Source organism: Harpia harpyja, chromosome 4 (assembly GCF_026419915.1).
Source record: "Harpia harpyja isolate bHarHar1 chromosome 4, bHarHar1 primary haplotype, whole genome shotgun sequence".
NCBI classification, from domain to species: Eukaryota; Metazoa; Chordata; class Aves; order Accipitriformes; family Accipitridae; genus Harpia; species Harpia harpyja.
In genome coordinates, this window is record NC_068943.1 from 80,452,667 (window position 1) to 80,559,191 (window position 106,525).

Here is a 106,525-nt window from a genome sequence, read left to right on the forward strand (position 1 = left end):
AAGCAAAGTGAGGCAAGGGACACTGGAGGAAAGCCAGCAAATCAGGTCAGGCAGCAGTCAGGAAGAAGCTGGTATCGAGGCAACTACAGGGCATGGATTTGTATCTCTGCAATACCATCAGGCAAGCTTAGATTCACAGCAGAGCCCTTCCAAGGGCCAACAGGTGAGTCAGAATAATAACTGATTTAATAGGTAAGAGCTGAATCCAAGAAGACCTCCTTCTGGGGACGGTTCAGCAGCACATAGTGTTTTCTTGGCCAGTTTCTTCATGCTGTCCATACAGAGAGTTGTGTCATGAGACCTGTCAGGGTCAGTCAGGAGACCTGCAAAACTCCCTAGAACAAATGCCTGGTGTAGCTGGGGATCCGTGGAGGTGATTTGGGGTGGGGGGCAGGGGGAAATGCAACAAAGATGTTAAGCAGAGTTTTGCACAGACATCTAAAATTTCTCCACATAAGCAGGGGTCTATCGAGGTGCAAAGTAGTTGAAATGTGAGAACACATGCCTCTACAAATGATACTGCACCTGGCACCAAAGCAAATGTCTTATAGCTCAACACATGCTGGGCCTAGGATCTAACATCTAATATCAATTCCCAGCTGCCTGTAGTGAGAGAGGAAAGCAGTTGGCAGCAGATAGAGCAAAGGTGACAAAATCTAAAAGTGCCCTGTTGTACACTCAGTTAAAAGCATCCCTGTAGGTAGTATATCTTGGTTCTGCAAGGTCTCCAAAACAGGGCTAGCAGCTGAGCAGTTTTAACATACCATTTGGAAGGGACCTTTCCCATGTAGTCTTGGGACTTATTTCTGCATCCAAAATGTTTTACCAACAGATATTGACAAAATCATCAATATCTGATAGATCCAAGGCATCAACATGTGCAGACCTGATATTCTACTAACCAAGATAAAAAGGAGAAGAATCTCCAAAATGCTCTGGAAAACATTTGTGACACTGGCTTAAAAAACAGCAGAGAAAGATCAGGGGAAAAATATGCACCTTGATAGGCAATGAGGAGTATCAGTAAGTTCAGAAAACTAGTGACATGCCTCTATCCACAGACAAAAGGGATACAAAGATTTCAGAAATTTATATTTATATAAATATAAATAAAATAAATAAATGTAACATTTATATTTTGATGGGTAGTTTCTAACCAGTATGGCTGCCAAAATGTCTTATCTATAGGTTTTCATATTTAAAATGTGCTGTATAACAGGGGATGTTAATAGGAACAGGTAGTTTGGCTAGGAGGTGACAGAGACAATGTCATCCAACACTGTCAACTCAGGTTTCTAATCAAAGCCTTGGGACAATGTGGGTGCTGGAACTGAGAGAGTCATGCTAGGTCCAGAAAAGCCTGCAGAAGGTATCATGCCTTTTACATTTCAAAAATGAGTCCTAGCAGAAGCTTTTCACAAAGCCTTTCAGACAATTGCAGAAGAATGGCATTAGCAAACACATCACAGGTTGCAGAGGCTGTTGTCCCAGGCACAGTTATGGGATTAAAACTAGCATAAGCTGGGAAAAACCTAGCAGAGTTCATTTGCCCTACATTTTTAATATGGATGGCCTGGTCTGGGACATGCCTGTTTCTTTCCCTTGACTGACTCATATTTGCAGCTTAAGCTTTCAGACATCTAAGGTTAGGTTGCAAATCCCTAAATCAGTTTTAGAAAACTAGAACATGAAGCACATACAAACATGCCCAAGGACATGTCTTGAGTCCTGTCTTTGCCATTACAGAAACCAGAGCACAAAAAGAGGTTTTGCAGAAGTAGTACAGGTCAGCAAAGGCTCTCAAGGTGGGCGTAGACGGGCTGATCTCCAGCTACAGGGTTGCTCCCATCACCCCTACGTGTTAGAACAAATGCTGGCACTGAAGAACCTAGAGCATCGAGTGGTATTTCAGCATCCAGGTTGATAATGTGAACAGTGGCAAAGCCATGCTAAGGACACACAGCTCACACTTTGCAGCTGTCACTGTAGGGGATGTTTGATTTGCACAGTAATTTAGATGCAATTGCGAATGAGAGGGAAAAATTGCTTGGTTGGGAATTGCCAGAGCTACCCAGTGATGGTAATACCCTTGACATGAAACAGGAATATGATTTGTGCTATTTATTAATTGCTTCCATTGAGGTGCTTGCTCCCCCAAAGCAATGGGACATTGACCATCCATGATGCTACTTAGAGAAGCAATCTGGCCTAGAAGACACTGATCTGTCAAGAAAAGGTATTTCCAGCATTTCCTATATCTAAGATGTGACTTGCAAACTACCCTGTGCTTTTTGTATCTGGGGCTCCTGCTGGTCTCTTGCCTAGGGAGAGCTGTGCCTTCAGAGAGCTTGCTGGAGGTCTCTGCTGCCTGTGAGAGTGGTGGTAGGGCTGGCTGGGACCCATCACAGCATGTCCACCCCAAACCCAGCACATGTTCCAAAAAAACCAGGAGACCTTCCCAGCCCCAATGGTCCAGTTTTCCTCCATCCAGCAAGGTGGGGGATTTTCAGCATGGCCGCACAAATGAGTAGGCATCCTACTTGCCTCATTTGCCAGAAGCTCTTTCCCATGACATTTTAATCCCACTGCGACCGTAACAAGCAGCACGAGGAGGTTTCATTGCACTCACCCAGCACATGCACAACACCTCCACTCTGTGTACACTCAATAGGACTGAGAAAACAAATACCTCCTATCACGATTAGCCCAGGAACAGATGATCTCAGGAAAACTACCTGCCTGCTAAGGGCTTGGCTGGCCCCTTGTGTGCCCAGGCTCCGTGCTGCCTGACATTGCTGAGGGAGGATGGCATATCGCACCATGTTCTGTCACCCAGTTCTCCACCAATGCTCCTTTTCTTCTAGGACCATTTCCTCTCACAGCAAGATCTGAGGTTTCCATTTAGTCCCTGGCCCTGGACCTAAGAGTCCTGCTGCCTTTTGGTGCCATGAAACAGCTGACAGGCAAAAGTAGCCTGTAAGGATATGCTTAAGGCAACATACTGGGACAGATTCAGCCTGCAAATGAGTCGAAACAGCACACAGACAAAATCTGCCTCTCCTCAGCATCTCTTCCTGATCTGTCTGAGGGCTGATTCCTTGTTGTCTCTGTGCTGTGCTGCTGAGCGTCCAGAAGAGCATGGTAGCCACTGCTGCTTCATAAGACAGCAGAGCCAAGCTGGGTAGGAATTCTTAACGCACCCTGGCACAGTCTGACAAAAAAATCCCCAGAGTCAGCACTCTTCATGCACTAAGGAGGTTAAGTAGATACCACTGCCTCACTGGGTCTGGGGAAGCATTAACTGGGGACAACTGGGGATGCAAAACAAGCCCCAAGAAAGGCTAAGACCGGCATCTCCCCAAGAAGCCACATGATGCTTATCAATGAAGAAGCTAAAGAGGCTGATACATGAGAGCTGTGTGGCTCTCCCCAAACTTTCAGGGACGGTCGATACCCCCCTTCAGTAGTACTGGTTTGGGGGGAGGGGGGACATTCCTGGGGACACCAGGCTGACCCAAGCCCTGAGCCATGTTGGTGCCTATGACAGACAGACATTCCTAGCACAAGGCCAGTGCTAGATCTGCTCCGCCTTGCTTTATCCAATCTCCAAGAAAATGCCACTGACCTTGTGGAGCCTGTCCATAGAGATGCATTGCTTGCTATATCTTTCCTGGGAAGTAGATTTTGCATGGACTGCACTACTCCAGTTGACAAGCTAGGCAGACCGTAGGAGACAACCGGAACTGCCAGAAGAGTAGGTTAGGGCAGAGGGTTGGGAGAGGACCCATGAGCATCTTGAATTATTTCTCATCCCCAGTGCACTGGCATGCTTTACCCGGGAGAACCCAACTACTCTGAATGTTATTTCTCACACACTTTCAGTTCAGTGTGTGCCAAGGAGCTGGATAGCTCTGTGTGGACCTTTAGGGCTGGGCAACACCATGCTCCCTTCTAGCAGGCCAGAATTGAAACTCAGAAGTTATGTGCAAGAGCAGAGGAGTGAGCTGGTGGGGGGGGAAGGAGCGATGGGGCAACAAGATCCCAACCAGAAAGCAAACCACAGTGTGAAGTGGCTCTGTTGTGGCCCACAACTGGCAGCTCTGGGCCATGCTAGGCCTGGGCAGTTGCACACATTGGCTATGGACTGTGCTGAGGACTGTGGACACAGCAGTTAACCACGCTTCCTGTAGGGCTTAGCTTGGCATGTGCATCAGACACAGCCTGTGGCCACGGCCCCTCCTCTGGCCTTGTGTGGTCACTGTTGAGCACCACAATGTGATGAGGTGTCACCATGCTGTGGTGGCCTGGTGCCAGACCAAGGTCTGGGGGAGCTATTTGGGATCACCTGATAAACCCACTCTCAGCCGTTGCTCAGGACTGCTGGAGCCAGCAGCTCCCGTGTGCCCAAGATGAAGGGCAAGAAGAGCTGCTAGTCTGGTGTCATCACTGCAGCACAAGGCCAGCTCCATCATCCCTCCCCGCAAAAACTATGATCTGGTGTTCCTCTACATGTCCACAGGCTTCCCTCAGACAACCGCCCTTGCCTCCCCAGGGAGATTCTGAGGAGCACAGGGCACCTTGGAGTCATATCTTTGAGGCTGAGTGACTTTTGTACCAGTTGCATCAGCCCAGTTGCCAAGTTCCACAAATAGTCACATCCAAACAGCTGACACAGAGGCACCAGCAGCAGAACAGAGCAACCAGGTACACAAGAAACCAGTCTGTTTGCTACTACAGGAAATATGCCATTGACATGTTCTTGATGAGATTTGGCTCACTAGTGTCACATCTCCTTAACACAAACATACTTAAGCTCAGCCCACCTGGGCAACCCTTACTGTTGAATGGGCAGAAATGGACATTTCTAGTTATCTTCTGGAGAGGGTGCAGGTAGAGGAGAACTGAAGGAATAACGTCAATGTGCCAATGGAGGAATGGAGTTATTCAAACCTATTTCCCAGGGATGTTCCCTGAAAGGCAGAAATGTACATTCTTAGAAAACAACTTGTATTTATTGACTGACAAGAACACCAGCAGTGCAGACACTAGTGCAATACTAGACAACACAGCCAGCTACACAAATATGCGTGTTATAATCAAAAGGATTATATAAAAACTAGGACAAGGTACAAGCAGGATTGTAATGCAACTTAAAACCCATAGCACCATTTTCTTTCTAGAGGATATATAAGAAATATAAATAACATGTATACTTCTTGTCACAAAAGTTGTACATCTTGAGGTAGACAAATGTTTTGTTTCCCTTAAAGCACAGCCTTTTTTTTTTTCAAGTGACATATTACATTGTCGCAAATTGGCCTTCCAGTCTTACACCAAGGTGTCTGAGAGTGTAGAATTGGCTATTGCATCAGTGGGGTTTGTTACACTGCTCATTAGCATTTCTTGGCTTACATGGCCCTGTTTATTCATCTAATAAAGTGACCCCAGCATTGCACTGCCCTTCCATCACAGCAACAGTGCTGCATGGATCCCTGGTTAAGCCTCAAGGAATTACTGGTGTCTAATCATTTCATGGGGCAGCCTCTAGATATGTGATTTCTTCCCAAGCAGGTTCAGGTCTTCACTTGGGGATGGTGGAGTCTATCCACACCAGAACTTTACACTCTTCAGTAAAACTTTTCTGATGGATTGTTACTTCCCTCCTGCAATAAGCATGCTGGATCCACTACTACCAAGCCCAGCACCACAACACACCAGGAGAGGCAATAAAAATTGGACTAGGCAGTATACACTGGGACAGGGACTAACCTGTGTCTGCAGAGTAGCCCTCGTGTGGGCAGTGAGGATCCCAGGCAGCTAGGAGTATTAGAGCTATCACTGTTCTCAGGTTACTTGGATCGTAGGTACAGAGGAAAGGATTCATCCTGAATCAAAAAAACTACAGGAAAGCATGTGCAGCTCAGATTTTTACCATCAATAGTCACGTTGAGGTACATTTGCACTTGGGAAAGAATTTTTTTATAGCCAGGGCATAAGCTTTCACCTTTACTGCTGAAAAGATTTCCATGTAAAGACTGAAGTGTGATCCCCTTATATCTCCAGCCTGTCATTCCAGTAACTTCTTCGCGCATACAACCCAAGGGGCAGCACATCCACTGGATTTGTAGTACATCATAAGGTGTGCATCATAATGAAAAAGCTCACACACAGACCAAATGGAGGCCCAGGTCTTCGCATCCCATATCTCCAGGAGGTGGCGGAAGAGCTTTGCTCAAGATGATGCTTGGTCTTGATTCTTGAAGAAAATACAATTCAAGCCTAAGAATACTGAATGCCAAACAGACCCAAGTTTTGCTTCCTGGTCACACAAAGTCTCCCATTGCTGGTAGTTGAAGTAAATCACATTTCTGAATATCAACCCAATTTACCTCAAGTTTGGGTGATAAAACAGCCCTGGACAACTATCTGCCTCAAGAAAACTTTTTCACTCCCTTATCCACAGCATCATTTCTAAAAGGCTTAGTATTGAAGGATACCAAAAGGAGTGATAACAACATTGCCTCGAACTCATAATATGCTCAAGACTTTTCCCCAGACTTCATATGGGGCATTTTAAATTATTTATTTCCCACCAGTTTCCATCATTTGGTTTTCCAGAGGCTGTCTGTTCTGACTGGCAGGGGTTGAAGAGGAAGCTTTTCAGCTGTGACAGGGAGGGGTTGAAATAGGTTTTGAGTTAACTTTGCACAGCAAAGCCAGAGGATATCAGACTTCCTTGTACAGACTTGGCTTAACAGCTAATAACCAAAATTTAATTCAGCCAAGTGCCAAACCTCCATATTCCACTGAGCCCAAACTCACCCCAAGGATACCAGAGAATGAATCATCTCTTCCTCAGATCTCCATATTCTCCATTTTTCAAGCAGCTCTGAGCCATGCAGGGCAAGGAGCTTCAGGTACAAAAGTCCCTTTTGGTACATGAAAAAGCAATACTTAATTTTCCCCTGAAATATCTTTTTGTCCAGTTCTTATTCAGCAGTTCTTGTGTGGTGCCAGGACTTCCAGGCAAAATCTCACCTTTCAATTGACTTTGTTTACATTATTCTTTGACTTCGGTAAAGTTCTTGTGAGATCCCCATGGGACTGTGCTAACCCAACACTCAAGACAAAGGGCAGATCCACCTCATAGTTGCTGGCAGCAAGACTGGACAAAAACATGGTATAGCATAGACACTGCCAGTTTCAACAGATCACAGCTCAAACAAAGAAAGCAATAGAGATTGCTGCTAAAAACCTCCATTGCTAGAGGTAATCCCTGCACATTTCACAGACACCAATGTTTTCAGTGGCAAGGGACTTGCTGACACCACCTCAAAAGCATGAATGTCCATACGACAGAGACCACACACACAAAATACAAGATCTTTTTCAAGTTCTGCAAAGCAGTATCTAATCCCGCTTTAAATGTGTCATCTTTGCCTGAAAGACTGCCAAAGGACCGATTCAGTCCAAAATACCCACACTGAAGGGGCTTGATTGAGTTGCCTAAGTAAGGATGTCTAGTCCCCTTGCCACAAACCTGTCCTTCAGTTCCTACCAACATCAGTGTTTCATCTGCAAAGGACACAAATAACTGAAGTTGCAAGTTCTGCTAGTCTGACCATATTCCTCTCTGCCTAAATAATCCTTTTACCATCCTTCTGGTCTTGTTTTTGAGTCTGTTGTGCAAAACACCTAACATCCTTCTGAAATGCATTCACCTACTCCTTGAAGCATTGCAACATTTGGAGCTAGATAAAGGGTATTATTAAAATAACACTTTTTGCTATGTGGAAGCCAGGCTTGCCTTTCAGATGGGAGAAATAGCCTACAGATTTGAAATGCTCTTCACAGGAAAATGAAAGGTGTTAGTAACATGTATTTCCTTCCATGCTCACTGCAGAGCAGGACCAGTTCATTGGAGAAGACTAAAAGACTTACCTACATGTCTGTTCTTGTGTGGTTTTCTCCTCTCTTTTTTTTACAGGGATAGTACAGAAGGGTAAGTCTCAGCAAGACAAAAAGCTTCACTTTGAAATGAGTGCACTCTGCAGGTACCTGGAGGGTACCCCAAGGGCCCTACAAACACCAGCCAGGTCCAAGGAGGCTCTGTTTAGCCTGTAGCCCAACAGCCACCTCAGCCAAGCTCCAACATCTATACTGTTACTGGAGTCACTGAGAAAGGGAGAAAACAGATTTTCAATCATGTATGAGATGGGTGGTAGATCCTCTCCAACAGGTCCAAGTTGGGTTTGGAGGGCAGGAGTACATCAGAGCTTCATAGACCTGCTCCCTGTCTGCAGCCTGACAGTTCCTACTGCAAGAGTCAAACACAATGCTGCTCAGCAGGGTCACTTGGAGTTCAGTGAACACAAAACCCTTAAGAGAAGACCTAATACTCAAAGTGACATAAACAGCCTGCTCTTTTAAGAAGCAAGAGAGCAGATTCATAACGTCTCACTGGGATCCAGCTGTCAGCAGGTGACACTGACCCAGGTAACATTACTAGGAGGTTACAGAAGTGTTTTTTCTTCTTCAAACAACTTCATGGCAAAGCTGGAGACAGAACTTACTAAGCCATTGAAAACCAGTTCTATCCTGAGTTCTTGCCTGCAGTGACCTTGTGCAAGTCCTGTTGCCTTATCTGCACAGTGCATGAATCCCAACCTGCAGTGATGTGTCTGCTGGAACCCCCTTAGTTCACTTCAGCAACATTAGCCCAAAGAGGAAATAAAAAGAAATGAGACCATCAAGAACACTCTCCACCACATAGGAGCATCCTAGCTGCCCTCAAATTATGACATCTGGGTGTGGAGAATGCATTGTGCATGCCCAGAAATTACTGGCCAGTGAACAACTGAGAAGTGCAGCTTTGATAAAAACAAGAGGACAGAGTGGTGTCTCCTCCACTTGCTTCCCAAAGAATGGGATCCAGCTGGGCCTCCCCACTCCTTCCACTGAGTCCCAGTCCCCCTTTAAATGAGAATGCTCCATGCAATGGGAGGGGATCCCCAAATAACCCTCCTGTGATGTGGTATTCCCTTCCTCTCTGATGGTGGACAAGCCAGGAGGTCAGTGGGGCAGATGGCTTGGGATCAATAGTGTAGAGCAGAGCTAGTTCCTTTGTCATTTCACCTATGATGCCAATTTTAACTTAGTGGGATGCTTTTTCATTGAGTGCTCAACACTGAGACTCGTGGGAAGATTTCAACTCCAAAAAGATTAAAAGCAGCATGTAAATAAGGGTCTGCTCAATATTAAGTTCTGTGGTATTTAGAAGGTAAAAAAATCCTAAGGCCAATTAACCCTATTTGCAGTATTATGTCTGTCATAAGCACTTTAATTCAGTTCAAGTCAACTTGAGCCAGAAAAAGGATAAAAAGGAATAAGCCCATTAAAAGACATGTAGCTAGCCAAAGGAAAGGTCTTAGTGGCCTCTAAACAGCCAGTTAATGGCTAGATCTGCTCTGAGACAGTTCTCTTCCATCCTTTTATGAAGCAGAAATCAAAGATAGTTGTAAAAAACAAAAGGGCAACAAAGGTCAAGATCAAGAGAGTGTGAGTACACACTCATCACTGCAAAGTAATTGTTCAAAGCACATGTAAATGAATGGATGAGCTGCCTGACTTCAGCAGATCCACACTTAAGAGCTGGAGCACACAGGTGAGATCTTACCCCTTGTTAGGAGAACTTGACCACATTGAAAGCTTGCCCAATTCAGCCTACGGATCAGTCCATCTAGACAACCCAAACAAGCATCTTCATCCATTACATTGCCAACGAATTTTGATTTGAGCTTAAGGATTTAAGTATTCTTTTCAGCCCATCTCCACACAGGCATCCAGCTTGCTGGTTTATAGCCATTACCAAGACTGAGTAAATACAGCAGCTTTGTTGTCTCAGACACTCTCCAGAGCTGCTCACAGTACAAACGCTCCAACTGCTGCTGCAGTATTAACCAGGAAAAGCCCTGGCGCAGGCAAATGCACTGCCAAGCACTGTAATAAAGCTCAACACCCAGACAGGTTGTGCTACGCACTTCTATGTGTACCTGGTGGCCAGGTCAGGGAATGCCTCATTGCCATTCCCAAAACTGCTCTCTAAAACACAGCCAAAGAAACAAAACAGGCTGTTTCTGCTGTGTTCAACTTAAAGTTAGCTAGAAAAACATGACTCAAAGTCAGGGGATCACAACTCTGTAATGGACTGTGCTTTCCCCCAGGTCACCTTCTCTCATGCCAGATGCCTGCATTGTCTAGATATATCTAACTTCTCAGTGCAGAGATTGTCACTCATGACTGGCAAATTTTTGAGATGCCCCAGTTCCTGTGTTTCCTAATTCCCTTTTAGAAATTTTACCTGTGATTAGCACAGGGCAGAACTGTGGAATGTGATGCACCTTGGGCACCAGGGCAACGAGTGGTACACATAAGACAAAAAGGCAATTTATAGTTTGATTGAGTCGGGTGGGGGAAAGAGGGGTGCATAACTGGTACCGTCACCCTGGATCCACCATCATAAAATAACCCCCTGTGAGGCAACATGCTGCAGAGGGGTAACTTCACAGACCTCAGCTGAATTCCTGTGATACATATACTGTAACAGAGGCAATTCCAGGTCTCCTGTGTACAGCAAGGTTAAAGCATGGTTAAAATGCACTTGGAGTCTAACATCCAAACTATAGACCTGGGAGATGATGGACACAAGCTCCATTTGTTTATAAACTGGTATTTCTGAGGCACAATTCTTGCATTAAGATGAGACTGCTCAATAGTGTGTCTTTGAGTTCAAAGCAGAAAGGATTCAACCAGTTCCCAGAGAACAGTACTGAAAATCCCCTGCTGCCAGAGTCATTTTGCCTTGGTGCAGGAACACGGCTGTCCCTGCTACATCAGGATCCAGTCTCTGGTTAGTTGCCTCCCCAGTCCCTGAATTTGCTTTTCTCCAGGAACCAGGGCAGAAGCCCCCAGTATTTCAATGTCACCACCCAAACGCAATTACGTAAGTGCAAGTAAGGGATGGAGGAGGGCGATATTCCTGCAGACGAGAGTACAAATTTTAGCTCAAGAGAGATATTTTTGACTGGCTTCAATGTTTCTGCTGTCCCCACATTACCCCCACTCTCTGTCCCTCCTTCCTGATCTGATACCTGACAAAACCTCTGGTTTTCACCCCTCATACAGGAGCTCTCCCCAGATCAGGGGATCTCAACATTGAGATAATAGGAGCACTGGACATTTTTGGTGCTTGCCTTTGCCCTCACCCCACAGCAGAGAATCATGTCTCTCTCTCCCTACTGCTTCCTTGTAATCTCGGACTTGTCTTGACCCTCTAGCACTGTCTTTACTGCTTGCAGCTGTAGACCACCTCTTCCTGCATGCACTGTTGGCACTCAACATAGCAACACCACTGCACCTGGCAGTGGCAAGAGAAGGTAACCAGCCGGCTCTGGGTGTTATAACCTCGTCCACAGCACATGCTGTCACAGTTGCCTTCCCGAGAGCAGGTCCTCCCAGCAGTTCCCAGGGAGTATTTGCTGGGACGACAGAAACTGGGAGAGTCTTCCACATACACCAGGTCAGTAGAGCGTGGTGAAGCAGGGTGCTTGGAGGAATGGCTTTGTCTCTGTGGGCCAGCCAGCTCTGAGTGTCCCACAGCATCATTGGTGGTGCTGAAGACCTTGACGGCATCATCGTAGCGCAGCTTCAGCAGTCGTCCAATCTCATGGAAAGGTGAAAGCTGCTTCCAGCACGTCCGGACAGCACATGAGCCGGAGACACCATGGCACTTGCATGTGGTTTTGAGACCATTTTTCACAGCCTGATGAGGAAAAGAAGTGGTAGTCATTATCTGCCAGACCATGAGCCTAGTTCTGGATGGAGGCAACACCTCGGATTGCAGACAGCCTGGAAGTACTTTAGTTTTAATGGTATTATTCCTTTTTATGGAGGAAACTCTAAAAACCAAAACAAAACAGAGGAATGGCTAGAGAGTTGACTGGTGAGCCAGACAGTAGAAAGCCTGAATGAAGACAAGTGTCTGAATACTGAATAAATTCTTACAAAGCCTACTTGGAATAGCAGGAGTAGTCAACCATAAATCTGAGTATCTCCAGCATGGTGGATTCCCTTTGGTATATTCAAATGAAGACAGTGCTCTAATTGAACAAGTAATTGGACTCAGTAAATGGAAAACAGTGGTAAGTCAGTAGCCTGTAACATACAAGCCAAAATGCTTGATCTAATGATCTCCCTGACCCAAAATTGTAACATGACTAGTTCCATAGCAAATCACCAGCAGACTCATAATTGATCTCAAGAGTGTCAACCCTTAATCTAATTCACATGTCCCACCAGCTCTGAAGCTCTAGCTGTTCTCAAAACACCCGTGGCCATGGCATAACCTGTGAGTAATTCAGCCATTGAGTTTTACAGCCGTTACCATGCTGCCTATTGCTGTCACTCAGCCCCTGATATCACTAGAGGATACAGGATGCTACTCTGCCACTCAACATGCAACTCCTCAGACCAGAGTTGAGGAGACTTTCCAGGGAGCTCTCAGTACCATAAGGTCCACGACACACAGGTAAACAGATCTGGTTTGTGAATAGGGGCAGTGAATACCCCTCTCACAAGCAGCCTTGGCTGAGGATGGGTTAGAAGACTTGCACTAAGTCCTAAATTCATTCTAGGCCTTCTAGTGCAGCTCCTCACCTTGATGCCAACATTGGTGTTGTGGATGTCCACCTTGGCCCGCAGGTCTTTGCCAATCCTCTTCTGACCCAAGAATTTTTTCAGGAACTTGGTGCTATATTTGAGGTTGTCTCCACAAACACCCCATTGCCAGGCCTTGCGGTTCTCCAGGTCTGGGGAGTCATCGCAAGTGCAGCGCTCCATGCGCCCAGCACTACACGCTCTGGCCAAGGAGTGGGTGAGAGCTGCAGAGGACACTGCGTAGAGGAAGGCAGTTTCCTTAAAACCTGCACAAGAGAAGGATTAGGAGAGGGTAGGAGCAGGAAAGGCAAGATAAGCTGTTCATCCACCTCACTGGGTCTCTTGACTATCCGTGAACTAAAACCAAGCACAATACTTAGAAATGCAAAGAGACAAAACTCTTCCATTACCTGCACACTATTCCTAGCAGAAGAACTCAATATCGTGTTTGAAGTAACTGGTGTAGTAACACCCCAGTCTCACCTGGTGACTGTGACTGATTCAATATGGAGACAGGAGATCACTCATGAATCAAGGGATGGGTGGCAACAGCCAAACAGTCCTGGGAAAATATTCAACTGCAAAAAGCGACAGTCATGAAACTCCATTTTTCCTCGTCTTCACCACAGAGTTGATAGGTGTGAATAGAGACTGTAATTGAAGTCACATCGTGGCTTAAAATCAGCAAAGATTTAGTAGAGACTGAAAAAATATTTTTTAAATCTGACCTGTTATTTAAAAATGTTTTTAACTGGGACTGTGTTGGCACAGTAGTAATATTTCACATGGAAAGATCACATGTAGTTTGACTGGGAAAGGTTCCATGTTGAAGGACATCTTGGGCAAGGACAACTCTCCCACACATGAGTGGGTTTTCTGACTTCCCTGTAAATTATCTACTCCCAGTGACTGTGGTGATGCTTTCTGAAGCAATTCTCCTTCCTAAACCAGGCTTCCCAGCTTGACTATGTTTGCCCTGAGGTACGTAACCATGACACACCATGACGTTTTAATCAGGAAAGGAAGTACAGTGCCTGAATAGAAATTCAGTCTGAAGACACAAGATCAGATAGGAATGGGTATGCTGATATGAGCTCCACAGAAGTTCCAGAAAACCCTCATTGACACAAACCTGACCTAAACCCCAAAACATGTTGTTTTGATTACTTACCTCCTCTCCTATTTAATCCAGGGGAAAATCTTAATATTTCCTCCAGAGTTCATTTACAGAAAACAAAACTATTAATGCAAAATTGCTTAACAAGTCCACAATTTAGGAAGTAGTGCAAGGAAGAGAAAGACAGGTGACTGATTAATAGCTCAGAGTGCAAGAATGGATAAGACTGGCCAAAATAGAAGAATTTTGGTTTATGAAAAATAGACCACTTGCATGGAAGAAAACACATTGAAGCAAACAAATATTCCATATTGGAAAATTCCAAATTTCCTTCTACATCAGAGGGAAACAAATCTGTTTCCCCCAAAAATGGAGGAGAGGGAGAGAACAACAGAGACCTTTCTAGTCTTGCAGTTAGCCCTGCTTTGAGCAGAGGTTGGAAGGCACCTCTAGAATTCATCCAGTCCAACCTCAAATCTTTCCATCATTCTGTTCCCTCAAAGAATTCCCATCCAGCTGTAATAATAGATCAGACCACTGACTGCTGAGATCCGAGTGAGGTCACCATAAATCTGACCAGATAACAGGACAAAGAGTTCTTCTGATAGCTATCAGTAAGAAGCATGAAAAATTGACTAATCATGACCATAATGGAAAGGCTGTGTTAGCAACTTCAATACAAACTTCATAGGAGCTCTTTGGAATTCCAGAATTTTAGATGAAAGATCTAGCAACAGTATGGGCATGGGTGACAGAGTCAAGAAAATGTGGAGATGGTCAAGGAGATCAATCAACAGACTGTTTCCTACCTCATCGTTTTAGTTGCTATATCACTGGGACAAGTAACTTGCAACTAAGCTCTCTGGTTGATGATGCTCTATAAAATCTCTCAAGGCACTGGAAGAATAACAAAAAAAGGTCACCAAATCCATCAAATGTTTTGGAAAAGCTGGTATGGGACACAGTCAATACAGATTATGGACAGCAACATGATGCTCCCACATTTTCAAACAGTGGCTAACCCAAAAGAAGGAGCTACGAGAGGGTAAGATACATTTGAGATCCTAAATGTGAAAAATAATTCCAGAAGCTAATCTCCAAATGCTTACCAGATTCCCAATATCCTATCTGACATACTGATACCAGAAAAGAGGAGATCATTTTAGAAACACTTTCCCATACCATATAAAGCTAGTAGTACCAGTCAGCTCCACACACCCTGCTAAATCTGACTTTGTGGAATACCACACTGCTCCTTCTATTTCTGACCAGTGATGGTTTGGTTTCTTCTGTGGCACTCCACGTAAGTGCTGGCCAGATTTCAACCCACTTGAAATCAGAGACCATTGCTTGTGGTCAGGCCACTGCAGACAGCAGTAACTGAAGATAACGAGCGTACTTTCAAATCAACTCCTTCTTCTCCCCGCCTCCCACCTCCTTTTATGGCAAAGGTTCAATGTCACCAGACTGCCAAATGCTTGTCTGAAAAGTCTAAGATGATTCCTTCTACTTTGTCATAAGGGATTGATCACCATTTAATTGTTTAATTCACAAATCACTTGGGTAAAGGAAAAACTGAATGGTCCTTCAGCCCTTGTGGAATAACAATGAGTAATAAAGCAGCTATTGAAGCTGGAATTTCAGTAGGACATAGCACAAATGAGCAGCAATCAGCTCCAACGAGCATGATTTGAGAAGATCTAAATAGAGGTTTCTCCATGTGTCCTGGGTATCTATCCTTCCACTACGTCAATGGAGCTCTTGTCACCACAGCCAGTGGAGCCTGGAGCCAATGCCGAGGCTGTCAGGATCTGTTTTAGGGATGAGTCACTCTCCTGACCCCATTGACTGTGTTGCTAGTGACTAAATGAAATCTTAAACACTCAGTGCAAGGGGGAACATCTAAATGCAGATGTCTTTGCTGGGCAGTTCGGTTGCAAACATCCAGCACAGAGTTGAATTTCAAGATGTTGAAGTAAGGCAGTTCCCTCTCGTAGGACCTTGCACATGTCCAAGTCTTCCCCTGAGCTCTCTGGAATTATTTCTTAGCTCAGCAGCCTATAAATACAGAACGTTTGCTGCAATGGCAAGACACTGTTCTGTGGTGTGGTGTGCTCTAGACCACAAGGAAAACTATAATAGGAGGAGTTTAGCCATGTGGTGATTCTGCCAAAGGAAAGATGCTCAAGGTCAAAGATTTTTCAATGCTACAATAAAGATATTGTGAGCATTTCAGAGCAAGTGGAAGAGATATCTCTCTGGGAAAAACAAAACAAAACAAACAAACACAAACAAACAAAAAAACCCAACCAAACAAACAAAAAAGAGCAGACCAGAAAGGTATAGAATGGTAGAAAGATTTAGGATGGAAGGACTTCTCAAGGTCTTTAGTACAACCTCCTGCTCAAAGCAGGGCTAACTGCAATGCCAGATAAAGTTGCTCCGGGCTTTGTCCAACTGAGTTCTCAAAATCTCCAGTGATGGAAATTCTACATCTCTGAGCCACCGCTCCTGTGCTTGTAGCATTCCTAGATTCCTCATGACATCAATGAAACCAGTGCTTGAAGGTCAAAGAATGTAACCAACATGAAACAAAGAAATGGATTAATGGCTGGAAGGATTGTAGCGTGCTTGTTTCTCAAGAAGGATTTTTCTGACTGGCTGTATCTGAGCTGTCTTTGCTATAAGTATTTATTTTTCCCAAATCACCATGTTGTTTGAGATGAAATACTGCTTACCTGACCTCCAGCAGCAGTTGACTGCCTTTATGGCACACCTTGGAAACCAAAAGATCATCATTGCTTTACAAACTTCTTATAAAGACACCAGCTGCCACTGGGGAACAAGATGGCTTGAAATGTCTCTCCAGAATCATTTCAAATCTAACTATTTCCATGGATTTTTAAAGAAGTGGAGAAGGAATGCAGAAGGATTTTGCATGGATCAGTGCAGAGTAATAACTGTCATAAGTGACTGCAATAGTCTTGGAAGGGTTGTAGGTTATGCAAAAGGAGTTTCCCAGTTGTATCCAGAGGAGTGCCAGTGTAAAACAACAAAAGGTGCTGATTGTGAAAATAAATCTGGCATTTCAAAATCCAGAAAGCCCTTGGCATTTTTGGTTTTATTTACTAAAAGTATGTAAATAGAGGAAAAAAGATGGTGGTGTCTCTAGAAGCAGGAAAAGCATCTGTGATCCAAATCAGTCACAGCAGTTTTTTAATTTGTCACTGCAAATTAAGTGTGGCTTTTCACCTATTACAAAAATGAACCCCCTTACTGGGACATGATCTCTTTTCCCTTCTTGCACTCATAAGACCATTACAGACTGTTAAAAACTGTGTGGTTTTCTTTACAGTTTCTCTAGGAACATGGCGATATCAAATGATTTAATCATTTCTAAAACTCTTCATCACTACTTGGGTGAAAGGAGCATAGTCCATTGTCTGACCAACAATTTCCAAGGCGGCAACAAAACAGCAGTACGAATATGTGAGAAACAGATCAAAAGTGGCAGCTGAAAGTGTTTGTGTTCTTTGTGAAAGAAACGAACCTATTTGCAAGTTAAAGGAAAATGAGAACTAATAATTGCTTCCAGCCAACTGTCCTCTCATATAGGAGATGTATATAGCATACTTTTCTGTATTAAATCATCATTTGATCCTTAAGATTGTGTAATAAAAGTTTTCAAACACTTATCCTCATCTGCCAAAACAGGTTTTAAATTACAGGTGATATTTTATTTTGTCAGTCAGGAGTCCATGGAAATGTTGAGGCACGCCACCACGAGATAATTAGATGTTTTCCAGCTATTTGAAGATGAGGATTATTCAATTGTCATTTTCAAGTTCTTTGAGGTTGATGAAGGTACAGATGTCAGAAAGTCACTCAAAATGATCATGAACACCTTCTTCCACCGTGTGCTAAAAAATTCACAATAGAGCCTTGCAATGAAGTAAATCTGATCTTGTATGTGCTGGTTTATTAAAACATTAACTTAATATTTACTTTAATAAAATTTGATAATCTTAAATGGAAATGTTAAAAAGTTTCAATTCCAATGCTAATTAAAATTAACAATTTGATTTCATCAAAGTTAATATTGGCTTATTCAGGCCTCCTTTTTTAAAACATTAAGTTACTAAACATTATCAAAGGACTGAAACTTAGTAATACTGAAGACTGAAACTTAGTAAATGCTACTAAACGTTATCGATGGGCTGAAACTCAGTAACAGATGGTCACGCATTGTTTGGACCAGGACAGGTTTAGCAAAGTATATATGCATGCTCTGGAAACTTTTATTAAAAAATAGTTTCAGGGTCTGTCTTCATTCTATTTTTCTCAAGTTCTTATAATTTGAAGGATCTATAATGCTCCCTCCTACCTCAAATACAGAACTTACAGGACATTTTCTTCCTCTAAAGCATTTTGTGAAACAGAAGCCAGTGGCTCTTCTGTGCTCTCTGCAGAAACTCCAAATATATGTGAAAGAGTCTTAGGAGATCTTTGTCAACATGCACTGAAATGCCCTAATGCTGATAAATAGCTTTTTCAAACAGTAAATTAGGATTAAATTCTGTATCTGAGAACAACAGAGATTTACATACGAAAATATGCAAAGAGCTAAAAAGTGTTTTCTTAAAATGTCCCTTGACGTAAAGCACTAACCCTTATTTTTCACAATATCATCCCTGATTGCCAGCCAAGGAAGATGGTCGGTCTAGGCAACTCTGGTCTCGGACAAAAATCCACAAGCCAAGGGTGTAAACTTCCTTCTACTTTCCAATCCGTGACAAACCGCACAGGAAAGATGAGGATAAGGCATATTTTGTGGCAAAAGGGCCCAAATTGCACAGCTCCCATTCCTAGGCAAAACAGATGATCTCTGCATTCCCTGGTTACTGCCCCACTTCGCTTAATTTGAGATGCATATTCTAGGGGCTAGAGCACCAAGTGAGATTTTATACTGCAAACAAAAGACTACCTTGTACCTCGCTTCAGCAGGCTGGTCCGTCCCTCCAGGCTGCAGTTCCAGCGCTCGCTGCGAAACTGGTACTGGCACTCCATGATCCCAAGCCGGATGGCATCCCGCAAGGTCTCTGCCAAGCCAGGCTCCCTCCGGCACAGCCTCTTCTGCTTGCGGGACAGCTTCAGCAAGTCACACTGCTTCACGTGGACCTTCCCCTGGGCAGAGTTTGTGGAGGGTCCCAGGGATGGGAAGTGGGTCAGAGCTTCTTTCCCCGTCAGGCTGAAAGGAAACAGAAAAACCGGTGAGTTATGGAAGACGGCAGTCATGGAAGAGGAAAGGTGATCAGAGGGGAGGATACTCAGAAAGCTGCTGGTCAGGGTACTTTACCAGCTCAGAAGGTTAATCAATACAGATTGATTAGATCTAGTATCCCATTTCCACCACACACCAAGGCAAAGTAGCAGACTAACACTGTGCGGAGAAAGAAGAAACTTGTGCTGCCGCCAGCAACCTCGGGTGGGAAGTTCTCTTGACTCCATGAAGAGGACAGGTTTACACCCCTGCAGTTTTGTTTCCTTCACAGTACATTCACTGTCACATAGAGATTTGTGCTACTCAGTGGTACTGCAGGTCACTGTATGTCACAGCTCTGTGCTAACTCATAAAGCATTAACCACGTCCTTCCAGGGTTTTGTGTGCACTGGTACCATGCCACTAGACCTGGCTAGGAAAGACCAATAGGGAGACATTATCAATGACTGCCTTTCTAGAGCAAGCACGACTTTTACCAGAAATCATTTTCTTGCTGAAAAAATAAATGAAAGGTCAACTAAAAATGTATTGCAAATGCAGAAGCAATGCACTTATGTGTGTTTATATGTAATTCAGCTGAAAAATGTCACAAATTTTTGAGAAAAATGGTTTCACTTTTCATGGCAAGACAGTACTTTTCTCACAAAATTAATCTCCCTTAGTATCTTTAAGGTGCTTGAAAACACGGAGAAATTATTTTACTTTGATGCAAGATTTGAGGGCTGCAAACAAACTGGGAACAGTCATGCATTTGCACAACACTGATCAGGAGTGCCTTTCCTGACTACCAAACAGGTAACAATCACAGAGTGCCTCAACCCCCCCACCCCAAAAAATACCAAAACCAGACGGGTAGATGGAAATGTCCTAGAACCTTTACTTTGGGACACATCTCAGCCCCAGCATTAACATTTGCAGACTACACCTCCCCCCCTCAAACCCCATTGTTTTCTTTGCAAGTCCACAGGTAGTTCAACATGGACAAACAGATGAGCCAGCTGGTTCTTGTTCATCTCCCCCAGTAAGGCAAACTGGGTTATGCTGCTCCATGAAGTGAGTGTGGGAGTCAGACAAGCAAAGCTGGCTAGGGAGGGATGCAATCAGGAGCAATCTCTGAAGTATGTCTACAAAGACTATCTGGCTGCTGGCACCCCCACCAGCAGTGCAGCGACTCTCATCATCTTCCCTGCACAGTTCAGTGCTTGAGCAAACCAAATCAGATGGAGATGGACATTAGTTAGTAAGCTGGTACAATGCCAAACAAGCAATTCCCCACAGCAGGGTAGGAAGTGAGATTCTTCACCTCTGCACCATTATCAGGTTCCTTGTAAAAGCGTGGCTCTTTCACAGCTAAGTTATCTGACCAGGTCCGCCTGGTCATGTTTCCAGGTGTATGTTTCGGCACAGTAAATGCCAGTCTGTGCTGGCAGAGAGAGGAGAGGAAAGTCTGTGCCAGTGAACGTGACAAGTGTCCATGTTGCCTACCACACTGAAGTTCACAAGTAAAGAATTTTAACTGATGGACATGACCAAAATGAAAACTTACCTGGCTCCACAAAAGACAGACATTTCTAACACTCAACTGTTCAAGTAAGACCATACTCTTATCAGGGATATAAGCTTCATTATGGAGGATGCAAGTCAAGCACTGCAGCTGCAATTTTAGTCCTCCGCATACTTTATAGACATCTATTTCTGAGCTAGATATCTAGATCTCTCTGTAGTCGATCCAGTCTATCCAGGCATGGGAGTTATAGCACAATTCAGCTGACCTAACCCCACAGCATTTCAGCTTTCGTTCTCACAGTAGCCTACAACCTCCAGATGCACTCATACATACGTAATTAGGAACAAGTGCAATTAACTAACACATGGAAATCATCCATAGACCTGCGAACTAACCAAGAACCAAGGAATCATTTGAATCACACAGCGAATATTAGACTTTAGAAGCCGAGTGGGTGGGAAGAATCTCTTAATCCCGTTGTCACTGCTGAACTGGGGGACAGAAACATGAGATGTTCCAGTGAGAGCCAAGAAATAAACAGGCAATACTGGAAACAGATAATGGGGGCCAGGTTCAGCCCAAGAAACTGGAATTAACACAGCCTGATGAGCTTCAGAGAGCAATTCAGACTGCACAGTTCAAAGCCCTGTCTCACACCAAACACTGCACAAAGAGGGCAGCAACACCTGGTGCACAAGGGTACATGGCAGTCCTGAGCTGGAGGATCTGTGGTGAGGGACACAAGATTGACCCAAGTGAGTGAGACCAAAACATGATGAGCAAGCTTAACCGCTTTGCCTGACATACTGTGGTGCTTCAAACCGGTATACATGTTCATTGGAGTTATATTTCCCTGGGTGCGTAAGCATATGCTCTGCACAAGCTCTGAAGATCAAGAAGATCAAGATATGCCAACTCCAGCATGGGCAGGGAGAGGCTCAGATGTCAACTAAAGTCTGACTTCTTAGGGACATTCAAACTGTACCTAACTCACTGGAACAATGCTGGGCTCAGGAAGAGGTGTTGCTATTACATCATTTGGGGGAACAGCACCACTCACCCAGAAAGTCAGAGACCTGGACTTCGCTTGGTAGTGTGGTTCCAGCGCTCACATCCCAGGAAAGTGCACTTGTCAACAAGTTAAATGTGAGACGTGGTTATTCTCCATTTGCCATGCAGTATCTGTGCTCTCATGCAGCAAAGTTTCCGAAGTTCACAGCACAGAGAGAAGAAATAAGAAAAAGGGAACTGACACTGGAAAGAAGAGTTTAAGAGCCTCATATAACAACACTGAAATTGCTTACTGCTTGAAAGCCACATATGCAATTTTACTAAACTCCTGTATACCAAGCTACTGATTGTCCACATACCAACAGAACTACCACCCATGCCAAGCATTCTAACTCCCAAAAATCCCCTCTCAGAACAAAAGAACTCCCCTCCTGCCAATCTCCATCCTCATTTTAGTGTCCTCCATCCCAGCTAAACCAGCATTCATCCCATGTCAGATATTTTTGAGACAGCAGTAGTAGCTTCACTGACTCTTAAGACTAGTCATCTCCTTCCTGAACGATGTGATCAGCTCTCGATCCTTCCTTTTCACAGGGGCTTCAGAAGCAGCAGGAGCTCTAGTGTAGAGGCTTGGTGGCTCCATTTCCAAAGGATTCCAATAGTACAACCTCAACTGGGAATACAAGAGAGAATTGGAAAGATAACTGCTCACTTTTTGTTCTTGTCATTATACGTGCTCATCGCAATGGGCTAGGATATTGGCTTAAAATCCATTAATCCCTTCTCATGGGGAAAAGATATAGTAGACAGTGCTTTAGTCTAGTGGTAAACAGCTAAGCAAGACCCATAGAATGAAAGCTAAAGTCAGAAATTCAGACCTTAAGCAGACAAAATTTAACTAAGGGCTATTGAGCTCCCCCACGTTTGTCAGGGGCTTTGATCCATTTCCTCACGTAGCAACTGTAAAGACTGTGTGCTCTTCTGTAGCTCACTGGATGTCAAAGTATTCACATCAGAGTGCTGACTCAGGAAGGAAAACATGGTGCAAAAGGTACTGCTTAAAACTGCATGAGGGTAAAAGCGAGAAAAGGTGGCAAATGGATGTTCAACATTTAGAAGAGGTGTGACGGTCTACACCGCACAGGGAAGAACTGTACCGGGCAAGTTGTTAGAAACTCTAAGAATAGAGTAGCATTAGTGGGCAAAGGTTAAATACAGAACAGTGGAGGAGAGTCAACACAGCTTCTGTAGAAAGAAGTCATGCCTCATAAACCTACTTTGAAGGAGTCATTGAACAGAAAGCCTAAGGATAAGCCAGATGCTACAGTCTACTTGGACTTGTAAAGTTCACAGATTTCCAAAATAGCTTGTGTATGAAGACAAATAGATAGACTGGATATCTTCCACAATTTCCACTAGGAGAAAAGGGAATACTGGGAGAACACAGGGTTGTAAAATCATGACTGACCTGCAAGTGAGTAAAGAAAGATTATTCCTACCTCTAATATACAAGAACCAGGGGAATTATATTAACTTATTAATCGATAGACTAAAAATAAATGAAATGGGGTACAGGGGCTGTAGTTAAACTTGCAGCCCTTCTTAATGCAGGACACTAGGGATGCTAAAGTATACATGCATTCATACAAAAACATGGAAGAAAAATTTATAAGGGTCCATTAAACACAAAGATACTTTGACACAGGAAATTCTTGAGGTGCAGACTATCAGAAGCTGGATAGTATTCTGAGAGAACATCACTATCTGCTATCCTATTCCTTTTTATGCTTTTGCCTTCGTGTTTATTATTACCCAGTGTTGAAATCAGCTTGTGAAGCTACATGAACCTTTGGTCTGACCCAGGACAGCTGTTCCTACCATCCTGGACAGGGATTATCTCAAGGGTGTCCTACGACCCACCAGTGGCCAGGGAGATTTGGGAGAAGGTGGTATTGCCATTCTCCAGACCCTGAAGGATGTTGGATGTTAATATTTGTGGAAAACTCAAATAGGATAATGATAGGCAACATAAAAACAACCTTTGAAGAATTTGATTCCATTTTCAGAGCCATCTCAATAGTGCACAGCAAATACAGCCTGGGACCACACACAGAGCAAAGATACCAAGTCTAATTTGTCTTTTACACTATGCAAAGCAAAAGCTTCATGGGAAAAACACTTTCTAAAATTGGATCCAGCAATACTTTACATTCTGACAGAGGTAATACAGCATCCTACACAAACAGCTGGTTGCACAGGCAAACTTACTTAACACTTCTTTTTTTTTATTTTATTTGTGAATTTCTAAAGTTGCAACGCACAAAGTAACTTGGTTTTCCTCTAGAAATGGAGCACGGAAATAACCAGATGGAAATAATGCAATGAGGAGTACACAAAATAAGCAGTAAATTGGTTAATCTAAGACATGTGACTAAAGCTACGTGGAATATACCTTTCTGTGAAAGTCTCCCTCATGCAAACTATCACACTCATTACCTAAGACATGTGAATGTCAGCATGAAAAAATTATACTGCTGTGTGGAGGCTCCTACAGAGATTGGGATTCATTGCATAAGATCTGTGCACAGACACAACTCTCAAAACTAGTGTCTCACGTAACTTCCAGTTTAGGTAAGTAGGCAGAGAAATTAAAGGAGTTGCCCAAGGTCATGCAGTTGACCGGTGGCACAGCTAGGAGCGGAAGCCACTCTCAGAGTCATAACAGACACAGCTGTGAATACCCATATGAGCAGAGGCTTGCAGGCTCTGACTAAAACTGTGTTTTATTAGGGTAAAACTAACATAGGATCAGATCAAGATCACAGTATGAGAACATTCTTACAAGATTAAATATAAAATATGCAGATATTTGCAGTTAGGCAAACTGCACGTTGGTTTTAGATGATTTAGGGTTTATTATCTACAGATCATATGGCAAAAAAACTAAACTCTTTGAATTAATGCACACCTGCTAGCAATCTGAAAGAACAATAAGGATCTCAAACTTTTATTTCTCTCTACTTTTCTGTCTAAGCACTTTGCTAAATTCATCTATTTCCTTTAATCTCCTTCCAGCCACATTCCAGCTGCTTAAGAGACTTTTAATGAGTGCCTGTTCCTGTGCAATGCCCAATGTCCTCTGGATCTGAAAGGTCTTAAAAACCCCTAAAAATATGCCTTTTCTACCTCTCCCAAGTAAGAAGAAAAATCAAAGGGAGCCACAACAGTACTCTATATCTGATTTCACGGGCCTTTCATGTTCCACAGAAATATCTACACCCCACAGATAGCTGCAACAAGCATTCAGGAAAGGCTAAGAGAATATGGGACAATGACAGATCAAATCAAGGCCACTACAGTGCACAACAGGTCCACAGCTCTCCTCTCTCCCTGGCAGCTCAGTAGAATAGAGTTTTAATCCTTTCAGAAGCAACACTATTTAATCCTCAATATTTGTCCCTGGACAAATGGATGTCCAGCAGCAGTGTTGTACTGTCTTGACTAAATGGGATGGTCTCCCATGCTCTGTACCACCCGCTGTCTACAGAGAAGCTGGCAGAAATCCCCAAAGCAGCATCTTGGGATAAACTATCGATCTCAAAGGTTTTTCACTTTTCTCCATCAGAGTTGTCATTTCAGACCCTCTGGCAGGTGTCTTTATGCCTGTTATCCTCCAGGTTTTCTGTCTAGCTTTCTGCTCTTCACAAAGAAAAAGAGCTTGAATTAAAAACTCAGGTGAGGTTTACATGAGGTTATGAGTTGGAATCCTTTGAAACGGACTTTTCTGCTTACTGCAAACCCTTTTTGGGAACAGCAACAGGTGATGTGTCCAGATACAGACTTGGTTTTTAAAAAGAATTCTCTTGAAACTCCACAGAGAACAGCATATAAAATTCTTATGTGGGATGAGAGGTATGTGTAACCTGGTGTGAGGATTTAGCTGGGAACTGTTGCAATTAGTGCCTGTGCACCAGTTGACTTGGGTTGCTCTAACTGCACTGGGTTCTTCATCCTTATCTGCTCTGGGCTCCCATGCTCTGGACATACTTGGTTTAAATCCTTCTACCTCTCAGCTCAGTCACATGAAATATCTCCACGCAGCTCTTGATTTCAGGGGCAGTGCACTCCCTGCTGCTGCCCATCCAATCCAGGCCAGCAGTCCAGTCAATCATTACACGGGAGATCAGATTTTCAGTCTAACTCTGGACTGGTCACATTCCCTGGAGCGTTCCCTACATGAAACACTCAACACCCAGTGGGATGATTTTTTAGAAAATATGATACCCTGAGATGGTGAGAAAAGAGAATCTGGGAACTGAAGATAAGCAAGAAGCATCCGTGAAAAGTCCTTACCTATTCAATGCATCTGTAGTCCCACATCATCTCTGCTGTGGCAATCGCTACAGACTCCATCTACAGACTCCATCTTTCCAAGTCTCAGCTGAAAGTTGCCTTCTCTCTCCATTTCTGCTCTCTTTCTGCTAATATACTCTTTTTAAATATCCCAGTGTTCTGTGTGACTGTCAGTGCAAAAAAAGATGCTGTAACAAACCCTTCTGATATACTGTACTTAGAGGAATCATTATGCAGCCTGTAAGTAATATGAGCATTTAATTTATCAGCTCAACAGAAAGAGAAACATCTTCAGAAATCTTTCCAGCAGCACTCAGAACTGGACAGCAGAGTCCCTATTTGTAGTAGCTGTGGTCCACCAGATTTATCAGGGAAATGCTGCAATAACAAACAGTTACCAAAGAAAACATAGGAATGTAGGTAACTGGGCTAACTGGACAAAAACTAAAGCTTACTCAACATCTCTAGAAAGATACAAGGCAGGTGAAGACAGCATTTTTGAAGGTACTCAAAACATTTACATTAAGATGTCATTCAACATATTATGCTATTTTCAAAATTATGCAAGCCCAAGCTTCAACAGACCTGCAAGTCACATGTTGTTTTTACTCTCTAAGGGCCCCAAAAAATTCTTCCATCATGAAATGAGCAACAGTTGTGCCGCTAACTTTAATGGGAGCAGAATTAGCAGTAAATACAGGGGACACAGGTAGGCTGAATTAAGAGGAGCTGTGAATCAAGACAGCACATCATGTGAAATTCCAGGAATCCTGGCGCCTCTGTACCTACCACAGGTATTTCAGGACAAGTTATAAAGAAACGCTCTAGCAGACCTGGCTGCCCACAGAGTGCAGGCCAAACTGGCCCATGAATGAGACATGTTGCAGCCTGCTCCGTGGAGGTCTCCCCAGGAGAAAACTTTAATCAAGTTTGTTGCTTCTGCCTACCCAACAACGTCCTACCTGAGGTGGGTCTTTTCTGAATTCTGCCCTGACCTAATTCTAGGAAGAGACTCTTAGGCTCTGTGAGGAGCTCTTTGCCCTCCAGCACATCCTAAACTACTTTTCACTTTGTGAAACATAGCCCCTAAGAAAGCAACAGGAGGCTGAGAGCTTTTAGTGAGGTCTAGAGAGACTCCCACCCACCCAAGGAGTTGTACCTGCTGAAAGAAAAAGCATGGCTGAGACAAGGAGGGAATACCTTACAGGAGGCTGCACACGGGGGAGGATTGAAGCAAAGGTGGAAACAAAACAAGCACAAAGGATGTTAAGAGGTGTACACTGTATACAAGCAAGACGGCCGCTCCTGGATTCCTGCATCTAATGAGCCAGGCAAGCCCAACATAACCTGAACAGCTAGATGACATTTCAGGCAGAGCTTACTTTCTCGGCCTTTCTTAAAAGTAGGCTTTAATTCACACCACTGTGGACCCAGCACTGGCAGTTCAAGGTCTGTTCAAGCATAGCCAGTGCACTGACACTAGATAGCCAAACAACCCCAGATACTGGGAATGTGGTCTTCTGAGATCTGCCCACAGTTGCCACTATTTCTCCATTGTAAGGCTGTGTTTTCTCTGGCAAAACTTCATTCTGTATATTTATAGGTGATCTTCATCTTTACCGGGCCCTTGGACCATTCTTCCTGGACCACCTTGTACCCTTTTTGCCTTACCTTTGTCCTGATAGAATGAAACTTGGCATTTTCTTCACCACTGTCAACCAGCAAAACTTCACCTTTGTCAAATCCACTGTACACAACAGAAAGGGCTCAGGTCCTCTCTGCAGATAGCCACCCAAAAGCCTCCTTCTCTTTTTATTACATCTTTGCAGGTTTTCTCAGTTAAATGTTTGGAAAGCAAAGATCTGGCTCATGTGCCTAAGTATCTCCTATTTGGCAAAACAGAGACAGACCGCTGAACCAGGGTCCAAGGTCCCCTCCAATTCAGTAGTAATTTGGATGTGAGATTGCTTTTCTCCCAGACTGAGCCATATCAGGCATTCACATCAGGACTTGAAAATATTCAAGTTCCTCTCTAGTCTATCGACTCCAATTTGTATTTGAAAGCACCCATGTACTGCATTATTAATCACCACCAAACACTTACTGAGTTCTTAGACTGTAGTTTACTTCTTCTACTCCTTCTTGTGATTTTTAAATGAAGAGGTGAGAATATGCAGGACACACCTGTGTCAAACCCCTCAAGGAAAAAGTGAAACTACAGCCTCAGATCCTAAGCTATGCATTGTCAAGAGGCAGCACACCCAGATTTCATATGCCCAGAAAGCGGCTTATACCAAACAGATCATTGTCACAAAATGAAGAATCATTCAAGTTGCTTTAACAGAGTCCAGCTTGTGCAATAGTCAGTAGCTGCTTTGTGTTATTTATCTGAAAGGGGAGCACAAATACATTCACTTCCCCTGATTACGGTCATGTGCACGTACCCCTGTAACTGGAAAGCCAAACACCCACTGCAACCCAACTCCTTTATAAAGCATGTACATACACACGCTATGAATGACCAAGCAAGGTAGAGTCCTCCCCTGTCAGCAGCTGCTTAGATATGAATTAGGCTAAATGATACAATTAATAAACTTAAAATCCAGCTGTTTTAAGGAAGCTTTGCAGCAGAAATGAAATACTAATCATTGTCGCAAGTAAGCGGTGCCAAGCCAGCAGACACTTGCAAGCAAATGTAGGAAGAAGTGTCTGGCATGTGATGGGAGGATCAGCAGAGAAAGACCAAGACCATCCATGAGTATAAGTCAGCACAGATCTGTCCTGAGTGTTACGATCACTCACAGCAGTGTCTGTATTAAGGTTTGTGTCTGTTCTACACTCACATATATGCACTAACAGCTCTGGTTACTGTAATAGAGTCTGAAAAACCTGCCTGAGAAGCAGCTTGCTCAGAAAACAAAAGAAACCCAAAGTGCTTCTTCACAGAAAATTCTGCATTGACCCAACCTGTTAAAAACCTATCTTTGCCTTTAACCCAAGCAAACTGATATGTGTGGGGAGGACACGCACCCGGGGACAATTGTGCCCAATATCCCGCACAGTATCCCAGGCTGAAGCATCAGCTCTGTCTCTCTGTGCCCAAGCCCACCTTCTGTCCCTGGGCTGTCTGCAGCCCTGCAGCACCCAGATATCACCCACACCTTTCTGCTGAGCCCTGGCTCCCTCTGCCAGCCCCCCCCCCCCCTTCTTCCCTCCAGAGAAGCAGCCTGAAGAGAGGTATCAAAGCCAGCAACTAACCGGGGCTAATTCACATCCTGAACAGAAACGGAGCATAGTTCAAGGAATAGAAGAAAAGTAGAAGAAAGCCAGTTTTCCTCCCTATTGCACCCAGCTAATAGCATCTTCCACCCCGTTTCTCCGTCCCCCTCCTGCACACGTTGATCTTTCCATCGTCCCCTTCCCCCTGGCTGCCAGCGAGCACAGCGGGGGCTCCTGCCGACACCCAGCACCCTCGCCCCTTTCTCCCACCCCTCTCCCCCAGCAGGACCCGCCGGCCCGCAGCGCAGCGGCCCGTCCCCGTTGTGCCAGGCCTGCCCGGCAGCTGCGGGCTGCGCCCGGCGCTGCAGGTGCGGGGCCCGGCCGGGATCCCCCCCCCGTCCCGCACCGCCCCGGGCTGCGAGCGGCAGCGGGCGGCTGCGCACCGGCCAGGACCGGCCCAAGGGCTGAGCAGCCCCGCGGAGCCTCCGCGCCTCCTCTCAGCAGAGCGTCAGCGGAGAATCCGCGCTCCCTCCCCGCGGTCCCTCGGCGATGCCCCACGGATCCTGCGCGCTCCCTCCCGGGGGTCCCCCAGCGCTGCCCCGCGGACATTGCGCGCTCCCTCCCGGGGTCCCCCAGCGCTGCCCCGCGGACATTGCGCGCTCCCTCCCCGGGCTGCCCCGGCGCGGAGGCGGTGCCGGGGCCGAGCCCCGCGGGCGGCGCTGACCCGAAGTAGGCGGCGGCGGGCGGCGGCGGCAGGAGGAGGAGGAGGAGGAGGATGCGGCAGAAGGCGGCGGCGGAGCGCATGGTGCCGGGCAGTGCCGCTCCGCAGCTCGCTGCGCGGCCGCCCGGCGCCGCGGCTCTTTAAGCGGGAGGCGGGGCGGCCCCCTCCTCCCGTCCCGTCCCGTCCCGTCCCGTCCCGTCCCACAGCCGCCGGCGACGCCGTGGCGGCCTGCGCCGGGCACCCCCGGGGCTCCCTGGGGACCCGCTGGCCCCTCGAGCCCTCGGGCATGCCGCGCCGGGTCGCATCCCGCCAAGTCCCTCCATCCCCGCGGGCGCCCCTTGGGGCTCTGCCGGCTCGCAGACCACGGCGGGGCATTGGCAGCCTCCATGCCAGGCTCCGGGATGCTCGACGGTGCCATATAGAATAATAACGGTGGATGCAGCAGGGAGGGGAACATCCCACTTCCAAGCCTCGCTGCTGCCTTTGGCGGTGCGGCACGGCTGCGGGCAGCTGTTCGTGCAGGGAAGTAAACTGAGGAGTTAAGGAAAAGATGAGGCACCTGCTGTGCCCGGGCACCCGGCGCTCACCCAGTGCATTCCTGCTTCTGCTTGGGCTCACTGCCAGTGGCTCTAATGCTTGGAGACATGATAGGTAGATCCCAACGTGTGGCCTGGAGCACACTCCCACAGACACGTATAAGCAAACATGCATTGTACAAGCAGACATCTCATAGAAATGTTGGTGGGAAGGACCCTTTGGAGGCCTGTAGACCAAACTCCTGTCCCAAGACAAGTTGCTGTCAAATCTAAATAAGGATGGCTGTGACTTTGTCCAGCCAAGTCCTGCAGACCTTCAAGGATGCGGATCCCCACACCTCTCTGGGCACTTGTCCTATGGATGCACAACCCTCCAGGGGAAGCATTGTTTAACACCCAGCCTGATCCTCCCAAGTGCAATTGCACAAACTTTCATTGAGGAACTCAGCAACAAATTTCCAGAACCCAATAGTGGCCGTTGGGACAAATGTTAAGAAACATTTGTCTGAAAAAACTCCTATAAAATCACAGGACTATGGAGACATGTATGTGGTAGGGCTCTAGATAGGCAGATAGACATAAGAAACCAATCTACCCAGGCAATAAATGAGAATGGCAACTTTGCCAAGCTGGTGGTGCATTGCTGCATTTCACACCCTCCTCCATAAGGTTGTATATCTGGGAAGTTTGCTTTGCAAACAGTGTAAAGGTGTGTGCAAGGCTGTGACATGCAGCACTTCCTAGTGACACTTAAAGAACTCCAGCTGAATTTGTAATTGCTCCCATCCCTGCAGCAGCATCCTCAAATGTCTTATGATGGGGAGGGTACTACTGAGACCTGTTCTCTACTATTGAGACCAGTATTGTTCTCCAGTATGTACTTAGGCTTTTTTTTTTTTTTCCTACATAGGGGCTCCTCATGGCACCTTCCCAGGGCAGAGTATCTTTATAACTGTGCCTCTGCCTGGATGACAGCGACGGGCTGTCCCACCTCCTGCCTGCATAACCCTGCTGCAAGGACTTGTGATTTTAGGAGAGGGATTAAGGTAAATTGGGACAACATTAACAGTCACCATCTCACACCAGTCCTGCTACAGTAAGAAGAGAAAGCCCTGTTCTCCTCCCATGCTCTGTCTTGAGTTGGGCCATACCCCTTCAACCATGGAGGCACAGGAGGTTGAACAGGATTGTTGTTTAGGAGGGGAAGCAGAGGAAGGTATGTGGCTGCATGTCAGAAAAGTATGTGGCTTCATGAAGGGGGTAAGATGGGAGTCTCAGATACCATGAAAAATGGGGTGAAGAAGGGTAACCCAACTGTCTTCACCCCTTACAGAGCTCCCCAACATCTAGTACTCCTCACTGTCATAGGACACTACTGAATCCCCATGGCCTTCCCTTTGAACCTGCTCTGCTGCAGCCTCATATCTTAACCTTGTCACCCAAATATTCAAGGAGCAGCAAAGTTCCATTTTGCCTACTCTTCTGAGAAGCTTTTCTCCTTTTCTGCTCTTGGCAGGGCTCATTAGGTGTGACACAGACACTTGCTGATTTTGTTACCTCTGTTTAGGGGTGTTTGCATAAGAATGTCTTTTGATGCTATTTTTCACCAAATTGTATGACTGGGAGTTGGGGCTTGCTTTTGATAACCCTCTCATTTCTTGACTCATTTCTTGCTGCCATGACAGCATTCAGAGGATACAAGCCTAGGCATCAAGGAAGCATGGATATCAGTATTTGCTGAGAGCATACCAGAGAATGTAATTCTGCATCTGGGAACATTCTTCAGATGCAGTCTTCAGCCACAGTGCCCGGATGTCCCCAGCCAAACACCACCAGACCATGGGAGCAGTTCAGGAAGAAGGCAGCCACCTGCCTCCAAATCTGAGAGTGGAAACGCATGGAGAACACCATGCCATGCTCACCAGCATCACAATCAAGTCTTGATGTATTTGGCAAAGAAGGCTACAGTGCAGCCTCTGCAGTCCTCCTGCTGGGATTTGCTCTCCAAATTCGAGTGCTCTGGTGCACCAGAGTCCCAAACCCTTGAGGACTAAAGCAGCCAAGGTCCCTTCTCCCAGACTCTTGGAGAAGCTGTGACACCATTAAGCCACTCCGAGGTGCTCAGCACTGCCTGTAGCTCTCACTGTATCAGAGGAGCTCCCTGGATGTTTGTTCCCTGTCCTGCTTCAGAACTGGCTTAGGGAAGTCCACTTCGTGAACCCTAGTGGGCAGAGCAGAGTTCATGCAGCACCTCTGCCAGGTGGGTGCCTCAGGGGGGGTGGAAGGGGTGGTGGCTCCTGGACAAAGCTGTGGCAGATGAGGTGCTTCTAGTAGTTCTGGCAGTTCTTGGAAGTCCAACACCACTCTGCCCAACACATGTGGACAGCTTCCCAGGCATGCCATGAAGCCTAGTGGAGGAAGGAAAGAGGCATAGACCCCACAGGACTATGCAACCCCACAGGGACCTGCTGAGGAAGGATGAAAAGGACTGGCCAGGATCCAGGTGATGAAGTGCCAGCAGAAGACTCTTATCTGTTGACATATGAATCTTTCAATCCTAGACAGACAATACATAAGGAAAGACCAGCTTACTGAGGGCTGCTGAGGGAGGTAGGCAAGCAGTGGTGGGGAAGAGGACACAAACACCTCTCTTGTGCCTCCTGGAAACTGTCTCTGATGTAAGGAAGGCGTCTTCCTATACAGTTTGGAGGCTACAACTAGGTCAGATTTTCACATCTTTGACAGTATCTATTTATATTGGGAAAGTTAGTTGGCAGAATATATTTGCCTTCTGGCTGGCGTGAAGGAGGGAATTTCAAATGGTATGTAAGTATCTGGGGAGGAGGTGGGAACTACAGGGCAGACGGAAGGAACAGCCACACTTCATGGTGTTACAGTTGGGGCCAAAAAGTCACAGCTGACTGTGCACATTACGGTCCTACTGAGGCAATGTCCGCAGTGAAGAGCTGTCAGGAGGAAAGGTCGATGTTCTGGGCAAGCTGAGCATGCTCTGATGCCCTGGAGAGGGTCTTTCTTGTAGGCATCCTGTCCTTCTTGGTCCTGCCCCCTTCTGCTAGCAAAGGGAAACCTGAGAGAGGTGGTGGGCTAAGGAAGGACAACCCTAGCTGTACCTATTGCTTTTCTCATCTCGAGCCACAGTGGCAGGTCAACTGGAGATTAAGTCTTCAGTAGGAGGTGTCAAAGGGACAGCATCGGGGACAACATGAGCAGTCATCTTACCCCCAGACCCCTCTTCCTTCTTGGCTTATTGGGGAGCCACTGTAGCAAGGCCGCTACCCATAATTTCTGTCTAAGCCATGAGGTGTGGGAGAGCCAAGCATGGGGAGGGAAGGTGCATCATGCAAGGAGTGAGGAGTACATTTGTAGAGGCGGTCTTGTGGAAAAATGCAATGAACTTACAAGAGTTTGGTTGATCAGCGATGAGCTGGGTCAGAGGGAGGATAAAGTGAAGAGTAAGTTGGTGTCTGAAGCAGGGAAGAAGGTGTGAGGAGAGACACTGGGCAGACCTGGAGGAGGACAAGTTGGTGGTGGAGGTGGGCATGAAGCAGCCCAAGGGCAGTGATATGGGTGGCTTAGCACATGGGTCAAGTAATGCTTTGTGCTGACAGCAGGAATGGAAAAGGCTTTGCCAGAGGCAGGGCTGAGGCTTAGATGTGTTGAAGACTTCAAAGGAGAAGGTTGTAATACATAAGGGGAAGGGAAAACTGGTGAAAGTAGGAGGGTAGCAAAAATATCAGAGGGTCTACCTATATGGGTGAAAAGACTGTTCTAACTTCTCCGTTTGTTCCACTGCACAGTGCAAGGCCAAGGCTTAGGCTTTGTCATGGAGTTCATAAGCCAGTAAAACCTATAAAAGACTGGAGAAAAAAGAACAGTTGTTTTCTGTCCTGGCATGTTGCTTTATCCCAGTTCCTGGTAGGGATGCTTCAGGACTTGTCATTGTAAGATCTCTCTTCAGTTAAATTATTTTATTTCAGAGCTGATTTCATCTGTACTGTTTTGAAAGCAGTTTTAGGGACATTTGCCAAGGCACAATGGCCATATTTCTTCTAAACCAGATAGTCTTCTGAGTCAACTGCTGTATTCAGTTGCTGTATTCACTGTCCTATAGCCATTTGAGCAAGTATCTATATTAGTAGTTATTTCATACCTACAGTTTACGTAGGCTTTTTATCTATGGCATTTCAAGGACCTTTTGTTTCAATTTCAGTTGCCACCTGACTTTATTTGATTCACAAGAAAGAGGCATATATTGAAAGATTTTGGAGAAAAGGTATTTTGAGGGATTCATGAGAACCAAAGAGAAATTCTCACTCAATGTTTCTATATGCTGGAGTTTGTCTTCATAGGAATTTCTGATACTCAGATATTGACCATGTGTATTGGCAAAAACAATACTCACACTTTCCTATCCAGGGGCTTTGCAAAACCCACCCCACTCTTCATCTAAGTTGTAAATTAGTCCACACAACCCTATCCTGATCAGAGAGCCTGGCAGCAGGTCCCATGCATTGGAGAGGGTGTCCAGGACCCCATGAAATGACCATGGTTTGTGCATGTGTACTCAGCCTGCAGAACAAAAGCCCCTTCCTTTCTCGGCAGAAGAAAGCTTTGAGATGGGCCAGCACAAATGTTTTCAAGCACCATGCTTAGGGACTGTATAACGAGACACCAAAGAAGAGGAGGTGGATGGGGAAGTGAGACCACCGTCAAGCCATCTCCTCTAACTCAGATGCAATTTTCTCTTGGCTTCTGTGGAGCACCGAGTTGATATGTCCCACCTCCAAGACCTAAGTGATGTTTCACATTTCTGTCATGTCCATAGGAAGTTCATGCATCCCAAGAGACAGGTGACATCTTCTGCAGTACTTCATAATCTTAACACTGCAGTTAATGCTAATAACACTAGCTTGCCCACAGCATTTCACGGAGACTAGGCAGGATGTTTACTGTAACAAAAGACAAAAATTAAGAACAAGGCATGTCAGCTGATTCCCTTATATCCTGACATCCTCAGAGTTTGGGGTGTCATATGGCATGCCTGCCCTCAAAGACTTCTCCTGATGTACCTTTGGCCCGGCTTGTTGCATGATCTTCTTGCTTCTGCTGAATTCCTTCTCTCTCACAGCAGTGTGAGTAGACATACTTGGACTGCACCAAACATCCTAACCCCAGGCCATGGCACGTATTGAGTTGCAAGTGATCCTTTCCATGGTTGTTAGAAATTACAACCATGGGCAGCTTGGCAACTGCCCGAGTAAGAATTGCATTCATCCTTTTGACAGAACCCAGGTCTTCCAGCTGAAGAGTCCTAGACCACCTTTAGTAATGCCATCATTCAGTACCTTTGATTATCTTCATCACATTTCCCAGTACCTGCTCTGATTCTCCTGGATCTTCATTGTCAATGAGGAGAGCAGAATAGCATGTATTCTAGATGTTTCCTGTCTTGATCTCTAGCAGTAATTCCTGATGTTCTGTTCTCTATGATGACCATCCAGGAGATTTGAGATGATATTTTTATAGAAGTCTGTACTTAATTAAGCACTTGTATATTGGAAACTCATTGTCCATAAAGAGAAACTGGTGAATTAGCTCATATGTAGACATTCACATTGCAGACATGCTCCTATCATGAGACAGATCTCTCCTCCCATGTCCCATTGTGTTGCATTATCCTGTGAAAATGGTGCTTCTTCCACCAGCTCTAAGCTAAGGAATAAATAGAATCATGGAATCATGGAATCATAGAATCATAGAATATCTCGAGTTGGAAGGGACCCATAAGGATCATTGAGTCCAACTGGGACTCAGCTGGGAAGTTCTTCCTGGCCCCTGGGAAGACTTAGAATCATTAAGCTTGGAAAAGACCTCTAGGATCATCAATCCAATAAATACTCAGCTCATCACAGGTAATATTCTGGAGCACTGACTGCTTCTGTACTTCTTGACCTAAACATTGCTCTGCAGCTTTACTAACACTCAACTGATCATGTACCTGGATGGCTTATGTTCTTCCATACCTCACGCCAGCAGAAATGGCAAGAAACAGCAACTCTTGTCTGTGAGCAGTCTGATTTCATGGCGCTTTAAGTTGAGATCCAGGCACAGGTCAGCCCCCCTCCCATCTCACATAGGAGTGCAATAGAACTAGGAAAGGTTTGGAGAGTTACGGCAACGCTGGCCAAAGACAGAGAAGGGCGTCTGTGGAAGGAGCTACTGAGTAGGCTGAGATTCTTCAGTTTGGAAGAGACAACTGATGGGGATACAGTAGACATCTTCCAGAGCAAGTGGCTGATAGAGGCTGGACAAGAACTTACAATTATTGGGGTATCAAATTAAGCCAGCTGGTGGCATTTAAAAAAAAAAACAAACATGCTGGATGCCATTCTTCACACAACCGAGATATTGTCACCAGGAGCTGTGGGTCTGCAGTCTACACCATGTCACAGAAGCCAAATGTTTGCATGCAGTTTAAGGAGAAACCATGTAGATTTATGGAAGAAAAAAAACCCCACTGTTACTAAAACCATCAACACTACCTTGGGCTGGGGAAGTCCCTAAGCTGAAAATTCTTAGCGTCTGGGAAATTTTTCAAGAGAAGAGTCTCTACGTGCACATTCTGTTCTTGTACTTTTCCCAAGGAATCTGCTTTTGCACAGTGTCACCACTGGGCATGAGCCAAATTGAAAATCTAAACAGAAAACTGGGAAAATTGGGAAACAGATCAGAAGAAAAATCAAATTACAAAGATGGCAAAAATGGAAGCAAGGGACGTGAAAGCATCAGAAATATGCAAAACTTGGAAAGAAGAAAGGCAGAAGGGAACCTGACAAAACTCTTCTGGAAATGCCCACTGCTCCCTGATGGCATCCAAGTAGCTGATAGGAGCTTCCTGGTGTAGTCTTGTCTGAAGAGGCAACAGGGTCAGGGTCCAGTAGTTGCATCCACAATCACCTACAGTGGTGGGTAGTAGCCACATGCACCCACTTGTCCCATGGACAGAAGCTTAGCCAGAGCAGGCAGACACTGATGAGAAAGCCAATGGCCCTGTGGGCCCTCAGGTGAGATGGATAGAGATAAAAGTGAGAAGCATAAGTGGGAGTCTCTAGAGGACCTGAAGGATAGCTTGCAGTCTTGAAGTACATGTTGACCAGAGTCTGCCTCTCACCACAAAAAGAAGCTGTGCGAGGGGTGCTATGAACTGCACTGTGAGCACACCCACCTTCACCACGCTATGGTGGATTTTCCAACCTAAATGCTAGTCTGGACCTGATATAAACTGAAATCCTGGGTTTCCACCTTCCTTTGCTAGTGAAAGGTGCTGCCACTCTATGTCTGTGCAGCAATCCAGGACAAGGAGATGGAGTGATCAGATGTTCTTCAGAATCAGTTTGAACTGAGCCATCTTGGTGTTACTTGTCCAGATAAAATGGTGTGTTGGGCCATCCAGGAAGGCTGGTGAGACTGAAGTCCAACAATGAAGCATGCAGAGTCAAAATGAGGGCTCAGCAGAGACTGCACAGCTTTATGATTTTTTTTAGTAGGGCCTGTTGCGATAGGACAAGGAGCAATGGTTTTAAACTAAAAGAGGGTAGATTCAGACGAGATATAAGGAAAAAATTTTTTACAATAAGGGTGGTGAAACACTGGCACAGGTTGCTCAGAGAGGTGGTAGATGCCCCATCCCTGGAAAAATTCAAGGTCAGGTTGGATGGGGCTCTGAGCAACCTGCTTTACCTGAAGATGTCCCTGCTCATTGCAGGGAGGTTGGACTAGATGACCTTTAAAGATCCCTTCCAACCCAAACTATTCCATGATTCTATGATTGCTCAAGATAGGAGAGAAGAGCAGGGTCAAGATAGTCCTTGCACCCTGGAGGAAACAGGAGAGTAGAGGGGAGGTCAGCCATCCTTGGTCATGCCAAAACACTGTCAGTCTTGCTAAGGTCCTAGGAAAAGGCAAACAGATCAGAGAGGCCTCCAAGGAGGTACCTTGGATGGAAAAGAAATGTTGATCATAATTAATATTCAAGCAGTCCACGTAGAGCTGCTGAGCTCCAACAGGGGAATCTGAGGATGCCAACAAGTGACAAACTGAGCCAGTCTAACAGCTCACTGCTGCCTGAAGAGGAATCACTCCCCCCTCCTTTCTTCATCCCCCTTCTGCTCCCAGCAGCAGTCCTGACCACTATTTTGCACAAGCTCTTTTTTGCCATATTCTGAGTAATCAGTGAGCTCAACTAGTCCATGGGGAGCTCTGTGGGCACCAAGCTGGTTCCAGGTGGGATGTATGGGTACATAGCCCTTGGTGGAGAGGCAGAATAGATGTGGAGAGCAGGCCCCTCCTTTTGTCAGCATTTAGCTGTTAGCTGAGCTCACACCATCTCATGGAGCTTCCCCTGAGAACATCTAGTCTCAGACCCACATGTGGCCTTGTAGCCAAACCCTTTAGCCACAGCATGGACTAGGCATTAGACCCCCTGCTCGGACTGAGCCCTGCACTGTCAGCATCTGAACTTAGGTGAGCAGAACCTTACCCAAAGTGTCTTGAATTCAACTCAATAGTCTTCAATTTGGTCCTTTTTCCAGTTAACCCAGGTGTGTCTGCAACTCCCAGGTGCTGCACTGGCATAAGATAATTTTGCAGGTATGCACAAATTGTTATTACCAAAGCACTTAACACACATCTCATCAGTCAGGTGCATTTTGATAGATGAGTCAGGTTTAGGAAAACAAAATCCAGGGAGTGCAGCCAAGCAGGGACTGTCCTGCCCCTTACCCATCCTCAACCAGTGGGACCACGTTCCAAGCGTGGGATCAAGTCCTAGATCATATTTGAACCCACGTAGCTTAACAAATACTTTCAGGAGTTGTGTTTTAAATCCTCTGGGTTTGCTTTAAACCACAGTTTCCTGGCCACATTGTGTGGGCTAGTAGCTAAGTGCACAGAGCTTTCTTTTTTCAATCAGCTGCACACTCCAGAAACTGCTCTGTGAAATAACCAAGGAGAAGACAAACAGCAATGCACAGGAGCAAGAAAGTGATTAAGAAGAAACAAAGACTGAACATGGCTGCTAGACTTGAGGGTTCTGAGAGCAGGAACGAACTACTAACAGCCTCAAATCAATCATTTGCTATTTCTTAGGCAAATAAATGTAAGTGGGGTAGAGCCTAGGAGACTTAGAGGCTAAACACTGTGTTGAGATTAGTAGAAAAGAACAGAACAGAAAAAAAATTGGGGCTGAGAGGGAAGGTAGGAAGCATTGATGCAAACCCTGGTGAAGAAGAGGGGAGGGGTTGAAAACATTACTATTTAAGCTACAGCTTAATAAGAAACAAAAGAAAAAGCTATAAAAATCTACTTATATAAACCCTTCACACAGATTTGGTAAACTGGGCTCTGTTTGGGGATCTGCATTGCCGCCTTTTTGCAGATGGAAAAATGTTGCAGCCTGAACATTAGTGGTTCTGACCGTCTGAGAGGAAAATCTCTCCCTCACAAGAATGGCTCGACTTTGAGGTCTAAATGTGCAACCTAAATATTTAAAACTGGACTGAATGAATAGCAAACGTGAGTCCTGCTCTAATTCTGGAAAAGATCAAACTGCTAGGGCTGGGTTTTCTCCCTGTGTCCCATCCCTCGCTATGCTACCGTCTCATTGCCAGCAGGTGGTACTGTGCCCCCAAGGATCACGCAAGGAGCAAGGCCTCCTTTGGCGGGGCTTTTCCAGGAGAAATCTTTCCAAACAATTGGGAAGGGTGTTCGCTATTTTTCTATGCCCTACCTAGTCACCCTACCACTCTTGGAGCCCTTTTCTCCCCAAACTGCTCTTGCCCTGTGCTCCTGAGATGAGGCTTGTGGGGTCCCCGCTTGCAGGGGGAGCTCCCGTCACCCCCCAGTGACACTAACCACACAAGTGAGTGTTAACTTGGATTTTGCTTCCCCTCCATCACCTGGAGCACTTCCATCCCAGAGAGCTGGGGGAGATGGGGTGTGATGGGCTAGTCCCCTACGTATGGTTCTTCCAGAATAGTTGTCCTCCTGCATCCTCACAGTTGGGAGACCCAAGTGATGGGCACTGCCAGGTACCCAAGGCCTCAGGGAAGGTGTTTTTAGGGATATAATCTGGTACTTGTGCTTTGCTGAACAGCCCAGGTTTGTTTGCGGTGGGACCAGGTGTCCTGGTTTCAGCTGGGATAGGGTTAACTGTCTTCCTAGTAGCTGGTACAGTGCTATGTTTTGAGTTCAGTATGCGAAGAATGTTGATAACACTGATGTCTTCAGTTGTTGCTCAGTAGTGTTTAGACTAATGTCAAGGATTTTTCAGCTTCTCATGCCCAGCCAGCGAGAAAGCTGGAGGGGCACTAGAAGTTGGCACAGGACACAGCCAGGGCACCTGACCCAAACTGGCCAACGGGGTATTCCATACCATGTGACGTCCCATCCAGTATAGGAACGGGGAAGGGGGGGCAGGGATTCGCCACTCGGGGGACTGGCTGGGTGTCGGTCGGCGGGTGGTGAGCAATTGCACTGCGCATCATTTGTACATTCCAATCCTTTCGTTATTGCTGTTGTCATTTTATTAGTGTTATCATTATCATTATTAGCTTCTTCTTTTCTGTTCTATTAAACCGTTCTTATCTCAACCCACGGGTTTTGCTTCTTTTCCCGATTTTCTCCCCCATCCCACTGGGTGGGGGGCAGTGAGTGAGCGGCTGCGTGGTGTTTAGTTGCTGGCTGGGGTTAAACCACGACACCAGGAAAGCATCATACACAACCCAGTGCCTCAACTCACATCACGAATGGAGATGTTACGTTATAATGCTACACGGTCAGCTGTGGCAGGTCCACTGGATGGCACTGTCCCCCACACTCCCAAACTCTCTGGCAAGTCACCCTCATCCTATCATGCTTATTCCCCAGATCACAGACCACAGAGAGCATAGGTCGGATGCAGCTGCTCTGCAGGTCAGCAGTAGTTACTGCACCACCTGCATTGCATTTTAGGAGAGTTCCTTTAAAATAAAGATGGTCTTTGAGAAACACTAGTAATTGATAATCAGCCACTGGTTGCAAAAGTATGAGCAGGACACAATATGCTGCACATTCCAGTTCTGATACATATACATTCTTGCGATCATGGAGACAGCGCTACTCCAATACACAGAAAACCTACTCATTCCTGCATGCATTTTCCATCAAAAATGTGATAACAAAACAAAAGGAGCAATATATGAAGGTGGCACTGATGTAAAGAGAGATTACCCCCCCCCAAAAAGGTTGTTTTTACAGCAGCTTAGCTGTGATTCACCACTTAGCCCACAAACAGGATACCAGGATAACTGAGGGGGTAACCCCAGGAGGGGAACATGTGGCTGTGATGACACTGTGACAGAGAAATTTAAGCCAGAGCAGTCACCAAGGAAGGCCTGAGGAGCCCTCACCACTCTCTCTGGACTAGGAACACTGTGGGATGGGTACAGAAGGACTGCACTGGCTGGGGGTTGCTCCAGCTGGCTTTTTATCTTGTTACGGAACAGAGGTGGATCTACAGGGATCAAAAGTGAAGCTCCGGTAGCTTTTTAGCTCCAGGAAGCTCCAGCTTCCCCTAGCAATAAGACCTCCATGGGTGGCACACTTGCCAAGCTACATGACAGGAAAGATGATGCTCACACACTCTGAGAGGTGCAAGTTCCTTTTATTTTTGTCTGAAGACAGCAGGCAAGATTGTCCTCAGACACTGCAAAAGTACTAAGGACAGAGCCTGGAAATTATCAGCTGCTGTGCAAAGCAGGACCATGGTAGGAGCTGAGAAATAAAGGCCCATTTAGGTGTTAGGAGGATGGGATGCACGGGAGCATTTTGAGTCCAGGGAGCAGCAGTGGGAATGGGAGACATAGCTACATGGAACACTAAAATCTGGCAAAAGCAGGCAAAAACACATCTACAAACACCTGTCCAAATAATTGTCAGTTGTTGCAGCTGCTCGTCATTTAATGATATTAACGTGCCTTCATTAAAGGTAGGCTCCTCCTGAGCAGAGAGGTTCATCACTGGGAATGGGGCAGCTGATCAGACATCATTCAGCTTCTGGCGAGCAGGCAGTGTACATGTCTGAATTTCTACTGTGATCCCAGGACTGTGCCCACTTTCAGGACAGCTTCCAGGGGACATAATTCTGCTTGCATCCTGCACAGTGTTTAGCTGGCCAGCCACACGCCTTACCTGCTGCATGGAGCCTGGGAGAACAAGCAAGCAGGATCTTGGCTTTGTAATCCATTGGTCGGATACTCCTGTGAAGGTGTTCTGGCCTATTTAAGTGTTCTGTGTTATTATCATGCACAAAACCTAAACTAAATAGTTAATTAACTTGTAAAGCAATACAGCAGCATCAACTCCTAGAAGTGCTGGTGGGAAGGAACCTCTGGAAGTCTCTAATCCAACCTCCTGCTGAAAGCAAGATTAAATCCAGAAGGTTTCCCATGGTTTTGTCTGCCTGAGTCTCCGAAACCTCCAAGGATGGATATCCCACAGCCTCTCCAGGTAATAAGATCCCTTCAAACACAGTTCTGGGTTTAAAAAGAAACCCAAGAAGCTGATGGAAACAAACTGAGGTCTGCACAATCATATCAACTCCATCAGTCCAGCCCCCACATCAGCACTTTGACCCTCCAGTCCCATTCAGTGTTTGGGTCCAGGAACAGCTCTGCTCTCAGCAGCCGAAGGCTGTAGGGTGAGAGCCAGAAGTAGATTGCCTATCCTGGCCTGGCCTCTCCCCTCTGTCCCACTCATGTCACAGCATCCACCACCACAGCTCCGCACAAGAGGGGGAAATGGGCTCTGGAGCAATGTTCTAAGGGTTGGGAGGGAGAGAAGATCCCAGCCTTGGTCACCACCCCATGTCCCCAGCCATACTTGCTCTTTCATAGCTCACCATGACACTTGCAGCACCAAAGGTCCAAGAAGACCTGAATACCCCTGACAACACATGACAAAGGAAAATTGGGCTCTGTTAACCCAGCTGAGTCCAGCTGGCCAGGAGGTGAGTGCTGCAAGCGGAGATATGCTTTTCTCCCAGGGCTGTGCTATGCCTGCAGGAGACTCATTTCTCTTGCTGACACCTCTGCCTTCCCTTTGCCTTTTTGTCCCTTGTGTATAATATCAAATGGGCCTGAGCAGGATTTTTTGTAGCATATTACACTATGGGCTGGAAGTGCAAGTATCCAGCACCAACCCCATGATGAGGAAGACCCAAGAGCATAACCTGAGCACTACAACACAACTTTGAGTCTTGCATCATGCAGCTGACACTGGAGAAATTGGAGGAGGCAGCACAGAGCTGAATTTATCCCTTTCACTCTAATTTCTGGCATTTGGTCAGTCAGATCCCTCCCGAAAACCCAAGCTGTGGCAAGCAAGAAAACTGTCTCCAGCTCCCCTGGAAAAGGTCTTCAGCCCCCCTTCCTTGTGGAGACTGTTTCGGTGCAGGGGCTGGTGTGACAACAGATGGTGTGAGCTGTTTATCAGCTCTGAACACAGAAAAATTTCATAACTACAGAGGAAATGGGGGCGGTGCATTGCAGTGGGGGGGAATAATGGGCTGAAAGAGGTAGCGGTCTACCCTGCAGGGATGGGTCCCCAGGGCAAAGGGTGCACAACTTGTCCTAGATTTTTTTTTTTTTTCCTTTTTTTCCTGAGATCCGAATGTATAATTGCAGGAGGGGACAAGGGGGAAAATGAGCTGAAGACTCGTAACTGCAGAGGCCGGTCTCTGTGAGCAAAGGGCCACATGTCTCCTTTTATCGCCAGCCATAATTCCCTCCTTGGCTCAAAGGCGGCTGTGAAAAGAGCAGGACTGGTTCAAACTTCCTTGGGGTCTCCGTGGCAACCAGCCCTGCAGGAGCCTTTTCTTCCTTTCCCCCCTTTCCTCTTTTGTTGTTGTTGTTGTTGTGTCATTAAAACTTCCCGGATTGAATCCCCACCAGGCTGCTCTGCAGGCACCGCTCCAGACCTCCTGCCTGCCTCCAGCCAGCTGCCCTTGCCTTTTCTCAACCCGTGGACCAGCAAAGCTCAGACCCAGCCCAGCAAAGCCCAGTCCAAACTCAGCCCCAGCTCAACAAAGCCCAGTCTGAAAACCAGGTTAGCCAAGCACAGCCCAGTTTCCCATCAGGATATTTGTCCCATTCCCCCCACTTTGTCCCTCCTCGGTATTTTATCTTCATACAGTTCAGCCCAACATCCTCATAGTGATCAAGCAAAAATTGTGCTTCTCTGATCTTTCAGGCTGAGCTGTCTCAGAAGGGCATGGAGCAATCCAGACCTGGCATCCCTGCTTTGCGTGCCCACACATAGCTGAACCAGGCCAAGTCTGAGCAGAGCCCCTCTTGCATCAAGTGTTTGGGCACAGCAAGGGCTGCTGGGGACCTGCAGAGCACCATGCCCTTGGATAGTCAGTCTTGGCCATGCACAGCAATGTCAGATCCAGCACAGATCTCATACCTGCTTTGTGAATGCAGGTGATAACCCAAGATGCAAGAAAGACTGAGATCTGTGTCATCAACTGTTACCTTTGGCAGTACCATTAGCATGGGGAGCACAGCCCCTTGGAGCCGTGTAAAAGAGCAAAAAATATTGCTTACACCTTCTCTTGTGTTGTGCTGGCTGTGCTGGACTGTGACACTTCCCTGCTGGTGTGCTCAGGACTGGGGTGTGAGTAGATGGGGACATTATAGATGGGCACTGCAGCTCAGCCAGGTGGCAGAGTCTCAGCAAGGAGAAGGTCTCCAATCCTAGCTGTGCTCCAGTGGCAGTGCCTACCCTTGCCCTATGGCATGGCTGACCAAACAGCCCAGGAGATATGCAACACTGATGTAAATGCATGCAGCTCCTTTTGCTCCAACAGCACAAGCACTTGCCTACATCAGAGGGCCCCATGATTTCCAGCTACAACACCGTGGAAAGTCACAGCCTGCAGCAAAAAATAGCTGATCTCATTTTTTATTGTTTATTCTCCAGCCTCCATGATATTGCTAGGCTGGAGTCTTGAAAGGAAGGAAAGAGAGGAATGACTCTGCTCCCTTTGCTCTCCATCCCTTCCCCCCCATCCCCAGGATGCATTCCTCCAGATGTCAAGGTAGACAGAGCTGTCTTCAAACAAGCCCAAGACCTGGGGCATAGTTTCTTCATATGCTCAGCTAGTCCAATTAGTCAGATTTACTGCAGTTGTGAAAGGCAGCTCAGCCTCTCATGTAGAGCAAGGCTGCCCTCAAACACATAAGGTGTAAAACTGCCCTTCACTACGCAATTTCAGAGAGACTATATGCGCTAGCCTTACAGTGCTTTTTATAATGGACCTGTTCCCCAGAAATCTCTGGGACTTGCCTTGAGGCTGCTTCCCCACCAGCAAGGCCTTACATACCTATGACCACTGTTCTACACATGCTCATCCACCCTCAGCCATCTATGCTTGCTCACATTCACCTACATATAGACTACATACATACACTTTGGCAATCAGGGCTCTACACATACTCAACCACCCTAGTCATACCTCTCCCATATCCTGAGATATTGCTTCAAACTGATGAAAAGAATTACATCATTGTGCAAGAAATCCTTCTGAGACCTTTTCCACTGGGCATTAGCCTGCCCATAGTGGCTCAGGTGAAGACTGAACAGAACCCTAAACATTATCTGGAAATAATTTTCCCACTAACAACTGACGGCTGATGAGACAGGTGTCCTACCCTACCAGACTCAGATCTCCCTTTACTTCAGAAGACAGTAGGGATGACTTGGATAGAAGAACAGAAGTTTAACAGAGAAGACTTTGAAGCTTCATCACAAGTACTGCCCCTTTCTAAGCACATTGCTGAAGCAGTGTCCCCACATGATGCAATGTGGGCTAACACTATTTCAGGCAAAACTGTGCCAGTCAAACATAATATTTATGTCCTTGTATTTACTGAAGTTTGTGATGGGTTTCATTGCTAGTTCTCTATGCTCCAAGTTGTCATAGTCACTAAAAAAACATGCATCTTAGGGCTTCATTAGGTGCTTTTTTTTTCTGAACATCTCCATGGCAAGACAGAGATCTGAAAATCTAACCAGAGTTTGAGCTGTGAGGTGCTATAGGAATTTAAGTAGGTGACAGTGAAAGAAAGATGTTTTTATTCAGAGTCTGTAGCAGCTCCAGTTCAGTGGCATGCAGGCACTGAGATGAAGTGTCCTTAGAAGATTTCCGTCTTATCAGCAATGGTGGAGGAACCAGCAGTTAGCATTTCCACTTCACATATTTCCTATGATTTCCTGGCCACAGAACAAGATATATGTGAATAAAAAGGAGGAGAAAAACTAAACCGTAGGGAGCACCATTTGTCATTCATTCTGCCCTTCAAATACAAGGACTGGGATTCCAGCTCTGCTCATATGTTCATCTGCTTGCTATTAATTATTAAGTCTGTGATTCATAGCTGTCCCTTGATGTCCTAGCTCAGGCCTGCACAAACAGCGGGTGAGACACTTCCCTCCTGAAGGAACTAATAGAATATACACAGAAGCAATTCTTTCCCAAGTTTTACAAGCAAGAAATACAGAGACAGGTAAAGAACCTGGGCCATCAAAATCATACGAGGAGTCATCAGCAAAGTTGAGAAGTTTCTTGAGCTTGGCTATGACAACAGGTACTACAACAGGTTACTCCACCAATGTTTTAAAAATGTAATCTTTTGTTTCTAAACAAACAAACAAAAAAACCCAGAACTCCCTGTCCCTCAGCCACAAGGCATGGGATACTGCAGCAAAAGTTTGGTTTAAAAGAGTTTCTGCCATCACTAGAAGACAAAAGATACCCTAAGTGCAGGATTTCTATACCATGAGCTTAGAATAGTTTATAAAAAAATGGAGTGAGGTAAGGCTATTTGCATTTTTAAAAAGCCATAAAGTTATTCCTAAAACAATAAAAACAACAATAAAGGGTTTTGCTAAACTCAGAGCTTTCTATTACCATCATCTCAACAGCCACCACACCTCCTGTGAAAGCCTGATTTTCCTCTGCTTTATACCTGTGTCTTCAGCAAAGGGAAATTTCAAAAAAAAATCAAGTAGAAAAAACATCATGGTGCTCACCTGAACAGGTGAAGATCCATTTTCCTATAACAGTAGATACTTTTCCCCTGTGGCTCCCTGTCCTGTAGGCACCTAACAGCTTTACACATGAACTGCAGGCAGTGCTCCACTGGACATAACAGGCAGGCAGACATGAAAGGCAGCCTTCCTGCAACCCTGCAGGAGCTATGAGCTTACTTGGAGGTAGCATTAAAGCTTTGCTGGAGCAAACGTGGAGATGAAGCACCTAACAGGAGTGAGGGGTATGCTAGGTTGGTCCACGCAATGTCAACATGCTGGAGCATACCCCCCCCAGATCATTGGTGGTAGAGCACATCGAGAAGATACATGGAAATACACAAAGATGTTCCTGTCCGAAGATCAGAAGTGATATAATACCCATTGAGGCCCTTCTTTAAATCACTCTGCTCAGGCATTAATACAGGATTGCTCTTTCCAGGTAGTGATTGCGTTGTTGTGCCCAGCTAACATGAACTGAGATACGAAGAACCAGAAACAGCAGAGGAGGACAGTCTGCTAGAGCCAGAGCGAGCAGAAGGATCTAGGAGAGAGGAGATTTGGCCAAGAAAACTGAGGAACAGGTTAAGTTTAGAGAGAAATGTAAATGTTACCAGTCGCAAGTTAGCAGCAAACATAGCCCTCAGAAACACACAGGATTTCAGTAGTTTGAGATGGAAGGGACTCAGATGGCTCATTCACACTTTGAGGAAGGATTCCTTCAGCTCTTTATGTACTTTTTAATAATTACTTACTTTAGGACTGATGCCTAGAGCCATCGAAGAACAGATTTGCTGTTTTACCTCCACTTTAGATACTAAGACCAAAATTTAGGTCTTCAAAACAACCAACTCAGCTGCTTCTAAGCCTTGAAACCCCTTAAAAGACCATAGTCCTGAGGGACCCACCTTCTCAGTTTTCGTTTCTGGCCATGCCCAGAAGTGCCTAAATGTGCAATTCAACGTCTAGCACCCAGCTAAGCCACCCTCCACCACTGAACCGGAGTCAACCTGCAAATCAAGCACTCTGATGCCATTGCTTAGTGGGGCACCATGGGTCTTGTACTTTCCCTGCCTTCCCCAACACACCAAATCAGGTGTCTAAACCCTCCTCTGTCAGGTCATCCCAGGTCATCCATCTCTTGTCCTTCACTGTGCGGTTTGAGTCATCCTCTTCACATCACACTGACCATGGGGTAATTCCAGCAAGGGCAAATGAACCACACCAGGAAGGGTTTGAGTTCCTGGTGTCTCACACTCATCGGTGGCTTGGTATGTTGAAATGCATGCTGAGAACAAATCCAGGAAACTCCATGATCCTGTCACCTTCCCCAGGCACTTGGTTTCTTCCTGCTGGTAGATTCTGATGGAGAAAGGACGAAAAGCTAAAAGAAGGAAAAGTTACAAATGTTAGAACACCGAGTAGAAGGAGAGGCATGTTTTCAACATGATTACAATTCTCTTTTGCTGGAGTGTTGTGAGAATAAACAGAAGGATCCCTTTGGATGCCTTGGCACCTACAGTGGTTGAGTTTGCAGTACCACAATGTTAGCACAATACAGAAGGACCTTTATACTGACATTGTAAAGGCAACAGGACTTTTCCTGAGCAGCCAAACCTCTAACTTCCTCAATGTTTTTCATTTCTGGGCATATTGAAACTGGTCTATAAGAGTCAATATTGCCAAACTAGACAGACTGATGTGATTGAAAAGACCGTCAGTAAATGAAACTGTCAGTCATCAGCACAAGGAGGTATCCATGAGTGAAATTTTGAAATTGTACGCTTTTGGATAACTGTCATTTGCTCTTAGAAATTACATTTAAAATTAATGTTTGCTGTAGAACTTATAAATATTTGTTCAGGCTAGCATGAAATATCCCCAGGATAATTTTAGCATGTACACATCAGATTTTCATTTCGCAGCAGAGAAGACTGAAAGTAAGTCTCTTCATTTCACAGACAATGTAGTCTTCATGCCTGTGAGACAGGTCATACTCCTTGGTGAGACATGCCTGCCATTTTAAGGCTTTGGGGATCTAGGCTGATACAACCGAAGACACAACTGAAACCTGCCATTATTTTTCTACTCATTTTTTCTACTTATTTCAGTAGGAGAAACTTGGAGCCAAGCGTCACTATGAGTCATGTGTGAACAGGGCTAGAGACAATAAGGACCTTCTACCTACAGGATCTCAAAGCCAAAGTAACTGCAGACACACTCAAAACACAGTCTCTTCCCAAAATGTAGGCCAACATGAATTCCTTATGACGATGGGACAAACAGTCCATTATGTTCAGAGCAGACAAAGAGAGCAATGGATGGGAGAAATTAAAAGGTGTGGGAGGACAGGCAACCCAAGAAACTTCATCAGATACCTGTCAGAGTCTATAAAGAGCTTTCCCTTGACTTCAGTGTGCTTGGGATCAAATCTTTACCAACATGCTGTTCATCTTTCAAAACCTGTCTGTGGCCACATCAACATGATGTTGGGGTGTGGGTGGGTACTTCAGCATCTCCGCTGCTTTTGGAATGCAGCCGTTCCTGAGGCAACACTGAGATCTCTGCCCAAGGCACAACAGCAAATAAAGTCTCTGGTGTTTGAGTCTTAGGTCACTTTTCCCCACTTGGTTGTCTGCAGAGGAAGCACTTTGTAGTTTGTTATTGGCTTGATTTATAAATCCTAGCATCAAGAAATAGATAAAGAGCACTTTGTATTGTTCCCCAATGTCTGACAGACAGAAACATCCCAGCCACCAAGACCTTGATGATGGTCTCCAACCAATCATTCAATTCAGATTTCAAAAGCTTTCCCCAATTAGATTTCTGCAGTGTTGGGGATTTTTGTCCTCTTCCACGGGATGTCAGTCACCTGTAGTATCACCTGAGATATCTCACTTCAGTCTCTTCTTTTGCTGCCTCTTTAACAGTGTGACATTTTAATGACAGAAATTCTCTCGCTCAGTACTTTTAAAGCTTAATCTGTTTGTGCAGCTCCAAAACATCCACCAATAGAGGTACAAACCTGTGTAGCAATTTAAGGTCTGCTTTTGCTAGATAGACTTACAGGCTCTTTAGTGGCAATTCACATAATCCATGGCTTACTTTAACCAGTAAGATCATAGAATCATAGAATCATAGAATCATAGAATCGTAGAATCATTTCGGTTGGAAAAGACCTTCAAGATCATCGAGTCCAACCATTAACCATGACCCCTAAACCATGCCCTGGAGTACCCTGTCCACTCGCTTTTTGAATACCTCCAGGGATGGTGAATCAACCACTTCCCTGGGCAGCCCATTCCAATGTTTGACAACCCTCTCAGTAAAAAAATTTTTCCTAATATCTAACCTAAATCTCCCTTGCCTCAACTCGAGGCCATTTCCTCTTGTCCTATCTCCAGACACCTGACAGAAGAGACCAACACCCACCTCACTACAACCCCCTTTCAGGTAGTTGTAGAGAGCGATAAGGTCTCCCCTCAGCCTCCTCTTCTCTAGACTAAACAGCCCCAGCTCCCTCAGCCGCTCCTCATAAGACTTGTGCTCCAGGCCCCTCACCAACTTGGTTGCCCTTCTCTGGACACGCTCCAGCACCTCAATGTCTTTCCTGTAGTGAGGGCCCCAAAACTGAACACAGATAAAAGTGCCTGTGACCATTCCTGGAACCAGAGAGACAGGGACACAGGATTACCTTCATCCATCCTGCTAAATTCACTTAACCTCCAGAAGAGGTGGGTCACATCTTAAGGCTCTATTTGGAATAGTTCCTGTTCCACACTAACCTCAAATTGTGACTAAAATTTCTTCAGGGCTGTGCAAGTTGGCCAGGTCAGGCCCATGCTTCATAGCTAAAAACATGGACAATAGAGTTCAAGATCTGGGGAAGATTCCCAGGTAGTGTTTAATTTAGTGGAACAGATTAAATCCATGTGTCTCCAAATGCTCATTTGAAAATCATTGCTTTCTAAAACCCAAGTGATTGCACTCAGTAAAACATAGCTTGGTGCCAGGTAAGAGATTTGTCAGGATAAGACTACACCCAATATACCCTTTGGGATTTGAAATCCCACAAGAGGAACAAGCCATGTTTAACATCTATGATGGGTCATAGACAGCTGGAAAACCTGTTGGACTAATCCTGGAGAAGCATGGCCCCATAGTCCTTGTAGCAGATGCAGGGACTGATGCAGAGGTAAGGTGCGGAGTGAACAGCTGGTGGATGTCCTCTCTTGGTTGCATGTTGGCCAGGAAACCAATTACCACTTATGAGAACAGCTCTGCACTAACTCAGTGTCCAAATACACTAAAATCTGTAAGAACTGGGAATCAAGACACAGGCATGAGGCAGGTGCATCCCAGTAATTAAATAGCAACAAGGAATGCATTTGTACCCAGAGCCTTAATATCAGGAGAAGGTCTATAACTTTCAAAACCATGAGATTCATTTGGCTGCCCAAGATAGGACCTTGGACCTCTGTTATTAGCCATTGCTCTGCAATAAATTTATTTGATGGCTATTCCTAAAGCACCTGGGCAGCTTCACTGCAGGCAATAGACCTGTGATTTCTGAGGATGCTTTATGAGCAAAAGCAACTTTTTTGACTTCTCCCATTTCTTTGTCCCATTCTGTTGAGTCATCCCCTAGATTGGCTACTCTGACACAATAGCTCCTGTAAAAGCAGCGTCTTTATGCAATAACAAGGATTTTCAAGGAAAATCTTTGTTGGGTCTATTTGCAACATCTTTAGAGAAGTGATACTGCTTGTGATTTTTTTTTTATTATTATTACGATTATGTGTGTGGTTTTTTGATAATATTCTCATCTTTTTGTATCCAGAGATGCACTTCACAAGAAATTCATTAATGGGACACCTTCCCGTCTGCCTGCTCCACTCCTGCCATGACATGGCATTTTTTCTCACTAGAAAACCAGGCTGCCACTGCTTCCCCTGTCCATCCACCCCACCCACACACTTTGAAAAACCTGGGCAGTGCAGATTTCATTTAAAGTTTATAACCAGTTTTGCCCACATGGCTCACATCAACACTTTCAGAGGGGTATTCTGCCTCTTTGGTGCTCCCATTAGCTCTGCCTCCTGCAAGGGTTAATGTTCACCTCCCTCTCCATCTAAAGAATAAGTTGTCTATCTCACCCCCACCGTGAGATTAAGCGCTTCACCCTTACCTTGCAAAGTGTTGGCATGCCAAGCCAGAAGCAGGGTCTGTGCATCCTGGGTTTCTAAGTGAAATTAAAAACAAAAATTAAAAAATTAAAAAAAAACCAAAACAAAACACGGAAAATCTCACTGCCCCAGTAAAGTCTCTTGCAAAGAGGTTTTGACTGTGGAAGCGAGGGCTAGGAACAAAGTTGTGGGGTGGAGGGGGAGGAGAGCATGATTGACAGCCCTGAGCTGAGACTCATCCCTTACCTTGGGCCATGCGGTCTGATTGGCTGCCTGCTGACATCCCCAAGCCCTGCACTTTTTAATAGACGCTTTTGGATGATCTACAGGGAAAAGGCTTGGAGAGGTGTGTTTCTGACAAGCCAGAAAGTCATCCGCACTACAAGGGACTTTGTTTAACTCTTTTTCTTTTTTTTTTTTTTTTTTTTTTTTTCCTGGAAGGAGGGAGATTCTTCATTTTCTCACTTAATGTTTTTCTGAAAACTTCGCTGAGATTTTCCCCTTGCACCAGCCTGGACTAATGGATTACCACCTGCTTGGACTAATTTTATCTTTTCTCTTCAATGGCACAAAGGTCTTAGCCGGTTACCCAATTTGGTGGTAAGATTTCTTTCCCCCCCCACCCTTCCCTCTTTCTATGATTGATTAATGAATTAATTAATTATTAGTTATGGGATTTCTGTGTATGCATGTTCCTTCATTTTCACCCTTCGCCCTGCTGAGCTGGCCACGACTGCATGTTTGATTCTAAGCATAATTTCTTCAGATTTGACCAGTAATTAATGAAAAGTTTGGGGGGTTATTATTAAAGGGCAATGTCTAGGTTTCCCTTTGCGCAAATGGAGTCTTCCCCACCACTCTTAATTTCTCCATTTTCGTCACTGTAGCAATAGGCATTTGTTTTAGATGTAAAAGGATGCATTTTTTGTTTTCTTGTGCAATAGGAATTTTGTCTGTTGCGTGACTGTGTAGCTGGTATTTTCTTCCTTTCCATTAAATTGTGATCAATTCTTTAAAAAAAATTTTATTTTATTTTATTTTTGGCTGCTGCATTTTTTGGACTTCTTTCTCTTCTTTTGTTGTATTCTGTTATGTGAATTTAGTCCGGCAAATAAGCTGAGAACACAAATGGCACCTGAGAAAATATTCGTTAGTAAAATTCCTCAAAGATGGATTTTGTTCTTTTTAATTATGGAAAGGTCACTTATTTCCTTGCACCAACAATAAAAATATTTTTTTAAAGAATTGGTTATTTCTTATAATGTGGCTGATAAGTAACCTGAGTTACTTATTTTAAAAATAAATATAACAGTATATAAATAAATATATTAAAAAAATGTAATTGGAAGCACTTCAGAATAAAAAATACAGAATAAAACATTTCAGGTCATTTAAACACAGCAGACAGCGAGTTGCATAACAGAATATTTCAGTTAATTTCTGTCTTTATCATGTAGGATTTCTCATTGGATTATATCTCTTTAAGTTTCTGTACGTGCCAGGTAGGGGCTGTAAACCTAATGATCTGTAGGGCAAAGAGGAAGATGTTGGAATTTGGTGCTACTGAGATTCTTGGGTTATTTTCGCCTTTCCAGAAAAGTCTTTTTTTTATTACTGAATTAAATCCTTTCAGTGCCAACATGGAGATGGCAAGAAGTAGGTGGGAGTGAACTTGGAAATGGACTGCCATGTCTGGGAATATTTAGAAATCAGAAAGGAAAAGCCGAATTTTTTTTAATAATCTGCTTATTACCGTGGACTTTGAGAATGAAAATGTGCAGTTCCAGTAGAGAAAGATTGAGAATACAATGAGAAGTCCACGCTCAGGAAACGTTTAAAAGCTACGCAGGTTCATGAAATGGCTAAATCACAGCATGTTTTCCTGAAGAATTAAATTATTTCCTCGCCCTGAGCGTGGCTGCCTAACTTCAGGACCTAAGCCTGGGGCAGGGGAGCCTACTGAAATATAGGCAGCATCACTTTGATTCTTTACATCCCTTTTCTCCTTCATCTGGGGACTGGCGTGTCTGAACGGGGGTGTGCAGTGGGTTGTAGAACAGGTCAAAACTGCACGGCTGGATCTAAAGGCAAGAATCTGCATGGGGCAATGATACCTTGCCATGACATCAGCTCTCCCAGGGTCTCACCAGCTCCTGACCTTCCCCAGGCTTTGATATAAATCAGCATTTAACTCCTGAATCAAGGAGGATTTTGACTCTCAGAGCGAGGAACCAAAATGTTCTTGACGAAAAGGTCTGCTTTATCCCCATGAAGCAAAAATGTCCCCGTGAGCAAAATGTCTCTCCCCGTTTTCAGGAGAAGACACTGCAGACAGGTTTCTGCCCCATGTCCTTGCCTTCTCCAAAATCCCTACAAGTTCACCCAAAATGAACAATACAGAGGACATGTAAGACACAAACACCAGGAGCATGGCAAGCAGCATCCATGGGAAAGGAGGGAGTCGAACAAGCTATCCACAGTATTTCATTCAATAGATCCGTATCTTGCATATTTTTTTGTGATTCTGGCAATACCAAAGTGCCAGACAGTCTCTGCTGCACTGAGAGGATGTGATGAGATGCCCCACATAGGGTTGACGGGCTATCAAAAATGGCATAGGGTTTTAGAGGTTTCTTAAAGGCTGAGGAAGTAGAAGGGCAGAAATATCTGGGCCAGGGCTCCCCGACTGCTCAGGCAGAGACAATGCTTCCCACAGCACACAAAATTAAGTATCTCCTTCAGTCCCACTGAAGGCTTTGAATATCTGCTCTGTGAAGCTGAGATCTTTTGTACAGTGTGCTCTAGCATGCGGTGATATATACTCTTTAAAAAAAAGCATGCTTTTCCAGTTGTCTTCCTGATCCTCTGATCTTTAGGCAGGCACAGAGCAGAGTTTGGGGGATGAGTCCCACTTGCAGGGTTCAACATGCCACAAAACAGGGGGAGGGAAGCAAAGATGGGGCACAGCGTCAGCCCAGTCCCCTGCGCTGGGCTCCTGCACCCCTCCAGGCCAGGCTGGACAGGAGATCATCAGTGCTTCCTTATCCTCAGCTAAACCCATCTCTGCTAAATATGAGACCTTCAGGAAGACTGTTCGTCTTACAGGACCACAAGACTGCTGACAGACAGTGCCCGGTCCTGCTGGTGCAACATTTCTGGGTATTTTTCTATTGTGTAGGGAATATTTTGGCAGCAAAATCAAAATAGATCATTTCTGCTTTCGGGCATAAATGGGAAAAATGTTTATTCCTGTAGTGGGAAGGAAGTGTCTGAATGTGCACAAGGAAAAGAAGTGCAATAGGAATGGGGTCTCAGCACTTTGTAAATGGGTTTAGGGGTGGCTGGAATAATCTGGCTGCTCCACAGTGCAGTCAGACAATGCCAGCAAGCACGACATCGATGACGGTGCAGTGGAAAGGATAAAAGCAAAAAGATGAAGCTGCTGAGGGTTTGCACTGAGTTGTATTTTTATTGAGGGGCCAGGAAAGGATACTGGCCATCTGGTTATATTATCTAGAGAGAACATAACTCAACAGCAACCCTCCAGCTTGCACACCATCATGTTGGAGGGTGGATCCGGCCCTTGGCCTCAGTGGTGAAATGTTATATGCAAGGCAGTGAGGCTCAAGCCATCAGCTCTTGGCACAGGGAGCAGTCTGGACAAACGGCATGCAAAGGGAAGGACTTTGCAGTGCAAATACAGATCTGCAGTGCCCAGGCTCCCTGGTAGCAGTGCGAAGGTAGAGCCACTGGGTTGCAAAGCCAAGAGGGGGGTTTGCAGTCCAACCTGTTTGATTGCTAGCAACTCCCTGACATCGTCCTGGCCCCAACCACCTAGCATTTTCCCAGGCAATGCCTGAGCAAGGTCCAGGGGTAGCACAGACTGTAGATGTAACCTTCAGTGAGCAGGGGTGGTATTTTGCCATAGGGCCAACCCTTCTTCACATGCTTCCATCCTATTACAGCAGTGCAAAGGAACAGATGGGGCACATACGGGAAAAGGTAATCTAAATGCTGCCTGCAAGAGTGCCGACAAGAGGAGCTGAAGCCAACAAAAGCTTCCTCAGATATGTGTCCAACACTTATGCTCTCTGGGTTACTGCTGCTAAAAGAAAGGCAGATAAGGAAGAGACGGAGAGATGTGGTGAGGCCATGGAGACCAGGACTGCTGCTCTTCCTGACCCTTCAGGGATGGCATGGATAGAAGCAAAGTGGGCAGCAGGGCCGTGGCTGGCTCCCCAGCCTTGCAGGCAGCAGTCATGGGTCATGCCAACAGCCTTTTTAGGTGCCAGCAGAAAGGATGGTGGTGACACCAATCACACCTCCAATCATTTTTTTAATCCCAAATACCCTAATGACAGCATGGATAACAGAACGTCTGAGTCATTGGGGCTCGGGGGGATCAAGGTATGAAAGAGTGGTCAATGCAGCATATAGACAGAATGATGGATGGCCCCAGAATTTTCTGGTAATGTCCTGAGAGAATTTAGATTAAAATCTAGCCCACAGCCAGAGCTGTGTCAGTGCAGGCCAACAGACATATTGTGGCCCAGGAAACAACTAGAAACCGCTAATACATGTGCAGGAGCTGAAGAAGACAATCAGGGAGACAACTCCACCCATGAACTGAGAAGAAACACCAAAAGCTCTCCTGTTCCATGAGCATCATTCACCAAGAAGTCTTGAAAATCTCTGGTGTGTCACTAGCCTGGAGAAAGGAGACAGATTTGGAGTCATCGGTGTAAACAGAGAGTAAAAATTTCAGCCCCACTCCTCTCATCATTCCTCAAGACATAGTATTAATAGGTCACTGCCCATAACTGTGACTCTCAGCAAGTGCATCTTCCCATGCAGCATTCATTGGCCCCTAAGCAGATGACTTGGCAACTGGAAGAATGGCTTTGTCTGTCATATGTTATTAAATTTTATTTCTATCCCTCAGAAATGTTTGCAGGGGAAGCTGGAGGCTTTGGCAGCTGCTGAGGATCCCAGTGGCCTTGGGCCCCTAGGAAGAGGCAGATAGAAACTTAAAAACAAGTTCTCACTGGTCCCACAGTAGCTTCCTCATTAGGAAAAACCTGTATGTGAAAACCATTTGCATGTAGATGTAGTCTGAGGTGACATGTAACTTGTCTTCTTTAGCTTTCAGTGTCTCACCTTGATGGATTTAATGGGAGACTTCATTCTCTTGGCAGTCTTGGTTTTTTCATTCTCTGAAGGTTGAAAACATTTATATCCTGTAGTCTGTGTTTCGTTATAGGCATGTGACCCTTAAAGCTTTATTCAAAAAGAATAAAATTGCAGTGCAGCATCAGACTACTAGAGAAGATTTCCTGATGCAAATCCAGCTGCTGTAGCACTACAAAGGAAGAAAAAGACCCCACGTATAATTTTCCTACAGCTTAAAATGCAGCCAGTTCTGGGGAAAAATGACTAAGATAATGATGGAGTTTGTCAGTGACAAAGCTGACGGCACTTACCATGCAAGCCCAGAAGTGCTGCTCTGGCTCCTGGTCTGGCACATGAAGCCAAAGCACCTCCACCAGCAGCCTGTGCTGGCATGTGAAGCTCTGAACTGGAAGAGCTGGCGCATAAACCACACGTCACCTTCTGCAGATGCTGCTGGGGGGTGTTAACACCCACCGGCGGCTGGTGCGTAAGGCCACAGACTGCTGCCCCTAGATGTGTCAAAGCTTGTCTGCCAGGGCTGTAGGTGAAGCTACCTGGGGATTGCAGTGAGGCCAGAGGTAATGAGGAGAGATGCTGGGGTGACATGTGGCTGCTCATGAAAACAGTTGTTAATAACTAAATGGCCACAAGCTTTCAGGATCTTGTGGTTTTAAAGGTTTTCCTCAGCATTTTCTGCAGCCAGGCACGGCCAGTGGGAATCCATATCACCACCCTGCCAAATGGGTTGGTTAGCCCATGCCATGAAAGCAAGAGCTTTTCAAGCCAGAATTCAGATTCATCATTTGTCCGGTACAGCAAACACACATGGGCAGCACTAATCATTGCCGGAGGAGAGCTTCTGAGGATGTGCTGTCTTGTGAACCTCAACATACCCCAGGTCTTGGCAGAGTGCAGTGCAGTGGAGCCCCGAGTTTGGCAACATCTTCAAAATACTACTACGACACAACAGTACAGAGCAATAAGAAATGTATGCATTTTCCTAAATATTAGGAAGTCTCATTCCTTCGAAAACTAACCACTCATGTCTCCTGGAGTGTCTCAGCCCCAGGGATCCACCCTGTCCTACAGGGCCAACATAAGCCTGGAGCCAGATGAACACAGGGAAAAGGGCTCTGACTCACATAAAGACTTAAAAGTGGTTCTGCCCTTAAGACAGAAATCTCTGTTACCATTCTTGTAACTAAATTCAGCAGTAAATTTAAGTGGTCACAAAGAGCTTTTGAGAGGCCATTTAATTGCAAACCGATTGCTTTTCATTTGAATCCTTCATTAAAAGCAGCATTTGACAAAGTGAAGCACCTGCCTAAGGGACCCCATGCAAGGGCACTGGAAATTCAGACGGTACTTCTGGGCACCCGGTACTCTTAGCTCAGGGCTGGCTGCAGGGTTTTGGCAATGCTGGAGGCCACCAACCAGTGAATTCGCATGCCAGCTCTTCTACATGCTGACTTGCTTCTCTAGCTATAAATCAACACTCACCTTGATGTGGTCAGGTAGAAACTTCACACCCCACTGACACAGTTGTGTGTATGCAGGCAGGGAACCGGTCGTGGTGGTTACCAGCAGGAATATGAACTCACAGTTGTGCTCATCTCTAACAAAATGAACTGTGTGCTGGGCTACACTGGGAGGAGGAGTCTGGGCAGCAGACTGGGGGGAGCTGTCATCCTCTGCTTGGCATTTGGGGCACCTGTAACAGTGTGTTGAGATGTGTCCCCCACCAGCTCAAGAGGGATGTAGAGAAACTGGAGAGTGGCCAGTGGGTGCTTCCAAGGTGGTAAGGATCTGAGGCACATGGCTCACCAGGAAAGGTGGTGGGACCCGGGCTCATTTAGTCTGGCCAAGAGGAGACCAAGGGCTGTTCAACAGCAGCCTATGGCTTCTTGAAGGGTTCTTACAAATATGATAGAGCCAATCTTTTCTCTGTAGTGTCAAACAATATAGAAAAGGGCAATTGCCACAAGCTGGGACTTCAAAGGTTTATGCTTGCATGAGGAGACCCTCCTTGCTCCAGGGTGCTGTGGCTCTGAGCCAAGTGCTCATGGAGGTGAGGAGGCACTGTCCTTAGACATTTGCAGGAGTCAACTGCATGAAGCCCTGGCCACCCTGGGCTGGCGCTGGGGAGTCTCCTACTCTGAGCAGGTGCTTGCATTAGAGACCTCCAGGGATCCTCTCAGCCATCATTTCTGTGACTGTGATATACACCCTTTGCTGAGACCAACAGTAGTGCTACAAAGGATGCAAAGTGTTAGACAGGTCCTGGATTACTCAATCCCCAGCATATGTCTAACAGGGGGTGGGACCTTCATTAGGACCCTGAGCACAACCATGCAACTCTCATCGTGTGACAGCCAAAGGCTTACGATGGCAACATACAACCCAACACACGCATGCCAAGGAGAAACTTGATGGTCAGTCATGTCACCCTTGCTATACACGACACCTCTTCTATGCCCAGATATGAGTCATTGCCACTCCAGTTAGGTCATGACAGGTCTTCAGCTAATGCTTTCTCACTGCATCTATCTCGGCTCTGTTGTTCTCCATCTCCTGTAGTGCAGTCACTGCTCTACTGGGTGTGAGCCAAGGAAAGATGCAAGAATGCCCTCAGCCCTTCCTCCCCACCCCTGCAGGCACAGTACAGACCTCGGCAGTCTGAGCCCTCTGAGCCCCCCATGACTCTAAGGTCACTAAATCACTTCTGACTTTTAAATTACACTTTCATAATTTAGCTGACACTCTGAGGGCACTTGATTTCAACTGCTGTCCTGGAGGACAAATGAACACTGCCCACATACTCACCAGGACTGGTAGCCAGGAGGTGGAAGGTTATCTTCCACCTGACATTGGTGATAAGGTCTCGGTGATGCTCATTAGGCCCTTCCATGGCCAAGTCAAACAGTTCAACCTAAACTATTGGCTGGATTTTGTATGGAAAGGCAGGAAAATATCCGTGTAGCCAGCTTTAAAGAACTAAAAAACAAACTTTAAATATGAAATAATAAAGATTAAAGAATTGTGTTGTGTCTTGAAAATATGCAGATATAATGCAGAGCACTTTCAATTATCCATGTCATGTATTCAGCTGAAAAATGTCTTCATCCAATGTGTGCTACAAATTTCAGTTTCTAAGGCTCACCAGCAGATAGGCCAGCCATCTAGAAATACACCTCATCTACTGTTTAGACACAGAAGCTGTTGGTCCATCTGCCAACAGAAATCTCAATGTGAGCAAGAGCGTGGTACCCCTCTTGTATCATGAGAACCAAGCTCCTTTAATCAATGTACACTTAACATACAAAAATCAGTCAGTTGGGTTAGCAATGGTATTTGTTTAGTTATGTCTCTCTGCTAGCACTCTCTTAACATTGTAGATCCAATTTGCATGACTTGTGTTGAGTCAAAGTAGTATCTATGGCAATTTGGCTCAACTTGAGCCTTTTTGCCAGACCTGAGTGAAACATCCTAGGCACATCTAGTAGAAGTCTTAGCAGCTGCTAGTTGTTGTCTTCCCACTGACCGGTGTTTGGCTAGTTTTAATCTGACAGCATATCAAATATGGAACATTTTTGAGCATTAAAATAGAAAGAATTCCGGATTCAGAGTCCAGCCATTCAGCAATGTGGACACACTCAAAGTCCTTGATGAAAGTCAAGGTATTTGTCCATCCAAGAACTACTTCTGAGTAGCTATTATAATTTTTGCAACATTATGAAGCTCATACCAAAGGCTTTTTGAAGATGGATTAGTGGATTTTACTTGTGTCCATATGGATATGACGATGTCTCAGGAGATACGGTCAAACCTGGAAATAAAAATCCAGTAGGCTGGCATTCCTTCTCTGTTTACACACACTCTTATTCTCAGTTTCCTAAATGCAATGGCTCTAAATGGAGCTTGTAATGGAAATCGTGGTCAACCTGGCACAGCTCTAAAAAGTTATAAGCTAATTCTCAAAATACTAATCTATAGCAAGAGAATTGCAATGGGATTTCTCTCCCAGAAAGGTAGGATCCTACTGTATGCAAATGACCAAGGGACAGTCTGCTGCTACCTCTCTATAAGGTAGACCTCCAGAAAGTCTGTCTTAGGTCTGATCTTGGAAAGGATGAAATGACCTGGTGTCTTTCCTCTGTTGGTAGATGGAATGACCCAATAACTGTAGAATAGACACCTGTTTTCCACTGGCTGTTGTTGGGATGAGACAAATTTGATGTTCACCAGCTCCTGCATGTATCCATAATCTCATTTTTCTTCAGTTCCCAATACCACTCAGTGGATCTCAATGATTTTCCTAAAGGATCTGAAATGGGAAGGATTTGTCAGGAACTTGGCTGTATAATTTACATATCCCATATATGGACAGTTACAGCTTATGTTCCTTAAATTACTCAAAGTTTAATTTTAGCCTTCTGTTGGCAGATGTAGGTTCATTTTATATCTAGAAGTGGAAGTGGTTTAATATTACTCAAATTTGTAGGTAATATTACTCAAATTTGTAGGTAATATTACAGTGATACTGGATGTAATGAACAGCTGCTGATATCAGGCTATACTATTTGTTTAGTTGAATTTTTCTGTCCATATCCAGGTGGGGCATAGGCTGAGAAACACTGTGTTATAATTGACACTTAGTGCCTTTTTAACACTATCTGTGCATTAACTGGGTATGATTTACAGCTTTTCCTATGGTAATACCTGAAAAGAAAGCCTAGGACTAGGCATGTGTTGAGAGTCCACACCTCTTCCAGTCCAGGAGTCCTCTGTTTCTTACCATTTCCTCTGACTAGGAGTGTAGGGCTCCTTAAAAATTCCAAACTAACCCCAAAACAGAAGGTATTTGTAAACCACTGGGTAAGGCAGTAGTCCTTTACAAATGTATCTTGTCTCCCTTGTCTAACACATTACCCTAGCTAGAGGATGCCTGTTTCCAGATCATACATCCAGCATATTTAGTAGATAGATAGGCTAGTGCTGATGCAAGTTACTCAAGAAAACCTCCACTGTCACCTAAGAAAGAAACTGCCAGCCATACTTAGCTGAAAGGGCTTCTACTGCACAAGCTTGAAAAACGGAATATTTACCCTGTAACAACAAAGATGTTGATCACCAGGACTGTTAGTGTAGTTGCTTTGCCATCGCTGAAAACATGAAAGAACTATGCTTTGATAAGCAAATTTGCTATGATAAAGGAGCCAAACTCTCTCTAAAGATAGGTTTCCTGATTTGCTAATTTGCTAATTTGTCATCTTCACAATTCTCTGAACCTGTCTGGTTTTAATTAATCTTACAAATCTAATCAAGTCTAACTGGCACCTTTCCCAGTACTTGCACCTTTCATTTTTGAATGAGAAACACTTTTCCTGAGCCCCTCTAGCATCGCATTGGCTCAGACGCTGGAGACCTTCCTCCACCTTTTCAACAAGTAGACCCTCCGAGTTTAAAACAGAAGGGGTTAGTGATAAAGGGGTGATAAAAATCTTGAATTTTTTATTCTGATCCCATTTCTGTGTCTCCTAGTCATCCAGTTTTCCTGCAGTTACTTTCTAGAAATCATGAAGAATTATAATTAAGAAATTTGCAGTGACCTTTGAAAAATGTCACATGGGCTTTTCACAGCTCCAGCGGAGTCCTAACAAGTGCCACTCAACTCCTTACTCCTTACTCCTCCCAATGGAGATATCTGGATTGCAGGTAGCTTCATCTTAGCTAGTTGCCTTACTGGCAATGGCACATTTGCAGCATGAGCTTTACTTGCAGAGGCCTAAAATGAGATGAGTGCCTATTTTGCTCCTTGGACTATGTTAGCAGACCAGGACAATGGTCTCAGCTGAAATGTCTGCAGTACATCAGATGACTCCCATCATCTGCAGGTACAATACAGCTACATCCAGACTTATCTGCAAACCTCACAAAACCATTTATTTTCTTGTAGGAGTTACCATTTCAGCCTCCAGCCCAGATTTCAGCCAATATCATAGATACCCCATGGCTCAGCCATGCAATTCCCTCATCACTCATCTGTTTTTCACCTGATTTCCTACTACATGTTTCCCATGACTGCTGATGTTTTCAGTACTTATGGGGAGGGCGGGTGTTTTCACTCTTGCAAAAGATTTTCAATTGTCTTTTTAAATTCTAATTGATTATTGCATTGTATGTGCTCTGGCCTCATTATCTTTGGTAATAACCAAATCACCTTTAGTAAGTTTTTAACAAAATCCATCTGATTTCTGTTTGACAAGTAGTTTATGTAGTATACTGAGTTATGGTTATCTGCATATTTTCACTTTTCATTTCAGTTTGCTCATTTTTTTCTGTAAACCTAAAAATAAGGTCTCTAGAAATGAAGATCTCCTTTGTGGTTTTTGTGGGGCATGGTCTGTTGCTTCTGTTTGGTTAAGTGAGAAAGCCAAAAGAGTCTGGGAGCTGATATCAGCCCTTACAAAAAGGGAGCCGTTGCCTCAGGCTAAGGCAACAGTGGTGCAAAGTTCAGGATCATAGTTTTGGAGATTCAACTTCTAGCAAAACCCCTGAAGGAGTCCTACCCCATGTCCGCTGGGGCCATGTCTGCAGTCTTCACAGTCTTATCATGAACAGTGGTCTCATACCTTGGGGGCAACCCCTACTCAACCTTCGATCAGATAAATGAGAGCTTACACAAAGGCACTATGAGGAGAATTAGGAACAGCCAGACAGTAGGGAGACACACTGGTGACAGCGCTATCATCTACACACTAAATGGCCTAGTTCTTGAAGTTCTTGAAAATCAGCCTTTTATACCCAGAGGACACAGGTGAGTCTCCCCAGATGTTCAGAAATGATGTTACTCTATTTAATGCAGCTGTTTCCAGAGCTGAGACAGACATGCATTGTCATGGTGGTGTCTCCCACCATACCACTAGTACTAATGCTACTCCACTTACCTGCACTGCAATAACTACTTTTGTTTAGTCCGGTCCAGGAGGCCCGGCTCAAAGGATTGTAATTACATTCGTAACAAAATGATCAAGACAGTATCCATGATCTTAATGGTCTCTGCGTCTTGAGTCTTTGGTGTCCAACCCTGCCTGAGTTTTAATTGTGCTTCTCTCTTGTTCCATTCAGCCCAGCAGCCCTGTAATCCAGCATCCAGAAAGCTGGACTGCGAAACATGGATTGGTGGCAGCTGGTGACGCTTGTCCATGGATTAGGTTTTGGTGGAGAAAACACCTGAGTTCTACTTTGAGACTTGAGACCTTGGCTATTAGGTGTGTGTTGGTTTTGCTGCATGGGTGGAAACCATACACAAACTGGAAAAACAGCTTTCTGATGTGGTTTTGAATATTATGAATCTCAGGCTTGCTGGTAACCCATGAGAAATGAATAACTGGGTGTAAAAAATCTCTACTGAGTACTGGAATGACTTACATTAGAAAACTTTTCTGTAGGAAAGGATGTAGATGTTCAAATAACATTTGCTTCGGGGTTGTGGTTTTAGCCTTTGTTTCTTGAGTCATATCAGGCTCCAGGGTATCACTAATGAATTTTCAGTAATAAGTCAACAGCCCGGTTCTGCCTGGCCTTACACATTATATCACCTAGTAGAGGGTCCCCATGGCTCCACCCAGTTCCCCAGGATGCTTTGAACTCAGTCACACTCAATGTAGCTGGTTTTGGTTAGAAAAAAATGCCGGATCCCCAATGACTAAAAAGAAGAAATTCTTGGCAATAATCAAACCTGTAAGAAAAAGTATAATTTTTCAGATTGACTCTTCTCTATTCCTGACCAAAAGGAGGAAAGGATATTTTCCATGACTCCAAATTAGAATATTTGTTTAAAAATATGGAAAAGGTAATTTTTTACATTGGTAAGGAATTGGCAGTAGAGTTTTGCAAGGACACACACTGTCCAACATACTGAAAAGGATTGCAATGGGGGAACAACGATGTGATGAATTTTGCACATGTAACACATTGCTCAGGATGGTCCAACATAAAGGTGACCACAGAAGACAGGAATGGATGACACTCAATGGATAATAAAAAGGCAGATTAATTTCAAATTACTATGAAGTAATTCAAATTGGGAAAAGGATCCCAGATCTGACCAACATTGATACAGGTTAGACTATTACAACCACCTTGGAAACAGACATTATTATGAACAGTTCTTTGCAGTTGGTAGTTCAGTGCTCAGTAATCAGCGTGTAGAATTTTACAACATCTACAAGCTTTGCACCTTGCTGCTCTCTCCCTTGCCCAGAATTTTGGCACCATGTTGGTTGATAGGTGATAGAAAAGGTCTGTTAGGAGCTGTTGCTGGATTTGTTCTCAAAACAGAAAATATCAGCATGTCATTATTTCAGTCATTATTTATTTTATTGTTGCATCCTGAGGTCTGTTTGCAATCTAATCATTGCATTTCCTAAAACCGTTATATAAAGTGATAAAAGCACACAAACAAGCCAACAGGAACAAGGAACTAGAAGGGTTGAATGCCTTCAGATGAGGAGACAATATTTAGATTTGCAGCTTGCAGAAAGACAATTATGAGTGAATACAATACACATTTTGCAGATCATGAATGATGACAAGAGTGTGCCTAGGAGAAGCTGTTTATTTCTCAGGATATAAGAACCTGTTGTGGGTTAACCCAGGTAGGCAGCCACTCACTCCCTGCCAGTGGGATGGGGAGAGAATCGGAAGGGTAGAAGTAAAAAAACTGATGGGTTGAGATAAAAACAATTCAATAGATAAAGCAAAAGCTGCATGCACAAGCAAAGCAAAATAAGGAATTAATTCAATACTTCCCATGAGCAGGCAGATATTTAGCCATTTCCAGGAAAGCAGGGCTTCCTCACACATTATGGTGACTTGGGAAGACAAATGCCGTAACTCCAAAGGTCCACAGCTTACTCCTTCACCCAGCTTTTTGGTTAGTTGCTAATTTATCATACAGTGGGGCCTCTTCAGCATAAGTCACCTCCCCTGGTGATGCTCCAAAATTTCTGCCTTCTCACAAGTCCATGATCACTTCCAGGATTCCTGGGTCGTCAGAGTTTCCCATTCAAGCCCATGATCAGTGCAATCCACTTACTCCACACAGTGTCAGTTGCATGATGCATAGAGGGGACCCTCCCTGAACGTCCAGCCCAGGCAATCGAGATGCCAAGAGGAACTGTGCTTCAGTACCAACTACTTCTGAAGTGGCTTAAACCCCTTCATATGCTGCTAATATCTCTTTTTCATTTGGAGGGTGTAAAGCACATTTCTCTCATCTTGTCCTGTCTGGACTAGCCCAAGGGCTACCGCATGAACTATCTCCTGTTTAATTTGTTCAAAGGCTTATTGCTGCTGCCCAGTGAAATTATTGGCCCTTGGGTTTAAAATTAACGGAGAGAAGTGTGTAATTAGATTGTGGAACTTGTTCCCAGGAAGCACTGTGGAGGCTACATATAACATGGGGCGAGAAGTGGCTTGAAGAAAATTACTGAGAATCATTCCACCAGTAGTCCTTAAGCATGATAGTTCCAGAGCTAACCTTCAGCTCAGGAAAACCCACATCCTATCACTGCTGGAACCTGCATATACTGGGAAAAGCCATCTTTTACCTTTGCCTTGTTTCTCAGGTGTTTCCCTACATAGCTGAGATATTACTTGTGAAGGAGGCAGAACACTGGCTACATTGACCTTTGGAGCAGACCCAGTGTGTCAGCCCACTCAATATTTTCTGTAATATTCATGGCAGTTTGTGTCTCGCATCTTTCTAGAGCCCAGCACCCCTCCACACTGAGTGCTGCTTTGCTCTCCATGGAAAGAGGATAGCAGAGGTGTAATTTTTCACCACAATAAACCACCAGGACTAATTCTAGATCTGGTTTCTGGAAGATTCAGTTTGGCTTTTCTATGTTGTATCTGACATAAACCACTTTAAGATCCAGTTCATCCAGATGAGACAGAACTAGGTGCCTTAGTCTCAGCTATACTGCCCAGGATGGGCAGAGCCAAGCTCAGTGCAAGAACGTGGCACCCACTGTCTCCTCCTAGACCAGGGCATGTCCTTCTTGGGGTAACCTCAGGCTGTTTATAGGAGCAGAATCACCCCTGTTATCTTCAATCCTGGTCTCAGGGCACAGTGGAGGACTCTCCAAAGAGAGGCAGCCCAGGCATCCGTCTTCGATCACACCCCGTATTACGGGACAGTTGGGTGGATGTAGTAGTTCTCATCCACGGTGTTCAACTGGATGTTCTCATAGTATCTAAGCATTGGGCAGACGCTTTTCAATGCCAAAGCTGGTGGCTCACAGTGGGTGATTTCCAGACAGTTGGCACTAACTGCTTATTGAGGTTAGCCACTACCAAGCCCTCTCCAAAGCAGCGTCTCAAACTGAAGGCATGAAAAAAGGGCTTGGCTGACCAACAGGGGATGACCAGCATCCCTGTTGGCCTGGGTGGAGAGCTGTCTTTTCCTTCCTTTGATTTCTGCGATCCTCCATTCTGGATTGCGTGTCCCGTCACCTCCTCCTCCCTCGTAGGATATGTTTCCCTCCATTGAAGCCAGCTTTGGGGAGGAGGCAGGAAAGGAAGGTGAATCCGAGTGGTGGGTTATTGCTTTGCTGGGAATGGCTCACAGGCAGGACTGGCAGTGGGAGGGATGGTGAGGGGGCAGCAGCACTGACAAATTCAGTGGCCTTGGTCGCACACGGTGCATATGCAAATATACAGCCCTGCCAGGACTTGCCAATTTGGAGCAAGCAAGTCTCCAAACAAATTCCAGTGTCTTTCTTTGGAGGAAAGGTTTTGCAGTGCTGAAAAATCTTGCCATGTTTATTGCGGTCACAGCCTGGAAGCCTCGATTTGCATATGCAAATCATATGCATTTATGTAAATTCCTGGGCGAATAATATTATCACAGTCCCTGCAGAATAGATTTTCTCCCATGGCAAATCACTTGATTGTGTTTTCTAAACTGAGAGTGACATTGCTTTGACCAGGCATTACTGAACATAACATTTATATCTGATACACGAAACAATAAAGGAGCCCAGTTCCTGGACACACACCCTTGTCAGCAACTTTATTCAGGCTGCGTTCATTAGGAAGAGAAGCAGACTCCAGCTCCCAAGCCCTGCCCACCCCCCCCCCATCCTTCCAGCGTTTGCTGGCAAATAAGTCAGAGCCAAACCGTGTGTGCGATGCCAAGACAAAGGGGGGGAGGCAGATGCCAAATCACTTTCAAGCCCATGACAGAGCCCTGAGTCACCCAAACTGGAGCAGCTCTCCCAGAATGGGCTCATCTTACAAAAGTGCTGTTGCTGCAGCAACACTAATCCACGCGCCAGTGGGCAGAGAGATAATGTAAGGGATGCAACAGCAGATTCGTTTGCTCAGTGCCATGCTCAGACAAGGGGAAATTATAGTAACCTAGAGGGATCTGCTTGCTCTGTTATGAAGCCCTTTGTTGTGGGGACTCCTCAGGCAAAGGGCTACTGACATTAGAGGGAACCGGTCTCGGTGCGGGTGAAGGGCTCAGGTCTGACCTCACTCTCTACTCGCTGGCTGGGCAACCCCACAAACAGAGTGAGAGGGGGATATGACAAAGCTCCTTTCGCTGTCTGGGCTGGGAGAGGGACTTCTCCACAAGGCCAGTTGAAGCCCTAAGGTCTCAGCTGGACCGTGCATCACCCCCAGTCTGATCTGAGGAGCATTCAGGTCCTGTCCCCAATTCCTCCCTAGCAATCACTCAAGTCACCAGCAGGCTCCAAGGCCATCAGTGCTACAGCAATGACTCCTCTCTGAACACCCCTCCTGTCCTGCTCTGCTCCAGGGACTCTCTTGCTCCAGTGCTTCTAGGGCCAAGCAGGCAGTGTGGTCACCATCACCAAAGCCTGGGAAGTGGGGTAATATGAAAAAAACATAAGCAAGTGTGAACATTGGCTGATTGGGTCAGTTGAGGAAATACCTTAGGAAATTACACAAGATTTGGGGTGGGATAATTGTGCCTCTTGCTGCCCATTCACTCACCCCATGGTCAAGCAGGGGGTGAAAGCCAATTGTCCCACCAGAGGGGCTGGAATTGGACTTTGCCAGGGCTCAGACTTGCCCAGCTCATAAAGCAGAATTAGGTCTGGGGAGGAAGCAGCAGTCACCCAACAATAAGGAAAAAGGACCACAAGAACAAAGAGTAGCTGGAGCTGTGTTAGTGTGGAAGCACCGAGCATGATGGATGTGGAGGTTAGGATCATGCAGAAAGAGACTGGCTTCAAGGGAGTAAAAGCAACATGAAGACTGCAAAGAGGGTTGACCAGCAGAGAACATGGGGCCAGACAGTCCCTTCAAGGACATGGGCAGGACAAGCTGAGGATAAAGTACATCAAATGACTCAGGAGAGAAAAACAGAGCTGAGGAGACAGTTGGAGCTTTAAAGGGAGGGGACATGGCTCAGGACACAAACAGCAAGAGATGCACGAAGACCAGGAGGTAGAAGAAGAAACCTTTCAGTACCTTGAATAGGGCTTGGAGGCAGAGGAGCAGGGGAAGGGATGGTTTGGAACAGAAAAGCAGAGGTGTGGGTGACATGAGAAGAGGAGGGATAGTTAAGATTACAGTAGCAGGCAAGAGGGTTGCAATAAGTAACAGATCAAAAGAAAGGAGGAAAGTCCAGGGGTAGGAGGTTTATGGAGGAAGAAAGATGTGACTGAGTGAAGGGAGTATGAATGGAAGACATTCTTGGGATGACACATTCTCCCATCAGAAAGAGAATGGCTTTTAGGAATGGATTTTCAACAGATGATGTTGGGTGATAGTACCCAAATTGGAAACAAGAGACTTTCTAGGCCAGGTGTTAAAAAAGCACGAGGTTAGGAAGTTTGAGATTTTTGCCTTGACAATTCCCATCTCAGTACTAACCAGGGAGGACACAGAAAAGAAAGAGGAGAAATGAGAGATGGAGATGAGGGTAAGAAGAACTGCCCTAGCAGTTAAGCTGGCTCTGGACAGACAGAGGACAATTCCAGCTCCCAACTGTCTAAGAAAGCTCAACCAGGCAAACGGGTAGGAGTGGTTGCAAGAATCATTGTCTGTGTGGCAATGGCTTTCAAAGCATCTAGTACATCCTTTTTCTCTTTGCACTCTTCCCCTCCACCACCCTGCCTTGTGTGTCTCCATTCTCCCCTCACAGCATGATGAATCCCAGAATTGTATCACTCAGACCTGCCCCATAAGCCCCACAGCAATGCTTTTGGTCCTTCAGCATTAAATCCATGGTGTGTTGCCAAAGAACGAAATATTTAGTGACAGAATCAAGGAATAGCTGAGGTTGGAAGTGACCTCTGGAGATCACCTAACAAAACCCACCTGCTCAAAGCAGGGTCAAATAGAGCTGGTTGCCCAGGACTGTGTCCAGTTGGTTTATGAGTGTCTCCGAGGATGAAGTCTCCACAAGCTCTCTAGGTAACCTGTTCCAGTGTTCAGCCACCCTCACAGTAGAAAAGAGTTTTCATATATTCAGACAGAATCTCATGTGTTTCAGTTTGTTCTCATTGCCCCTTGTTCTGTCTCTGGATACCACTTGGAGGAGTCTGGCTACATCTTCTTTACTCTCTCCCACCAGTTATTTATAGGCATTGACAAGATTTCTCCAGGGCTTTCTTTTCTCCTGGCTACACAGTCCCAGCTCTCACAGCCTCTCCTTGCATGTCAGATGCTCCAATCCCAAAACATCTTTGTTCCTCTATCAGCTGTACAGATGTTTCACAGCTCCACACAGGCCAAGGAGGAGATGATTTAAATGCTCTTTAGTCCTCTTACCTGCTGACAGAACACCTAGGATTGCAAGGCAGGGCTAAATGCTCACCTGCTGAACTCCTTTAACTCCACCTATTCCATGTCTCATCCTCTGAATCTGCTCTTATCTTAACAGGAAAGTCCGTTGTTGCCCAGAAACTCAAATGCCACTTCACTTACCTACATAATTTACTTGCACAAGCATTTGTGTGTGCAGAGATAGAGGTACTGTCGTGGTACTGGTAGTGGTACCACCAATAGTGGGACCCAACTCATCCCTGGGTGAGTCTGTTCACTGAGCATCATTATTTCTAACCCTCCCTGAGCAATGAGAAATAAATAGCACAGTCCATGACATTCAAGGCTTCCAAAACAGCTTTTCTGAGTTGCTCTGTAAATAGTGGGCAGGCTTCTGGTTTTCACAGGGCATTGCCATGGGTAAGGTACATGTTCCTGTGCTAGCTTGTGTGAGAAACATCTCTGTGGCTTTTCTAACAGCATGTTGGCTTTTCCTGCTTACCTTTTAAAAAGATAATGCACGCTTCATGGTTTGTGCTTGCAGCCTCATCCAACTCTGGTGGGGATGAAATGTCAGTAAGTGCCATCTGAGACAGATGCGTAGGCACAACTTAAAACCAAGTGTCTAGACCACATGTCTAGACTGCAGTCCAGAGAACCTCATCCAGAGCTAAACAGGTAAAACAGGTCAGTGCATCATGTTCTAAAAGTGCATAATTTTCTCTATTTGTTACAAAGGGAGCCTGAGCGACTAGCTTAGGTGGAGGTGGCCATAATGGGGGCACCTAAAGGTTAGTTCCCTAAGCCAACCATCTTTTCAATTTACATTGATCAATAAGGCATCAATGCAGGTGGGTCAACCTCCAGTCTCAGGTACTTTTCATGGAGTGCAATGGAAAGTAACCTCCCATAGGTGCCTGTTCTTCTCTCTTGACTGGAGGAACCAGCACAACCAGCTGCAATTTTGACAACTAGCTTTCAGATATCTACAGTTTGGAGAAAAGCATCCATCACTATGAACTTCACAGCCACACTCTGGGTGAGCATACCAGGCTTTTGCAGCGCTCATTGAATCATCGTATCATAGAATAACTTAGGTTGAAAGGATCACCTGTTGGTCTCTTATCTGGAGGGCCTACTCAAAGCAGCCCCCGACCATCGTGGTGGTCTCCACTGGACTCCCACCTGTATGTCCCTGTCCTAGGGAGCCCTAAACTGGACATGCGGTCTCCCAAGTGCTGAGTAGAGGGGAAGAATCACATCCCTCGATGTTCTAGTTACTGTCTTGCTAATGCAGCCCCAGGATGCAGTTGACCTTTTTTCCTACATGGACACAAGGGACTCCAAGTTGTTGCCCACCAGGATCCTCTAGTCCTTTTCTGCAAACCTGCATTCTAGCGAGCCAGCCCCCAACCTGTCCTGTTGCATGGGGCTGTTCCACTCCAGAAGCAGGACTTTGCATTTGCTTTTGTTGAGGTTCATGAGGTTTCCATCAACACATTTCTCACCCTGTTGAGAATATTCTTTCTCAATACCTGCCCTGCCCTCCAGCCTGTCATAACCAGCTGCCAGTTAGACTTTGAGCCGTTGACCACCAGCCTTTCAGACCAGTGGTCCACCCACCTTTCAGACCATCTGCCTAGTACATATTTCATCTGTTTTTTCCATAGAGATACTATGGAAGATAATTGCAAAGGTCTTGCTAAAGCTGAGGTAAATAAAATCCACTGCTCTCCCACCACCACAGAGCCAGTCATCTCATCACAGAAAACTATCAGATTGGTCAGATACAATTTGCTTTTGGTAAATCCATTATGGCTGTTCCAAATCACCCTCTTGTCCTTGATGTGCCTGGACAGGGCTTCCAAGAGGATTTCCTCCATAACCTTCTACAGCTGAAGGTATTCTTTCCCATATCTAGTTGCTGAAGCTTGTGCTATTGGTGTGCCAGGTTTTTTTGCATGTTTGCAAGATGCAATGTTAATCATATTTTGGACCACCACGTGGGAGAGCACAGAGCCAGCTGCGTCTTAGAGGGGTTTGTTCATGACCAGCAGAAATGTGGTCATGAACCTAAGACACTTGAAGTGCATTTAGCAGTGTGAATGTAGACTTAGAGAACAGCACTGAAAAGTGCTTTTTCTCAGCAGTCCTACAAGCTTCTGTGGATGAGCAGAGAGGACTCCCAAACAGAAATGTCTGTTAACCTAGAAAAAAAATCTGTAACAGTGCCTGTTCAAGAACCTTAGGAACATGGGAAGCATCCATGGAAGGACAGCTGACATGTCCTTGAATATACTATGTCCAATACTGGACAATTAGTAGGAGACAAGGAAAGGCACCAAACTGACCTTTATTCAGAGATTCAGGTTGGCCATTAGGAAACACTCTTTCCTCAAGGAGCTGGCACAGCCTTGGGACAGGTTTCTGTGGAGGTGGGCAATCTTCACCCTTGGAGATTTACAAAATGTGGCTTGTCAAAACCATTGCCAATCTAGTCTAGTGTTGGTGGTTGTCCTGCTCCAAGTCAGGTTGTCCTGCATCCACTGTTTAATATAGGAAATATTCCTATTTGTTGTTTTAACCAACACAAGTCATATACCCCAAGCTGAGGGAGTATGGGAAGTCCTTAAATTGCATTATAACAGTCAGACTACACGTTCCAATTGTTTCTTCTAATCTGTTAATTGAGGATTTTCTGGATGGTTTAGTATTCTTCTCTAGAGGTCATTTTAAACCATTTACCAAATGCAGTTATAATCTGACAATCCTACTTTACACACAGGTACAACCTTACAATATCTCATTGTCACAGAGAGATTAATATTAATTAATGCTGATAGCCTGAGTGGTTTTATAACCACCTTCTTCCAGCCTTGGTATTTCTTGCTTTTGCTGGTTCGCTCCTGATCCTCTTCTCTTCTTATGACACTGCGATGTCCAGCAACACATTAATTCTGCCTCTAAAAGGAGCTGCTGGCAATGAAGGGGTTATCTTCTTATTATGCTGAGTGATTAAAACTCCTGTGCACAAGTCATTTAACAACCAGCCAATATCTTGATCTTCCTTCTGTCTCTTCCTTCTGTGCTTGACACAAGGATCTGAATTTCATTATTTCTTTAACTAGCAACACTTGGAGGGTCAACTTAGATTCCAACCACATCTAGACCATCTCTCGTACTTCTTGGTGCCAGGTCCGTGCAAGAAGCAACACGCTTTTGAAGAACTGGAGTGATGTTGGCTACTGAGTAATTCTGTGTGACTAGAGAAAGAGTTTGTTTTTGTACAAGGAGGAACATTCCTGAGGATCGGGAATTAATTTTCTTTTACTTAGGACTCTCTTCGCTCCAAAAAAAATGCAACAGGAATTTAGCACAAGTTGCAGGACTTCCTGCCCAGGACATAATTTTGCCATAGTCCTTTCTCAGTCACAGTGCCTAGTGCTCTCCATCCTCTTGTGAGAAATGAATGTCTGCTTCTCTGACAAGAGATCCCAAAAAAGCATGGATCTTCCTCAGATCTACACCAATATCAGCGATGAGCTGGTTTTCCAGCACTTACAGATGCCTGGGCTGCTCTTAGGAGAGCCAAGGCAACTCACAGCCACATACTCCTGGCTCCATGCTACACAATGGTCCACATGAGCTAAGAGGAGAAAAACAAAGTCCTGATCTGAGAGACATCAATCTCCTATACAAAGGGCTTTGCCCACCTGCGAAAAATTTGAAAGTAGCTGTGCAAACAGAGTGTGCAGGGCAAGATCCATGCTGGTAGCACACAGTTTTGGAAATGCCTAACAAGGGTGCTGTCTCCAGAGCAAATTATCTCTGGTAAGGATGGGGAACTGAGACAGGCAAAGGATATGCAGGAAGGCTGTGATAGATCAGTAAGCTGATCCAGGTTTGGTCCAGGGACACTACACTTAGAGTTGCTGAAGATGCTACTTGCCCAACTTGACATGCAGGACTGCTCTGGGCCCTGTAGCAGAATTTGTGTCTGCTCTTGAGCCACCAGGACTCAAAACCCAGCTGAGACTATGAAAAAGGTGCTAAGAAGACAGACACTGCAGGGCATGGAAGGGAACTAGCTAGTCGCCTGGGGTGGTGGGAGCAGCTCCCAGGTTTCCACTAGTGTTTGCAGACTGTGGATCCTTTTGCAACATGAGCTGCAGGCAGACCACTTGAAAAATGTTTAAAGCTAATTTCTTTACAAAGCTTTTTTGGATCAGAAAGGAATAGGGCAGATCCAGCAGGGGATGTAGGACAAAAAAAATGTGCAGGGGACAGAGGAACGTTCCCCAGTGCTCTTTGAATTTAAGGGCAATACTTCAGCATCACGTGCTATTGCATGGGAAGGTGTTCAGCACAGCCATCTTGGGGAACCCAGTATCCTTCATTCATCCCCTGCATTAGGGATTCTAGGATTTGTGTGTGGTCTGAAGTTATCATAATGTTGTTTCAAATTACTGAGTTGGCTTAAACTTGTTACATACAGTACTCCTATGTCCTTCCATGTGTATCTCCTCATAATTTAAGGGCACCTTACCAAATGCTGATGGAAGAGTTAACCTTTGTTTAGAGAGGAAATAAGGAATATTGATTTCCCAGAAGCTCCCCCCCTTACACTACAGCTGGATCCAAGCTCCTTTAACGCTGCCCAAGCACATCCTCCTCCTTTTGCTGCCTCTGTCAGTGCAGCCACTATCGATATGTGCAGAGGAATACTATGGCAGAAGTCACAGCAAGACACAGACCATAAGGGCTCTCCCTCTTCATGAACCCAGAGGACAGGGAAAAAAATAATCCTCCTTGCAAAGCCAGGCCGGGCTGTGTACTGCAACCACTGAATTTGAGCCTTTTACCCCAAGGGTGAGGAATTCATTTGTATTGGCTCAAACAGTTCTTTTCAGAAAAGCACAGGCTGGATTTGAAGACAATGTTAGAGAATCTGCAACAAGTGTTGGACATTTGTCTTTTTCTTTGAAACTTGTGCCTTTGCATCTTGCTGGTCTGAATTCCCACTCACCAGCCATTGTCTTGCCCTCTTCTGCTGGACAGAAAGTCTTAATCTTCCCCTTCTTCTCACTGTAACTAAATAATCTCTCAGAAGTCTTTCCAATAGACTAATCAAACTGTCAACATAAGCCACTGCCTCAGCTCACTGCTATTGCTCTTTTGTCCCCTTTCCATGTTTAACATCCTATTTACAAGGAGGAGGCTTAAAACACTCCAGTTTCTGCAGTAATGGCTGCAGCATGATGTGCTCTTGACTGGATAAGACAGCACACACTTGGCTAGAACTTGATGAAGGCAACGGAAGTACAAAACCATCCTTAATATGTCCAGGAGGGAAGCTGTAGGCAACCCTCAGAGCCTGGGAGCTGAGTAATCCAATTTCATAAACATGACACTGTCCTCTTTCCCCTTGGATGTCTTATTTAACTTTGCTGAATGTCAAAGGAGATGGTTGCATTCTCATGGAGATACCATTGTAGATGGCTACGACTCACAGCCTACACGAGCTTCATTAAAGTGCTGCATGGCTGTTACATGAGCCGTCTGCTGTTAGAGAAGTCACATTCGTGATCAGGCTTTGACATGCCCCAATAGTACCTTTACACTGCAGTCTTGCATAGATGTTTTTATACCAACAGACATATCCAAAAGGGTGTCCTTTTATGAAAGCTGCAAGCCAGGCACCAGCTGTATCAGCAGTGTCCCTGGGCTGCTGCCCATGGGTTTGGTCAGTGCCAGGGAGTCACGATGCCTTAGAGCCTGTTTCTGGCTCGCGACTCATATTGGAGCTGGCCACTTCCTATCTCAGTTCATCCTACCTCCTTCCTTGGTACTGGGGAAGAAGAGAGGTATTGTCATGGCCAGGGGAAAGCGGAGTGCCGCAGAAGGCAGCTGGGCAGTCACAGCCAGGTGGTGACCACCAATAAGATCATCTTTGAAGAACTTTAGTCTTTGGCATCCTCCACTATCTTTTTCCTTTTCAATAGGTATTCCTGAGCTTTCCATGTTCCAAATACAATTGCAGCACCTGAGAGATGAATACTGAAGTTCAGCTTAGGTGTCCTTTAGGGGTTTTACATTTCGTCAGCGCAACTCAGCTGATTTCCAGCTAGAGAGAAGGTACCTGATTGATACAGCAAAGTCAGTCTAACAATCCACCCCTCTCAGAAGGGGACAGACCTCCATCTCTCTTCCCTTTGCCAGCACCTGGTCCTCCCTGCCAAGCACTCCCCCACCCATTCAGTTGTGTCAGGTCTGGCATCTCTTTTGATCAAAGCCAAAAACAATTTGACTTGCTAAATCATCAGAACACTAACTCAGCAAAACCAAAACTAGAGTCAGTGGCAGGGGGAACACCTGGGTCTTGTGTAGGGAGGGCAGGTGAGACATGCTATTTTATTTTATTGCAGCCCAGCTGCAACCTGTACTGTAAAAACTGTGCAAAATAGTGGCAGAATAGATGCAGGGATGTGGGTGATGGGTGGCAAGCTCATACATGGGAGTGCAGCTCATGCCATGCCTACAGGACAATAGCAGATAAGGAAAAAAATGGAATAAAACAACAAGATTGAATTCAGTTCATGTTGCAAAAAATCTCACCGCAAACCTTCTGCCCTTGGTCAGACCTTGGAGGTTTGCCCTTGGTCATTCTTCTCTGTAGTTGGCCTTCACCCAGTAAAGCCCATGTGCATTGCACTATCCGGGACTCAAGGGCAGGTTCATCTGACCTAATTTGAGAAGTCCTTCCCTAATTCTGTGTGGAGTCAGCGGAGCTTTTCTGGAGTGTGATACCTTTCCTCTATAGCAACTCTACATGGACTAGATTAACTGTGCCCCATCAGTGTCTGCTATTCTCCACCAGTTACCCAGGAAGTCTGGAGCTTGAAGTGGAGAAGTGAACAGCCACCTGGAGTTTAAAGTGGAGAAGTGAACCTGGTCCCAGTGACAGGGAGAACAGGAGGTCTCATCAATTCAGTGTCAGCCATACTCAGGTTAGGAGGAAAGCTAAAGAAATCAATGTTTTCTGAAACTCTGACACTGGGTAACGGCGCCCAACATGTCCTGGCCCTTGCACCCTTCTCATCACCCAGATGAACCTTCACCCGCCAAAGCCACTTCTGGTCTTAGTCTGGACCTGTTTGTACTGGCAATATTTGAATTTCCCTAAAATCTTTTACATCAAAGAACTTAAACTCTTCTGGTAGCAATCCCTGCAAGGCACCGATCCCTCCCAGGGCCCACAGACCTCACCATCCCTGCCAGGCAAACCAAGTAGCACACAAATGGCATCACTGAAATTCAGCCACACTCAGGTTAATTGCAGCATCCTGCATATTTCAGAGCTGGATGTTAATTTTCCATGGTCCTGTCTGAAGAAGGATGCTTCTCGCAGATGGTGGTTGCCATCTCCAGCCCATCAGAGAGCACAAGATATGAACAAGTGTCTGCAAATAGGCTAGTGTGTGAATTTGCTGCATCCAACCAGCACGTGTAAACCTGAGGTTGTTTTTCCCTTGTCAAAACGCAGTCTGCTAGTTTGCCTTGGCAGCAAACACAAGGAACAGGCAGGTATCACTGAAATGCTGACCCAAAGCACAGTTGTGCTGTAATTATTTTAGAGTTATTCATCAGCTTGTGTCTGTAGAGCTGTTGAGGTACAGGCATCTGCAGCTTTCACCATTCTCCCAGGAGCTGTGTTCTCCCATCATCCTCATTCTCAGTCCCAGGTTGTGTCCTATCCTCCTCATGCAGCCTCTGCCAGAATACTCCTGCATGACTGCCAGAGATGACAGTCATGCCACCAAGGGGATGCATGCTTCCCCTTCTGCCCCAAAATCAGAGCCTGTTATGCCAAGTCACAGCAGTGCTGGTGGGAAGGGACCCTTACGGGTCTATAGTCCAACCTCCTCTGGAGCAGAGCCATCCCCAGCACCATCCCAGGGCAGCAGGGGCTTTGTCCAACTGAACCCCACAAAATCCCATGGATGGAGACCCCCTCCACTTTGCTGGGCACCTGGAAAGGGAATTTTTCCTAATGCACAACCTAAACTTCCAAGCTCCACTTCTAGTTGTTGCCTCTTGTTATATCATCTGGTACCACTGGGAAGAGTTTGGCTCCATCACATTTGCAACTGCCCCACAAGTTGTTGTAGGCTGTTGTTAGACACCCCTCAGCCTTCTTTCCTGCACACTAAACCAGCCCAGCTCCCTCCACCTCTCCTGGCACACCACAGCCTCTCAAATTGACCATCATGGTCACATCTCTTGGACACTGTGCACTTTCTCTACTTCCTTGTTCACTAGTGGACCTAAAACTGGATGCAGAGTTCCCAATCTGGTGTCACAAAGACAAAGAAGAGCGGACAATAACTTCCCTTGTGCTGACCCCACACTGACATAGCCCAGTAAGTGGTTTGCCTTGTTGATGTTGAGAGCAAACACTGATTTGGGTTCAAATTAGGCATGTTCAGCCATTTCACCATTAGGAACTATGAGTTAACCTTATACTAGGAAAAAAATGGCCCCAAAAAATTCACATCATTTAATCAAGAGTTTAAAAAACTTTTTAGTGGTGCAAGGTTAGGGATCTGTGGAGCAGGGAAGATCTTGTTGGTTATATGCTGGAGAAGCTACACTGAGCATTACTCAGCACAGCCAGGTGGAGGGTAACACAGTCTTCTTGGGCAGCATCACATTAGCATGGAAAACTGATGGTTTTGGAGACCTGTGGATCAGGAATGGTTGTGGGATCAGAAACAGCAGTAAATGTGAGGGTTTTAATCCTAGAAGAGATAAGTAATTTTCACCACAGTGACGAAGACACCCTTTGCAGCTGGACACCTTCATCTTTTTTTCTGCATTTGCTCTTCTTCTCAACCCCAAAACTCCCTGAGTCTTTGAGCAAGAGCTCAACCACTCTCTGCACCTGCTCAGATTGATTGCAGGCCATTGCCTCCTCCTGTACCTACCATAGCGGGGCTCCCTGGGGTGCTGTGCATCAAGGAGGTCAGTGAATTCTCTCTGTGCCTGTTTCAGCAGTTTCAGAGCACAGGGCTTCCTACAAGACATTTTGTTGAGGCTAGACCCGGGGGGGCTGGTTCATCATATCCAGGAGTCACATAGGCCAGTGCTCACCAAGGGTCAGGTCCCAGATTTGGAGGTGACTTAGATGGAAATTATGGAGTGGCAGTAAGTCAGTTCTTCCTATGGAAGATGGCTCCTTAGCCTGAGAGAAGGAACATGAGTGTGAACAAAAGTCTTAACCTCACAGGTAGAGCAGACCAGTCTTCAGTGGGGAAAACACCTGGTTCCCAAAGCCTCCATGCTTGGAAGCAACTTCAGGAGATAGCCCTGCCCCAGAATTACTGTTCCACCACTGGGACATCACCCTCAGACACCAAGTTTGCATCTCCTTGGCAGAGGTGGGATTCAGCCAGGCATCTCATGGGCCATGCACTTATCTCGATACAAATGTGCTCAGTGGAAGAGGATCCTGTGGCTGCTCAACACATGTGGGTTCAGCCTGGTGCTGGTGCGAGCACCATGTGACTGCCTGTGAGACTCAGTCCAGCAGACAGAATTTGAGGATTAGCACACTCCTACCATGTAAGTAGTAGTAGACATTATCTGCAAAATTCAGGCATTTGAGATGGTAAACATGACACAGATTATTTGGTCGGTGTGGTTTAACCCCAGCCAGCAACTAAGCACCGTGCAGCCACTCACTCACTTCCAAATTCAAAAACATAGCACTGTATCAGCTACTAGGAAGACAATTAACTCTATCCCAGCTGAAACCAGGATAGTAGGTTAGTGGGAGATTGAAGAAAACACATTTGGGGTTCAGACAGTGAAAAAACTGACCACACCATCTGTGTGTAACTCCTACTTTCAGCTAAGAAACCATCTCATGATATAAGCCCCAAATGGATCCTTGGTTTTTGAGTGATGCATCTCCCCTGCACCCCTATATGCCTCTAAGCTTCATTAAACCTGCAGAATCTGGATGCACTTTATAAAGGGAATAAGGGAAACTACATCTCACTGACAATAGTGACTTTTTTTTACAGTGGAGGAAGAAGATAAAACACAAACAGGATGGTCCTCTTTAGGAGGCATGCTCTGTTGTTACTAGGAGTGTTTTGGTAATTTTTTAATAGCTGAAATCACAGAATGAGAAATACATAAAAATATGGCTAATATTGTCCTGAGTATAAACACTCCCAGAGGCCCACCTGGACTGAGCAGGGCAAGCTCTTCCCCAGCTACCTCCTTCCAACACTCACCTTGATGCTTCCTTGAGCCTCACCCTGGCTTTTTCCTTCTCTGGCTTTCCCTTTTTGCCATATCACTGCACCCATTAACCTCCTTCCCATTCATGTCTCCCTGGGATTAAATGCTCAGAGCTTAAAGTAATCCAGCCCCTGCCAGTCTGTCTATAGGGCAAGCCTCTTCTTGCCTTCTCTGCCATCCATCCACTCACTGGCACTTCATTCTCCTGCTGCAGTGTCTCTGCCAGACTCACCACCCTGCCTCAATGTCCAATTAGCAATAATCTGGGACAAGGCTTGTTGAGCCCTTAGGACACCGGCTGGGGACCCCCAACTCAGAGACCTCAGAAGAAATTGGCCTCTCTGCTCCTGGGAGGCTGGTCTGGCCAGCCCTGGCATTGGCATCAGTAACCAAGCTGTGGGGCTGAGATCACCCATTCAACTTTGAGTGGTCAATGGAGGGCCTTTGGGAGGACCTCACTCCTCCCTTTTTCCAACAGATTTGAAGAGGAGACAATTTAGCGAGGACTTTCCAGATGGCCACACGACCACTGCTGGCAGCTGCAAATCCACCAGCTCGGGAGGGCAAGGCAATCTGCCTTGCCAAACTTTACATGTTTGCAGTCGAGTCTGGTATTCAGCCCCCTTCAGCCAGGCAGACCCCTACCTCTGGTTGGAGGACTTGCACACTACATCTCTCTTCAGAGGCTGCTGCCTGCCCGGTCCTGTTCTTTTCTTGTCTGCTTGAACTGCCAATCTCAGGTGACCTTGAGGCAATTTTTGTGATACAAGTGTTGTTTACAACCACTCTTTCATATCCATTATGCACTGCTTCACTTCCCAAGAAGTGCTAGTAGCTCCTAGGACCCAGACCAGATTGAAGAGTTTGTTTGCCCTCCTCTGTCTCTATCAGCAGATTCCAGGGCCTTGAGCTGGTGTCCTGCAGCCCAGGCTTTCCCAACTTCAGTTTCCCATTGAACCTAACACCAGCAGATGACAGTCACCACTTCACTGGTGCCTCTCTGTGATTTGACAGTTCTTCATACTTAGCAGGACCCAATCTCTCCACCTCTTGCAGAAGATGTTTCATTATTTTGACACAGTTTCCAAACAACACAGTTGATGGGGAGGATGGAAACCTGCTCACAGCAAGCCCAGGAGTGAATGCAGAGTGGATTAACTGCTGCGGACTTCAGCACCAACTTGCTCACATGATGCACACAGCAGGATTCACAGTGAGCTGCCAGAGGGCTTGCAATTCCTTCTTAAGTGAAATATTCATATTTTTCCCAACTTTGAGAGGCCCCTAAACCAGTGCCCATTGCCAGGTGTTACTTTGGTGGTGCACCATCATCGGTAAGAATGGATTTATTGAGCTTTGCTGCCTCCTTACCTGCAGTACAGTTTAGTGATAGGTCATAGGAAAGTGAGATTATCATGGGATGTGTTTCAATAGCTATTTCAACATCAGTGTTGATTTGAGGCTAAAATAAAACAACACTAGCCCCTCCCTCTAATTCCTTGGACCCTAAGCCATCTTCTCTTTAGCATTTCTTTGTAGCATTCATTTTTTAGCAATACCTGAGAAATCATCATTCTGATATCTCAAAATAAAAGCACATGCATTAATGGCACCTCTCCCTTTATCCGGGATTATAGGCAGGGTACATGCTGTCCAACCCTCGTACACTGATCAGAGGACCATTTCATTAAGTACTTTCTCCTTGTTTCCTTCTGGGAATGATCAACATTTCTGTGCAAATGGAGCAGGTTGCCAAATTTCTAACCAGCTGGTACTATGTGCCCCTGAACAACACAGGCTGGCCACCCCTGGTCTTTGCAAGATCCTCCCATTGGGCACTGCCCCACCACTGGGAGCATCTCTCTGTCCTGCGGTGCTTGGAGGAAGGATTAAGCCCTCATAGAAAAGGTTGCTGGAAAAAGGCTTTGCAGCTGTAGGTAGGACACAACTCATAGAGGGAGGCATCACTGGGTTGCATGGACAATAAATAAAAATCACCCAGGACCTAGATGAATTGAAATACCCTGAGCTCTCCCTCTGGGAGAGCTCTCTTAACCTATTTCTAAGCAGCCACAGGTTTGGGAGTGATTCCTAGGTGAACTTTCACCTTTGTGAAGGTTTTAGAAAGGTTTCTAGCCCTTAGGTGTGACTAAATTAAGGGAGAATCTTAATGGACTGAATCTGACCTTGTGGGCTGCTGAATTTTGTGCAGATCATGCAATTCATACATGCTATTTAATTTTCAAACACCCCAACTAGGAAAAAAGCTCTCTTGTTCAAGAGGTCACATCACACTGGTGTGTAAAGTCTACAGAGACTTTCCAGGGCAGTAATACAGAAAAAAACTACATCCACGCTCATGCCTATGGGACTCGCCCTTGTTTGGGGAATCAGCCTCTAATGCTTAGGCAGTTGAACCTCTTTTTTTAAAAAAATGAAGTTCGTGTCTGTTTTGCAGAGCCCACAAATCATTGCAAAGTTTGGTGGAGAGTCTGTGGTAACGGCGATATCTTATACCAGGGACACAAGCGCCCACTCTAGAGAAAAGCTCGAAACTCAAGACACATTCAGTAGAGATTAAATAGTGGGTGATTTATGAGCAAAGGCATGAGATTCATTAAAGCTATCCAGTTCCTTGGTAAAGTGCGATGTTCCTTATTTGAATTCTGTCATCTTTTTGTCTGTTCTCCATATTCAGTCAAGACCTGGCATTTCTCAAGCTCATATATGCATATATATTGCATGCTTTGACTTGCAAAGATTTCCCTCTTGCTGCTCTTGATCTTCAGACAAACCCAAAAATTTGTGTCTTACCCTGTTCACAAAGGGCTGCAGTCAGCAAATTACAAGAATTAAAAGATATGAATATTATACCAGATATAATACCCCCTCAAAGGTCAGACAGCAGAACAGAGTTAGCAGCTGGAGGCACTTGTTTGCATGTAAGGACACCTCTGTCAAAGCTATGGTGAGATTCATGATCTCTGAGCTTAAAATGAACATCTGCCACTTGGTAAAAACACTTTGAGCATTGCATCAGGCTGAGCTAGACAGTGCAAAATGTACCATAACAAAACAAACAGGGTCTGGCTCTCCTAGAAGGTTTGTATTCATCATGCACCTCTGCTTGCAGTGACTGTGCACAGCCCTTTACCTATCTGAAAAGCAAGTGTGTGATGGTGCCTCTGCGAGGAAGGAGAAAAGGGCAAAATTGTTGAGAGCTGGGAAAGGCTCATACAGCACTAAATAAAGAGCCAGCATGAAAACTCCTGGCTCCCAATGTGCATTTGAGTGTGTCACCCCTGGGCCACTCAGCACCGTAGAACAGTGGGATGCCAGCATGTACAATTGTCCATTTTAAGCAGAACATGGCCCAGAATTGGAAAATGCCAAATATGTCTAAAAATAGTACAATAAAAAACCCTCCAGGCAGAGAAAGGTTTTCTCCAAGACAATGGGTGGCAAACAAGATCTGAACTGTGACCTGGTTTTCTCCTGCTGATTGATAGTTTTCCCAGTGCTTTATAAGAATTGCAGGGATTGATATGGGACATCAACAAGACATTAGAGGGTATAAGCAGGACAGACATTTGCCTTCTTGTAACATTATGCTGCAGTGACCTGAGCTGCTGTGGGAGGAAATATCGTGGTTTACAAGAGCCTTATTTCTACCTGGTCCTTGGAGCCCTCAATGGGTGTTGCTAGCTGTGGCTCTCAAGGCATTTAGGAAGAGTAGTTGTTATTTAATTGAATCTGAGACAAAGGAGAAGATGCCGATGTTGTGGCCCCCCAGCACTCACATGGCAGAGCCCTGAAGGGAGCTGGCTCTTTGCACAGGTCTGCTCTGGCTCCAGGGCAGGAGGGAGCCAAAGGAAGTCTGAGTGCATGAGCACATGCTACTTACTAACCTATATGTCCCATAGGCACAGCAGCTGCTGTGACCTCCCTCCATCACCACAGTCACCACGACCAGCAGCATCCTCTGTGTAATGCTCACAGCCATGTATTTCTGCATGGATCTCCAGGTGTGCTGGGGGCTCCAGGGATGAAAAAATAAGCTCTTTCTAACAATTTTGGCAAGGGAAATGGCACAGTGGGGTACAGGACCCCTATAGCATGTCTACATTTATGTGGGAGATCTCTCAGGAAAGGCAAGGAAGAGTTGCAATGCAGGGAGTCTCCAGCTCCATGGCACAACATGCACCCTTGGAGACACGCAGCTCTACAGCCCAGAGCTTTCAAGGCCAGCTGGTCACAGGGCCAGTGGTGTCCTTGATATAGTGGGGAAAAAAGAAAAATTGCTCTTTAGATTCATGTGCTTTCAGCTGCTGAGTTTAGAGCTAGAAAACACTCCTTTAGCAGCACATCCCAGAAATTTTCTCCCTGCATTTCAAGTAAAAAGCTGCAACACTGACCTCAGGCAGTCACAGCAAGCACAGGTGCTGCCCCACTTTGGAGCTCATTGGAGGTTGTAGTACACTCCTCACACAAATGTCAATATTTTCCAGGGCTGAGACAGGAAAAAAACAGGTTCCTGTCCATCCAGCTGGGCTCTGAGGACTCATTAAAGACGGCAACAGATTTATGGGATTGCAGAAGAATGAGAAAGGGGTGACCACAACAGATTGTTTCCCAGGAAGTTGGTCCCCTCCTGGTACTTCACTTTCCTTTTTTTTTTTTTGTCATGAAACTGGAATGTGAAATACATGTGAGCAAATCCTTTGGGTCAGCCCTCACCGTGCCCGGCACACACAACAGAGGATGGACAAACCTCTTTACAAGAAGCTGCTTTCTTGCCAGACAGCAGCCAAGCAGGGCATCACCCCCAGCCAAGTTTTCAATCCCCCAGCTCCACAGGAGCGGCTCACCAAGGTTTGTCTCTGGCTGGTAAAACCCAGCTCGGATGGGCAGCCTGTGGCACACTGTGCAGTCCAGTCCTGGGTGCTCTGAGCCATGCAGCTTCCAGTCTCCTGTAGAGAGGAAAGAAGAGATGTCCTAGCCCCTTTTGCTCTCACTGGCAGCAAACCTTTCTCAGTGTTCATCCTAAAAACTCCTTTTCTTATGTCTTGGCACAGTTCTAATCTGGCCAAATCGTGCTACTTTCAAATATTGCTAGGTCTAATCTCTCTTGATACCATGTGTCTCTCCAACCAGTGGCCCAAACAGAAGATGAGTTTGCTGACCATCTCTGTAGGACGGATGAAGTTGAGAGGGTGGGCACAGTATCTTCTATGCTGAGGCAATGCAGACATGAGTCACCTCTTCAAGGATGCACCCGCTGGTAATTGCAGAAAGAGGATCTGCACAAGACCATTTACTCCCAGAGCTTCAAAAACTTGTCCCAGACCAATGGGAACCACGGAGAGTCAACTTGAGACTGCTGGATCCATGGCTCTGCTGTGTCTAGCACTATCAGATGGGAACAAAAGGAGTCACTGGCCTGACAGACAGTGGCGGGACTCCTGAGAGATTTAAGGGATTAAGCAGAGAAAGAGAAAAGGGATTTCCCATGTGTTTGCCATAGGCACTCATGCTCCTTGTGTTGTGCACTGCACTCACACACACACACACAAGCCTACCTTTATGTGCACATCTGTCCGCTCACACTTGTACACACAGCAATGAAAGGGAGTCTCCCAGCCAAGCCGAGCTGTATGGCTTTTATGGCTTCTGCCCTTGAGCGTGCGAAACGTCTGGGTTGCAAGTTGATGCTGTCATCTTCTGCAGGTAGAGCTGGGGGCAGTGGGGCAGGGGTACAAAACAGCTATTTCCCTGTGATGTGATGGGAGCTAGAGAAACATAGGCTCAGGCAGCAAGAAAGGATGCTAGCACTGAAAGAAAGACAGGGAAGTGTGGGGTCTGCTGGTCCTGCAGTTGCCAGCCTTGGAATTGTGGTTTGTGCTTTAAAAATTGTCCATGTCCTCCATCTATCCCAAATTCTCCCTGTGATACTCCCTTTCCTAATGTATTTGCTTCCTCCCCACAAGCTCTTGTGATTGCTGTGTTAGAGCCACACAGAGCCAAGATGTGCCCCTGGGATCTCAGGTCTGGATTTCAAATAGGTTTTGTTTCATCTTCACATCTCAGCCACTATATAGTGAAATCGTCAGTCCATGGGACCCAGGAGGTCAGAGCAGAGCTGCAGCATGTCAGCCACAGCGGCCTGACCCATGTGCCTTCCCAGGACTTCTGGGGACATGGGGATGGTGGGCCAAGAGGAATGAGATTTTTTATATCTCTCTAAGAAGGATCAACAGTGGGGAAATCACGATTTCATTGACATGAGAACAAAAATGAAAATTAGGTGATGACTGGAGAGGAGGTGCTCTCAGTAATCATCAACATGGAAAATTAAGAGAAGATACTTAGGAATGATGGAGACCTTGCAAAAGAGGAAAAAAAGGAAAAGGTGGGAAAGCTTGCAACAGGTCGTCAAAAGCAGATGGATTCCTGTATGTGGATAAGCAACTTCACTAGCTGGGTGAGTGACCACGTCCAACCAAGAGCAGCCTTCACCCTCTGCAGGGGCCTCACACAACAGATCACAACTCCAACCTCAAAACAGGTGGACCAAAACTAACTGCATATCTCTGGTCAGGCCTTCCAGGGAGGGAATTCTGTCATGAGATGGCTCAGGACTTTAAAAAAGGGATTTGACCAAGTCTGTGGTTGAATGGTGTGGAGTAATTGCTGGAAGTGACTTATTGATGACTTATTGATATGCCCACCTCTTAAGGGAAGGTGAACCTCCAGGGTGGAATGCAGTGGATATGCAAGGAACCTGTTCCATAATAATTCCCTAAGCAACATAACCTGCAACCTTAGATGTTAGCAACACCAGGGGAGCTTGGTATGCTGACTCTGAGAAACAACACGGAGGGTAGAGCGGAGAGGAGACACCATGGCCGGGCTCTGTGATATCACCGCAGGGATGGGGAACTCAAACAAGAATGGAAGGTCCCTGCATTGAATCCATTGTAGCAAGGAGGTGAAACAATGAGGTTCTGTCAACGCTATTGCCTTACGTCTGATTTATATAATAAGTGCCCAGTTCTGGAGTAGTGTCACGCAAAATCATGTCCTCTGGGTGAACTTTGCTCATTATAATCTCATCCCAAAGGCTACTCACCTTCAAGGTGTGACCACCCCTTACTGAGCATGCGCTCTGAATTTCTCTAGCTTTAAAAGTTAAGCAAGGAGATGTTACACCAGTCACAATAAAGGTATGTATGACTAGAATCACTCAAGCTCCACCTAAAAATAAGAAAATAGTATAAAATGGCTTAAGAGAGGAGGAATGTTTGGGAATACACCATCATAGACAAGTCAGGAGGACATCACTGACTTCTGGGATCAGTCGACGGGCTGAACATCTCTTCCCCCCCCATAGGGACGTCTACTGGGTAAGATTCGAACCCTCCGTTATACCGAGTGCTTTCTCAGGAAACTTAGAAATCTCTATAGAGTTACTCCATGATTTAACATATTTGTAGTCAGCTGTATTATTCGTATTCTTGGTACTTGCAAGTGCTTTGCAGACAGTGTATTTATCACCAGCAACCTAAAAGAATCTGCACTACTGTTGCTTTAATAAATTGTACTGTTCATTAATCTAGCCATGAGAGTTCTCATTGAATGCAACCAAACTTTTTAAGTCTGGCCCTGTTAGTTCATTGAACGCAACTAGACTGAAAGTACATTGTGCTATTGGTGCATCCACGATCGAGGTAGTTCAATATATTGAATGTGACCGGACTTATAGCGTTGAATTGGGCATCGCTCAGAATCTAAGACTAACCACCCCCAGCCCCTCTGACATCTGAGGACAAGCTGGAGCACAAAGGGGTTTTTTTTCTGCCAAACTTCTTTACCCTTTAATGCAACAAATGGGAGGATGGGTCCTCCCAGGAGTTCCCCAGAACTTCGTAGGAAGTCCCAGCTCCCTCGATGCCACTGCTGCTTTTGGCAGGGTCCCTGAGGGACCAAACTGATAATGCAGATAAAAAAATTGGGCCAGGTTTTACACCAGTGAGCTACAGCAGACTTAACCTGCATGCATGACATGGTGTGGAGCTTACAGCCACCACACCATACCAACCCTCCACCACCACTGCTGTCAGAAACTGCTGCTGCAGGCACATCCTTGTAAACTCTGACACTGAACATGAACTTCACTTCCACCACCATGCAAACCCAGGCAGGAGAAAGCATCTTGCAGCATGGCACCCCCCTGAGGCTGGAATCTGTCTGCGAAAGTGGGTGTCTGGAAAAATGCAACATGCTCTCCTGCCTGCTCACCACATTACTGGCCTCGCTGGATGGCGAATGAAGTTAAGGTTGTTCACAACTGTTGCTTGGAGCTGACCAGTATTCCCAGCAGTTCTGAGCTCCCCCCCATCAGATTGCACTTGGTGGGAGCTGGAAGCGCAAAGCAGCTCTGGGAACCAGTCCTAGTGTGCTGCCTGTTGTGCTGTGTTGCCTCCCAGCCATGTCTGGTTGCCACTTTTCTGTGTGTCCCATCGAACGGTGTGGGAGATGATAGAGTCAAAACATTGCATGAAGTGCTATGGTCCTGAAGTCTCGGGCAGCTGCCTCACTGCTGGGTAGGTGGGCAGAGAGGTGCAGAAGGAACAGGGCTGAGAGACGGTTGAGCAGGGAGCTGTGGCAGAAGACAGCACTGGGGCAGGGATTAGAGGCATGCACTTCCCAGCCAGGGTGGGAGTCAGGTCTTCTAGTTCAGTGTCTTCAGCAGAGATGTCTCTCCTGAGCAGGTACCGTGCAATTAATTCACCCAGCTACTGTCAGCTCAGCATCCAGCCTGAGACTTCAGGCTGGATGAGCAGTTCAGGACAAGCACAGTCAACCACCAGTCTCATAAAGTGGTGGCATCTCTGACCTTGGACGTTTTCACATTGTAGAAGGACAAGGCCCTGAGAAACCTAATCTAACCTGGAAACTAGCCCTTCTCTGAGCAGGAGGTTGGACTAAAGACCTCCTGAGGCCTCTCTCCCAACCTGAATTAACTAAGGGCTATAAAATGATTGATTAGCTTACACACAACCTTCAGGTGTGGGCAGGTGGGTTAGGGAAAAACACAACAAAACTGGGAGAAGTGGTTGTTACCCCAGATGGTTGAGCTGCCATTTGAAGGGACCTCTAAAGGCTGGGCAATGGGCAGACAGGAACATCATGCAATTCAACCAAGGGACCTGGGGAGAAATAACCCCATGTACCCGTAAAGGTGTGGTGGCCGACCAGCTACAAAGCAGCATACAGAAAAAGACCTGGGGGTGCTGGTGTACAAAAGTTTGAACATGAAGCAGCAATGTGCCATTGCAGCAAAGAAAGCCATTAGGGCTGCACAAGGAAAAGCATTCAAGCAGGTAGAGAGATGAGATCCTTCCCTTCTACTCAGCGCTGGTTAGACCTCATCTTAAGTCCTCTGTGCAGTTGTGGACTCCCTGGTATAAGAGAAATATGAACATACTAAAAAGCTCTTTAATATTTGCCTATGTCAGTATCTGGACCGTGAGGTTTCTGCACTGGAAGCAATTGAGTTCATCATGTCCACTCTGCTACAGAACATTGCATGTTCTGAGAATGCTGCTCATTCACAGATTTGACCACATGTTCTGGAGTGACACTGCAGGATGGTCTGGATCCTAAGCAAGGCAGTAGCTGTAGGACTATCTTTGTTTGTGTGTAATAGCAGGTATCTCAGTGCTTCTTTAAGCAAATATGTGTCTTCACCCTTCAGTGACAATTTCTGGCCAAATAAGGAATTTGACCCACATATTTAATGCTGGGAAATTGGCAGGTGCTTGGACCAGTAGGAAAAGTTCCTCTCAAATCTGCCCTCCAGCACCTTCACCATGTACCAGCACATCTGCCCAATTCACAGTTGCAGCTAGAGGCTGGTGTCCATCAGGGTGGAACTGTTGTAGTTCAGTTTCTGCTGGGACCACCTGCACAGGTGTCAAGACAGGCTGGGATGCATGGCATTGATGTGCCTGACCCCAGAGCAGCCCCTCTGCAGTAAATGGCGATCCCTCTGCTGATAAACTTGGCATTGGATGGGACACTTCCCACCTTGGCCACAATTCAGAAGCTCTCATGTCAGTGTCTCCTGACAGCTGAGGCGCACCAGGGTATTCCCCAGCCTCCAGGCGTTGCTTCCCTGGATACAGCTCCTTGCAGGTCCTTTGTCAGATCCACCAGCCCCATGGGGATGTCTCAGATACTTGGGAGTACACCGAATGGCTCTTGGTGCCTCCATGTAGAAAGCTGAGTCCCTCCTTCTGTGCCCAGAAAGGACCAGGGCGTCTTCAAGTGTAAAAGCCCTTTTCACATCAGTGCTATTCAGTAGGAACTCTCTTGTTTTCTTAGGAAATCCCTGTTTTTCAGCACTTTGTCTCCCTTAACTATTGGTTCACCTTGGCTCTTCAGATTCCCCCTGGGGATTGGGGGGGGGGGGGGCAGGACCATTGGTGCCTGCTGGTTTCCTGACCCTCATGCTGTCCTCTGTCCCTTGCAGGTCCCTTGCACTAGGTCAGCAGTACAGCTCCCTGGGGTCCCAGCCCATCCTCTGCGGCTCCATCCCCGGTCTCGTCCCCAAGCAGCTCCGCTTCTGCCGCAACTACATTGAGATCATGCCCAGCGTGGCTGAAGGGGTGAAGCTGGGCATCCAGGAGTGCCAGCACCAGTTCCGGGGCCGCCGCTGGAACTGCACCACCATTGACGACAGCCTGGCCATCTTCGGGCCGGTCCTGGACAAAGGTAAACAGCAAAGCTGGAGGGTTGTGGGGGAACGGATTTGCCAGGGTGGGTGGATCTGTCACATCTCCACTTGGCTTTTGGATATCCTACTGGGAACACACTGGGGAAAGAGTCTGATGTCCTAGCTTTAAACCCTAATTTCTCCAATTTCTTTTTTCCAAATTTTTTGGTGTGTTACATTGAAAGGCATAATGAGGGAAGGGTCTGTTCCCATCCCAGGAGCTCTCAGTAAGGCCAGGTAGGATAAAGGACAGGAAGAGGAAGGTCTAGCCCCATTCATCCTCACATGTTCTGGAATTGTGGGCTCCACCCTCCCTGCCCAGGGCACGCAGCGCTTCCAAACAACAGGGTCCAGCAGACCCAGGGTAAAAGCCAAGGAGAGGGGTTGTGGGGGCAAGGCAGGCCCTTTGAAGCATGCACTGCCTACCCCAGGAGGCCAGTGGGCAGAAGTTTCCCTGCCAGTGAGAAGCCATGGTTGAAATCCATGGTCCTGATCAGGCTTAGTTGGGATTTCAACATATCTTTTCACAGATGAGCCCAAAACAGTCAGGGCTGGGAACAAAAAGAGGGAGAATAAATGTATTTTCCCTCTCCTCTCTCGAAACACATAGGCTTGCTCCTCTTCATCACCTCCTCCTGAAAGGCCACCTCTCTAGACCCATTGCCATGGATCAGGCACACCGGCAGTACATTGATGAGGCATAATAAATTTGGGATTCCCAGTGAGGTCACAGCCTGGGCATTACACCGAGAAAAGCGAGATGTTGGGCCCCAAGACAGCTGGGCACCTGTACCACTAGCCTGCAGCCAAATATGGCCTGAAAGGAGGGTGCTGGAGTACTTTGGTGGCAGATAACCTATCCCATGTCTCAGATGTCCAGCTAGAAAACCAAGATTTCTAAGATAATCTAAGAATGCTTAGATTAAAAAGCATTCCCATGAAACTGAACCAATGGTGGATAAAAAATTCCCCTTCTCTCCATCCCATCCCATGGTTTTTGTTGACTCCATGCCGAGTTTAGCACAAGGGACATCCGCAGATAACGTCTTGGTTTCACAGCTTCATAAATGCAACCAAAACCATTCCCGAAGCTTAGCTCCATTGGTATTGACACACACTAAGTCTCTGCAGTCCAGTGAAGTCTGCTTATTGAAAAGAAATTATTCTTTCCAGTGATGCTTTGGAAATGGGAATCTTATAGTACGACCTTTAAGAAATTGGAGAAATTAGGGTTGGAAGCCAGGACATTAGACTATTTCCCAATAGTCTCCTGGAGTGTGCATATCTCCTGGTGAATCTTACAAACCTATAATATTCTGCATATAAACAGTTCATGATATTTTTTTCAAGCTTCAATCTTTCAAGAATGGCATAGTTTCCTGAAACATCAGTAGTATATTTCAGTGAAAATTACTCATTTGGGTTAAAGTGCGATTCTTCGCAGAAATCAGGACTGTAAAGTCATATTAGAGTGCTAATAAGGACCATGAGATTCAATTCCCCTCTGTTTTGCCAGGATGTATTTTGGGGTAACTGCTGTATTTACTATCAAATAATTTGTCATCAAGGCTTGCCACACTATAACTTGCTGTCTAATAAAAGCATGTCCTAAACTTCAGCACTTACAAGATCAGAAAGTTTTAATTTTCTTAAAAATTATCATAAAAACTATCATAAAAATTTTAAACATGTTCTGAAGGAACTGTTATAGTATTCAGGCACTGAAAATCTCTCACCACCATTTCTGTCAGCATGAAAGCATTTAAAAATTGGATTTGAACCTTCCTTCCCGTAATGAGCAAACTGAACTTTGAATTTATGAAGAATATTTTAAGATTCTTTCGGCTGCAGGGACTAGAGCAAAACCTCATGCGTGGACATGCCTCAACATTTCCGTGCACTCCAAGCTGACAAAGTAAAATATCACCCATAGCTCTGAAACTCTTCTGACAGATGGAGAAAAATTATTGAGCACATTTGCTATACAGCTTTCCCAATCAAACCGTGATGCACCAATAGTCTCCTAGACAGTACTGCCAGGCAATTAGCTTGAAAAACGTATTTATTCTTGTGTCTCACTAACCTGTAAGTAGAACAGAAAAAAATAAACAGTATCATCTGCAAATAATGATACATCAAAGTCCAACCCATTTGACTGTGGTTATTATTTACATTTTTAAAATGTGCTAATGTCTTTTCACTGCTGCCTTGAAAATTAATGAGCGCAGACAGGATGGGACTCATTTCATCTATGTAGCAATGAGTAACACTAGGAACGCCTTTGCGATTCCCAAAGTTTGCAGCATGAGTAGTCACAGAAAAAACCATAACCTTTTCAGCCACTGCTTTCTCAGCTGAAGGAAGGATAACATTGGCAATAAAAAGGCTTTTGTCCTGCCCTGATAGATCTCATTAGCTGTGATGAATCTGGGGACCAACAATGCTCATCACTGCTGAGGGAGCTGTGGATAGGGTTGCTGGATGTTTCTGGTGCCTTCATAGCATCGTCTTCTCCCAAGCTGTTGTCCCATCTTCCTTAGATCCAGCAACAACAGAAATCAAGAGTTTTCAGCCCATAACCTGGCACTGAGATCTGCAATCATCGCCAGCTGCGTTTTTATGTCTGGCTGAGCCCTGAGCACCTGTGACAGCTATTGCTGTGTTCCCTTCTTGTTGACTTCCAGGACACACAGGGGTGTAACCCCATAAACTAAGAATCATAAATTAATAGCAAGACTTAAACTAAGATGACAATCACTCTTGCAGTTTGCACTGTGTATTAGGCCAATAGGCATTGAATGCTAAGCCCAAAATAGCCAGTATTTAAGCTATGATAACTACCTGGATGAAATCACCTCTAAGTATCAAAGAGCAACATTTAGGTTAATCTCATCTACTACTCCCTTAGGTAGATTGAAGCTATTTTGGAAAAAAACTTCAAAGGTGTAGTTCTCACTACCATAGCATGGAAAATCATTTCTAATACAGCCTGAAAAGAAATTGAGGATAATTTTTTTTAAAGGAGCTGCAAAAATGTTAATCACGGTTGCTTCCATTCAAGGAGAGTTTAGTCTGAAGAGCGAGGTAGTGTGCGAAAACGACGGAGCCATTTGCAGTGGTTCAGCTGTGCAGACCCTCTCGTGGCACACGTGTTCAAGTCTTTCTTGGTTGCTCCTTCTGGGCACATCATCCAGGCTTCAAGCACTGGTGTCAGTGTGGGAGCACAGGGCATCGCTCCCTGAAATAGCCCAAGGGATTCCTGCCCTCAGGTCTTCCCACAGCCTCCCATCACATCCCCATCTCACTTCTCTTTCCAGCTTCACTGCATGACTCTAATCTCTCCTTTCATAGTCTCTTGCATGGCTTCAAATTCGCAGCAAAGCAATAAACAGTAAATACAGCACAGAGAAACCCCTGAGAGACTAAAGCATTCCCATTTGGGAGCTGCTGAACACTGAACCTGGCTAACGCTTTTCCTTGGCCAACCCGATTTCCTCCCATGTCACCTACTTGAAATTCAGACTCATGAGGTTTTTCCCATAAAATATGTGGCAGCCGTAGCTGGCAAGGCTTTGGTTTCCTAGAGCCACTGATTATCTTCCTGCAAGTTTTCTTTTTTGCATGTCTTTTTTTCTAACCTGGGCTATGAAAAAAAAAAAAACCAAAACCAAAAACCAACCCCAGAATGTGGGGTAAGATCATGTTTTTACAAGCAAATTCCCCAAGATGATTTATACTGCAGGTGTGCAGTCTGGGACAAGGAGGGAAGAAAAACCTGCTTTCCCCCCTCTTTCTTCTCCCTCCCTTTTGTTTTTAAAATAAGGTCCATTTTCATTAAAGGACAATGTCTCTTCCAGCCAAGTCCTGCCCCAAAGCCAAGGTTGAGTCTACAGCCAGGTGACTTGCTGCTGCTCTGGGAGGGTGAGCAATTGCCATTCTCTGGGTTAGTGATAAAGTCCGTGATTTTGGTTAAAGCACAGTGCCCAGAAAGAGCTGGTAGTGAGTGCACGAGGCAGGAAGGCCCCACAGGCATCTGGAGACCAACCCCTGGGACAGGGAAGAGGTCTCTGAGCCGCAGGCAGGACTGGATCTGCAGGAGTGAGTTGGCAGGAGCCTTAGCAAGCTCATACACTTCCCCACATCTTGAGCGACGGGGGGAAACAGTCGTCCCCTGCCTCCTCGCACCGCGGCTGCCCTTTGCTCACTCTCCTTCTCCGGGAAGATGCCATCGATTCTCTAGAAAGGTCCTCCTCAACCCTGGTTGGGCTCAAGCCTTTTGCTGGCGATACCGGCCAGGGCAGCATCTCGTGCGTGGCTGTGAGGAGCGTGACGGCAGCGGGGCCAGGTGCAGAAAAGGCAGCTGGGCCCGGGCTGCCTTTGGGGGTCCTTGTGTGTTCGGCTAAGCCCCTGACACGAGCTGTGAAAAGGCAGACCCGCACCAAGATAACCCATGGCTTTTCTCAGCCATGACACTTGCAGTCATTTGCATCTAAACAGGGGTGTGTGGGATCAGGGGCCGTCTTGATATAAACTCAACAGCTTAAAGGGAGGGGGAGGGAAAGGAGAGAGGGAGAGAGAAAAATAAGCTTATACCGATGAGAAAGAGCTAAGCTTCCTCCCCTACTGTGAGGCAGGGCGAGCGATACCATCCCAGCGCTGCAGTCGTTTCAAATTGCTGCAGCATTCACACGCCCTTTAGCCATTCTGATCCGGTGGCGGGGGGCTGGGGAGCGCCATCAATAGGGATTTCCCAGCCGGGCTGGCGGGATTGGAGGGTGACGGCAGGACAGGGGAACATTGCCCCGTTGCTACGAGGTGCTCCTGGGGAATGCCAGTGCTCTGTGCCGTGGGTACGCTGGCCGGCGGAAACATTCTGCATTATGCTGGTAATACAGTGTGACACCGCGGGAACAATGGCAAATTGAGTGTCCCAGCAGGTAACGGGCCTGGCTGGGAGACAGTCGCAGTGGTGCACTGTCAAGACGGCTCTAATCCTCCCTCGCCAGCCCCTCCCCTGGTTCTGGGAACGCTGCTCCCGCATTTCATCTCTGGGAAATTCTCCCGGCTCCTTGCCCAGACCCAGGGGAGAATTTCAAGGCGAGGCGTTTGTGTTTGCAGCTCACTCCCCCCTGCCCCAGCATCGTGCAGAGAGCTCGCCGGGCAGACGCAGGGGTGTGTGGGGTGCCGCAGGGCAGCTGCAAGAGGGGTGCAGCTCCCCGGGGCACTTTGCATCGTGCCTCTGCCTGGCTGCGGCAGCACCAGCCCCGGCTCGGGTCCCATCCCAGCATCCGCACTCTGTACAGGGACTTACAAAACATGCAGCAACTCTCCATCCCGTGCCCATCGCTTTTTCACCACCCCCCCCATGGTGAAAAGTGAAGGCATGTCAGCAGGAGAGTGGCTCGTGTCCTCCCCCTCTGCCCCAGAGCTGTCCTGGTCTGAGGCCAGAAGGGCTCGCTAGCTCCTCTAATCTGATCTGCTTTAGATCATAGGCCACCCAAATAGCCTTTGTCAGGCTGAAACACTCCAGTTGGAGCAGTGATCTCCAACCAGTGGCCCGTAGCCCCCAGTGGTCCCACTATAAGTGATTGGGGAAAGATATCTAATGAAAACCTCGGTAGGTAGAGGCTGGATCTCTGCTGGCCTATCGGAGGTGAGAAGGGCAAGGAGGGAAGAGTTTGAATTAAAAAAAAGTGAAAACCACAGCATGGTCCCACTGGCAAAGACAGGATTGAGCAGCCCTCATTTAGGATCACATTTGGCATCTAGACCCGAGTTCCCCACGCTGCAGCAGAGGAGAGATGCGCATTTCTGCAGCTGGCACATACCCAGGAGCTGCCTCTTTCAATTGCCTGCATGGGATGAAATTAGCTCAGTTTGAGATGCCTGATTTTTGGAAGCTAGACCCCACCTCCGCAGAGAAGACTGCAGGCCAAGGAGCAAGACCTGGTGCAGCAAAGATATCCCCAGGGCACGAGGCAAGAGCAGGTGAGGGATGCATGGGGCAGTTGAGAGGATGGTTCATGGCTTCTGCTCTGGAAGGAGGGGATTGTCTCCAAGGTCATCACTGGTCTGAGCCAGCTGAAAATTCTGGCTTCATCCCACATCCATTGATGACTGTCCTGATCATTCGGTCAAGCTACACCCATGAGGCAGCTGGAAACACCTCCTGCAGCGCACCCAGGGCACCATCTACCAGCAATGGTACCCCAGACACTGCAGCACTGACCACCTGCCTTCAGCACCTCCTTGGTCTCCTGCACACTGGGTGGGAGGTTGGACTGACTCCAACATCTACTCTGGATTTACAGACCTAAAGTCTCCATCTTTATAAGATGGCACATAGGGTTAAAGCACTCCAGTGTCATTCACCAGGGTGCTGTACTTATGCAGACTCTGGCATACCAGAGAGGCTCTGTACCAAAAGATGTTCACAAGGAGAAAGTTGAGACTGAGATATTATTTTGAGGGTGCTTGGGAAAGTCTGTATTTAGGACAGCCTTATTGAAGTCAATGGTCAAACTCCTGTTGATTTCAAAATTAGTAGAAATAGTGCAACACTGTCTGCTTTATATAAAAATTAAAAAAAAAAACAAACAAGAAACCTTTAAAAACATCCTGAGCAGAGCTCTGTAGCTGAACCGCCAGGTCACTACTGCAAGAATCCAGACTCCAAGTCCAGGGACCAAAGTTTGTGTCACTCTGCTGAGCAGGGAAACACACGGGGGACTTGCCAGTCTGTGTCCTAATGCAGGAGATAATCTCTGAGCTGTTCTGAGCTGTGGTAGGACTTGCTCTCCTTCAGCCCCAGTCAGTCCTCAGCTGGAATGGAGCGTTTGCTTCTGTTCTCCCTTATAGAGAGAGGAATCAAACCCAGCAGCAGATGCAGAGATGGGCAGCCAGGGCGATGAGTGTAATGGACAACATTTTATGGAAAGACTTAACAAATATGGCTCTTTGAGCACAGTAAAATGGAAGTTTTGCTCTCTGCAAGCACCATGATGTACAGGGGCCATTAAAAGCTACTTGAAGATGAAAGTCAATGTGAGCACAGGAACAAAGGATATAAATTGGCTGGGCTTTAATCTGGGTTGAAAATTCAAAGTTAGCTATTGTCCTGCTTTCAAACCAGTGGAAGAGCCATCAGCCACCAGTGAAAAGACCAGCTCAGTTCAGAGCATGTAACGACTTCTTCAACGGCCTCCTGAAGAGTTACCATACCAAGATACATAATGCAGGAAATACCCTTTCAATTTGACAGTGTATTGTCCACTTACAGACAGAGTCTAAGACTCCCAAAGTCTTACCCTCTAAAGCTAGGTTTAGGTCTTCTAGGTCTTTTCACAGTATTGTTATTTGGTGCTTCTAATATCTCCCAAGTTTCCTCTGGTAGTAGCAGGCCAAGAAAATCTGTCTTGATGGCTCCACACCAGCTGCTGCTTTGGGTGTGCTATTCAGAACAGCCACCCATGCTGCCACCTCAGGGGTGTGCTTCCCACCCATCCTGCTTGGTCTTGTTGTCCTTCTCAGACCCAGCTGGCTATAACATCCAGCCAATGTAAACATCTTTATGGCTTCTGGTGGCTTCCCCATACCCGTGTGCATTTTGGCTGCTGCTGTCTGAAGTCCAGGTCAGGGCCCCACAGAATGACAAGGGAAGGGGAGGGCTTCAGAGTCGCCCTGCCATGGTCACCAGTGGAAGAGGTGATGGACAGAGATGCTCCAGTTCCGCAAACCCATTGCACCTTCATCTTCATGTGGATTTTCTGTTTTGTCCCCACCTCCTGCCCAGGTATCTTTGTTCTGCTGAAACATTTTCTCTCTCTTAGCACAGAGGATCCACACATACTGCCGTTGCCAGCTCCCAGTCCACCTAGGCATCCTGGGCAATTTATTTCACCCCTTCTTCAGCATTCAATGCTTTCAGGATTTTCTCCAGCTTTGCTACTTTGGGCCTGCCGAAATTCATTCACTGCAACTATGTACCTGGAGCATGTCAATAGTTACAGAGTCAAAGAATAGGCTTGAGTTTTGTCTGCTTCGATTTCCTCTGGGAGTGTTCAGTAATTAATGAGCAACTTCAAGGTTATCTTCACACCCTCAGCTGGTTTTATTCCATTGCTGTAAAGTCACATGTTGTTTAGTCTAGATACATTTAATAGTAATTACTACCTCTTAGGCTTTGTTCTGCCATTGTCTGTCCTGTATCATCTGAAACCCTTCCCCATTTCAGGATGTATATGAGCTTCTTCAACTCCCCTTGGACTAACTCCAAGCGTGGAGTCCCTCTCTGGGTTTCCAGACCAGGAATTACTCCAGTAACTCTCTTCTGAGGCCCCTCAAGTTCTTACTGATATTTTGTGCACCCATCAGCACCTGTGCTGAATCAAATCCTGCACCCATTGTATCTGGGGAAATGCTGCACTTGTCATACACAGAGCTGGAATTACAATTGTCTCCCACCTGCCTGCATGCTTCAGAAGGTGATGCCAGCAGCACCTGATTCAGAAAATGTTCATTAAAAAATTAATAAAATAACTTTTTGCTTTTTAATGAGATTTAGATGATGCTGAAGGAGGTTGGGAAGGAAAACAAAAGCATTATGTTGACTGATAATCCCATGGACTCTGTTTATTCCCAGCCACACGAGAGTCTGCCTTTGTCCACGCCATCGCATCTGCAGGGGTGGCCTTCGCTGTAACCCGCTCCTGTGCTGAGGGCACGTCCACAATCTGCGGCTGTGACTCCCACCATAAAGGACCTCCAGGAGATGGCTGGAAATGGGGGGGATGCAGCGAGGATGCCGACTTTGGTGTGCTGGTGTCCCGGGAATTCGCAGACGCCCGAGAGAACCGGCCAGATGCCCGCTCAGCCATGAACAGACACAACAACGAGGCCGGCAGGACGGTGAGTGCCCAGCAGGTCCAGAGCTGGTCGTCCATGCCTGCATGGATGGCCCAATCTGGCTCCCCCTGATGTAATGGGACCATATAATGCCTGGGAAGGAGATTTCTAGGATTATTTTCCAGGGCACAGCATTTCCACTCTCTCCAAAGAGATGGGTGGGGGTTAAGAAGAGCTAAAACATGCCTTGAGTCCAGCGCAAGCATCTCCCAAGGCAGTGCATAGAAACCCAACTCAACCACCCAAGACCCCAGGTCAATGGCGAAGAGGACTTTCCGCCCAAGCTACTCCTTCCTGCATGCTCCCCGTTGTAACATTGTCCCACCCAGCAATTCGTTGGACTAGATGATGGTCATCAGTCCCTTCCAGCTGAAATATTCTATTCTATTCTTGCTATCAGCAGGTACCTGGGCTACTGCCTGCTCTAGGTCATTTGCAAACCCAGTGTGCTTTAACCGTGTTACGGCGAGACCTTTCAAACAGTGCTTGAAGCAAACACTAGATACCGCTTTTCAGTACCAGAGCAGGCAGAGGTGGAAGGGTAGAAGCTTGAATCTCTAACTTGTGTTAATGACTGACAGCTTCCTGTAAAAAAAAAAAAAAAAACCACTCTAGTAATTTTAACAAAAATCACTGATTATTTTGCTCCACACAGAAGAGGTTTCTAGGGAAAAGAGAGCATCATGTCCTTGGATTCACAAATTCATTTACTTTCTAGTGAAAACTGTCAGACTCGGGGCGTAAAATGAAGAGTAGTTAGCAAAGCTAGGACAAGGGGATCAGCCTACATCCACATGTGTCAGAGACATCCTCCAATACTCAAATTCTCTGGGCTCTGATTGCCCACACACACATGACAGGGAGGACCCCATTGAAAGGATCGGACCTTGGGATTAGATTAGATTGATTAGATTAGATTGGATTGGATTGGATAAATGATTAGAGCAGACGCCTGTCTCAGTCATGCTCATCTAGTGCGACGCCTCCTTCTAGAGATGTTTCTGCCGCACACCAAAGCTCCCAAGCGTTTACAACTAGCCTACACCTTCCGGACCAAGCTCAGATCAGACTTTTAAATCCAGGTAGCAAAGGCAGGTGATTGAAAGCAAATGCTGAACATCATAAGCTGCTGTTGACCACCTTGTTTTCTCTCCCCCTGACAGACCATCCTGGATCACATGCACCTGAAGTGCAAGTGCCACGGTCTCTCCGGAAGCTGCGAAGTCAAGACCTGCTGGTGGGCCCAGCCTGATTTCCGGGCAATTGGTGACTACCTGAAGGATAAATACGACAGCGCCTCTGAGATGGTGGTTGAAAAGCACCGAGAATCTCGGGGATGGGTAGAAACTCTTAGGGCCAAGTATGCTCTTTTCAAGCCACCAACGGAGCGGGATCTGGTCTACTATGAGAACTCCCCCAATTTTTGCGAGCCCAACCCAGAGACGGGCTCCTTTGGGACGAGGGACAGAACGTGCAACGTCACCTCCCACGGGATCGACGGCTGCGACCTGCTGTGCTGCGGTCGTGGCCACAACACCAGGACTGAGAAACGAAAGGAGAAGTGTCACTGCATCTTCCACTGGTGCTGCTATGTGAGCTGCCAGGAGTGTATACGCGTCTACGATGTCCACACCTGCAAGTAAACGTAGGTAGGTCTCCAACTGATGGGAGGTTGCTCCAGAGCAGGGCCAAGGGGTCCATCAACCCTGTGATCAGCCCCCACGTGGTGGCCTCACACTTCAGAGGATGGCATACAAAAATCCTAATGCCCTTGGTCAGGGCAGGCACCCTCACACAGCCAGCACCAGCGCTGCAGAGAAGGCTCTTGGCATCTCACCCACACAAGGCAGTCCAAGGCTAGACCTGGCGCTGCAGACACGTTAGATCACTGATCTGCTGACTTCTCTCAGGCTGTTTGGCAGGACAGACTGTCTAGGGAGAAGCAGGGGCAACAGAGGTCCAGGTGAGGCACGGCCACACCAGTCAGTGTGCTGCTAACACAGCATGCACACCTTCCAGCTCTGTCCTCCTCCGGAGGTCTGGCCCATGCAGATGCCAATACAGGGCGTTCAGGTCAGGTGGACCACAAAAGCTGAGCAAATACAGGCTCCCCTGCCTGCTGGCACGGCCATCCTGGTCTCAGCAGATTTGGCGAGGAGGAGGAAAGGGACCAACTCCCCACACCAGCCAGGCTCCTTCCTTCCTGCTCCAAGGAGATGACATTGGACAAAAAAACCTGAGCACATGACCAGAGCCTTACAGCCAGTCTCTCCTTTCACCTCCCCTTTGCCCTCTCTACTGCCCACAGCCCCAGATCATCTCCTATAATCCCCCTGAGGAGGACGGCAGGAAAGCAGAGCCCGGAGCTGATCCTCTGGCATTTGGCCCAGGCTAAGAGCAGAGCACACACGGTGAGGCTGCCACCTCGTACATGGGGATGCATCACTACTCCGGCAGCATCCTTGCTGTGCAGCTGCCCAAGAGACATTTTTAAAGATATAGGCAGATCAACCCAGTTGATGCACCTATTTACTAAACGTTCCCTGATACGATGTTGTATCCCAGAGCGAGCTCAGAGCATCTCTCTGGGGACAGGGTACCCACCAGGGGAGCTGCTACACCAGCTCTGAGCACCAGTAATGGACAGGGAGACAGAAGCCATGGCAAGAAGAAATTTCTGTCCAAGCCTTGTCAGCCTTCCCCCATTAGACAGACTTGTTCAAACCACTTCATCCCACAAAAGAGAGGCAAGGGCAGATGGGGAAGGGAGACCTTTATCTGACAGCACCATCCCAGGCAGACCCTTGCCTTCCCATAGGATTTCTTGAGTTACCAGCAACTCATTCATGAAGGGTCCACGTCAGGCACAGAGGCTCCGGACCATTAGCAGGGATTTGGGCCCCAGGTGTGGCCACACACATCCCATGACCCATCTCAGTGCAGAATAATCAGCACTCCTCCCTGCCCCCCAGGCCACATGCCCCTCCTTGACCACATGCCCCCTTTTGGGGCTTACATTTTCATGGCATATTGACCCTTGTAATTAAAAAAATAAATATTATCTCTGTCCTGGTGGGCTTCTCCACAGATGACGAGGACCAATCACCATGTTCCAATACCACTTCTCATGCATCAGTGATTTAACGTAGAAATATGTCTAAACCATTAAAGCTGTGTCTTCTTCTCCACTCACTTCTCTGCCCGTGGGAAAGAGCAGTACACAGTACTGCAAAGAGCAATAAAATGGGTGAAAGACCCCTCATAAGGAGCACAGAACATGGCCCTGTCACTCAAACCTGTGGCTGGAGAGAATCAGAGCAAAATTCTTGGGCCCTCTGTAGAGCACAATGAAGAGCTCCTGGATTCACGCAGCCTGAGAAGCATTAGCTTTCTAAAATTAAAGATCACAGGAGACCTCTAAGAAACCTCCCCGATTCAGAAATAAGCCGTCTTCTGATATGCATTCTATTTAAAAGTATATATTAAATTCTGTGTCTGGAAAGACTCCAAGTACCTGACTTTAAACAAAATCCCTTTTTTGTTTCTTTGGTTGGTTTTTTTAATCAAGAAAAGGTATTTAATATTAAATAGAACATTTATTGCCTTGTAATTATTTTACTGTAGCCAGGTATTCTAGCACTGAATGGAAGATCTTTTTCCATCAACCTGCTTTATCCAAAGTTTTGTATAAAGTTGTAGAGGTCGATTTTTTTTTATTTTATATTCAGAAAATTTCTCTTTTTATAAGCATTATTTATTATACAATGTATATACTTGAGTTAACTAAGATTATATATTATATAAATATATATATTTGGAGAAAAATATATTTCAACTTGCATTTTTTTGTGGTACGTCATTAAAGAAGGTAAAAAAACCAAAAATATGCACTTGCCCACTTGTGTGGTTTGCCTCTGAAGGTACTTTAAATCCTACTGGAAAACATCTACAGGAGTGGTGGTTCATCATCCAGCTACTTATGCACAGTGACAGTCATGTGAATGCAAGACAATGATGGTAAAATTTAGCAAATATAGGAGATTTCACACCTGAATGCTAAGCTTTTTATTTATAGAGTGCCATCTCACAGTGTGCATGCAACACGAGATTACGGGATTAAAACACCCTTTAGACTTCATATTCTCCCCACACCAAGGTACTTGCAGGCTGTCATCAAATCACCTTTTGATGGTTTGGACAGCCTGACATCCAAATTTTCTCATACAAAAACATCTTCTCTTGTCCATGAATAATTTTGTGGGCGTTTTTGCAACATCTCCCATACATTAATGATGCTTTTAAGTGCACACAATTTTCTACAGCCCCAGCCTCAAATATACCTATCTGAAGGGTGTAAAAAAAAAAAAAAACCAAAACACTCTATATTCCTAAACTGATCCCTAATTTATACACAAAACAATTACATCTGCCTTCTTGCGGAGTGCTGCCTGAAACATCACACCGCTTGTGCATGAATGATGCCTAGTTCCATTTCACTGCACCACATTGCAGACAGCATGCTTCCGCCAGTGCCATCTCCTACTGGATGGCAGCAGTGATGCCTTCAAAGTTACAGGAGCACCAGTGCCGTGCTGCTAACAAACCAGACAACCAAAAAGCCCGGCCTTGTGGAGTGTTCTGAGCTTAACAGCTTTATCAGTGGAAGCTATCTGTACATCTGCCCATCATCCCAAGCCTTTCTCCACCACACTCCATCCCCCCCAAAACCCATCCCAATACTTTGAAATATATTTGTCTTTGGTTAGCA

General features: G+C 45.9%; 2 protein-coding genes across 2 annotated transcripts; one reads left to right on the forward strand and one right to left on the reverse strand.

Annotated features, from left to right (window-relative positions):
• Positions 1-11,248: 11,248 nt before the first annotated feature.
• Positions 11,249-30,039, reverse strand: WNT9B (Wnt family member 9B). The gene is made up of 4 exons (XM_052784955.1): positions 29,927-30,039; positions 18,823-19,079; positions 12,715-12,980; positions 11,249-11,821 (listed from the first exon to the last, which is right to left on the reverse strand). The coding sequence occupies exons 1-4, from the start codon at positions 30,004-30,006 to the stop codon at positions 11,345-11,347; spliced, it is 1,080 nt and encodes a 359-aa protein (XP_052640915.1). The 5' UTR covers positions 30,007-30,039; the 3' UTR covers positions 11,249-11,344.
• Positions 30,040-52,844: 22,805 nt separating this feature from the next.
• WNT3 (Wnt family member 3) lies at positions 52,845-103,400 on the forward strand. The gene is made up of 4 exons (XM_052785872.1): positions 52,845-53,393; positions 92,611-92,852; positions 101,495-101,760; positions 102,921-103,400. The coding sequence occupies exons 1-4, from the start codon at positions 53,314-53,316 to the stop codon at positions 103,398-103,400; spliced, it is 1,068 nt and encodes a 355-aa protein (XP_052641832.1). The 5' UTR covers positions 52,845-53,313.
• Positions 103,401-106,525: the final 3,125 nt, after the last annotated feature.

What these genes read in the sequence shown, in the direction of transcription:
- WNT9B (XM_052784955.1), bottom strand. Translation starts at nt 30,006, where the DNA reads ATGCGCTCCGCCGCCGCCTTCTGCCGCATCCTCCTCCTCCTCCTCCTC. An exon ending in CCCGCCGCCGCCTACTTCGG is followed by an intron (nt 19,080 to 29,926) that starts GTCAGCGCCGCC and finishes GTTTCCTTTCAG; the next exon opens with CCTGACGGGGAAAGAAGCTC. An exon ending in ACACCAATGTTGGCATCAAG is followed by an intron (nt 11,822 to 12,714) that starts GTGAGGAGCTGC and finishes TTTCCTCATCAG; the next exon opens with GCTGTGAAAAATGGTCTCAA.
- WNT3 (XM_052785872.1), top strand. Translation starts at nt 53,314, where the DNA reads ATGGATTACCACCTGCTTGGACTAATTTTATCTTTTCTCTTCAATGGC. An exon ending in GCCGGTTACCCAATTTGGTG is followed by an intron (nt 53,394 to 92,610) that starts GTAAGATTTCTT and finishes TGTCCCTTGCAG; the next exon opens with GTCCCTTGCACTAGGTCAGC. An exon ending in ACAACGAGGCCGGCAGGACG is followed by an intron (nt 101,761 to 102,920) that starts GTGAGTGCCCAG and finishes TCCCCCTGACAG; the next exon opens with ACCATCCTGGATCACATGCA.